This window comes from Carassius gibelio, chromosome A16 (assembly GCF_023724105.1).
Source record: "Carassius gibelio isolate Cgi1373 ecotype wild population from Czech Republic chromosome A16, carGib1.2-hapl.c, whole genome shotgun sequence".
NCBI classification, from domain to species: Eukaryota; Metazoa; Chordata; class Actinopteri; order Cypriniformes; family Cyprinidae; genus Carassius; species Carassius gibelio.
This window is the reverse complement of record NC_068386.1, coordinates 20800968-20926068: the sequence shown is the minus strand read 5'-3', so window position 1 is coordinate 20926068 and position 125101 is coordinate 20800968. Positions and strand designations below refer to the sequence as shown.

At 37.0% G+C, this 125101-nt stretch overlaps 5 protein-coding genes across 7 annotated transcripts; 2 read left to right on the top strand and 3 right to left on the bottom strand.

Annotated features, from left to right (window-relative positions):
- The first annotated feature begins 4802 nt into the window (after positions 1-4802).
- Positions 4803-18519, top strand: LOC128030072 (myelin basic protein). The gene is made up of 4 exons (XM_052617562.1): positions 4803-4998; positions 7922-7970; positions 10251-10314; positions 16746-18519. The coding sequence occupies exons 2-4, from the start codon at positions 7926-7928 to the stop codon at positions 17042-17044; spliced, it is 408 nt and encodes a 135-aa protein (XP_052473522.1). The 5' UTR covers positions 4803-4998; positions 7922-7925; the 3' UTR covers positions 17045-18519.
- Positions 17104-26772, top strand: LOC128030073 (myelin basic protein-like). The gene is made up of 5 exons (XM_052617563.1): positions 17104-17246; positions 25321-25422; positions 25533-25559; positions 25917-25991; positions 26066-26772. The coding sequence occupies exons 1-5, from the start codon at positions 17130-17132 to the stop codon at positions 26099-26101; spliced, it is 357 nt and encodes a 118-aa protein (XP_052473523.1). The 5' UTR covers positions 17104-17129; the 3' UTR covers positions 26102-26772.
- Positions 26773-27460: 688 nt separating this feature from the next.
- On the bottom strand, positions 27461-67270 carry LOC128030056 (zinc finger protein 236). Of its 2 annotated transcripts, none has more exons than XM_052617532.1 (31): positions 67122-67270; positions 61267-61394; positions 60193-60357; positions 59832-60010; positions 57528-57655; positions 57249-57421; positions 53653-53778; positions 53200-53370; positions 52333-52534; positions 51542-51814; positions 50092-50295; positions 49329-49461; positions 48685-48945; positions 47696-47859; positions 46686-46778; positions 45822-45961; positions 45393-45493; positions 44585-44736; positions 43966-44148; positions 43295-43583; positions 41207-41310; positions 39657-40082; positions 37945-38090; positions 37617-37836; positions 36519-36695; positions 34881-35021; positions 33338-33495; positions 32720-32905; positions 28968-29097; positions 28658-28855; positions 27461-28176 (listed from the first exon to the last, which is right to left on the bottom strand). In XM_052617532.1, exons 1-31 carry the CDS (start codon positions 67171-67173, stop codon positions 28010-28012), a joined length of 5370 nt encoding a protein of 1789 aa, XP_052473492.1. In that variant the 5' UTR covers positions 67174-67270; the 3' UTR covers positions 27461-28009. The 2 variants fall into 2 exon arrangements, with proteins under 2 accessions (XP_052473492.1, XP_052473491.1); XM_052617531.1 differs by lacking the exon at positions 67122-67270 and adding an exon at positions 62751-63095.
- Positions 67271-67760: 490 nt separating this feature from the next.
- Positions 67761-112991, bottom strand: znf407 (zinc finger protein 407). Its single transcript, XM_052617534.1, has 9 exons — positions 112900-112991; positions 99473-102530; positions 92967-93081; positions 82902-82976; positions 78550-78716; positions 76245-76328; positions 75848-75968; positions 74140-74318; positions 67761-69535 (listed from the first exon to the last, which is right to left on the bottom strand). Exons 2-9 carry the CDS (start codon positions 102465-102467, stop codon positions 68724-68726), a joined length of 4548 nt encoding a protein of 1515 aa, XP_052473494.1. The 5' UTR covers positions 102468-102530; positions 112900-112991; the 3' UTR covers positions 67761-68723.
- Positions 112992-123311: 10320 nt separating this feature from the next.
- Positions 123312-124599, bottom strand: LOC128030068 (uncharacterized). 2 transcript variants are annotated; one of them, XM_052617558.1, is made up of 2 exons: positions 124181-124599; positions 123312-124118 (listed from the first exon to the last, which is right to left on the bottom strand). In XM_052617558.1, the coding sequence occupies exons 1-2, from the start codon at positions 124195-124197 to the stop codon at positions 123440-123442; spliced, it is 696 nt and encodes a 231-aa protein (XP_052473518.1). In that variant the 5' UTR covers positions 124198-124599; the 3' UTR covers positions 123312-123439. The 2 variants fall into 2 exon arrangements, with proteins under 2 accessions (XP_052473518.1, XP_052473517.1); XM_052617557.1 differs by having other exon boundaries at positions 123382-123527; positions 123630-124324.
- Between the last annotated feature and the right edge of the window lie 502 nt (positions 124600-125101).

Genomic DNA, 125101 nt, shown 5'->3' with positions numbered 1-125101 from the left:
TGTTTTTAATTACATAATGAAATTGGAAGTGCTGATTCATTTTTCTCCAATTCTTTTTTTGTGAATTGGAATGTGTGCAAAGGATTATGGGTGACAAGAAGGATACACTATATGCATCCTTCAAAATAATTTATTTAATTTGCAGCTGACATGGAGCCCTATCTTTAAATGGCATAGTTAAATTCTGTAACAGCTTCCTCTTCTTTATACTAAAGGCATAATTCATAATTTCCATTACCAAAATTACTTAAATTCCTTGTGTGTTCAAGCATACTTGGCAGTAAAGCTCCTTCTGACTCTGACTGCACTGAAGAGAGGCAAAACCAAATCCTGAAGTTCTGGATAGAGTTCAGTCAGGCTTGTTGTGATTGGAAGATGAATAAACTCATGTGTCTGGGTAAAGAGAATGCCCTTAAAAATACATTTGTGAAGGGAATCCTAACAAGAAAGGAGATCCATTAAATATGTGACAATGTGTAAATGTAGATTCATGAAAAAAAAAAGGAAAAATCAGTGAATACTAGTTTTTGAGTTTTCTGAATTTGTATTTGGTTGCACATTTGCAAGCTATATTTTGTTGTATTTTGTGAATGTACACACATTTTTTATTCATATTTTGTGAATATATTTCAACTGAGACTATTCTGACTATGAATACCGAGCTCAAGAATGTTTTCGTTAGTTTTTCATGCACAAGTCTTACATCACCGCAGGTCCAGGGCAGCATTCTTGCGTCAGTTTCCTGCTCTGGCAGCACTCTCTTCATTGTCTTGGTTTCATTTCTCTTTTTTTAGTCTTGTGCTTAAGCAAATGGCCTTGTCTTTGTTTGTATTGGCCATGCGCTCATCTTTTTCCACCTCACCACGCCCCTTTGTTTAACCTTGTCAAGTCCTCATTCTGTTAGTTGTTCTTACCTGTTGCTTGTGTGATTTCTTTCCTAATTATTGTGCTCTTTCAACCTGTTCTTGCCAGCATAACAACAACCCTGCATCCCAATGTACTATAGATCCTAAATAGCCTGAGATTCAAAAACTCCTGCCAGGGTAAAGGTTTTCAAAAACTCTGGTTGCAGTGTTATCGTGTAGACAGTGAAACCAGAGATCTTGTCTTGTGATGTCGGAGCATGCACTGTTATCTCCGCCTACTGGAAACTTCTTCTGATTGGCCAGCATGGCTTAACGGTTGAGATTGCATAGCCTCCTGTTGGCTTGGCATGCTCTTGACACTGCTTCATAGCATGCTTTTGCATTTTCATGTGGACGGAGATTTTTTTTTTAAAATGGATGTTTATAAAAATACCCGTGTACGGGTGGACATGGCCTAAGTGGTTCCTAAAGCATAGTATGTTGAAAAGATTATCGCAAAGTCCCTGGAGACTCGAAAGTTGCGCGTTCGAGTCTCAGCAGCAGCAGGAATTGTAGGTGGGGAGAGAGAATGAACAGCTCTCTCTTCCACCTTCAGAACTTCAGGAACCACGACTGATGTGTGACCTTAAACACACCAAACCCCGAATTACTCCCTGGGCACCGCAACAAAACGGCTGCCCACTGCTCTGGGTTCAGAGTATGGTACACCATACTTGGCACACGTCACATCACTAATACTACAACATACCCGCTGGAGAAGGATCCGGTTCAGAAACTACAAACACCAATAAATGGAAAGACAAAAACATATATATATATATTTATATATATATATATATATATATATATATATATATATATATATATATATATATATATATATATATATATTACCCATGTAATTATTTTCTTGTGAACAGATTTAATTGTGATATTGCTACATTGTGTACATTTTGTGATCTACATGATGAAACATTTTATCATTTATTTTGGAGTTGTCCTCCTTCAGTTTGTTTTTGGACAGATTTCTGTTCCTTCTCATGATGCCCAGCTTTTAACTGTATTTTAAAAATGTATTATTAGTTTTTTTCTCTTATAACAAATCTTACCATAAGGAATATTATTTAATTAATCTGCTTATTTTGTTAGCTAAATTTAGTATTCATAAATGTACATTTGGAGGAAATAAGCCTTTATTTGAATTTTAAGAGCAGAAATTTAGCAATACCTACATACAATATTGGGGGTGAAAAATAAGGAAGCTGCAAAATGCGTTTCAATCTGTGAACATTTTCACATCTTTGTTTAACTTTTAAATTAGTCACTGATTATGTATATGTATTTTTATGTCTGTTAATTTGCTTTCCTTTTTGTACCCCGTGACTGCAGTTGTATTTCCTAAAAGTCAAAAAAAAAAAAAAAAAAAAAAAAAAAAAACCTCTTCTGTTACACTCCCAAAAGTAGGCAAATTAGCGTTGCAGCTCCACCAAGAGGCAGCTGAGTTCCCTGCAGCTTTCCCAGAGGTGACCAATCTCATAGACTCGTAGTGTGCACATACTCTTCAAATAATCATCCCACTGAAAAAAAATTAAATTAAAAGATATTTCTTAAAAAATACATTAAAACCGTGACCTGGAACTACTGCATACATCTTTGTGTTGAACTAATCTAATAACTAGTAAGACTGATCTTAATGACCCATGAGTTTACCTCTTTCTTTACCACAGCCATATCACCCTGCAGCCCAAGACTGGCTGTTAGCGTCTGCTAGTAACATTGAATATATAACAAAATCACATCTTTAATTAAGTACATTTATAAAACAGCTACATAAAAAAAAAAAAAAACAATATTGAAAAACATGAAATCCCCAGCAATATCACTGCCAGGTCAGATATTTAATCTAAAAAAACACTAGTGGTTTTGAATGTATGTGAATGTATCAATGAAAAACATTAAACAATAGCTACATTGCAAACATGAATTTTGAAAAAGGCTAAATTCACAGCAATGAAATTTCTATCCATTTCAAAACGTTTTAAGTGCATTGTAATAATGAGGAAAAGACAAACAATATTACAAAAATGAATATTAAAAAAGGTCTCCAAATTCTCCATCCATCATGACTGAATGTGGTTGTTATTTAATAAACTTCATATGACCGATTCACATAAAAATGTAAGGTCAAATGTTATTGTAGTCATTATGTACAGTATGTTTAATTTTCGTCAGAAGTCCAGTCTGATTTCAGATTCTGAAAGCTCTGTTTATATGAATCCTAAACATTGCAATGCAACTCACATATTTGTTTACGTGTGCATTACATGTATGCAGCAAATTCAGAACCAGAGAAATACTACTGAATAACAAATAATTCAAGTTTTGTTTCTTATTATTGTTACATGCTTTAATGTGCTGCATGGATGAACTAAAATAATAATAGAAGAAAAGTTAAAGAATAAAAGGCACTAAGTAATCACATTCACACATTTTTGAACTCTTACTAATTAAACACACCTGATTCAGCTCATTAGTAATGACACCAAGACCAGAAATAGATGGGTTCAGGCTATATCTATTTGAAAAGGAATCTTTTTTTTTTTTTTAATGATTTGACCTTCTCTCCACTAGACAGCATTTTTGTCCTCCAAAACCAGCTTTTTGAAGATACTCACCCAAGAGGATAAATGTGAAACTGTTTGTAGTGTGGACTGTGAAAACAGATGATACATGTTTAGTCATGTGACGCAGATTGTAACGATAGATCTTGTTATGGATAATACCGCCTGCTTTGTGCTATTCCTTTGTTTCTTGTGAAGATAAATGCTACTGTTTTGTGGCAAAACATGGGGGCAACTGTGTTTTAGACCAGACAGGGAACGGACACACCAGTGAGTGCTGGAATATTAAACTAAAACCATAACTGTGCCAGAAATATAGCATGAGAACTTTATTATCTTGTCTCTCTGTATCATCTCCTTGAGCTTTAATTACATTTAACACGTGCAGCAAGGCGATTTTAGTGTTTCACACAAGAAATTGTTAACCCCATGTCTTTTTAAAACCTGGGATCCAGAGTTATCTTGATTCACACTGCTCACAATTGAATTTACCTGGGGTTGACAATTAATCCTGCATTCATAAACTGACGATTCACACTGTACAGTACATTCCTAAACACTGTGTTAATGTTCTTATTTGCACATTTGTGGGGTCAGTGTCATATATTGGGCAAATACAGTGTGCTGTCCCTTCTTTACTCCCATTGTCTGTTGATAAGCATCTAGCCATAACATTAACACTGCGTTCACACTGTACAATTTTGACTCCGCAATCTGGAGCAGGTTTTCATAAACCCCAAGTAAAAAGCGAAATTACAAGTGTGAAATTGTTTCTGTTCCTGGGGTTACAAGCAGGGTTTGAAGCTAAAATAATCCAGGGGTAAGTGCTGTGTGAAACAAAACCGTTTGAGTGACTCTGTGTATGAAATGGCCTCGAAATGCCACTCCTACATTCAGCAGGATGGTTGGGATAGTGCCACTTGGTAGGCCCCATCTATAATACCCTACACTTAACCCTAAACATACTCACTTTGCTGAATGGCTTGCTCTTTCCCTGACAAATCAGGTAGAGAATTCATTATGAATCTCCTCAGAAGTTCTTCCCACTGGCAGCTGTTTTCAGACATGCAAGTACAGCTCCTAGTTACTTAAGTGGGATCAAGAGACACGATACATTCCAAGAAATAATTCCAATGTGTTAGGCAATACTTCACTTGTTGTTTATTTATGTTAATATAAAATCGACTGAAAATACAAAACCTCTGTAGGCCTACGTGACAGGGATAAAGTACGTTAAAACGATATAAATGAAGCAAACAATGTTTCCTTTTTCATTACATATATATAAAGTTGTAAACTGCTTAAGCCCCACCCACACTGAATAACACAGCTCTACCTAAAAGCAGGAAGTACATTAGTGGATCATCCCTCCAAACCACATGCAGCCGACACAGAAAAACAAAACCTACAAATTTATATTTTTGGCGCAGATGTGGATTTTTTAATGTTCTGCTGAGGCGAGCAGCCGACACCTGTAATCTTCATATCGCTGGACGCGTTTGGGCAAACAAGTACGTCTCTCTCTCTATCTGTGTGTGAATGTGTTTGTGTGTATGTTCGTCAAATCACGACATCTTATACGGGGCTTGAAATATGCTCTATTTCAGCTCCGTTTGTTTCTTGGCTGAGCCGATGCTATGGTCGGTGGTTATATTTCTGTCATGACTGAACTTCTTGATTATGTAACCTGTCGTAGCTCGGTTTCAGCTTTACCACTTCTGTGCCAGATGTGATAGACGCATTTAACATACTGTATGTTATAGTTGCTGCCTTTTCTGTCAGTTACTCACTCATAAAACAGATTGCACGGTTTTCAGTGCAGTTCATCATGAGATTCATGTTAACAACGAGTATTTATTTTTCCGTGTAGCCCGAGGCCCCGATTTGTAGCAAAAATATATTGATGTCATACTTTTTATTTACTAAGTTACACTAAACTTAAGCGCGTGTCGAACAGATGCGATTAGATAACCGTCCAACGGTTACAATACTATTGTGCTTTACATTTTAATTATAATATCTGTAGTAATTATTTTGTGCTAACAGTAGAACACCTTACAGATTACTAACAGGAAGACATACTCTATGATTTTGTTGTTGTTGTTTTTTCATCGAGGGCCCTCGAAGGGTTAACAGTATTTGCACAATTCAGAGATGTAAAAGCTTTTCAAGCTTTAAAGCTTCATTTTAATCGCATAATGCTCTTCAGTTGAAGACACGACCGTGAACGATCAGTTTCCGGATGTTGTTCGGATGGAAACTAATGTGGGCGACACACAGACGTAATTTCGTCGAGAGCACCGCTGTATTGGGAAACCAGAGGCGGCGTCCCACCACCAGCTGATTCAGAACGAGTATGATCCAGGCTTTCACCCATTGACTGTTTTGGTGAAACCTCGCCCTCTTCTGACGGAGGTCCGATCAAATACAGATCGAAACTGCCTCATTTCTCAAAATCCCCGTCACGTGGAATGTCACCGAAATATTACATAGCCTACAACGCATTACACAATATCCTCAGTATTGAGCTATACGTCCCACAGGAAAAGTCCCTATAAAGACGTGTTGTTTGGCACACCCTTAAAGTGATGACTGATGCCACACCACTTTAGCTAAAAAATAACTGCAAATAAAATCACACATTAAATCTCATATCGCAGTTGTTATTGACAACTTTAATAATCGCTGCATGCATAGATTCAGTCAGATGAGAAATTCAACACACTGTTCTTCATCCCCTTTTTCTTCCTCCCCATTTACTACATTCTCATCTGAAAAACTCTTATAGGTTTAGTTCACCCAAAAATTAAAATTATGTCATTAATAACTCACCCTCATGTTGTTCCAAAACCGTGAGACCTCCGTTTATCTTCGGAACACAGTTTAAGACATGTTAGATTTAGTCAGAGAGCTCTCAGTCCCTCCATTGAAACTGTTTGTACGGTCTACTGTCCATGTCCAGAAAGGTAAGAAAAACATCATCAAAGTAGTCCATGTGACATCAGAGAATTTGTTGAAGCATCGAAAATATATTTTAGTCCAAAATTAACAAAAATTATGACTTTATTCAGCATTGTCTGACGTACGACGCTGCTAACGTGTTATCTTTGTTATTGGGCGCACCAGAAAACACGTCAACAGCAACACTGCAGTGTTGTGAACGCGCTCACAACAGACCCGGAAGAGAAGACAATGCTGAATAACGTCGTCATTTTTCTTAATTTTTGACTAAAATGTATTTTCGATGCTTCAACAAATTCTAACTGAGCCTCTGATGTCACATGGACTACTTTAAAGATGTTTTTCTTACATTTCTGGACATGGACAGTAGACCGTACACACAGCTTCAATGGAGGGACTGAGAGCTCTCGGACTAAATCTAAAATATCTTAAACTGTGTTCTGAAGATAAACGGAGGTCTCACGGGTTTGGAACAACATGAGGGTAAGTTATTAATGACATCATTTTAATTTTTGGATGAACTAACCCTTTAAAACTACATTCTGTGTCATTACAACAGTAGTATTTTGAAAATGATAGTAGGTTTTTTCCATTCCGTTCCCATTCACTGGGAGAAATGCTGTCCGTCTAGAACACGCAGAGACATGCGGAGTGAACAGTCCCAGATCTGATGCTGGGGATATATCAGCACTCTAGGGAGGTTTCTTAGCCAGTCAGATTTTATCATCTTCTTCTTCTTCATCTTCTTCTTCTTCTTCTTCTTCTTATTATTGTTTAATTTTCATTTTTTTTATGTCTTATATTTAGTTTGATTGCCGAATAAGGAAAATATTTTGGGGTCCATTATGTACATTCAGAATATTCTTTTTGCCAAACATTTGCAGTGGATATTCATTCTAGGTGCAGGGCCGTGAGGGGCCAATTAAAGGGATAGTTCACCCAAAAGGATACAAAAGAGTTTGGATTTCCCAGAGTGCACTGTTGTTTCAACTGTGAAGTGGACACTATATCAGAATTGGGAGCTGTATCTGAACGCACAGATGCTGTGGAGAGAGATTTGAGGGATCAACATTTCTTGCCAAACAAGAATGTGACCGAATACAGCGCTGCCCAGCTTAACTTTGAAAGAGCTCCTGTCTTAAGTAGCTAAGAACAGAGAACAGTGAACCTGATGCCTGTTTAGGAGGGTGGCATTAAAGACTATACCAAAGCACATTATTCCAATACAAATATTTAGTTTATCTCACCTGGCAAAACCTGAACCGCATGCTAGCTATTAAAAGTTTTAACAAAGTGTGTTTAATTAATCAAGTAGTTGTCTTTTAATTAGTCTGAATCAAGCTACATTGTTTTAAGGTTTGTTTTTTTTTCTATAACAAACTCTTCTCAAATACCAGTTATCAGTTTGATCACATAAAGTAATTGTATGCTTTTCTAATTATTAAAAACATTCCTCTCTCTATTTTGTCTCAGGAGCATGGGGCAGCATCTTGGAAAACATGAGCCACTTACTGTTCCCAAGGTATGTTTATATGTCTGTCTGCCAATCTATCGGTATGTATGTATTTATTTATATGTCAGCTAACGTTTAACAGCAGGCCAAATTAGTGGTATATGTAAAATTATAATGTTAGGTAGTAGCAGTTTTTTTTTCTTTTAAAATACTTCGCAAGTCATAGAGTTGGTCAGATTAAATCGGGTGCCTTGCATTATGTTACAGTAATTGAACCTTCATCCTGGGGAAGAAGTAAGTACAGCGTTTGCGATTGTCACTTCTTTATGTTAGAAGCAATAATCACAAACATGTTGACAAAATCAAGGCATTCACCATCCTGGACGCATTGCCTGGTCTCACCATGTGAGAAATCATAAATGCTGTTTCAGATATCCATGCTGATAAACATCCTTTAAAATAAAAAAAAAGGCAAGAAGCATCTATACAAAGGACAACCATCTACAGCGTTACTGCTGTTTGGGGAAATATCCATTAAGGCAAGAGACAAGCGTCTTCAGAAATGAAAAAAGCCATATCATCACATAGTCTCTAAGGTGCTACAGTATGTGTGGACTAATGTCTCAGTCCACAGTGTGTGTTATGTTAGATCCCAGTTCAACAGCAGCTATATGCTGCCCTCTTGTTGATAATCATGGAACACAGAAATGACTTGAAATTGGCGTCTTGTTAGTGAATGTCCTGTTACAGTGAAATAATCAGTCCATGTACATCAGCTGATAAGCCAGGATGGAGAATGATGTTAAGATAAATATTGCATTTATATTTAAAGTCTTGCTGTGTTTCAGAACTGCTGCTTGCCCTCATCTGTTTATCACTTATTCCATCAATACCAGGATGCAGCACTTGGTATCAGCTTGCCTTGTGTGACCAGTCCTAAGTGATAATATGCAAATGATGCATAAATGGCATCTGTTTTAAATAAAGTGTATAATACATACAATAGCGTAATTTAAGTACTGTTATTAATAAGAGGCCTTGTGATAAAATCCCAGAAGAACACATTTTCTCAACCAGATTTTGATGAATTCACTAGCCAAGTTTACATACACATATTTTTAAGTATATTTTTATATTGAAACTCCAAGGTGTGAATAGATCTGGAAACTTCAGGAATCAAAAAAAAAAAATGCATTCGTGTACACACTTGAAGTGTGTTAATTTTTTTATCTGGTAAAAAGACACATGCATAAACAGGCAAAAAACAACAACAACAAAAAAACAAATAGCCCTTCTGGATTCTGAAAGCCCTGGCATATATACAGCCATCAGTAGCACCACTCCCTGTGTGCACCAGTCATTGCTAGATAGCACAGATATCCATTATGACTGGAGGAAAACTATTTTACAAAAGCACTACAGCTGGATTTATTTGTTTTAATTCTCATTGGTTACTTAATCATGCAGTTACACAAAACCAAATATATACATGGAGTTTTCAGTGTTTCTGTCTTAGTTTTACATTACTAAAAGAATGGGTAGAGATGAAATTCTGATCTGAAATTCCATGTATTGATACAAGAAGAGGCGTGAGGACAAAGTAAAGTGGGTTTACTGAGCGTTTTGAATGCCTTTACTGTGCATTATACACAGTGTGTATTGAAGACAAGTGTTCACATGCAGTTTAACGTTTGGATCAAGTGCAGTGTAATTATAAACCATAAAAAAAGAAGAGAAAGGATAACCCAAGCAGGAGACCAACTTGTACCGGGATTACAAAAATATCCCAATGTTAAAAGAGATCTTATTTGTCACACATGATCATCGTTTTGAGATCACTAGATTGAGATCACTTTATGGGTTATAACCTTTTGTATAACATATGCAATCATATATCTTTCATTAGTTGCTTCAAGCAATCAAGCTTTATAACATTCATGGATGTGAAGACATCTTTTTTTGAATTATTATTATTATTAAGCTGGAGTATCTTAAGTTACACAGATGATGAGTCAGAGCTGTTGTAATTGATCTACACCAAGGCTACAGTTTAGGTGTGACTGAAGTGTAAATTGCCCTTTACCTGTGTATTGGATTGTACCACTGGAAAACACCACTTTTTGGGTTTAGTCGTTTTTATTATTAAATATCTGGTCTCATTTTACTTCGGAAGGAAAAGGAAACTTGTGTGTCCATGTACACTGCTTGAATAAGTAGGTTTAATTAATACCACAGTATTTCTAAAAGTGAAGCACTGATTATATCTTGCAATGTAATTACTATTTGTGTTGCATTTAAGCTTGTATTACTTGGTTGTGCATGTAAAACTTTGTATTTGTATTTTTGAAGGGATCCTCAACAGTATCTGAACACATCCCAACAGACTCACCGGAGTCACAGGATGAGGTATTTGGTAAGAACATACTTTTGTGTTATTTAAATAATTTATTTGCATAATTGTTGCCTGTATATCTACTGCTCTGGGCATTCCTGGTTCACTCATCATTGCCCAGCTTCTCGAGAGCTTATAGCAGATCAATATAGCAAGGCCACTCTAATAGACTAGTTTAGGCAAGATATGCTCATCATTGCACTGCAGCCTGTGTTTTAGTAGTCTAGTTGTGTAACTTTTAGGCTGCCATTAAATGTCTGTAATTCGAACTGATGAATCCCGAACCCTGTCATTGGAAAGCATCTTGGATGACTCCCTAATCTCAGCCCATCGATAAACTGTCCCGGGGGCCTGGAAACCCTAGTGGCATTCCCGAATATTGCACACAAAGCACTTTCTGTGTTTGGCAAGCTCTGATCCCACAGGACGGCTTTACACACAGGTTATGAGTCCATCTGGAAACCAAATCGTGTTTACAGTGTATTGAATCGATATAATAAGCACTAGTCACTGGATTTGATGACATTTGGCAAATCAAAAATATACTTTAGCTTTGTATTTTAATCTAGTTTTGTTTTTGTAAAGTAGGTAGGAAGGAAACTAGATATACTAGACATATTTATTACTTTAGGGCAAAGAAATGAACATGCAGAAACACATATGCAGAAGTCTATTATTTCCCTACTACCATTCAGAGCCATTATCTGAGTTGGTGTCAAATGGTGTGAAAAGTGGGAAGTGTGTTGGTGTGGGCAGCAGTAGGTACTGAGAAGTTGTTCCACATCATCATCACTGATAACATATGGTGGATTGCTTGAGAGGTATAATACGAATCTTAAAATTCAGCTGCTTAAAAGATATTTTCACATTTTTCTCTCTGCATGTGTGTTTTTAAGTGAGTAAGCAGTGGTGTATCTACTGCATGTGTAAGGTTGTTGGAGCTAACACCAGCTGGCACAGGCTCCAGAGAGACTACAGGCTTCTGCGTCCATATTCAAAAGCTCATATTGTTCAGAAAGCTAGTCCGTCACTGCCTCACTGTTCACGGCCTAAACCTCATTGTTCTCTTTCTCTTGCTCTGTGTGGAAATGATTTTATCAACTCATCTACTAGTCCTGCAAACTATTTTAAACACCATTTTTCTTGTTTGAAATATAAACATGCATTCTTTTGTTTATATATGGGATAACATTAACTGATAAATTGCATGGGAACTACATCAGAATCATTTGTGAGTTTAACTGGGGGAAAATACTAAAAGATGATTGAACATTAAAGAAGTGGTGGCCAGTTACAACATCTACAATATATATTTTCTCTTGTACGTTTATGTGCATTTTAGTCACAAATATTGTTAAAAAAAGTTAATGTTCATATTTATTAGTTGCCCTGGAGTTTAGTGATTTTTTTCCCATATAGAATCAACATATAAACCCAGATATATACCTTTTATTTAATGTCTTAATGTCAAGTATAATCAAATTGTATTTAATTTGATATTCATTAGTCTAAACATGTAGCAATTGATTATTCAAATTGAAAAACAATGTCCAAAATAGAAACTTTTATTTTAAAATGTATTTCTTCGGAGTCCAACTGGCTTTTAGTAGTTGTCCAGTAGTAGTCAGTGACAAAACTCATCATCATGTTTGTGATCTACACAACAAAACCGTTTCTCTTCCAAACTTCATGTGCCATGTACTAGATATAAAATTATCAAGGGCAAATATTAACCGGTCAGGTATGTACGATAGAAGTCGAGTCAGGTCACCTTTATTTATATAGCGCTTTAAACAAAAAAGACTGTGCAACTGAACAACATCAGTTAGTGAAACAGTGTGTCAATCATGCAAAATGACAGTTAAAGGCAGTTCATCATTGAATTCAGTGATGTCATCATCTCAGTTCAGTTTTAATAGTATCTGTGCAATCATTGGCAATCAATAGAACTTGAAGTTTGCTCTAGAAATGACTGAAATTGTACTTCCCAGAATACTTTGCATGGGACATAATGTTGTTCCACAAAGCTGTTTGCACTGCGCTCTTTTGTCACTTAATATTATATTAATCTTTTAATGTTTTATTTTACATAATCATCAGCAGGACAAAACACATGTTTCTGCTCCAGGCCTTCTTCAGTGCATTGAATAATTCAATACCTCCACGTACTTTTTATATCATGAATTATATTTACATCATCAATGCTTGACAATTTCTATTTGTATACAACACAAATTTTCACATCCACCAATGCACTGCACAATACATCCTTGTCCATAACATGAATCACAAAGGATCCCATATTTATAACAATTTTACAATTAAACACTTTAATAAATGTTTTAATAAGACAATCACCAACATCTAGTACCAAAATGAAATATCAAAATACATAACGAACAGAACACAGGACTGCAAAGAACTAAACTGGACATAATTCAATTATAGTAAATGGGCTAAGTAAAGGTTAAATAAGAACTAAGAAGACTATAAAATAGAACTGTAAACATTTACCACAGACTACACAAGATAAAAGTGCATGTGTGCATACTGTTTGTGCGGAGGAAGATAATAGATTGCGATGTGTGTGAGAGCTGTGTCCGAATGTTGTGCTGCCATGAAAAATGAGAACTCAATACAGTGTAAGAAAGTTGTTTTATTATTTCAGTTTCCATGCATCATCAATCATAATTGCAGAACGAAAAAATGCATAAATAAAATGCAGGTTTTAAAGAATGTAAAAAGTAATAAAAAAATAAAACAGGATTCCGAACCACTGAAACAGACACTTGTAAAAAATAGTTTTGAAGTCTAGATGTAATATTTTTCTGACCAAAATATTTTGACAGTCTAAATAGATCAGCTGTAGCTTAGTTTTGTAGTTGTTAGTTGTATTCTGCTGTGGTTCGCGTGTAGAGAATGAGTTGAGGGATAGCTGGTGAATGCTCAATGGCAGTCAAACAGATGAGAGACTGTCTTTGGGGCCTGTGGGCGCCCTTGGGCTCTCGTGAATGCTGCTATAGAGAGGATGTCATGCAAGGGTGGGAGGTCTGGACACCGACCGCATGCCTATAGCCCCTCTCACAGACATGCTTCCCGTGCCTCAGTCCCACTGCTTCATTCTGTGTGGGTCTGTTTGTTAGAGCAGGGCTTTCGCTGGCTGGGGTGAAGTTCTCTCTCAAATCTGATCAATCTGGGAAGCATCTTTCACATCTATTATAGTATAGTGATGTTTGAAATCTTAGGTGCATGATCCAGACACTGTAACCATACACACATAGAAGGAGATTGTACACACTAGCAGAATAACAAGTCCAAAATACACAATTCTAAAAATAAAATAAAATACAGATTAGTTAAATGACCCAACAAGGAGATTTTGTGTTCTGCTAATGGCCAAACTCATTAATTATAGCAATCTTCCAACTGTCCCAAAATAAGTATATTATAATTTGTTATTCAATACTATCTAATGCCGAATGGTGAAATGCACTTCTAGATGTTAGTGTTATATAGTTTTCTATTAAACAAATAAAATGAGTGAAAGCATAGGAATTAATTGCGACACAATCATTTATTCGTTTATTTATTGTACACTGCACTTTCACACAACATGTGCAGAAAAATACATAGAAGTGTATTTCTAAATCCCACATTCCACCAGGTGTCTATGCTTATTGTTCACTGCCATCTTGGAAATCGGTGCTGCCATTCATACTGCCTGAGTGAAATGTCATGTTATAATCACTGAAGCCGATAACACTGCAAAATGAATGTCTTATTTACATTGTTGTTTTTTATAATGAAAGGAAAGGTATGTGCTTTGGCTGAATTATGAAATTTGAAGAGCTCAGAATAATTTTCCTTTAATTCTTTTCTTTGAATGTGTGCAAAGGATTGTGGGTTATCAAAGAATATAATATTTAATTTGTTAAATGTAAACGATATAAATATTGCTGTCAGAAATGCTATTTATTATTAATATATACAGAGAATTTTTCATATCAGCAGACAATATCCCATACAAAATAATGCTACAAAAGCACCACATCACCGAGTATTTTACACCGATAGTGTAAAATATATTCTGAAGTAAGATTGTATTTGTTCTATTAGCTTTTACATATGTTTAATCAATAGATTAAATTTACACTAAGACTCTATTCCAAACCAAATAAATAATTTGCATTGCACAATAACAACTGCAATAAATGATGTTATGAGGTTAAGGTTTTAAATACAATTTTGAATATACAAATAAGAAATGCTGGGGGGGATACATACTTTTAAACATACAAAATGCACTAGTAGGTGGCGGTAAGTCACTTAATGAGTGAGTCATTGAGTCATTTAATTAACGGATTCATTCAAAATGCTGACTCATTCAGTAACAGAACACAGCTGCTTGCACGAGATTGCGCAATACTTCTGCTGCGATCTTTCTTTTGACCTTGGAACTATTTAAGTGGGTGAAAGGAACAAAACCGTAAATATTGCGTTTAAAATGTAATCTTAATTACGTGACTACTTAATTAGTTGTTAACTAAAATCAATTTAACATTTGCAACCGTAAGAATATTCGCCATTTATGTTGCTTAGCTACACATCGTTATAAATAAATAAAAAAAACTCAAAAAGAAACTCAAACTTTAAATCAAATTTTCAATTTTGAGTTTCTTTTTACTTCTAAAATGTGTATACATTTTTTTTTTTACTTATAAATTTCTACACATTTTATACTATGTGTCCTATTCAACTTTTTTGCTCATTTCATACACTCATTTGATTTGACTTCTCCATAAATGTCCCTTACAAAAAGACTGTCAGCAGCGCGAGCTTATACAGCTTGACATTGATACCAGAAATACACTATCCATTACCAATTGCTGTTTATGTTGAATGTTATACAATCAGAAGAATCATTCTTGTGTTTCAGTGCTTCATTGGTTATTTCTTGTCATTTAAGTTTAAACCAGGAAATTTAAACAAGAATTGCCTGGAATTTGTTTTTGGTGCTTTCCACTTTGCATTTAGACACACACTTCCTCTTAAGTTTTAATTTGGGCAACCATGTTTTCACAAAAGCCAACATCATCGACTTGGCTTGAATATTATCAAACCACTGTGGGCAATTTCAGAGACAAGAGTGGAAAGATTTGCTCCTCCAACATCAATGGTGGTTTGATATAAAACATTCAACTTGAGACAATTGTTGAATTGGTTTATGAATCTATTCAAGAAGGTTGGAAGCTGCATTAAAGGCAAATGGTGGTAAAATACCTTCATGGGTTACTCCACTCCAAAATGAAATTTTTTTTATTAATCACTTACCCCCATGTCGTTTCAAACCCATAAAAGCTTTGTTCATCATCAGAACACAATTTAAGATATTTTGGATGAAAACCGGGAGGCTTGTGAGTTGTCACTGGCCCATGAATTGCCAAGTAAAATACACCGTCAAGGTCCAGAAAAGTATGAAAGAAATCGTCAGATTTCAAATAGTCCATCAGTGGTTCAACTGTAACGTTATGAAGTGACAAGAATACTTTTTGTAAACGAATAAAACAAAAATTACGACATAATTATAATTTGTCTTCTCTGTCTCTCCGCATCACCCTAGTGCCATTTTGGAGAATATGAGCTGAACGCAGTCAGTGTACGCTCTTCTGTGTCAGCCCTGCCACAAGGATAAATTTTCTACATATATTTATGCTTTGATTTGAAAGAAAAATCCTTCTGAACATCCTTGTGGTGCGCAAACACATTTGTAACCCAAATGAACAGTATATACTGCAAAAGATGCTCTGAAATTCACTTGTGACAAAAAAATAAGAATAAGGCTAATAACATTTCTATAGAAAATAAAGCGTTTTAAATAGCTGCCTCTAAATGTTTTTCTCTTTTTGGGCCTGCCTTAATGATTGCTTTGGAGCCGCCACACCTTACGAGACGGACTTCAGAAGTTAGATGAGTTTCACTTTGCCGAGAACTCACAAAATCCAGCCTGGGGAAGTTGTTACAGTCACACTGTTTCTTTTGTCCTTCTACAATAACTTTGTGGTGGCACAAAGAAGCTCTGTAAGAAACACCAGAATTCAGATTCTCTTGTGTTGTGTGAGACAGTAGCGGCTTTGTCTGGCTTCAAACCTGACCACCTCCCGAGGAAGCACTGCTCTGAAATCGATGAATATCTAGAATATCTAGCTCCGTTTTATAAAAAAATATACAGAATCATTAAAACTACTAAGTTTCCATAATGTCTCATGTTTATTGAATTGCTTCTGGATCTTTTTGTCAAAGAAATGTGATTGGTATTGCAATGAACAATTTTTTTTTTTTTTTGAGTTTTTGACAATCTGTAGCACTTGTTGCCTGCACAGCAGTGGGGGGGTGGTAGGTGATGACAATGATCTTACTGTCAAATGTCAGATAACTCCGATGTTTCTGTGCAGGACTGGGGGAGGCGGACCTCAACCAGAACAATGGGTGCTCCAGCAAGAGTCCAGTGGTGACTGACTCCATGAACGCTGCAGTAGATCACAGCAGCTGGAACCATCCGAACACAGCCGACCCTGATGCCTCGGAGCCCCGCCCACACTTGGTCCGCCTCTTTTCTCGAGATGCCCCAGGTCGCGCGGACAACACCTTCAAAGACCGCCCCTCGGAGTCTGATGAGCTGCAGACCATCCAGGAGCACAGCGGTGCTAGTTCAGAGTGTGGTTCCGATTGTGCAGAGCAGGACCTAAATTAGATTTCCTCTTTGCCTACTCTTTCCTCATTCCTGTTTTGGGAAAGAAAAAAAACCACCGCTGCAGAGATTAAAGCAGAAACTTAGCATGGCATCTGCAAGCTCTTCACAGTCAACATTCAGGCTGGGCCGCACTAAGAAGAACCCAACTGTTATGGATCAGATCGGAAAGTTCTTTGGAGGGGATAAAAAGAAGAAGGGAAAGGTGAGGATTGAGCAGGCATTCCGAGTTCTCCACATGAGCCTTTACTACTGTTCTATTTGCTTGAATTTATCTTGACCCGCAATTATGGTTTTGATTTATGAGTAAATGAGTTGCGTGTGATTTTTATTTCTTTTCTTATTGACTTTTAACTCTTTATCTCTACGTTTATTACATGCTAAACCTGCTGTCATAGAGTCTCCAGTATTGAATAAAGCTGCGATTTGATTTGTTATAGGAATTTACTGTGATTCAGGGATTCAGCGTACAGTGTGATGCTTATAAACACGACTCTTAGCTTTTATAAAATGTTCAGATGTATTCCAAATGGCTGTGTAGGATCAAATTTGTGTTTTTACGACTTTTCAACATTTCTGTTGCTGTCATTGAAAAGTTCTGTACTAAACCGAAAAGATGGTACGTATAGCGTATTGTAAAAAATGAAAATCTATGACTTTTTTCTTATACAGTGTGTGAGCGATGAATAGTATATATTTGATAGCCATTTCAGAATCCGGTTATCTTCTAACATCATGGTGTTAAGGGAGCACCTCAGGGTTTTTCACGGTACAGCAGAGGCCATTACCGATCAGTATGGTGTCTAAAATGAATCTGCATAGTTTTGGAAATGTTATTTAACAGTCGTTTGCTTGTGAAATTATGCCACTTCTAGAGCCTTAACTTTTGAGAAAAGAATCAGGTAAATATTTTCCTTCTAAAATAAAGATATTCAAGCTGTTCGGTGACAAACGCCAAAGTTGGGAAACTTCTTTGCTTTGTGGGAAAATATGAAATGAGATCTTGATGTAAGTTTGGATTTGTGACCTTAATTTTAAAGTGCCATATGATGGTTGAAATGTAACGTTGCAGATTTACTGACTTGTGCAGCGTGTAACATTTTGATTAACTAGTTTTTTTTTTTATTCATTTGTGAATTTTTACTAATTTTGTGGGGGATAATAATAAAAATAATGTTAAATAATGTGACCGAGATTGAGATGTCATCGTTCCAGTTGTATAATAGTTTTGCTGCTGCTTCAGCCAGATATCCCAAACATGCCTCAGGTTAACTCATCTCTCCTATGGAACAATTTGATCCTTCAGTGTTAATACCTCACTAGTAACCCTTATAGATTGTGTCCCATTTGTAACACTTTGTATTGTAACCACAACAGCATGTGTAACATTCTAGAACAACCCTGAAGCTGTTCCTTATCCCGATTCTGTCCTGAGCTTTTTGACATTTGCTTGATTAAAATATATCTAACAACTTGAACACTGGCTTTTTATTTGACAGTTTTATTGGTGTGGTCACTATGTGAATTAGATGTGTTATATTAACCTTTTAATTTATTTTGCACTGACAGTAAAACTGCTAATATTTGAATACAGAACACACAGAAATGTTAACATTTGCTAATAAGCCATTACAGATATGAAAACAACACTATAGATGTATTTATGTGTTTTTGTTTTATTTATTTTGTATTTATTATCACTTTCCTTGCTGCAAACGTTGGGCAGTATAGTAAAAAATACTATTAATTAATGATTACTATTTGATGAAGATTTAGAATTATATAAACATTTAGAGGATGCATTTGCTCCGACATTGTTTAAAAGCTAGTTTCTTTAGAAAATTCTTAAATTTTTAAACTTCCAATGTAGCCAGTTGGATTCAAAATGTTTAAAGCATAATTCAGTAAAAAAAAAAAATGCAATGCTTAACCTTACTAACAAGCAAAACAACTAACATATACTTTCTGTAGTCGCCCATTGAGCAATATGTGGTAACTGCTCAACAACATGTTGAAGAAAGGGGATTTCAGAATGATTTCAGTTTAAGGATTGCCCCAATGCCTCAGTGAGGCAACCGTTTCATCTTAATAGTAAGATGAAACTGAATGCAAGGGTGAAGTTGTGTTGACGGTTCTATGAGAGGAAACTGAGCATGATGCCACAAGGCTTCATAAATCACAAAGTGATTCACAAAAAAAGAAAGTTTGTTCACAATGGCCACCTTCTCTTCCTGGGCTAACACTAGAACTGATTAAACGTGAAAGCCCAGACTCCATACCTCAGTGAGTCCCAGATGGAAATGAGTTTAGCCCTTTGGTGGTTTCCCAATGTGTTCCTCCCATCTCTCCTTGGCCGTCATCCTTCTCTCAAGCCTAAGGTCAAACGACCAAGTCGGATCTTCAAGATCGCCTGTTTGCAGTCTGGAAAAGAGCTGATAAGCCAGACACATTGTTTGCTTAACATAAGTGTACATGAACATCACTCAGGCAAATTTTTTTTCCCAAGCAGAAAATCAAAATAGTTATAATACCTAAACACTGGGAATGGGAGAAGAATGGGAGTCTATGCACTATTTTTAAGTTGCTGACACAGTATCTCATATTTTCCAATAAAGGATGTTTTTTTTTTCTTAATGCCCATTTCTTAATTTACACAATCATTTCATGTGTAAACCAATGCAAGTAAAACAAAAATAAATCGTAAATAGAACAAGTTCATTCTGTACATTTAAAAAAGATTAAAAATGAAAGAGCAAACTGACATGATGAATATACTGTATCCAAAGAAAACTAACAGAGACGGGCCTAACAATTAATCAATCACAGCATGACTGACGATGCCAAACACTGATGGTATTCAACTTGAAGTCAGCTGCTTCTTCTCAGAGACAGACATGGGTTGCAATGGACCTAGCTGAGATCATTGTGTTAGGAGTTGTAGTGTGACGCACGTCCTGATATTGCTGAGTTAGATGTGTTCCTAGGTCAACATATTTTGTTGACCCTGGAACAACATTTTACTCAAAAAATGTAGTCTTGACCATATCCCTACACCTAAACCTAACCTTAACCATATTCCCTAAAATCAGAGGAAATGATAGATGAATGACACTGATGCACCAAACAGTGATTTTAAGCGTAAACTTCACAAAATCTATAAACTGGTTCTTCAAATCTGATTGGTTAATCACAATGTTGTTACAGGGACAACAAAGATGTTCTGCGTAGTGACTGGCAGGCTAAGATCATGGAATGTAGAGACTGTAGTAAAGTCTTACTCGTTTATTAGGTCTCTGTTGTGGTTTTAGCTGGCCCTGGCATGATGTGTGTGTGGGCTTTGCTGACATCTACAATGAGTGATTGTCTGGGTGTAGAGATTGCTGGTCATGAAGGGCTATGTTATGATCTTTGCTGAATATGATTGAATCTGCAATCTGGATCCAGTCTGGATCAGGTTGACTAGGGTAACCTCGGGATAAGTCTGAGGACGAGCGATCGAGTGCAGATGCCAGTTTTTTTATTTTCAGATCCAGTTTAAATTGAACTGCATCAAAAATGTTTATAAAGGAGGCAGCATGATGACTCTGATGCCTCAAAACAAGAAGATCACTGGTTCGAGTCCCAGCTAAATCAATAGGCCTTATTCTCACCATGTTTGCAAAAGTTTCCTCCAGGTGCTCTAATTTTCCCCACAATCCAAATTGCATGTAGATATGTGTGTGTGAGCCCTTTGATGGACTGGAAGGTGTCCCTCACCTGTAGCCCGAGTTGCTGGGTAAGGCTTCAGTATTCCTGTGATCCTACAGACGATAAGCCATTTATGGATACAAAGACCTGTTCAACACCAAGACTTGAATAAATGTCTATTAATGTGTCTGTTCAGACCAACATGAGCATCAGTCAGTGTGATAGATTTAGAAAAATCTCTGTAATAAACAAATCTCCATATTCATCGGGAAGAAGGAGGCGGGAACCGGCGCACAATCAAAAAGCACTTTAATATCCAAAATAAATACAAAACGGCGCACCAGCCCCTCACGGGCGACTGGTGCGCATAAATAAAAAGCACACACATTAAAATAATGTCCCAGGCCTGGTCCTCTCTCGTCCTTCACGGTCGTCACTCCAGTTTTATATCCTTCCATCTCCTACGTGGGACTCGATACCGACGGTGGGGCTCAGGTGTAGCTCATCTCCAATCACTACACCTGGCCTCACTCCTCGTTCCCACGCCTCTTGGCCCCGCCCCACTCGCCACAATCTCTTTTCCATCTCATTGTGAAGAAATATGGCCAACCGCTGATGTTAAAAACACACATTATACCATGACTCGTGAACAAAGTTTTTAGCTAAGGAACAGTGAATAGCAGAGGAAAAATCTCGTACCGGTTTTCATGTCCCCGTCGCTGTGTCCAAAATAGGATACTGTAAAGTATGTACTACATTTGGTTTGAAACTTGCTTAGAATAAAAAAAAGAAGAATGTGTGCAGTATGAATGAAATTTGGATGTATTGCATTCACCTTGTCATTGTCATGTGATCTACATCATGTGATCACTTGCTTCACTGCCATTCACAAATCCTTTCCATTGACCACATGGGATAGTTTAGTGTCCATCAGATGTGCACTTCAGAATCTCACTGGAAGCAGTAAGTAATCTGGGTACTTTTTGCCTACTGTTTTGGTATTTGATGTTGTTTGATAAATGCCACAGTGAATACAAATATCTCTGACTTTCTTTCTTCTCTGTGACAAGCAGGTGTCCAAAATGGAAAGTTGTAGCATTTTGTGTCCCAGAGTAACCAGGCTATTTTCTGTCTTTCTAAAAGAGCCAAGTACTGTCAAAGAGAGAATCTGCAAGTTCATTCAGCTCTTCTACTGTTTTTTTATGCAGTGCTCTGAACAGAAAAATTGCATGCAAAAGTGCCTAACACTGTTGGGGTAGACAGGCCTTAAGATTCCCTATATAATATAGTTCAAAATAACTTGTCAAACATATATTATAGCATTTCTCTGGGAGTTTAAAACCAGACATTTATTTTTTGAGGAACTTGCAGAAGTATTTTTTTTTACAAACTTCCTCACTATTATCATCACTAGTTTGTCTGGAAATAAGAGATGTGAAAGCTGGTGTATGTACTGAGCTAAACCTAGACCACAATGTTACTATATATATATATATATATATATATATATATATATATATATATATATATATGTATGAGATATGCTTGTTACTGAATTATTGTATTTTTTCACGAAGAGTTCAAGGACCAAAATGTATTTTCGATGCTTCAACAAATTCTGACCTGATGTCACATGGACTACTTTGATGATGTTTTAAGTACCTTTCTGGGCATGGACAGTATACTTTTTCTTTTTCACCAATGAAGATCATCTCCTCGATGACTCAAGAACCCAAAGAAAAAAAAAAGAAACTCAGCCTGCTGTTCACTGCCATGAGAAAGAGCGGCAGCAGAAGAAGCCAGAAGCCTTCCCCTGTCACTGATGACTCCATGTCATTGACAGCTTCGGGATGCTGAAGAGTGGTCGTGTTCCTGCGAAGAACCTAAAACCATGTCTTTGATGCTTCCCAGCAGGGACAGCAAGCTGATCTGCTTTCTAAACAAGGCTCGGTCTTGCTTGGTTGGCTCCATAAGAGCACCCCCATGGCCTTCATTCAAGATGTTGACTGATTTCTATCAGTGGATCTGAAAGACACTTACTTTCACGACCAGATAGCCCCCCATTAAAGACCTTTCTTGAGATTTGCATTCGAGGGAGTGACCTGTCAGTATACAGTCCTGCCATTCGGACTGTCTCTGGCACCACACACTATTACAAAGTCTTAACCAGATCAGAACAGGAACTCAATGCTCTTAGGTCACTGCTGCCCAGCCACCTTGAGCGGCTTGGGTTGAGAATCAATTCAACCAAGAGCTGTTTGTCTCCAAGCTAGTGAGTTGTCATTCTGGGGACAGTTATAGATTCTGCACATATGCAGGCATGGATTATGCCGGAATGCTCCTTGACTGTTTAGCAGCCTGCTACACGAGGCCTCTTCAGTATTTTCTCAAAGCACATGTTCCGTCCCACGCTTGACGCCGGGGATGTTTTCAGTCCCCTGGTAAAATCTCTCCTGTTTCAATTAGGCCTGTTTCTGTTAGGACTGACCTCCAGAAGGAAGGTGGTCACAACAGATACCTCCAACTTACGTTAGGGAGCTCTGTATGAGGGCAGACCAGTATCTGGCTTCAGGTCGAACCTGCAGCAATGCTTACACATCAGCTGCCTCGAGATGATGGTGTTTTTCTAGCCCTAAAAACCTTCCTACCAGCCTCAAAGCAGCACCATGTCCTGGTCCGTTCTGACAACATGACAGTAGTAGCCTTTATTAATTACCAAGATGATCTCAGGTCATGGTCCCTTTACAGGTTGGCCTGATGCCTCCTTTTATGGGCACAAGGCAAACTCCTCTCACTGAAAGCAGTTCATGTGCCTGGCAGACTGAACCAAGGAACAGAAATGCTCGCTTGGGACAATGTGGCTCCAGGAGAATGGAGACTACATTTTCAAACAGTTCAAATGATCTTGTCTGTCTTTGGCAGGTCAGTGGTGAACATCTCAGAACTTTCACTGTGCAATTGATTTTTCAAAACAGTGAGATGCCTTGGCCCATGACTGGTCCAGTGCTCATCTGTATGCCTACTCTGTATGGTTGCCCTACTTCCTCAGGTCATCAGACGGGTCAGAGAAGTCAAATGCTCACTCCTCTTGGTGGTCCCATTCTGGAGGAATCAGATGTGTTTCCCTGAGTTGATTCATCTGCTATCAGCAGCCCATTGACCAATACCACTCAGGAAGGACCTTCTCTCACAAGTGAAGGGCATAATTTGGCACCCCTGTCCAGATCTATGGAGTCTTAATGTTTGGCCCCTCAACAGGAGCCTTTGTCATTCCCCACGAGCGTAACTTATATAATTTTAGAGACTAGAGCTCTGTCTACAAGACGTCTTTATGCTCTTAAGGGGCGGACACACTAGACTTTCAACGTGCATCATTTTTTCGGATGCCGCTGTGAATATGGGCGGTAGCAGGATATAACATCAGGCACCAAGGTTTCCTCTCAGTTATCACAACATGGATTCCGAACGAAAAGTGCAGTTTGACCGCCCCTTTAAAAGGTTGGTCTTCTCTGACTGGTGTGCAGATTGGAAATAGGACGTCATCGTGCGAAGTGTTATACGTTCTAACCTTTCTACAAGAGCTGCTGGAAAAGGGATGCTCCCCTTTCATGCTCAAAGTATATGTGGCAGCTATCATGGTGAATCATTCTCTTGTGGTTGGCCAGTAAGCAGAAAACACCTAGTTGTTAAGTTTCTGAGGGGAGCTCGGAGATCGAATCCGCCTTGCCTTCCTACTGTTCCAACTTGGTCAAACAAGTGGGTGACCTGCAAGCACTGACAGATGTTCCTGTCTTGAGTTTGGGCCTAAGGACTGTAAAGTCGTCCCCAAACTGAGACAAGGCTATGTGTTACAATTACTATTACTATTGTAACCTCGGTTCTTTGAGATAAGGGAACAAGCTTTGTGTAGGCTGATAGAAATAAGGCAATGAAACAATGACTGTCACTTCAGTTGAAGGATTCTCACGAAATGGCACTCCCTTTTGGCGGGTTGAAGCGCCATTGGTTTGTGCAGTACGAATGTGAACAAATCATGCTTCAGTATCAGAGTAAACAGGAATTTCCCACAAGTGACCCTTATGTCAGGGGTTACGTAAGTAGCCGGAAGGTTACCACATCTTTAGACAATGTTCAGATGTTGTTTTTTTAAAGACATTTGTCAGATTTTTTTTCTTAAAACACTCTTATGTGTTTAATTACTTTCTTATGCATCTCATTCCAATTCTCTGTTGCTAATTTCAAAATGTAATTTTAGAGCTAGTAATAAAAGCTTGAACCTTTGAAATGCAGACTAATATAGTTATGAAATAAAGAGGGAGGGAAATGAAGGATGTATTCAAATATGCAATCTTCCCTACTATGTACTGTAAGTGAAAAACCGTATGTGAAATGTAAAAGCAGAATGTCAAAAATGTACTGTATACATAATACAGTAGGCCCTCTTTTTCATCAGCCTTGGTTATGGAAGTATTTTACCTATGCATTTTCCCCAATTTGCTACAGTCTTTAAAAGTTTAGACCACACATTTTAGTCTGAAGGTACTGTTGGGATGGAATGTTTAATGATCAGAAATGTTGTCTCTTCAACACAGGGGTCTTTTCGTGGTGGTTTATCTGGATCACCTCAAAGATCAAGCGCATCTCCTCGCCGCCGTCCAGATGAGAACGCTGTCGTGCACTTTTTCAGAAACATTGTTCGTATCTCTCTTTCCTCCTTTTCCCCCGTCTCTCACACTACACATAAAAATAAAAAAACACTGAAAGATTGATTTTCAATGTATTTTGCTTTTTTTCCCCCAATTAGGTTTCTCCCTCTACCCCCAAATCTAGGGTAAGTCTCAGTCTTCTGAGTTTGACAGCTATTCCCTTTCAAGAAATTTGTTAACATTATGCTTTAGGTGATTCATATAGGTTTGTTTTGAATTCACAAATAAATGTTTTCCGTTATTATGGAAAAAGCAAGATCCCTACCTCAGTCCCATACATAGTATACATCTTTATAATATTTCATTAGTAATCAGTAGCTTGTTACTTTTTTTATAACTCTCTGTTCTGACAAAAAAAAAAAAAAATTATTCAGCCTGTCTCAGACTTATGCAACACTGAAAAATGATCCAATTCTAGATATACTAAAACACCTCTAAATGAAAAACCACAGTATCCACAACACTTTCTACTTTATTAACAGAAAGAGCAGAAATCCCAGAGCTCCACCAAAGGCCAGAAGGGACGTGGAGACTCCTTAACCCGCATCTTCAAATCGGTAACAGTATTTTTCATCAGTAATGAACGTGAAATCGTCATTCAAATAAAGTTTGTTTATTGTCTCTTTTTCAGGGAGGAAGCAAGTCTGCTTCATCCACCAAGCGTTGAAACCTCATTACCTTTTCCCATTCAAAGATAAAGAGGATGGAAAACGAATGCAAAAAGTTTTTTTTTTCCTAATACAGTAACATTGACATGAAAAGGCTTTCGCATTGATGTTAAACCTGTCTTCTGAATTATTCCTGTTTAGTCTTGTCAAACGTGTATTGACATAGCTGTGTATGTTTGATCTTAGAAAGTGTTTTGTCTGGTCTCTGTAGTGTCAATACTTACCTCTACACAACTGAAGTGTAAACCGTTCCTCTCTTAGCATGTTGTGTATTAGACCTCATGTGTGTTTTCTGTACCGTTTACATGTTGATGAACTGTCTTCTTCACACTGCGTGATGGGATTTGCCAGGAGATGGTCTGCATCCCATAATGCATAATTCATGTTCTGACATCCACAATGTATATTATACTTCCACACACAAACTGTTCTTAAAATGTGTGTTTGGATCCGGAGGTTTCTAATGAATTTGGTAACCATAGATTGAGTTAGTTTGAGTATGACGGTCTGATTCTGTGTCCTTTGGGCATCATATTTTGAGCCTTCATTTCATTACAGTATTCATTCAAAAACAAATGGAAAAAGGGGTCTTATTTAAACTAAATAATATTTGACGTCTTCTGTGTTTGTTACATCTAATTAATGGCGACAATTAAAAGTTTGAAACTTTTTTATTTTTGTGGTTCTTTTTATGCCTATTTAGAATCAGCAAATGTTACACAAGTACGAATCCACTCGTGGCATGTAGTGGACAACTGAGGAGACTGGGTTTGATGTTTTAGTTCGGTATAAATTCATTTTACGTTAGATTTTTACACCGTTGCCGTGTTAGGCACATGGTACTTTGTACCTCACACTTTGGACTTGGTAACAAGGTACCAATATAATTTAATAATTAAATAATTTAAAATGCTTATGCTGCAATTCTACAGTAGCGAACATGTTTTGTATTTATTTATTTGGTTATGAAGGATGTCTACAGTAGTTGCCTTCTTTTTGTACCATTACTCAATAACTGATAAACGCTGCAGAAGTATTGGTGCAGTGCTTGAAAAAAATAGTCATCACTCACTGATAAACAGGACATTACATTTTGAATCCATTTAGGTTCATGCAAGACTGAATTGTCATGCATATTCACTCCACTCAGTGCTACTATAAGTGCACATATAAAATCACCAACAAATACCAAAATATGTATCCAGTGTTTCAGACTTCATTTAGTTTAACTATAAACTGCTCCATGCTGTCCCACTTAATCCATAAATAAACCCATATATAAAACTTATACATTCATATGAATGGATTAAAAGCCTAAAATAAAGCTTCAGAAAAACATAAATAAGTGAATGAAGATCAACGCTGAAAAAAACTCCTACATTTATTCTTAAATATTTTTTTGCATATTACAAAAAAGTTTGCCAAATTGTGATTATTCCTATAAAACTGATTTATATGATAGATGGAGGATTAAATCAAATAAACAGCTCTACACCTCTAGTATATTAGATTAGTCTTTTGACATACTGACAATGTCAGACAGTTGTCTGTGCTAAACAAGTGTTTTAGTTTTACCACAGGTAAGGATACAACTGAAAACTGCAGAATGTCCATTCCAATACACAATTACAATATTTACTTCAGAAGTGACAAATATGGCTCCAAATTAAAAATAGTAAAAAATAATAATAATAAAAAAAATTACTCTTAAACACAAAAGCAAGTTCTGTCTTTGACTGGTTTTCTAATGTAACAAGAATTATACAAAATCATGTACATTCACATAAATAAATGTGTGATTTGTGCAATGTAAGTCACATTGCTGGCGAGAATAAAAAGATAGTAATTGGCATTGCTAATATCAAATCAAGCAAATGTTACTGAAATCAGATGCTGCTGTCAGGTGTTCATGGAAAGACTGCGGGGATGGGACACTGCCATTCTTCTGAAGACTCCTGCACCTCCTCCTCCAGATCCAGCCCAGACGGAGTCTCTTTGTCCTCCTGTGACTGTTCCTGCTGGGAATCTGACTCCGAATCGTGGTCCAGCACCACTTCTACTTCTTGTGGTTTCGCTGTGAACAAATTAAGAACAGGTTGACAGAATGAGTCAGCTTTTGCGGATATGATTAATGTTTAAAATGTTGGAAGTAAAAAATACAGACAAAGCCAATTAGAAGAAGAAGAAAAAGAAATATTAGTGTACATTGTTGCGAAAAAGTCTTTTCCCTTAACAGCGAAACTTCGATTTGCATGTTTTTAGCTATTCTGTGGTAGAATTAGTTGTATGTATCAAATAATTTTCTTGCCGTGCATGCCCAAGTCTACCAAAAAGTTTCACTTTTGATTCATTTTCCCATTGGGATCCCTAAATTTAGAGTAATATATTAAGCATTTTAATGGTAAAAGTAGTTCCTAAAACCAAGACAAGTCATCCAATGGCAATCCACAATGACTTTTTAGAAAAATATTTGTTTCACATGATCTAAAAAGCATTCTGATCAGTAAACATAAGCTGATGAGGAACTGACAGAGCTGAAGATGCTCCATTCATACCAATCAGTTTGCTGGAGGACGGCAGACAACCATGAGATCTCTTCATATGCAGCTTCATGTTGCTCTTTTGAGTGAAGCTGATAGTGCACACTTCACACCTGTAGGGCTTCTCGCCTGTGTGTTTGACCCTGTGCACCTGCAGAGCACTTTTCTGATTGAACGCTTTGTCACACTGCGGACACTTAAAGGGCCGCTCACCTGAAACCGAACAAACAGCTTAGTGGCATTAACTGCTTTGCTGTACATAAAAGTCTATACGTGGGACAAAGACAATACAGTAACCAACAAAGCAAGTGAAGGTTTGCTTTACCTGTGTGTGTGCGATTGTGTCTTTCTAACTGGCTGGGTTTGGAAAAGGCTTTGTCACAGTTAGGGCATTTGAACACTTTGGGCTTCTGAGAGTTCACTTTGGGTCCCTTCTTATGGACATACTCATGCTCCTGAAAGAGAGATTTGCAAAGGTTTTTAAAAGTTACAAAATCCTAAAGGATCAAAATAAACTGTCAAATCCCATTCATAGGACAATTAATATCGAAGTACAACTTCTCTGACTTGCTGTTGATTAACAGAAAATAATTGAATGAATGGGAAACAGTGATATCCAGGGACCAATCAAAAACACAATTGTTCATTAAATGTAACAAATCAATTATTCATTAGATTAGATTAACAAACAATAACAGACCCTCACACAACAACTATACTGGGTACCAGGATGTATGTGAAAGACCCCCAGGCCCCTCAGCCAGACCATATAAACTTTATGACCTAAAAGTTTGTAGAGAGAATCCACCTCCCTCCTACTTAATTCTCTCTAAAACAGACACATTTTGTTACAGGAAATGACTTCTTTCATTTAATTCATAGACAGTTTTTCCTATGACCTTCCTATCATGCATATTCCCAGGTCATTGTGTATGATTATGACATTCTTGTATATGGTCTTGTGTATTGTATACGGTTTTATGCATGCTTTTAGATCACTAGTTAATATCACCTCACTTATACCATGTTTGGTATCTATCAATTCGTATTCTGATGATCTAAATGAGAGAGTATATTATATGTTGACACATATGCAACATATTAATGTTCTAAGAATCTTTAATAGTTTATATATCAACATCCAGCCCAGTTACATAGGCTAAATACCACGCTTGGAGACAAAGAGTCGTAAACCTTTCCTACAAAATTTCAAGACACCATTGGCTCTTTCATGCAAGTATCGTACATTTAACTAAACTAATCAGAGGATTAGAATAAGCTGAAGACCCCTTTATAAAATTGCACTGATAGTTTCACCCAGGTGTTAAACTGACTCATTTTCCATAACTGCATTCTCTGTTTTCTCTAACGGTTTCGTTCATCAGTTTATACTCTGCCCCGGTATGAGTGATGGTGTGTTTGTTTGGATTCATTATATTGTTAGTGTTAAGTTAATAACATGCATCTAAGCACAATTGTGATGTTTTAAGCAGATTTCTCAGTTATTTTGGTGGATTACCTGCTTTAAATCAACTGATATCACGCATATCAAAGATCTGTAAAGTCTCATGCATGTGCTTTTATTTTAAAACTGCATATAAAATGCAAAGTATAGTATTTTTGGAGTTACATCAAGACAGATGTGCTAATATTTCATTTGAAGCGTAGTCACATCACAAACATCCATCAGTGATCATGTCCCAAAATAGTTTTGACCGCTGTATTTAGCACTGACCCCTTGTCATCAGATTAACAGAAACATACCACTTCTGTAGGGTTTCAGTGACTTAATCAAAACACTTTTGGATCCCATTTACAGCTGTATTTAGCACTGACCATTTTTAATCAGATCAACACAGGTTGCACTTAAATCAAAATGATAATTATTCAGAAACGTAAATCAAATTAGAAAGTGCATGTACAGTGCCTTGTGAATGTATTCATGAAGTAATTTTTTCATTTTTTGTTATGTTGCTACCTTATGTTAAACTATTTAACACTTATTTCCCCCCCCCCCCCCCCTACTTCAATCAACACTCCACAAAACATAATGACAAAGCAAAAACAGAACTGTCAAACCTTGATTAATTTATTAGTGTTGGGCAACGATTATAAAAAAAAAAAGACCCGATTAATCGATTAATCGCATGATTGTCTGCAATTAATTGCAATTAATCACACTGTTATGCATAAAATAATGCATTCAAAAGTAAACGTCCTATTTCCCATTTATGAAGTCATGATTACGAGCTCGTTTCATTGCTTTCTGTTAAAAATAACAGTGGACAGTGGTTTGTGAATGTTGATGCTTAGCCTAAATAATTTGATTGGGAGCATCCTTCCCTGTAACCCATGATTTGTCTGTACCTTTACAGTCTTTTTGGTATGATGCAAAAAGCTTTGCACATCAACATTTGGCAATTATCCTCCATTCTTGTCCTCACCTCTTCACCTCTCAAGCTCTGTCAGGTTGGATGGGGGCAGACACACATTTTCAGGTTTCACCAGAAACGTTTGATTGGGTTCAAGCACAGGCTGTGGCTGGACACTCAAGGACAGTCACGGAGTTGTCTATAAGCCACGCTTACTCTGTGTTCAGGGTCCTTGTCCTGTTGGAAGGTGAACCTTCTACCCATTCCGTGCTTCTGAATGCTCTGGACTGGGTTTTCATTAAGGCTATATCAATATTTTGGTGCACTGAGCTTTTCTTCTACCTCAGTCGCTGCCACTGAAAAATAGCCCCTCAGCACGAGGCTGCTACCAGCACACTTTACTTTTGAGATGGTACTCTGCAGGTGGTTTCCTTCAAACATGATGCTTGGTTTGAGGTTCATCAGACCAGAGAATCTTGTTTCGCACAATCTGAGAGTTCTTTAGGTGCTTTGTTGCAAATTCCAAGCGTGTTTTCATGCGTCTTCACTGAGGAGAGGATTGAGATTGGCCACATAGACACAAAGACTGGATCGGTGGAGTGTTGAGGTGATTTTTGTCATTCTGTAGGTTTCTCCAATCTCCATATATGATCATGAGCTCAACTAGAGTCTCCATCAGGTTCTTTGTCACAACTCCAAAGCTCTTCTCCATCCATTGCTCAGTTTGGCCTGGAGTACAGGTAGTTTCAAACTTCTTCCACTAAGAGTAATGGAGACTACATGCTTCTGCCAACCTTCAGTGCAGCAGAATGTTTTTCTGAACACTTTCCCAAATGTGTGGTTTGATGCAATCCTGTTTTGGAGCTGTACAGGCAGCTTTTTTGACCTCAGGGCTTGTTTTTTGCTTTGATACACATTTTTTCAGCTGTTAGAACTTTTATTGAGAGGTATGTGCCGTTCCAAATCATATCCAGTCAACTGAATTTGCCACAGGTTAACTTCACTCGAAGTGTCGTAATATCTACAAGCGACATGAATAATCCTGAGCTAATTTTCAACTGTTCCAGATAAGGGTATTAATCAATGGAATCATTTAAGTTTTTTTTTTTTAACAACTTTGCAGAGATGTAAATAAACATGTTTTTTTTTTTTGCTTTGCCATCATGGTGCATGGAGTGTAGATTGATGTGGGAAACAAAAGTAATTGAAATTGTTTTTAGGTAACAACATAACAAAATGTGAAAAGAATCTAAATGTACTTACTATGTAATGTTGGTCACCATGACTTTCTGTTTCATTGGACTGTAATTCTCAGGTGACACAAGTCCAAAGTTTCTATTGTCTATCTATGGGAAAGACCTGAGAATCCAGTAATGATGTGCAGGTTGATGAGCAACTAAAATATCAACTATGAGCTGAACATACCAGAAAATGGCTATTATATAAAAGCTCAAAATGACCATTTCCCTCATTCAGGTTAATAATTAAAATGTGGAAATGGAGATATTAATGACTGGTCTGGAAGAGCTACTGCATGACTATAGTGGCCCGACAATAAGGATGACTGGCCCAAGAATTTTCAACAGTCATAGTATAAACTGCAGTTGTTGGTCTTGATGCTTTCCAGTGAACATGTTGTGAACTGTTTGGCAGCACAGAGTAGAGCGACTCAACACTGCAAAGATGTGTACTATGAGGAAGATACCTTGAGATGTGTGGCTCGTTTGAAAGCTTTATTGCAGACACGGCATACGTGGCAGCGGTCCTTTCCATGAACCTGTCTGCAGTGTCTTCGGAGAGCATTGGCTGTCAGCAGCACCTGAGTACAGTAGTAACACTGGTGCTTCTGCTGTGTCTCTGCTTCCTTCTCCTCCGTCTGGTTATCTATGATCTGTGTGCAGAAATTAATAAGTGACAGTCTCACGAAAAAACAGCTGAGAAATGTGCACATCAGCTTCACTTGAATAAACATTTTACAACATATTTTTTGATGATTTTAAAACCCATGAATGACATTCTGATATTTCATATTTCAAAAGTTTTTATTTTATTTAGCTCTTTTCACAAAAAGAAAACTTTGCTTTAAATCACTTTTAGAGACTGGATTATTATATTGTGATTACTGAAAGAAAATAAAAAAAATTTCAGGTTGTAAAGAGACTTGAGTCCAGCTTTCTAGTGCAAGAAATCACCCACTGAGAATGCGGGAAAATGTTGACGATTCATCACAACTGAGCTTGAGTTAATTCTCTGATAGAGAATAATAACATGGCAAGTGCTCTTGATAATCTGTTAAAAGCTTTTATCACTCGTGTGCATTTACCTGTGTGTTCAGGTTGAGAGAAACCGTATCCAGTATCTGTGTGTCCGCTAGAGTCAGAGTCACACTGCCATCGCTGACCATGCTCGCTGTCGACATTACCAGGCTCTGAGCGGACATGCTTGTCTGGGACAGGGAGGTGATGGGTGCCAGTGCATTGACTGATGGGGAGATTAAGAGACACAACCAAACAATAGGATCAACATTCTAAACATCATAACTGAGAACTGTCCTCAATTCAGTTCACTCAGGTTTCTCCTTTGGACAGTTTTCAGGTCAACTCATGTCATGGTGAAGAAAATCTTGCTTTTACCACTTTCATAGTGTATGATTGAAGAAAACATCTACATCTTTTATTTAACTGTGACAGAAAAGAAATAAAAAGCTGTCTGATTTGTTTAAAAATAACAAATGTATTTAAGGGGTGAAGGAGGCCTTTAACTTCCCACTTGGGGTAAATATTTATAATTTCTAAATTAATACTTGTTCAAAATAACCACCTTAGCACAGTTTGTCCCTTATTCTGTTTAGAAAAATTTAAAAAAAAAAATTTGTTCAACCATTATTTTAAATGAATGTAATTAAAATACAGATTCTGAAAGGTTCTTACACTGATTCAATGTGACCCTGGAGCACAAAACCTTAAGTCACTGGGGTAAATTATTTGCAATAGCCAAAAAAACCTCATTAGGATATTAAGTAAAGATCATGTTCCATGAAGATATTTAGTAAATTTTATCAATAAATATATCAAAACGTAATTTTTGATTAGTAATATGCATTGCTAAGAATTCATTTGGACAACTTTAAAGTCGATTTCTCAGTATTTCGATTTTTTTTGCACCCTCAGAATCCAGATTTACAAATAGTTGTATCTCGGTCAAATATCTGATCCTAATAAACCATACGTCAATGGAAATCTTATTTATTCATCATTCAGATAATCTATTAATCTCAATTTCGAAAAATTTACACTGAAGGCTGGTTTTGTGGTCCAGGGCCGCAAATGACGTCCCCAAATGATTTAATTTGGCTTTAGAGTAGTAATGATACCTGTATTTTATGATATGAGGAAAATAATATGCGTAAATGGTCACATTATAAATAACGTGATCATCTCTAGGATAGACACCCACCCTAATAAATGAAATTGACCCTTTTAATCTAGCTATGTCAAGTCAACAAATGGAAAAGTCAGCCAGCTATTTACTATAATGACAAATTGTACATTTCTACATTCAAAGTCAAAAACATAGAATTTTAGGAAAGTGCTGAAAGGACTTTTTCTGCCATCTAGTGGTTTAGAGAAGAATAATATTCAAATGCACCTTTTGCAACCTTTAGCTCTACTGTACCATAAACAGTAAACGTCCACAAACACATTACTCTACATCAGGGGTCTTCCACTAAAATAGCTTGAGGTCCAGTTATGAAGGTCTAAAAACATGAATGGATGGTATTTGCCAGACCAGGATTCGGACTGGAGTCTACATGATGTCAGATCCTCAAAACTTTTCTTTTTTTATTATTATTATTCAGCTCTCACCAGTCATAGCTGAGGAAGGAGGACTCTGAGGAAGTAGCTGCTCATTGCTTAGCGTCAGACTGTTGCTGCCTGGAGCCAGTCTGATCTCAGTGTTCATATTTGAAGTAGAGGTGGGACAGTGCTGGGGTAACAGGTCCTGACCTTCAAACACAGTCAGAGAACAGATAAATGAACAGATTAGTGTTTGCTTTGACATGGCGATTCAAAAGCACCTGAAGAAAAAGTGGAGTAATATTCTTTTTACTCCTTAGAATTTCACCCAAAGTATATCAGGGCCTTTAGAATCCCAACTTCAGAAACAAGTTAATTTGAATAGAATCCGTATTTGAGTTTGATCTTAACTGGACACTATTTTAATAATTACTGCAAATTTCATAATTCAGAGAAAATCATTTATTCACTAAGGCTTGTAAGTTAAATCAATAAATTAATTAATTTGGCACACAACTGGCATCACAAAAATCATAATACAACACGTCGAAATAATGAGAAGCAGCAGTGAAGATGTCTCTTAAGCCAAGCGAGGGTGAAGAGGGATACAAACAGACTCTTTCAGCATCTCCATCACCTGTTATATTTCTAGAGATAAGTCTTTTATATACTGGTATTATCTGATATGGTTATACATATGTAATGTTATTTTTATTAATATTATTTCCTATGAATGGTATTAATATATATATATATATATATTTTTAATTATTATTATTATTTTGCAGTGGCAGGACCTGACCTTGAATATAGTTTATTTCATGTTTTGCAACATAAAGGCTTACATTCAAATTGTTAAATGAACTTAAATTAACAAATTTAAGTAGTGAATAATGATTAAAATATATACATTATAACATATATATTATAAATGTAACTTATTCACGTGATGGCAAAACTGAATTTTCAGAAGCCATTACTCCAGTCTTCAGTGCCACACTGATCTTTCAGAAATTATTTTATTATCCTTATTTTGTGCTCAATTATTATCAATTATTATTATGGATCCTCAGTTATTAATTATGGTTTTTATTATGGTCTTTCCTGCTTACTATTTTTTTGTGGAAATCATCTGTTCAGAAATTTTTTAATGAATACAAAGTTCAAAAGAACAGCATTTATTTGAAATAGAATTCTTTTGTAGCATTGTAAATGTCTCGACCGTCACTTTTGATTAATTAAAATCAGCATATAAGAATAATTTCTGAAGATCATGTCACACTGAAGACTGGAGTAATGATGCTGAAAATACAGCTTTGCATCACAGTAATAAATAACATTGTTTTGTAATTTTATATTACATTTTTTTTCACTTTTCGTTTTTTTTTTTTGTAACAATATTTCAGTTTTTACTGTATTTTTTATTTAAAAAAAAAAAATCTATGCCGAGAACGCAATAATTTTGACTAAAAGGAGGTCAACTCCATAAAAAACTGTTGTCATCTTTGGAGCATTTTTACAACTTCAAAAAGTATCTTCCTAAAAAACAACTCATTTATGATTTAGCACACAACCGCATCCAAATTGCAAGTGGAAAAAATGATGTCACCTTTGGGGTTTGTTTAACCTGAGCAGTAGAATCAACAGAGAGTGCAGCAGTGTGTGTCTGCATAGTTTGCAAGGTTGTGTGTGTGTGTGTGTTTGTACCTGCTATAGTGAGTGTGATCTCCCGTGTACTGGTGGCAGGTGTGGACCTAGCAGCACTGGTCTGTACTAAAGCTTGTGTCAGACTGGAATTATTAATAGTCAGAGTGATTTCTGGAGCACTGTTGCCACCGCTTACAAGACCTGCAGCATTAGACACCTGCGACAGCTCCTGAGAACCTGACAAGACAAACATATTAATACAGGACTCAGGTTACATCTGGACAAAGAACTCAAAATATTCCTTTCAACAAAACAACTTTAAAGGTGATTTTCTCAGTATTTTGATTTTTTTGCACTCTCAGATTCCAGATATTCAAATAGTTGTATCTCGACCAAAAATTGTCCTATCCTAACAAACCATACATCAATGAAAAGTTATTTCTTCAGCTTTCAGATGATGTATAAATCTCAATTGAAGAAAATGGACCCTTATGACTGGTTTCGTGGTCCAGGGTCACATTTAACAATTGATGTTTAACATTTATCAGCATTTAAGTTGTAGAGTCAGAGTCAGCTCTCAGGTTGCTGCTTTAGCACCCAAAATAAGCCTCATTTTTAGGTGAACCCTTTAAAACCAACTTTTTTTGTTTTGTGAAAATAAAGATATGCACATGAATGTAAATTCATAATGCTATAAAAATATAGAAGAGGGAAATGAAAGTTGAAAATATCTGTCACCATCTCAGTTATGTCAACCCGCATTAAACTCATGGGTTATGAGCCTTTTTGAAACATTTGAAACATTGGCTTGCCTTGCACTGGCCACTTGATGAGTTTTAAGTTATTTTACTGTAAAGTGTCCTTTTTAGTGTTTGAGAATTCTCAATTATTGTTAATGGTGAAAATTATTTTTATTTATTACAATGAGATGTAAACTAATAATTAACATATTTCACCTACTTTAGTAATATCATTTCTGGAAAGTGGATTTATAACACTAAAATAGGCATAATTTCCTTAAGGATAAATAAGCAGCATGTTAATAATTTTCTTTTTTTGTATGTGAAATATGACCTGGGCATGGCTGAGAGAGAAACCTCATGTAAAAGAGAAGAATGGACAATGAAAAAAAAAGAGAGACACAAAGAAGAGACACACTGGCATTCTCCTGCTCGTTTGTAAGGTTACTGATGGTGACGCTGGCCGAGGCAGGTGGAGGCTGCAGCGAGAGGCCGCTCAGAGGGTGAAGGACTACATTAGCAGGAACCGACGCATCTCCAGCAGTCATGAGGTGAGCTGTTGTGTGCGGCGTCAGACCGGAGTCAGTCGTCAGAGAGTGAGACAGCAAACTGCCGTGCTGCAGAATACTGGGGTCGATCTAAACAGAGACAAACACACATTGCTGCATCATCGGGCTCGTCACTAACTAACTAACTAACTAACTAACTAACTAAAAGTAACTAATCTGAGTCTCTTTAGCTGTTACCTGCAAAGTGATGTTGTTGATGTTGCTGGGGTCTATCCCAGAGATCTGCACATTTGGACACACCAGGTTTGTAGGAGTGAGCTGCAAATGAATGCCTTCAAGTGTAGCGAGACCCTCTGACAAAGACACAGTCAGGTCCCCACCAGCTGGGCCAGGATGGGCAGAGAGAGAGAGAGAGAGAGAGAGAGAGAGAGAGAGAGAGAGAGAGAGAGAGAGAGAGAGAGAGATGGAGAGAAAACTTAGTTCATCCAAACCTACAAGACCTTCATTCATCTTTGGAACACAAACAAAGATTATTTTTTCAATTATCTCATAATTTTCATTGATCGAATCAAAGTCTTTAAATGGATGGACAAAGACAACGAGATTATACTAAAAATATCTTTATTTGTGTCCTTGTGTCCTGAAGATGAACACTGAGCCGAGCCAGATAACAAACGAGTTCATCTTCAGTTCTCTGTTCACAGCAGTTCAGTCAGTGTACTGTTTGAGTAAATGAATTACTCCGGGATATTGGTTTGTTTGAGCTCAGAGGGAATGTCAGCCAAATTTAAAAAGTTAACAGCTTAAGTCATTTGTGGATTAATGCGTATTGGAGACGCAAACCGTTTCAAACGATTCAGTTCGATTTGGTGAACTGAATGATTCTTTCGCGAACCGGATATCCAGACTGCTTTGTTTTGAACTCTCTCACACAGACACGGAAGAGAAGACAATGCTGAATAAAGTCGTCGTTTTTGCTATTTTTGGACCAAAATGTATTTTCGATGCTTCAAAATTTTCTTACGGACCCTCTGATGTCACATGGACTACTTTGATGATGTTTTTCTTACCTTTCTGAACATGGACAGTTTACCGTACACACAGTTTCAATGGAGGGACTGAGAGCTCTCGGACTAAATCTAAAGTATCTTAAACTGTGTTCCGAAGATAAACGGAGGTCTCATGGTTTTGAAATGACATGAGGGGGAGTTATTAATGACATCATTTTTATTTTTCAGTGAACTATCCCTTTAAGAAGAATGATGCTAGAATTGTAATTTTTGGGTGAAATATACCATTAAGGCTTGAGCTTTTAGAATAACAACTAGCATCACTGTTACACCTATTTGAAGATCCTTAAGGCTGCATTTAGCATTTTCATCATTTTTAACCCTATAAAAGAAATGAATTAAAGTTTATAAAAATATTTTTCAAATAAATAATGTTTACTGACATAAGACTTAAGTCCTATCATGGGTCTAAAAGAAGGATTTCAAACCTTTCCTGTCGCCCCTAAAACACTACACATTTTGGATGTCTCCTTTAATTAATATAGCTAAAATAACTGAATGAACCACTTTGTTGAGTACTCCATGACTGGTTGTAACTAATAACAGAGACATTTGAAAAGATGCACCACAACATGATTTTCCAAATGCATGGTAATAATAAATCTTCAAATTCAATTGTGATGCAGTGCTTATGTCTCTCGATGCATTGTTTGAGCCCAGTTCTGAATCTGGAGCTGTTCATTCACACATTATGTGAGACAGAAATGGTTATATGATGTACTAAATGACATAGGTTTGATGATGATGTTATGATGTAAGTGATATGTCAGGGTAGGTTGATTTACAACAACCTTGTTATAAACTAATAAGAAATACATTTGACTTGACTTTGGCTAGCGGTGTGAATGAACATATGATGTTTGTACAGTTTGTCATTACCTGACACAGTAGCAGGCAGTATAGCTTGCCCTACCAGCCCTTGCTGCAGCAGACTGGGGTCATATTGGCCTGCGAGCACTGAGTTTCCTGGGATGTAGATGCTAGGATCTGTTGTGGCAGTCTGTAATAGTCCTACAGAAGGCTGAGTGTCCACAGCTGAGGAGGGATGCTGAGTCTGAGAAACACTTTGGACTTCTCTTCTTCCTGAGCTTTGTGGCTCAGTGCTGGAGCTCCGCTTGGCCTTCCGGTCCGAGGGCCGGATGTGACCCTGGATGTGGGTCTTGCGGTGACCAGATGTCCGGAAGCGGAGATCACAGTGAGGGCACTTAAAGGGTTTGGAGCCAGTGTGTAAACGCATATGGACCTTGAGACTGCCCTTCGTGGAGAAGGATGTGTTGCACATGTGACAGTTGAACAGCTTCTGCCCTGCACAGAAACATGCACATGAACCTTTTAGAGCCTTAAATACAACAAGGATGTTGGTGGCTTTAAACATCAATGAGTCAGATCAAAACACAACACACACACACACATTATTGTAGCTTGTCAAAATATGAAATACATGAGAACTTATGAAATCATCCAAGTAGAACTGAATGTTTTTGAGTTTCTCTGTCAAAATGTTGAAATTAGGTTTTTGGTTGTTAGTTTTCTGGATTTCAATTGCTAGTCTGTTCAATTATTAGAAAATAATCCACACCCAAGGCACATCACCACCTAGGTTGTGCATTATTTTGTGCATATATAAAACAATGGTCCGTCTTTAATTATTTCTTATATGAATCTATTTGCACCTCAGTTTGCAAAGTCATTTAAAGTATTCCTAAAACAAAAAAACTGTTTCAGTGCCAATAATTTTATAATAAAAGTACACGTATTACTAATAAAAATGTAAGTAAAATTTCAATAAAATATATCCCTAACAATATAAGAGGAATTCCATATAATTAATATATTTTTAGTCTCTGACAAGCTACAATAGAGGGTTTCTATTTTTACATGAATCTTTAGGGGGGGGTTCATAGTGTTGACTTTTGGCAAAATGCATGGTATTCAAAGTGGGCAAAAAACTAACAAACAAACAAAAACAAAAAACCTTCCCAGCATTTTATATATATATAAAAAAAGGACTAGGTAGTATCTTCCCTCATTTTAAGTCTTTTAAGTCATTTTTTTTGTGCAGTTTTATCATCCACCAGGTAAAAAAATACACTAAGGAAAGTAATCATATATGTAATAAATGACTTTTTTAAGTTGATAAAGTAAATAAAAAAAATAAAATAAAAAATTACCAGAAAATACTATTCAGTTTACTTTGTAATTATTTGTGCCATTTATCTGAAAGTGAACTGTTTCCAAATAACTCGTACACCATTTTTTTTCTCTCAGTGTATTATTTATGGGATGAGTTAAATGCTGGAGTTTAAAACTTAGGGTTAGTGATTTGTACAAAACACCCAACACCAAATAGTAGTAATAATTGACTCCACTACAAAATATAAACACAAACACATGATTTACACAGAACTATATTCCTATATACATCTCACCTGAGTGCGTCTTAATATGGCAGTCCAATGTGGATTTTACTGTGAAAGACTTCCCACACTCATCACACTTGTATGGTTTCTCGCCTGTATGTATCCGGATGTGTCTGAAAAATGAAAGAAAACGTACACTCAGGCAAGCAATGCTAAGTTCTTTCCCATGAGTTGAATCCCTGATGATGTGAATAATGGTTGGCAATTATGACCCTATTCATAAATAGCTGCTCCAGTCTCATATATCGCCTTCATTTCTCTTAAACATCTCATGTCATTGTCCAGAATTGTCGATCCTTGCTCTTTAGATGCAGGTAAAAAAGCTATCACTATTCTGTTCTGTACTGCGTTTATAAACCATACTGACCGATTTTTAAACCGCTACCTCATTTTAGCAAATCAGAGTTTCCATACTAACAGATTCATAAAACTGCACCAAAAATCTTGCAATCTGTATGTTCGATTTGCAATCCTCACGTACCACAAATTGGAAGCCACTTACTCATTCTAGAAATCTTAACCACTGATTCAAAGCATAAAAATAAACTCATGTATAAATTATAAAAAAATAAAATAAAACAAAACAAAGTCCAATTATTCATAGATAAATTACAACTACTTACAATGCACAGACATTGTAGATACCATATGTGATATGGTTACTGTGAATGCATTGGCTGACGTTTATTTCCTGTTACTTTCATTGGCCTTTATCTCTCACACATTTATTCATTTAGCAATCAGAAGGTACCATGATGCAATACAGCAGTTCTGTCATTTACCCACTCTCAAGTTATTTTAAGACCTGAATGAGTTTATTTCATCCGCTGAACATACCTGTTATTTTGAAGAAAGTGGGTAACCAAACAGTTGCTGGTCCTCAGTGACTACCATAGTATTTTTAAACATTTAAAGTTAATAGGGACCAGCAACTGTTTGGTTTTTCCACATTTTCCAAAATATCTTTTGTGTTCTGTACAATAAATAATTTAAAGTTTGGGACAACATGAGAGTAAAATAATGACAGAATTTAAAGTGTTTGGGTGAACTATTCCTTTAATGACAAACTGCAGCATGTTTAGTAAAATTAGTCTGCTGTCGCGTTAATATACAGGCATGTTTTTCCCTCAACCGTTTACTTTCTCTTTAGACATAACCAACTTCATGTGTAAACCTTGTGTGTTTTTGACAATCAGACGTGAAAGATAACTAGTAATCAGGCGATGTTTAACAGGCTTTTTAGTGTGCACTTTAGGTGTACGCGCTCAGAAAAAGCGCATGGCAGAACAGCACGCAAATTAAATATTTAACTGGCAAAACACATAATAATGAAGTTCTTGCAAATTGCGTATTCTCTGTAGATTTTGTTTATTTCATCAATGGCACAAAAGCCGAAGTGGGTCCAGACTTTGCAGTCCACCATCCCATTAAAAACCTCTTTTTCTTAGGCTAGTTAACTTATGTTCACATTTCCCTCATTCACGTGTTGAGCGCCACCTCGGGGAGCCATGAGGTAGTGATGCTGGAAGCAAGGAAAACTATTTAGCTCCTTATTACATTAATTAAATATAGATTTTTGGCTCCAGCATATCGATTTTCGTATTGCATGGAGAAGGACAATGATATATCGCCCTATCTATATTTTGTCCCACCCCTATTGAGCAGATCTCTTCTCAAAGCAACTTGAGCACAAAACAAAACATAATTCTCCCTTTCACTAATGAAAAACACAAGTCAAACACATTTTATCAGTAATCCCCATCCAGTTCCAATGAAACATTTTGTTCCCACACTTTTACAGGCTATTAGTTAAACTCTACGTTAAACGTTTTTTGTGTTCATCGGTTTGACATGTTTTCATTTCACACATGTCCAAGCCACATCCTAGAAGCCAGTCACTGCCACAGATGCACCAACCTTTCGGTTTATTCTGTAACATCATGGTTATGAGTAATGTGTGACATCATAACCATGAGAATTTATAAACCAACCATATAAGCAGTTTAGATCAGCTGATAACACAGTTGACAAGACAAAACACAATATATGTTATTTTTTTTATATTCTATGCATTAATGAAACATATAAGATGATTACCTCACTAGGTCACTGGGCTTCTTGAAGCTCTTTGGGCAGAATTGGCAACGGTTTGCAAACTTTGGCTCTATGTTGAGCTCAACACATTTGTCTTTGACTTCGCTGATTCGATCTCGTTCAGCAGCTGTCTGAGCAAGAACCTTCTCTGAAAGAGATGCTTCATCCCCGGGGTCTCTCTTCGCCAGCTCTGCTGTCTGCTCTTCAGTTAATGTGATGATACCACTGCGGTTTCTTTTCATCCCTGAGCGGTCGGACTCATCATCCTCCTCACCTTCATCAGTTTCCAGAACTATGGACATCAACTATATGTTAACACCAGCGACGTTTTAAGATGATTTCACATTACTAACCTGGCTGTGTAAAGTTCCATTTAATTGTACAACTTGCAATGCAACCATAAACCCAAAAATGACTGTAAAAATTATATGAAGGGGTTATGACTTGAACTCTGAGGTTCACTTGCAAGGTTTTCACATGCAAATTTAGAAATGTTCTATTCTGATTTAATCCCTATGATTTAAGCACTGTTTAAAAGGGATGTGTCTCTTTGTTGGGTGCGTCTGTTGCATGCACAAATTCATTGCAACTCGATATCTGCACTGTCACAAGCGCTTTCATAACAGCAGAAATTGATAGTTTATTCAGAAATTGTTGCTTCAGTTTGTCAGTACCTTTGGGACCGACAGCATGCAGGAGTTTCAAGTGTTTCCTGCGCAGCATGACGGTGCGGAAGCTTTCATCGCAGACTGTGCACTTGAAGGGCTTTGTGTTCAAGTGGATGACCATGTGTCGGTTCAGACTGCCGTTAGTGGTGAAGCAGGTGTCACAAATGTTACACTTATAAGCCTTCACTCCTGAGAAAGCAGAAGAACAGCCACAGAGGCAACATTTATATGACGAGGCCAGGGTTTCAGAATGTATGATGAAATAGTTTTTTGGTAACACTTTTCAATAAGGTCCCATTAATACTTAGTATATACTAACTTAGTATTATACTTACTACTTAGTACTTAGTATTATAATAACATGCAAGTAACCCTAAGACAAACCCTAATCCTAACCCTAACCATATAGCAAGTACATAATGTTACTCAGTACTTAAATGTATATTTACACTGTAACAAGGACACCTTAGAATAAAGTGTAACCAAATATAACTATTCACATTAGCTCAAGTCCATTAATTAATATTAAGAGATACAGTTTTAGATTTGAATGAAATGTTCAAATGAACATGGACTAAGATTAACAAATGCTTTAGAAGTATTTTTCACTGTTAGTTCGTGTCACCTGTGTGTGTGTTCAGGTGTGATTTGAGCACTCCAGCGGACACAAAGCTCCTCCCACAGAGGTTACAGCGATAAGGTTTCTCTCCAGTGTGAGAGCGCACATGCTGCTTTAGGTGACTGGACTTTTTAAAGCTCTTATCGCACATACTGCACCTAGGAAACAAAACACAAATTACTGCACAAACTGAACAAAATATATGCAGCAGACTGTAGTACAACCACTTTTTGCACATAAAAGGATTTCTGGCTTAAGTAGATATTGGGACAAGTGAAGCACAAATCTTTGTTTACAAAGAAAATAATAGGATTTGTGCAAAATTAGCAAAATATGTTTTTTGTGAATAGTAAACAAGACAGTCATTCTGACATTTGGTGTGTACTTGGCTATTTAAGCGCAATAAACTGTGAAAAAGAACTCAATTCAGTTCTCACGCTCTGTGACAGACTTTATGTGAGCGTGTTTAAGATGTGTGTCAGACTGTGAGCGGGTACTGCATTATGTTTTTGTAAGCCGCTTATTAACTTTTTTATTAAACATCAAGTGCATCGAACACTGCATTTTCATATTCATGCACGTTTCTTTATAGCACAGAAATACTTACATATTGCAATACAGCTAAATATATTTACAGAAATTGCAAAAGAATAACTACTGTACACTAGGAGTTTACAAGAACAAAGTAGTTGTTTTCCTTTACAGATTTATTGCTTTTTTATCATTTTATCACAAATGTATTAGTGACAGGGCTGGTATAAAGACACATTCATTATATTCAAGACATATTCATGTTTAAGGTATGTTAACTTACTGATAGACTCTCTTGTTGATTTCATCCTCATCCTGGAAGTCTTGCGTCTGGATAGACAGCTGTAGCTCTCCTTGACTCGCTTCCTGCAATAAACCACTCGTCTACACACACACACACGCACACGCACAGACACACACAAACAATTAACATAACAATTTAATCTCACTTTAATTTCATGTATGTTTTCTGTATGACTCTGTGCTGTGGTGGTACAATGGTAAATGGATGCGTCAATATATATTATATTTATGGTGTGCTAATACTATGGAACATTAACATTCATTTACATTTAGCAGATGCTTTTATCAAAAGCGATACAATACAATATAACAGAGGAGCAGTGCGTCATCACAGAGCCAATAACAATCAATGCCAGGTTTCTTGAAAAGCTCTCGGACTATTATTTTTTTTGGGGTGGTGTGTTTGTACCTCGGAGTGTGTTACGTGCAGTATGTTGGGAGGGTGATAGCTGGCGGTCAAGGCTTGTGACTCCAGTGTGCTCGAGTCCTGAAGCTGCTGTACTGAAGAGAAATGTGCCTGCTGAGTAAATCCCTCAGATATGGTGAAACCTGCAACAGAGCACACATATATTTTATACAAAACATTATATTAACTTGCATAAGTTTAGCATGGATATATTTTAATGGGCTTGAGAGTTTCACTCTTAATCTTTAAAGCACACTATTCCTATTAGTATCAATGAATGCACAATGTATCTGGTGCAGCGTATTTGATTCACCATAATACAGTATCTAGGCACATAACTCACCATCACTTGGCTGAGACCCCCCCCCACAAGCACACAACTAACTAATGATTTATTTTATTCACCATGCACAACACAGAGCGATGCACACAGAGATGTGCTGTTTAAATGTCGACATCATAAATGTCTAAAGGATTGAAGTGCGTCTAATAATACACAAGCTTTTTGAGGCTGTTTTTATCAAACCATTACATTTGTGGCCAGTTACATAAAGTTGAAAAACAAAACCAAACAAATCCAGAGTTTATGCTTAACACTGAAACGTGTGAACTGCCAATCACGCAAAACAATTTTTTGCAAGAGACTATGTACAATTCAGGAAGTTAATGTTTTATTAAGGCAAGAAGAAACACCGCTGCATCCATTAATATTTAGTTTATATGTAGAGTTATGTTTCAGTCTTCATACATAAATGACTAAAACAAAAAGGTGGAGGCAGAACAATCTTCGTTGTAACGTTACTCAATGAGCTGCCTGCAAATTTAGTCCCAAATAAGTATATTTACAGAAGGTTGTACAGATGTTACCTTGCGTCATAGCCGGCTGTTCAAATGTGGACTGAGGCAGCGCGGGTGCCTCAAACTGTCCCATGTGAGCATGCTGCGCACTCACAAACGATTCTGTGGATAAACACAATTTTCATATTAGATTAAATCGTTTTTTTAGACATCAATCCCATCTTTTAATTTAAATAAAGTAATGATTTTATGTGAACAATCCAGTGGCATGCTGTGGTGTTCTGGATATCAGGACAACACAACACAGGACAAGCAAGTTCTCAAGTCTTTTTATTTTTATTTTTTTAGCAGTAAAACAATTTGAGCTGTGAAATAATACAAATGACACACACACACATCATTTTTAACTAAAGTAAGTTGTGCTGATTTGTATGCGTAAGCTTAACATTGCTATTAAGCTTCTAATATTAAATATAGTAATATTAAGTCCATAAGACATGTTTGCATTGTTTTACATAATTAAATGAGTTGAAATTCATTGTATTTCTTGGTCAGTTTTTATTCTTTTATTGAATGATTTTATTCAATGCTGAATCTATTTTTGTGCAAATGAGATGCTTAAAGACATTGTTGTAGAAATCAACATTTGTCTGGGGTCTATATTTCAGCAGTACATCAAATTGTTATTACAAATAGTTTCATGAACCCATAAGCCCCTTTTTCTGATCTTAAAATCAACTGCATGCAATAATGCATTAACTACAAACATGAATTTATTTATTTAAATGTTTTGGTCGATGTTGATTTTAATATTTAGGGGATATGATGTGAATTCATATTCTAGTGTGGATTAATCTATACACATCAGTACATTTCACAATGCAAATAATCGTAATAGTAAATGAGATACCAAAGGGTATTATTTGTTTCTTATACATTTTTAACTGTGAATTATTTTCTCATTCATTTTTGGAGGAGGCATTGCCTGAAACAAACGTGACCTCCAGTCTCACTAGCCTCTCAGTGTCAGTGTCACAGAAAACGATACTGTTAGAGAAACGGTCTCGTGTCCCTCTCACCTGTTTCTTGCAGAGCATCTTCCGCCAGCGCAGTGGGCAGTGTCACCTGTTGGCCGTCTCCCACCACCTCAAGCATGCTCTGGGACCCTGTGCCAACCACGGCTGTGGACGGCTCCATGTCATTTGAGCTCTGCTGCTGTTGCAGCTGTTGTGCCAGCTCATACCTGAGAACAAACACAACAAATACAAAATATGACTGTTAACTCGCTGCCTTACAGATATCACAGCATAACACACTTTTTATATCACTCATTGCATGTAAAGGGTGCTGGGAAGGAGCTCAGAGGATTTGGTCTTCATTTATGTCAATCAATCTGAAATATTTGGTCTTATTGCCCAGTAATATTGGATGACACTACACTATGAACTGACATAGAACATAAAAGGATCTTGTAGAAATCCATTGATAAAATATAATTCATAAAACACAAATCATATAACACAAGAGAAAAATTCGAAGATGCTTTGGGTATGACTTTTCAAATTTGTAAAATATGACAAGTTTAACTTAAATCGTACCACACAGTACACAGCGTGTTTGTGTTGATGTGATTTGTGCTGTATTTGCAGCTAAAAACAGATAAACTACTGCTCATATTTATGTGCATATCTTCAGAATGACCTACAATCCCATCCAATAAGAACAGCTTTCCATGATGGACAGGTTTCAGGGTGTTTGCTTGCTCATTAAAAGAATAGTTCCCCCCAAAAACTCTACATTTACTCTACCTCAAGTTGTTCCAAACTTGTATGAATTTCTTGAAATGAAACCAAATGGTTTCCGGTTCCCATTGACATCCATAGCATTTTTTTTCTTCTTACAGTCAATGGCTACCAGCAACTGTTTGGATAACCACATTTTCCAAAATACCATCTTCTGTGTTCAGCAGAAGAAATTGATAAATTCATACAGGTTTGAAACAACTTGATTTTTTCGTTTTTGGGTGAACTATCCCTTTAATGACCATTAGACAGACATGACAACTCGCCTGTGTGTTTTCATGTGCTTTCTGCAGTTGGGCGAGGATTTGAAGGTCTTCTGGCAGTAGGGACACATGTAGGGCCGTATGTCGCTGTGGGTAGTCATGTGGCGTCGCAGGCTCCCGCTGGTGGTGAAGGTGGTGTCACACAGCAGACACTTGAAGGCTTTGAGGCCAGAGTGTGTGCGGATGTGAGCTTTCAGTACGCCGGATGAAGCAAAGCCCTTACTGCACTGCAGGCACTTATACGGCCGCTCACCTGTATGTGACCTGCAAAACACACGAACACACTCTCACATTAGTCATTAAAACACTTCAACTGAACCATTTTAGGTTTTCATTTTTAAGTTCATCTTGTTGTCACTAACTACATCTATTTACTCTCTTTCTAGAGCAGTATTTGGCGAGGTGCGACTGAATGTACAGAATCATGTTTTTTGACATTTTGGCAAGCCAGTGTGCAAACAGCATGCCATCAGCAGTTACTGAATCAACATCTGAATCGGCGTGATTGCTTTTTCACATTTTTTCAAGGTAAACAGGGTTTATATGACAAAAGTTCTGATGATTCCCACTTGTTTGTCCTCCACAGGATTCCCCTTTCATTATTTTCGGACTAAATCTGTTTATTTCTAACGGTGCATAATTTGGACCTGATGTGCTGCTTAAGGTGACTTGACTTCTTGTAGGCTTTGCTGCAGTATCCACACTTATACGGACGGTCATTCTCCATGATGTCCAGATACTGCTGCAGTGCGGCCCGTGAGTTCTGGCTCTGCAGGAGCCCTGCAGGGAGAAGGACAACGTGAAAATTAATAAATAAATGAAATGAAAACATTCACATTTATTAATGATACTTCAGTCACCAGTCAGTGTTTTTTGGTGCACATGGCTATTTTAACAACCATATTAACTTCAGGACTGTTTGGATAGCGGAAAGATTTAAGCTGTGTTATATTATAGAAAATCTAATATATTTCTGAGAATATCGAAATATTCTGAGAATATTCAGTCTATCTATGGATAACAGTGAATATTCAATCACAGTGTGTAAAACATCTTTTTTTTTATTAATCCATTTCAGTTGTCAGTAGCAAACAAAAATAAAAAAAATGTAGAACAAAAAGTGTTAATACAGTCACAAATTAGTTGAAAGAGGCACAGCATTGTTTATATCAGTGTCAGAGAGGGAAAATATTAACTTTAAGAAATACTGTATGCCAAAGATTTGATAACACGGAGACATTCTCTTCAGGGATTTTTGCCTTCCAACATTTCAAGCTTTTTTCCCCTGAGCTGGGTTAATTTCTGACCCTGATTTAGACAGAATATAACTCTATGGTATGTGAGGAACAAGCTCAGGTACTGTTGTACTGTAAAGGTGCATGGAAACACTTTGCTGATGATCTTTCGTACCCATGTCTGTGATGAGGATTGGCTCCTGGAGAGGTATATCAGGCAAAGGCAGATTGCTCCTGGAAACTCTGGTTTTGTGAGTTTTTCGAGGGTATTTGTGTTTTTTATGGTGTATACTCTTAAAGTGTGAAGTGACATGGGTTTTCCTGTGGCCTGATGTACGGAAGAACTTCTCGCAGTGAGGACAAGGGAACGGCCGTTGACCTAAGGAGAGGCAGATAAACATGTCGAGTCAATATATATACAAACATATATTTTGCAAATGAAAGACTGCAGATTTACTCCTTCATTTGTTTACACATCTTGATCTGGCACCTGTTGAGGAAGTGTGCCCCATTACCTTACTGTTGCATTTGGGCAATTGTGGAAATTTCAAGACTATCAAAATGTGGAGAAAACCACTATCATTTTCAAAATATTACTGTCATTGTGCATGAAATGGATTTCAGGTGAGAATATAGTTGTTCAAAACTCAAATCTATGGTTTATTTATAAAGACAGCATCTATTTGAAACTTTGCGTCGGAGATGTGAGCTCCAGGTGATCACCAGGCGCTCGGTGCTCATGTATCCCACAGAGAGCGGCCTCACCTCGGCTAGTCTTTCTGACATTTGCCACTGACTGTGATGTCTCTGTAGTGGTTAAACATGAGACATAATTTGTTTTATATCTAACAGGCAATCTTTCGTCTCATGAATCCTTTTTTTTTTGCTCCAGGTCATATCATTTTGGCTGAGCACAAAGTTATGTTTCATAACTTTTTATATTTATTTAACTTTACCATAGTACTGTAGAGCACTGACTTTGTAGCATATGTTTGACTGAATTGTATGCTTTTGTCTTTATTTCCTATTATATGAGCCTCTTTTACTCTTATAACAATGGCTATTATTGTTTATTAAAACTGACATTTAACAAAAAGAGGCGGAGTTGTGCTTTGTCATATTTAATTTTATTATAAACATACATACAGTGAAGATAATCAGAGTTTATATGCACATATCGCCTGAACCACCTATTATTAAGTTTATATTTTTAAAATGAAAATGAAAAGAGGGTTGCGTTTAATATTTTGTTTTGTTAAGTATACACACAGTGAGGCCAACCAAAATATGTACGCATTTCCATAACTGCACTTTTGTGGCTAATAATATGTTTAAATGAAAATGAAAAGAGACAGTGGTTTTAGATATCATATTTCATCTTATTGTTAACCAGAGTAGTACGCTGCCATTCCATTCGCAGGATTACTAGGCTTGTGTCCTCCCATCCTCAGGAGTTCGCACTCCCAAGTCGAACTTGTCAAGTATGAATTTTGCATACTTGGTATTGAGAAACGGCTTAAGTGTAGTGAAGGTAAACTCTGCAATAGAGTGAAGGATTGGATACCCCTGATCTAGGACCTCTTGGACAAAGTATGTGCATGTAACAGAAAGAGTGATGTTCTTACCAGTGTGGAGACGCTGATGGACCTTCATGCTCCCAGATGTGGAGAACCGTTTCATGCAGTACTGACACTCGAAAGCTTTAATGCCTGTGTGGATCTTCATGTGGGCAGTCAGGGTGCTCTTGACTGCAAAGGCACGGAAGCACTGCTTGCACTTGTAAGGTTTCTCATGAGTGTGAATACGGATATGACGGACCAGATCGCTGGGCTTCTTGAACTCTTTGGAGCAGTATGGACAGCCATGCCACCTCACACCATTCTCCTGCCTGATGGTGCCTAGAAACAAACACAAATATCATATCTGCTATATAACTGTGTATACTAATGGAGACCACATTATCAGTGAAAACTGCCTCCAGTATAGGTCTATTCATCAGAGAGAATATAAACATAAAACAAAGTAAGTCAAATTAAATAGGTCTAAGACATTTAAACTGTGCATTTGAATCTTTTTTTTACAGGTAACTATTTAAAACAAAAAAAACTGTCTGATTGATATCTGGTTATCTAAAAACATATGAGAAATAAAACAAACACTTTCTTTTAAAAAACTAAAATCCAAATGTTTATTTCATTGAAATCCTACTGAATTAAAAAAAAAAATTAATAGATTTTTTTATTTGTGCACTCTAAACTTTGAAATTTTACAATGCCCTATAAACAACTTTGCATCAAATTTTGGACTAAATGGGAACTATCCTATTTTAACTTTTCAGATCAAGCTGTGGTGACTCTCATTTTATCCATTTAGTAGTGGATAATTAAACAAAGTGTTCCTGGCCTGTGAAGCATACCTAGCATCTGTGGAGGCTTTTTGATGATGCTTCTTTTCTCCTTTTTTACAATGGTGTCAGTAATAAGTATTTTTGAGGGGACTGGTCCATCACTTGTTGAAGTGGCAGTCGTGGCAGCTGTGTCTGGTTGAAGTTTTTCTGAGCTGCTCTGAGCTTCAGGCTGAACTGGAATCTCAGTCAGTCCACTGTTCTCCAGAGCTTGCTGTGGAAACATCAAATTCCATTAGAGCAAATGTTAAAGGAGTCATTTACTGCATTAAAATTTTTTGTATACTGTTTCCTGAGGTGCACTTACAAATTGAACAGGATTTTATATCAAAAATATTTTCTACCATGATTTTAGCCTTCATTTAATTATCAATTATTAGCCCTTTTATTAAATTATATACTTATAATTATAAACAACCCCAAGCTGATGGCATTTAAACTACTGAACTGCAAAAACAGTGCTCCAAAAAGGATGAACACAGGGTGTTTAACGAACCCCAATCGACTATAGATTATATTTTGATTAAATATGAGTAGGAAAATATGAAAACAGGGCCAAATTTTCCATGAAGTCAGTGATTTCAGTAGAATCTATTGTACAGGTGCATGATCTGAGCCAGGAATCACAGAAAAGACATGCCAGATTTACTAAGTTCACTCTGTCATCCAAAACAAGATCAGTCACATAAAAGCGCAGTCAATGTGATGTGAATGTCTGGCATGTATTGTGCAGAGTACAGGAACACATGGAATCTAATGACATCAAACAACATCTTGCACCTGGTTCAACCAGGTAGTGGCTTTATCTAGTCATTAAAATGCCTTCTTGAGTAGGTTTCATGCTACTTTTACTCTTTCACTGAAATAGATCTTGGTTACCTGTAGGATGTCCTGGTTGATGGCTGTGCCTATGGCCTGCCCAGGGGCAGGTGCTTGAGCACCGTCTGCCGTCACATGGTCAGACAGCTCCAGCAGCTGTTGGATCACATCTGTTACACCCTCGGCCCCTTCTGACCCCACTGCACCCTGATCAATCCTTGCATTTCCTTTCTGAAAACACACAGGTAAACTGCTTATGTGAGCATGACTGTGAACAAAAGGCTTTTTACACAACGTTCAACCCTGGGTTAACATCTTTGTATTCCTCTGGATCAAGGTCAAGCACAGTTAAGCTCAGCTTCACACATACAATTTCTAAAAGGGATATAATAATATTCCAGCCCCAAAATACAAATGCGCTCATCATTTACATTTTCATTTTTGTATCCCCTTCACTGCACGAGAGCTGTAAAATGAGTTGATCTCAGACAGACTTAAACAGACTGAAATCACCTGTGTTGCTGGCTCCTCAACTTCCATTACTGATATGTGCATTTTGCTGATGTGAGCATTGAGGCTGCCAAGCTTTTTATAGACACAGCTACAGTCCATACATGGGAAGAGTGGAACATCAGTTGCCTAAAAACAGAGATTTTCATTAACAAAAGCTCCTACTCCAGAAATGGGGTGATATTCTGAATATTTTCAAACTATTCAACAGTATTATTTTGACAATTTAAAATGAGCCAACACCGTAATTATTGCAACACTATCTTCCAGTAATTACCTAGAGTCTGGCAACCCACCACAGTTTTATGTTCCATGTGGGAACACTACAGGCACCAGTTATGGATTGTTTTCACATTTTTATAATTTCGTGGACAGGTGATCACAACATTTAACTAGATTTCTAATAAATAGGGATGAAACAGTTACTGGTTTTAAAAAAAAAGGGGGAAGGGGGGATAGTCTCTTAGATTCTCCCTGAGACAAAGTCCTAAGTCCTTTTTGCTCTTTTCTCTCTCTTTCCTGTTTTTTTTCTCTTGTTTTTCCTTTAAAAAAGAACTTGGTGCAAATAACAGGAAGCATGGAATCTAATACTAACACTGTTTTCTCTGGCAATTTAATCTTGAATAGTAAATTTACAATAAGGTTTTTCACATTCTAATTAATAAGACAAAATTAGGTTAGATATGTTTCATAGGGTATGGTTTGTCATGTATAAGAACTGGGGTTCTTTTTCAGTTGTATATTGCACTTATTTATAATAGCCTTTTTTTCTATCAAAAATGCACTAGACAAGTTGCACTTGATGCTGTCCTGTTTGCCCAGCATTAGATGTTGAAAATATTGAGAAAAACAAAGGGAAACAGATCAATTATTTCAACTGAGTTCACTTTGACTTTAATTCAAAGACTTTTTAATCTGTTCAATTTGGACACTAAAAATGGGTTGGAACTCATAACACGTGAAAGTTGGATGATTGAGCCACCAGTGCAATAACCGACCAGTTGGGATCACAACATATAAACTACAGCAAATGATCAAAAAACAGCAGAAAACTGTGCTAGATCAAAAACACTAGCAAGGCAAGAACAAGATTGAAAACACGGGAATAATGCTCAGTAATTTCCGCAAAAGCAAAACAAGACTTCACAATGATAGTGTGTTTGTGTGCAGTCAGGGAGGATGCGGAGATGGAGATCTCTGGGGTGTGAGCAGGAAGAATGGCAAGGAACGGACTCATAACAGAGACCCAAAACGCCTGCATGGTAGCCATGTCATGACAATGCTCTGGAGTGGCGGCCATTTCATGACGAGATGAGTCTCTGGAGTCCGTGATGTGAAGAGGCTCTATAATGGCAGCTGTGATGTGAAGAGGCTCTGCTGTAGCAGCCACTGGGCTAGATAACCAGACTAAAAATTTGAGATGAGCCAAGCTCTGCAGGCGCCGGAGCTTGACAGTGTTGCCCCCCACCGTTTCTCCCACAGTGAATGAGAATTAAACAAAAGTGCATAATCCAAAAATTTACAGAGTGGCCCTCGAGGACCATCTCAAATGAGTTTTGACTTTAGCAGTTCCTTCAGTCCATAACAGAAAAAAATCATTGGCAGCATAGGAAAGGTCTAGAAAGTCCTGGATTAGGTCCTCGAGGGAACAATTACAATGGAGCTGAGGATCCAAATGCAGGCTTTATTATAAATAGCTAAGTCAAAACAGGCCATTTCAAACACCAGCAAAGAACAGTTTTCAGGGCAAAACAAAGGGGTAATCCACAAAAACAGGCAAAGGTCAGGAAAGGCAGCAAATGTTCAAAAAACATAAGAAAACAGTCTAAGATCAAAAACACTGGCAAGAACAAGACAAAGATAACACAGAAATAATGCTCAGTAATATCTGAAAAAAGCAAAACAAGACTTCATAATGAGAGTGTTTGTGCACAGCTTATATAGTTCACTGATGGGAAACCGGTGTTTCTGTAATTAGTTTCTAGAGTGGGGATTGTGGGAAATGGAGTCCGGGAGGATACAGAGATGGATACCTCTGGTGGTGAGTGGGAGGAATGGCAAGGACTGGATTCATAACATATAGGAGGACGTGATTGCAAATAAATATATTCATTTATTTAAAAAAACTTCCAAATACATCTGTCTTACGTTCAATCAGTAGTTGCCTAACTAGATGGAGTGACAGGCCAGCTGACCCACCTTAAAGTCCCTTTAAGATTAAAGAATTCTATAGTCTTTGCCTGCCTGGCAGGTCACATGACCGGTCAGTGGCACCTCCAGCCAGCCAGCTGTATACTAAAACCCCACTCTGTTTTATTTCAGCTGATCTCTGTTTTGTACTTGCACAACACTTCATTGCAATCATTTTACAAAATGTTATTTGTGTGGAAAATAGTATGAAGTCTGTAAATGGGCATTAATAAAAGCCAGAGACGCTGAAGATGATCACAGAGAGAAATTACTTTAGCAGGCAGAGCAAGCTCAGTGCTCGCAATGCACAAAATATTGGAAGAAAATCCTAAATATTGTTTTGAAGGTTTATATAAATGTGTTTTATCGCAGAGCTTTAATTACAGTGGTAACCAAGGAAATGCTGTATTCCTGCTGTTCCATAAGTGCCACCTGCTGTCAAAGAGTGTATCTGCACTCTCATTCTGACAAAAACTGCTATTTATATTCTTTTTTACCTCTGATTCACACAACGTCCAAAATGTTAGAACTCTCCTGAGGTCTTGCAAAGAGCGATTGTTTTGTGTCTTTACACATCAACGGCTACGTTTACATGCAACCAAATAATGTGATTGTAATCAGACTGACGGCTCAATTGGACAGAAAAGCCTTCATGTAAATACCTTAACTGATTCGATTGAGAATGTAATTCCGATCGGATTGAAAGGGGTGGTTTATTCCTCTTCTAATACGATTGTGTCTTTATCAGAAGTGTCACTTTGTTTACAGCCGATTGCTCCAATCTTATACCCAGTACTAGCAAACCAATTGATTAATCTCTGTAAATAATTAAATTGCTAAAGTTTAATGGTTAGTATGATATTTATGAGTGCATCATCCTAGAGTGGCAATCTGCTTTCAGTCAGCACTGTAACTGGGTGGGACTAAAGCTCCAAATGGACTTATCATGGTGATAGAAAGACAGAACTAAAGAAGAAAATAGCAGGTAACTAGGGATAACAACAAAGGTATTAGATAACGACAACTACAACAAAAAAGTTCTAATAGCCTTTTTTTCCTCTCCTTTAGGGTCACTACTAATTGCTATCAATGTTGTGCTGCTCCAATGTTTATTATTATTATTTGCATTTTAGTTCTGCTCATGCCAAGATACAAATGTAATAATTTTTTATTATTTTGTTGTGTGTAGAAAGAACTTCATCCTTATGAATGCAAGTATCACTGCAGCACTACTATGAAGACATGATATTTGGATTTCTCCATTTTTTTTCTGTGGCATTAATATGAACAATTATTTGATTGTTAATTTGAATGACAAATGATTATAAATACTCTCTATCACACACAATTATTTGTGTGTTACAAAAACAATCAGATGAACACATGACAGGTAATACAGAGGGTGTTACCTGAGAGTGAACTCGCTGAACATGCGAATGAAGGTTTCCTTTTTGGGAGAAAGAGGCAGGACAATGCATGCACATGTGAGGTTTCTCCCCTGTGTGTCGCACCATGTGTGTCTGCAGCACCACCTTTTGATTGAAGGCCTTTCCACAGTGATTGCATTTATATGGCCTCTCACCTGTAGCACACAAAATAAACCGTCAAACAGTCTACAACACAGGTTCATGAAAATATAAATATTAGTGTTGTCTTTTGAAATACAAAAAATGTGTATTTGGGTTTACCTGTATGAATGCGAATATGTCTAACAAGCTGGCTGGGTTTTTTAAATGTCTTCCCACAGTGATGACAAATGTTCCTGAATCCTCTCCGATCAATGTTCTTATAGTTTCTTGAACTTGTTAAAACAGGCCTTAAAATGAATTGAGGAGTATGAGCAACAAAGCTGAACTCAAATACAATCAAAACTGATCTGATTATTTAGCTCATAGTAAAAAAAAAGAAATACATTCATATGCATATAATACATACATGTATTATATATATATATATATATATATATATATATATATATATATATATATATATATATATGTATGTATCAAACAGACATGGTCTCTATGGCATAACCTCAAAATGCTTATTGAGAGTCATCAACTAAGTTACAAACATTGCAAAATATAAATAATAGGACTGGGGTGTTATATTTACATCCAAATCCCTTATACATTGAGCCACCCACATGCTTTAGGACTTTTAAAATCCTTGAATTGTTGTCTTTTAACACTACACAACTGTCTGATGTCGCTGATGTGATTTCCAGTCATAACACTTCACAGGGCAGGAGTTGGAATCACAGACTGGACTAGATATTTAAAATTCTAAATATCTCAATAATAAAATCTAAACATCATGTATCTGCATTGCATTTGTGTCAGAATTGTGAAAATTCACACAAAGCAATACTTCTGATTTTGGGCTTTTGTTGGCAACATGAGTTGTATATTACTATCTCAGTTTCACTTAAAAAGATTTACGTGTATTTAGGATATGGCATAATTTGAATTATTAGATATAAATTTTTTTCTCACTGGAATACACATCATGATTTTTGCCCACACTTTCCGTAAGTCAGAGCCAGTCTCAATTGACAATTTTCACAGAAAATACCACTGTGATTCTTGGTCACAGACTAAATTTTTTCGCTTGAGACTATTTTAAAGGTTATTGAACATTAAAGGGTTACTCCACCCAAAAAAAAAGAACAAAAAAGAAAGAAAAAAAATTACCCCCATGTTGTTCCAGACCCGTAAAAGCTTTGTTCATCGTCAGAACACAATTTTAGATATTTTGGATGCGACGAGAATAAAAAAAGACTTTATTCAGCAATTTGTCTCCTCGGTTTCTTTCCATATCACCATAGCGTCATTTTAGAGAATATCCACTGAACGCAAACTGCATATGCTATTCGGTGTCAGCCACGACACAAGGATATGTTTTCTATGTGCATATATGCTTCGATTTGAACGAAAACAGCGCATCCTTGTGGTGGGGCTGACACAGAAGAGCGTACACTGCCTGCGTTCAGCTCATATTCTCCAAAATGGCACAAGGATGATGCGGAGAGACACAGAGACAAATTGTTGAATAGTCTTTATTTTTGTTTTCTTCGCGCACAAAAAGGATTCTTGTCGCTTCATAACGTTACAGTTGAACCACTGATGGTAGATGGACTATTCTGACGACACCTTTCATACTTTTCTGGACCTTGACAGTGTATTTTACTTGGCAATTCATGGGACAGTCACAAGCCTTTTCATCCAAAATATCTTAAATTGTGTTCCAAAGACAAACTAAGCTTTTATGGGTTTGAAACGACATGGGGTAAGTGATTAATAACAAAAGTTTCAGGTGGAGTATCCCTTTGATATTCTACATTTAATATTCTGAGCCAATTTTAGATTGAATATTGTGTTTTTTGTGTACTTCTGAACACTGTAGAGCATGTTTCTGCCTGAGTTTATGTTCGTTAAGTCTTGAAAGTCTAGCAGTGTGTGATTCTCAATCATTTCTGGCATGATGTCAAGTTTTTCTGTGCAGCCATTTACAAAGGTAGAAAAATGTATGATATGTTTTTAACGGCATGTTGTTAGAATAAACTTTAGACAGGGTGGATTTATTCTTGACATATTGAGATTCAAAATAATTTTTGCCACATATTAGAATGAACTTATTTAAAAAGAAGTTCACTCAAATGCACAAATAATTTGCTGTGCCTGAAGAGTTTAGTTTGTGCAAAAATGAAATCCATGCTATCATGTTTTCTCATTTGCTCACCCCCATGTTGTTCCAAATTTGTATGACTTTCCTTCTTTTATGAGACACAAAAATAATTTCTGATAAATGATAACCTGGCTCTTTTGGTTGTCTCTTATAGTGACCAAATTTTTCCATTTTGACTATATAAACTGTGGTGGCACACAGAAGTCATTTGTTAACATTCGACTAAACATCTCCTTTTGAAGAAAAAAAAAATGCACATGCAAGACAACAGCATTGATTCAACAGTAATCACCATATAATCACACCTGAGTTTAGAATGACTTTTCAAATGTTCTTTCAGCTGGTTTTGTGTTGAGAACTCTTTGCTGCAGGTCTTGCAAGTGTGTGACTTTGTTCCACTGAGTTCTTGCCTATGTTCCTCAAGATGCAAAGAAAGCTGACTCTGAAGAATAAATTCATCTCCACACTCAGAGCACAGGAAGTTCTGACAACACAAAGCATAATACTGCTAGAAATAATGCAAAGACTGAAAGACATGAGAATTCTCCTTCTGATGTACAGGATCAAACTTAATTTGTATTTAAGTCGAGATACATATATCAAAGATTCAATTACTCAATCGTTCAAAGAAGAAATGTCCAGTGGATTTATAGAAAGTTGTCTGACCTCTTCTTTTTCGTGTATCATGACATGAGCCTTTAGACTGGCCACTCTTGAGAACTTCTTATTGCATACTTGGCATTTGGGATCACTGGTGGTGTGAGTGGATTTATGAAGGCCAAGATTGTATTCCACATTAAAGGACATAGGACACTGGTCACACCGATATGGCTACATCCAGGAAGAAATAAGGAACAGTTATGTTATCAGCAGTTCTTGACAAGAACACTTAATCTTACTACCAAAACAGGAAAAAAAATATATAATTATAGTAACAGTGATGTGGGAAGAAAGCTGCTTGCTCACTGAAAAGCATGTGTTCATAAGGCTGAAAACAGAGTAATATGTATGTAAAATGTATGTGTATGTAAACATGAACAGCTGTCTCGCATCAATTGTCTTTCTGATATGCATGAAAATGTTTTCACTGTGAAACAGTACAGTAATATTCCCAATTGAAATTTCTGAAGGAAAAGGTATCTATGCAGAACTAGAGGTATTTATAAGTGGCTAGAGCAAAGGGGTTGAACAATGTTTGGATATACAGTAGCAGGGGTCTCCAAAATCTGTCCCGGAGTGCCGGTGTGCTTCAGAGTTTGGCTCCAACTTGCCTCAACACAGCTGCCTGGAGGTTTCAAGTAATACCTAGTAAGACCTTGATTAGCTGTTTCAGTTGTGTTTGATTAGGGTTGGAGCTGAACTCTTCAGGATAGCGGCCCTCCAGGACCGATTCTGGAGACCCGTGGGGTATAGCAAGGCCTAGGTGAGGTTAACTGAACAGTAAAATTGTTTCAGGGATGGAGCAAGTGTAAATAAGAATAACATGCACTGTTAACAGTAAGTGCAGTAGGCTTTTAGCAACGATGATTTACATTTTTAATTGTTCACAGCATGCTTATAAATACTGATCTTACTTCACATGATTATAAGTTGGCTATGAGGCTGTTAAGTAAGTATATTATAATTTATACATTACCTATTAATATAAGCATGTGTTAAATGATAGCCTATTTCATATGAAATTCACTTATCAATACAGTACAGATCAGGTATTATGTGAGTTGATATTGTGTCTCTTGCCTTATCATTGACCTCATGGTCTCGTAGGTGTCTCTGAAGTTGACTCTCACTGGGAAAATTCTGGGAGCAAATATTACATTTGTTTTCCACGTGCTTCTGGTTTTCTGAAATTGCTTCCTGACCTCCATCTGCAGGGCAAAAAAGAACAAAACAAAACAAAAAAAAAATACCGTGAATGATATATTCAGAGATTAGAGTAAGATAACAAAGATTTCTCTCCAAGCTTCAGTTGCTGTGCAGACATAATGCATTTTAGATCTGAAAACAGACAGGAACAACTATATTTTTCAACTATTTATGACCGCATGCTTTTGCACAAAGCTCCTAAATTGTTAATACCTGAAGAATTATTATTTTGGGGCAATTTAAATTTAGACCTCAACTGTTCAATAGAGGACACCTCCTCATTTTCAAAAGATTCTTTACAGTGGTTATACCAACTTTTCTCCACAATGTGAAACCATTATCCATTATTCCAGGAAGAAAAAAAATAAATAAATAAAATTGTATTGTATTGGAGTAATAGGTGACAAAGTTCGGGCTTTCCCTTCCCAACTCCTGATTAATGTTCACACATGTAATGTGTTCCTATCCTGTTCTGCCCTAGACCAAAGATTTTTTTAACATCTAAAACAGATTTCAGAAAAGAGGTCAAACAATGTAGATCACAATTAAAATAATGATATAATAGATGATCAGTTTTGCATCAGTTTATGATAAATTGCTTGTGATGCTAATTGTGACTAAAGGCCCGTTCACACCAAGCACGATAACTATAAAGATAATGATAAAGATATAGCTCTAAAAATCGTTCTCAGTATTAAAGAATAGCAGAGTCCACACCACAACTATAACAAAGACACAGAGAAATGATATCATTGGAATCACTTTCAAAACTATTTTTTTTCCATCTGATGAACCATAAAAATATTGACTGCGAATCAGAATCCATCCTGCTGTAAACGAGTTCGAGAATTTAAAGCGGCAGATGCACGTACGCTCAAATAAACAGACGATATCATTCACTGGTGTGGACGCTAATATCGTTATCTTTATAGTTATCGTTCTTGATGTGAATGGGCTTTTAGTCTGATGAATGAATAAAATGTAAGTTTTAAATCTTAGTTAAGACACAAGACACATTCATATTTTATTATTATTATTTTTATAAATGAAGTTGTCTCTGGATACGTACATTTTTTTTAACTTTGATAACGGCAAAAATCAACGGTCAAAGACATGGCATGTTCACATAGGTAAAAAACAGTGTGGGTGGACACAAAACCAATGAGCAATGAATTGCTGCTTATTCACAGGATTCAACTGATTTTTTTAAAAGTAACTTTTAAATTGTAGTCTTTTGTTTCAGTTTGCAGTTGATTGTTAACTTCGTCCAGCACAGTTTGGTCTGTGTTCACATAATTTATTCTCCAGGGTAAGGCTAAAAGTTCAGTAAACAAGTGTGCGCTAAACAAAGCTCCCACCTTTCAGTGATGACTCATCTGAATGCCTCTGATCGGCCAATGTAACATATCGGAATCGTGTGTGATTGGTTATAAATGTGCAGAGCTGTAAAACGCATAAAAAGAAATATGATGCGATATGAGCAGATCTAAATTTAATGAGCCAGTCATCACTTTTCATTTCATTTTTTCACAAACGATTGGCATTTGACAGAAATAGGGGACTCAAATAGTTAATAACTGCTGAAATATTTGCAGGGAAAATGTTTCTCAGATCAATCAGATCTGGAGGATCCGATGTAAAAGACATGATCCAAGAAAACACGTTTAACCTGCTAGCAACTTAGTTCTTCTTAATATCAGTGAATAATGTTATTCCTTTGATAAAGTGTCAAGTTTCAGACCCACATAAAGCATGTACTTAAGGACTTGACTGTGTGACTTAATTTAAATAATTTCAGTTATCATTTATGGCGGCATTATGACTGCATTTTGTGTGCTACCTTGAGGTCTGATTGGTCAGTGTTAGGAAAGTATGCCATTCACACTCACGCAGTGGAATGACTTTGATAATGCACAACATCAGCAAAGGAGTTGCACACCCTGAATAGCACAGTTAAGTTCACTATGGGCTTTTCTCGTAGTACTTTGATGTGATACGCCGAACGTTCTGCGCAGCGCTGATGCATCTTGAACAACCCTTATCTCTGCTGTAGCTAAGTGGCAAGTGGAGGCAAACTTATCTTCATCATTATTATTGCAAACTTATCTTCATCATTCATTTTTATAGGTCAAATATTGTGATTATTGCAACAGAATTTACCTTGTGAATTAACTCACTGGGTGGGCCTGACTGACAGGTCTATGTGACTGCTATGGTCTCCCAAGTGCCTCCTATGTTTTGAGGATCTTTGAGTCCTTTAAAAGGCCATTAGGTCAAGAAAAAGGTGGCACATTGGAGTTTATGTAAGTACATATATTGTTCTCATAGACCCGAACTAAACTGGGGCTAAAATAGGGCTGCACGATTATGACAAAAATCATAATTGTCGATTATTAATTATGATTATAACAATTTACACTGAATGTTTATATGATTGTTTGCTACAACTGCATGCCGTATTGTTTGAAAATAAACTGAAAACGGTCTTTAAAAAAAACACTCTGAAAAACGTTTAGTGCTTTTCTGTACTATTAAGCCTCATGTCAACTATACATTGGATTGTTTTTTTAAAGTAAAAAATATTAATGGTATTTTAAAGTTATACTAAAATTAAAATAATGGGAAAAACCCTTAAGATAACATGCAGAAAAAAAAGCACACAAAATAACATAAGGGTACTTTGAATGATTAATTGCCACTTTGAACGATTCTGTAATTGTGGCATCCATAATTGTGATCGCGATTAGAAATTCGATAAATTGTACAACCCTATCTGACAGTCATTAGCCCAACAGAAAGTTGCCCACATTGGACTTGGTGAAGCATGCGGTGAAGCTTTAAATAACGTTACTCCTTGAAGACATTACAGATATTTTGAACATGTTTGCCATGGTGAGGCAATACTAATAAGTAGACTTGAGCGATAAGTTTGTTGAAGAAGGCTGATCACATAGATGTCTACTGTCATCATAGTATATTCATATATTATAGCACAGCATATTATATAATACCGCATGCTGTTACAGAACAAACCCGTATAAATCTAAAAATAAAACTCAACACCTCAAAATTGCAAAACAAACAAACAAAAAAAATGTCTCTTCTCTATAATGAATAAATAAAATAATGTTAAGTAAAATTAAAAAGTCATTAGTTTCTAATATCTTTGATACTCAGTAAAAGTATAGAATATCCAAAAAGATATTCAAGTACAGCAATTCATTTCCTCAAGTATTTTACACCTTTGTCAAAATGTCCCAATTTTTTTTTAAATGGTGTTGTGGTCTGACGACAAGACAATTTGGATTATTATTCCAATGTTTGTATTATTTGTTTTATAAATGTGATGTAGTACTAGAAGCTACTATAAAACAGTCAAAATCCTTTAAAGCATACTTTAAGAACACTGGCTAATAAAATTGATTCTGATCATTATTGACAGTCAAAAGCATAACTTGGGGCATTCCTCTCTACAAGAAAGTTGTCAGCAGATTCTCTTATAGATGGAAGAAGACAGTTGGCTGAGGTCCAGATTCAGCTAGGTTTGCCGGCTCACCAGCTTGTCAGCCGTGCACTGGCGATCATGACAGCAAATCACTGGAGCAGGAGGGAGCACTCAAAAAAAGTCATGTCTGCTGACAAATGTCTAGACATCTTGTTCCTACTTAGCAAGACATAGAAGGAATCCAGACGCTTTAAGGAGCCAAAAACTGGAAACTTTTTAGGCGTTGTTCATGCCTGTTTGTTTACACGCCAACAACATTTTGGCTCAAATGGTAAAAGGAACATGAAATTCTCTTTCCAGCACTGACCATCTGTCAAAGAAGTGTTTTCCTTGCACAAACCTTTTAAGAGATATCCAGGGCTACATAGGAGAAAACACTTTGTTCAGTGGAGAACAGTCTACTGCAAAAATAACATACTTCCTCAGACAAAGTTCTTAAGTTTTCTACTGTGCTGTTTACATTATTGTTATTTGCACATCAGAGCAGTTTATTTTATGCATGAGGAAAACTGCAATTGTACTCTATTTATTAGGCCTATGGCCTTTATTATTGTTGCACGTTGCCAGAGATCTAGTTTTAATATAGTTTTTTTTTTGTGTGTGTGTATTTTTGTTTATATATTGTGCTCTATATTTTTAAACGGGGAGAAAAACCTCATTCCATTTTATTTCGATCATATAATGTTTAAAATTAAAATTAGAGTGACATTTCATGTGGCTTTGACTTGCAACTAAATGTTTAGTCCACTTTATAGGAAATACAGATATATTGCATTCTACCATTTAGCCCCAAAATACCAAGATATTAATTTTGGTCAGTGTAGGGGGAGCAATCAAACTCTGGTTTGGACTAATCAATTGAACCAACTGCAAAATTACACATTCTGACTACCACAATCAAGTGCATTCACATTATAAACATCGTAATAGTACAGTACATTCATGTTGTGTGTTTCTGCTTAGTCTAATATGATGCATTTGTTGCAGCAAATGCCTTCAGTCTACCAAATACTCTTTCACTTCTCAGCTTCAGCTCAAACAGAAATGGATATTACTGTAAATGATATTGGATTAATTATTCCATGTAGATGTTCTTTTCATCTATGGGAAAACAGACAAAAATACCCATCCCCAGCCTGTTTTTAGAATTTTAGATATCAGTTAGGCTATATATTTATTAATGCCTTTCAGAAGACATTTAGTTGTTTCCCAGAAGATAAAATAAGCACAATTTACCCCAATCATCCTGTTCAAAGTTGTACAATTTTAGCTCTGCAAGCTGCCTTCAAATATCGATGAAAGTTTGCACATTCTACCTCCTTGCTAATTCGGAGTAAAATAGTTTAATCCAGAGATCAACTAAAAAATTTTGAATAAAATAACTGTAACAGAGCTTCTGCATCTTTAGTATGTATGTATATACACCTTTCAATTCATTTTATAAAACGTTTTGTAAACTTTTTAGAGCCAGGCTGTGAAAATAACGTTATATTATATAAACTTTTAATAGCAGCTTCAAACAATGAGAGCTGGGCGGTTTCCTAAACCAATAACAGGTAACTTACAGACCAACATAAAAGTACCATGATACCGTGAATTCACAACAGGAGTAAACCATTAAACCAGTTTTGGTCGTTTTGGCCGACCACCGAGATGGATTGAACTGGTCTAACTTTTTTAGTGACGTTTTGGCAGCTAGTAACTTAAAACCAGAAGAACAACTAAACAATAGCGAAAACCAGACCGATTTAAAACACGGTGTAAATTGTATATAACATAGCAGCATCACTGTATCGGTACATAAAACCCCCAAAATAGCGTATAATCATATTTTACATAACTGCCCGACAAGTTCTACCCCCTCCTTGCAAATATACGGAAGCATTAGCTAACATTAGCAACGACGCCAAGCAGCCCAAAATGTACTTTAATTAAACCTATGAGCTGAGCTGGTGTAACGTTAGTCGAGTACAATCTGAATTGAACTGCTCCAGCGACGCATTCTCCAGCACACGACCGTGTTATTAATATCATTCCGCCGCAATCACAAAACACTAAAGACACACACACGCTCACACACCCGCAATACTATATCCGGGGACTATATACACACGCTTCAAATGATTTTCTCTAACCTTCTGTTGCCTTTTCGTCATGCACTATGCACGTAAGCAAATAGTTTATAGTGTGAAGTTTTTATTTGTGTGACTGCGGTTGACTTTACCGATTTCGTTGTCATCTTTAATCCTTTGTTTTCGCGGCCGGCCCCGCGGCATAGTTCCAGTTTACAGAGCGGGTGTAATGTGAGCGATTTGGATTTCAAAATGGCGACCGATTTGAGTGAGCCGAGACAGCAGCAGCGCTACATCTCACACTGGAGGACGCGACATCTACAGGACATTCACTGATACACAAGTCTCTGAAACTCTGAGCACTGCTGGCGTCTGTGTTCACCATCGGACAAGAATGACATTTATATATTCACAATAGCAATAAATGTAACATCTGCATTTTATGAACAAAAAAAAAATAATAATAAAGTGAATGTACTGGACAAATGGGCTATATTTGATTTAATACATTTAAAACACCTGCTTTACATTTGATTTGACACCCACACTGTTGGACACATTTATTTGTCGTTATTTTAAAGATACCCATATTTATTATTTTTCTTAAATTGGGATTTTTCTAAATAATGTTTATTTTTAGGGGGAAAAATATATATAGATAGAGAGATCCTAAGGCAAATCACATCCACATCACACATTATGGTCATTAATAACAAATTATCACATAAGCATATAGGAGCACAATTATATAAAAAATGTTTATGCCAACAGATGTTAAGAATATTCCAGAATTGTATGGAAATATTGTGTTTATTATTATTTATTATAACATAATATGAAAAGCAAAAATATCAACAACATAAAACATTTACACGTTCTTAAATATTTCTTAATCTTCTTAAACAGATGCTAATTTACCCAGACCAATTTCTACGTCCTTCATATTGAACTATTTAGGCTTCCTTAAAACAACGTTCATTCAGCTTTACCCCAGGCCTAGCTGACACTAAACATATACTACTACTGTTCTGTATCTTAATAAACACATCCGCTGTTTTCTCCCCCTTTTCTCAGTATTGTGAGTTGCAGCTGTCACATTAATCATATATGTGTTGAAAGCTGGCCAGATGTTTTATTGCGAGTACCCATGTCTTTTTTTAACATACCTAAAATTTACCTGAAACAAACAAATGTGCCAACAAACTGGTCAGTTCTTTATTTACAGGACTCAAACTCTCAAAAAGAAACTTTTAAATCATAAATGTACTGGGAAATATATTCAGAAGTTCACATTTAAAAAAAATCAAAATAATAATAAAAACAAATCACAAGCAGGTTATAAATATGCATTTTTCATTCAAGCAGTTTATGGTAATTAATGGAGTTTTGTTAAGTCTTCGATCCTGAATCCTAAACTAAAATATTTCAAATATTTGAATTTCAAAACCAAACTACAGACATGAAACTGAAGGTGAATGTTTATCAAGGTTTTCATTAGTAATCTTATCATTTATATTTTTTAATAGGTTTTTGGTTAGTCTTTAGTAAAAGGATATAAAGCATTGTTTACATAGAAAGAGTTCATTTCACAATTGTTTTGTTGAATATGTAATAAGCAATCAAAAAACCACAGCAATCGATCCCAAAAAGCTTGCTTTTGACATATGTTTCACTTTGACCCGAAGAAAAAAGAAAGTCACCTGACACTGGATTTCAAATTCAAGAAAATCTACTCTCAACCTCTCACCTTCACCTCATTCAGGACTAATTTGGGAGTAAACTATCGTCTCCTGTCCGGAGGGGTCCTCTACAGTGCCCTCGACGTGCAGGGTAGAGTCGTCCAGCTGTGTGACTATGTAATGTGTCCCCTCGCCATTGACGATAACCTGAGTGAGACCCTCCTTCATCATCAGCTGACTGGCAGCAAACTGCAGCACCTCCTGCATTTCCTCAGATGTGTGCTCGTGACTCGAGCTCATCACCTGAGCCACCACTTCTGCCCTCTCCTCGTACACCTGTTCTTCACTTGGTCCCTGCGTCTGAGAGCTCCGGCCTTCACACTTCTCTTCTGGCACATGCTCGGACACTGTGGTGGTGGTGATCTCTCCCTCTCCAGCGCAGCCGTGCTGACCCAACTCTGTCACGGCACAAAGCAAAGCATCCAGAGCAGAGGAAGACTCGGACACACTGTGCACAGCCTCCTCCCCTTCCTGTCTTACTTCTCCTACGGTCTCTCCGGAAGACTCCACCAGGACGTACTGAGTGGTCTGCCCTCCTGTCACTGTGGACACTTCCTGTCCAGATGTGATGAGCTGCCCGTCCTCCGTGATGTGCAGGACTCCAGCCAGCTGACTAGACATAGCAAGGGTCTGTAGAGTGGCAGCGGCCGACTCCTCCAGGGTCTGATCGATGGTCACTTCTCCACCACCGTAGCCCTGAATGATGATGACCTGCTGAACAGCCTCAGAACCCAGTTCACCCTCCTCAGGGGTGAAAGTGGAGTCTGCCTGGACAAAGGTCGCCCCTTGTCCCTTCAGACGACACTCGAAGGACTTGGACACGATTCCTGCCACAAACAAGGGAGAGAGTAAAAAAAAAAAACATTTCCTGTCAACCATTTATATTTGTAGCATAATACTGAACCTTTAAACAAAGTCAATTTGAGTAACATTTATTTCATTACTAGTCCCACAAGTCATTTCTTTCTCTTTTTCTCTTTTTTTTTCCGTTTCTAGTGCACACATCGGTATCCTCCCTCCACCACGCAGCGATTTAAGATCGATGCTGCACCACAATAATTTGCATCAGATCCTGTGGGAGTCTCATAGAAATGCACACCTCTTTTTTGTAGCTCATTTATAAGAGACTGATCTGTCTGTAAGTACTGAAAAAAGGCACAAAAGGATCAATATACTGCCAGTTTTAGCAAGTATCATGATGTATTCTTTGACCTTTTCATTGTCATTGTTAAAAAGGTCCTACTTTAACAAGATGTACAAGAAGTCTTGCCTGCTTCAGCTTCAAATACTCAAAATGCCCTTTTTACCCGCAAATGCCCTTTTGTTTTGAGTGGAAGCAAAAACATACAGTTTTTGTGTGTATCCTTATGCAAATTAACACTTTTGTCAATTGTCAAATAAACACAAAGTTATGTCAAAATCACACAAAAACGGTAGACCAAAGTATAAAAAATGAATATTGAAAACATTTGAGTATAATTCCAATTTTGTTTTAGTTACTTGTAAACTAAGGGTGTGTCCAAAACCGCTCCCTATCCACTATATAGTGCACTATATCGGGTGTCAGGCATTTTGTAGTGCTGTTCGAATTCTGAGTGAATGACTTCATCCCCTACATTCGTCCACTACTTTTTACCCACAATTCATTCTGATTTCGAGTGTACAACCGATGAACACTCGCTGAAGTACTATTTCCCACAATCCAATGCGGAAAACCGACGAGCTGGAAGCGAGAGCGGCAGCCAGCAAGTTTGAATGAGAGAAGCCGTTTACATCTTTATTATTTCTGCTTTAACGTTTATTTCATACAATTATTCATATTAAAATGTTATTCGGGCAATAACTAAGTTTAATATTTTACTAATTTACTGAGGTGGCATGTTGTTAACTTACAACAATTATGCTAATTTGGTATATATATATATATATATATATATATATATATATATATATATATATATATATATATATATATATATATATATATATATATATATATATATATATATATATATATACACACACATATAAAAAAAAAAGCCCGAGGGCGCTCTATGACCTAATATCTTATCTGAGCTCAAAACGCTGCTCGGGAGAGTGTCAAGACACTAAAAATAACAAATACATAAAATTATGAACGTGTTAATGTCCATTTAAGAATTTTAATAGTATTTAAAGGGGGGGTGAAATGCTATTTCATGCATACTGAGTTTTTTTACACTGTTAAAGAGTTGGATTCCCATGCTAAACATGGACAAAGTTTCAAAAATTAATTTGTACGTTTGAAGGAGTATTTTTGTTCCCAAAATACTCCTTCCAGTTTGTCACAAGTTTCGGAAAGTTTTTTTGGAGTATGGCTCTGTGTGACGTTAGATGGAGCGGAATTTCCTTATAAGGGCACTTCTGCCAGAAGAGCGCACGCTCCCGTATAGCGAGGCTGAGCACAGACATTTCACTGATCAGAGCGATTCACTGATCAGAGAGAGAGCGTCGCGAAAAGTCACAAAAGAAGTGTGTTTTTGGTTGCCAGGGCAAGACAACACTGCACAGATTACCAAAAAAAACAGCATTAAGGGACCAGTGGATGGAGTTTATTTTTACAGAGCATCAACGGAGTTGTGCAAGTGTTTTTGTTTGTTCCCTGCATTTCGAAGATGCTTTTTCACAAGGCCCAGTTTGACGACGGATTTGCGTATTGTTTATGTCTTAAGGATGATGCAATCCCAAGGAAAAAGGGTCACGATCGTGTGTTGGAACTGCAGGCGGTGAGTAAAACTGCTTCAAATATCTCTGCCTCCTTGTTAGTGCGTCCCCTCCCATGCCAGAGACCCGGGTTCGAGCCCCGCTCGGAGCGAATCGTTGCTGCTGCTGCTTTCGTTCAGTTTCAGCCTCTGGATCTGATTCTGGAAAATAAATAAATGGCTGAATCTGACTGTAAGCAATGGTTTGTTTTGAATGATGGGTTTTTCCTCACGGTAATGTCACAGCTTCCACATGCTCTCAACGCAAAAGCCTATTCGCGCTCGTGATTCTTTAGCTCCGCCCACACGTCACGCCTCCAGCCGGTCGTGTTTTTCCGGGAAAAATCGGTACAGACTATCTTTCTCTTATGAATATAATAAAACTAAAGACTTTTTGGATTTATGAAGGATGTAGTACTACTCTATATGTACTCAAGATTAACAGGATATTGAGTGAAAACGAGCATTTCACCCCCCCTTTAATTATTATGTACATAAAAGCAGTACAAAACAAATTAGAAACATATCATATACAGTATTGTTCAAAATAATAGCAGTACAATGTGACTAACCAGAATAATCAAGGTTTTTAGTATATTTTTTATTGCTACGTGGCAAACAAGTTACCAGTAGGTTCAGTAGATTGTCAGAAAACAAACAAGACCCAGCATTCATGATATGCACGCTCTTAAGGCTGTGCAATTGGGCAATTAGTTGAAAGGGGTGTGTTCAAAAAAATAGCAGTGTCTACCTTTGACTGTACAAACTCAAAACTATTTTGTACAAACATTTTTTTTTTCTGGGATTTAGCAATCCTGTGAATCACTAAACTAATATTTAGTTGTATGACCACAGTTTTTTAAAACTGCTTGACATCTGTGTGGCATGGAGTCAACCAACTTGTGGCACCTCTCAGCTGTTATTCCACTCCATGATTCTTTAACAACATTCCACAATTCATTCACATTTCTTGGTTTTGCTTCAGAAACAGCATTTTTGATATCACCCCACAAGTTCTCAATTGGATTAAGGTCTGGAGATTGGGCTGGCCACTCCATAACATTAATTTTGTTGGTTTGGAACCAAGACTTTGCCCGTTTACTAGTGTGTTTTGGGTCATTGTCTTGTTGAAACAACCATTTCAAGGGCATGTCCTCTTCAGCATAGGGCAACATGACCTCTTCAAGTATTTTAACATATGCAAACTGATCCATGATCCCTGGTATGCGATAAATAGGCCCAACACCATAGTAGGAGAAACATGCCCATATCATGATGCTTGCACCTCCATGCTTCACTGTCTTCACTGTGTACTGTGGCTTGAATTCAGAGTTTGGGGGTCGTCTCACAAACTGCCTGTGGCCCTTGGACCCAAAAAGAACAATTTTACTCTCATCAGTCCACAAAATGTTCCTCCATTTCTCTTTAGGCCAGTTGATGTGTTCTTTGGCAAATTGTAACCTCTTCTGCACATGCCTTTTTTTTAACAGAGGGACTTTGCGGGGGATTCTTGAAAATAGATTAGCTTCACACAGACGTCTTCTAACTGTCACAGTACTTACAGGTAACTCCAGACTGTCTTTGATCATCCTGGAGGTGATCATTGGCTGAGCCTTTGCCATTCTGGTTATTCTTCTATCCATTTTGATGGTTGTCTTCCGTTTTCTTCCACGTCTCTCTGGTTTTGCTCTCCATTTTAAGGCATTGGAGATCATTTTAGCTGAACAGCCTATCATTTTTTGCACCTCTTTATAGGTTTTCCCCTCTCTAATCAACTTTTTAATCAAAGTACGCTGTTCTTCTGAACAATGTCTTGAACAACCCATTTTCCTCAGCTTTCAAATGCATGTTCAACAAGTGTTGGCTTCATCCTTAAATAGGGGCCACCTGATTCACACCTGTTTCTTCACAAAATTGATGACCTCAGTGATTGAATGCCACACTGATATTTTTTTGAACACACCCCTTTCAACTAATTCAACTAATTGCCCAATTGCACAGCCTTAAGAGCGTGCATATCATGAATGCTGGGTCTCATTTGTTTTCTGAGAATCTACTGAACCTACTGGTAACTTGTTTGCCACGTAGCAATAAAAAAATATACGAAAAACCTTGATTATTCTGGTTAGTCACATTGTACTGCTATTATTTTGAACAATACTGTATGTAAACACAAAGCTGATGGGGAATTATGTCTATTTACAATATAAAGTCATTTTTAAGTGTTATTGCTCTTAATATTATTTTCTAAAATAAGGCACATGTAGTATAAAAGAACATATTTTGCAACAGCTCCAAGTCTCACGCACAGTTTTTCACCATCCGAATCTGTTCACTTATTTGTTCACTCCTTCCTGATACAGTGCACTCAACTGTCATTCACTATATAGGGATTAGTGAATGAGTGAGTGAACAGATTCGGATGGTGACAAACACTGCGTGTGAGACTTGGAGCTGTTGCAAAAGTGAGTGAGTGATTTCGGACACAGCATATGACATGAGCATTTCAGTTAATTTTCTTTTTTTGGAATTTCATTTAAGTTTTATTTTAAGTTCAGTTAACTATAATAACCTCGCTATCTGTGGGACACTGATGGGAAAGAGAAGGCTCAGGGTTTGTTCACATAGCTTAATCGCTCCTTTTATTTTATTAAGAACAAGACAGGGAAATCTCAAGACAGACGTGGTACCTGCATGTAGGTAAGCCAGGTCTGGGTTCTCAATGTCAGGGTGAGTCTCTTTGAGATGATTTCTGAAGTCCATCGGGGCATTGGTGGCATAGCTGCACTTGGGACAGTTATACATCTTCACCCCTTCATGTTTGCCTGTGTGCAGGATGTGTTTTCGGATATTCTCTGCACAGTTAGATCTGATAAAAGAAGGTACACATTCTATGCAAAATCCAAACAACAATCAAAAAATGTTCAACAAAACAGGAAGCCAGGGAAGAACTTGACAGCATCATCATTATTATTATTCAATAATATGATGAATATAAATGTATAAAACCATTTTTGCTGCTTGATATTTTTGTGGAAAACCATTATGATCCCCCCATGATTTGTTGAGGAATAGAAACTGCATTTATTTGAAGTATAAATCTAAAATGTCATTACTGACACTTTTGATCAAGATTGTGTTCCACCTGTGCCTCATTTTAACCCTCATTATCTTAGGTATGTTTATATTCCCGTTCCGTTCTGTTCTTTGTCTGTTCTTGTAGTTAATGGTTTAGTTTTCTGTTCTCCTAGCATTCCCTAGTCAGGGTTTCTAGGTTTCAGAACCTGTTTCATAGTAAAAAACAAATGATTGAGTGTGTAAAAATTAAAGGTATTTGAATAAAGGTTCAATACACAATTCGGTACTCTCACAATACTACAAACTAGTGCTGTCACAGTAACAACATTTCAGCAAGCGGTAACAGTACTGGTAAAATTTCTCAGTCCTTGGTACAATAGCAAAAACTATTGAAACTATTAAACTATTTTATTTGATCTTCCCCTGCTCTTTTTTTCCCCGGGCAAATGTGTTCACGTAGACGTTTTCAAGGGCCAGTGTGAATAAAGCTAGATTTATTCAAGATCCAAAACGATGTGAACATTATGGAGCGCTCAACACTCTTAATGCAGTGCGTTATATTCATAGCTACTCTAAGCTGGAGGGCGCTCTCGAGCTGAAAGTCCAAAACGGACTCATAGGAGTAGTAAGAACTTTTGACATGCCAGGAAATCCCTAATATGGGGAAAGCTGGATATTAAGCATGAACCATAACTGATGAAACATTAAGAAAATATGTGATTTATGTGTTTTTCAAGTCTCCTCCAAGTAATAAATAAAGTATTGAATGATACATCGCTAACTTTCAATACATAACATTTTTTACAGTACAAAAGCATAAAATATATTTTCTGCCATATTCTGTGCTAAAAATGGAAAATCTGTTTGTAGTATGAAGTCCAACTGTAATCATAAAATTGTCATTAGGAAAACATATCAAAAATATTATAGAATACAAATTGCAGGTTATTTAAAAGACATTAACTATTAATAATAACTAATTGCATTTTATAATGTAATTTTGCATACATAACTAGATATTATTATTATTACATTTGACAATTCTGTCCCCCTCACTTCGGAAATGATTGCTACGCTCCTTCCCTGTAACATAACTGAATATAAAAGTTGAGATATATGCTGTGTTCGCTTCATATTAGGGATCAAAAAGTTTTTTTTGGCTCTACGTAAAATTTATTCGGTGGAAAAGGGGCCAAAATGGTTCTTCTGATGTTGAAGGTCGCAGACCCCTGAGCTAATCAGTCCTGAAGCATCCAGGACAGCAGAGAAGGATGTTTTTGTTCATAACAACAAAAAAAGAGTGAGCCGAGTTTGTTGTACCTGTAGTCACACCAAGGGCAGCGATAGGGCTTCTCGCCTGTATGCACACGTTTGTGGCGCGTCAGATGGGACTGGGTGGTTGAGGCAAAATTGCACAGCTGACACTTGAATGGTCGTTCACCTGCAGAGCAAATGAATTAGAATGAGACAATGAAACGCCACTGATTTACAAGACCTTTAAAAGGTATGCCCTGACAGACTTTGCTTAGTTATAAATGATTTGTATTTGCAATTTTGAAAAGATACATTTTGATTAGTTTTAATTCTGCTTCTTTACATCCAAATTCGAATTGCAATTCTGCATCCTGTTTGCCCAATTCTAATTCAGGAACTAAACTGAAATATAAGAAAGCGCAGTCTCAATTTAATTCTGACTGTGCATAACCCTGGTGTGTACCTGTGTGCTGGCGCCTATGTTTAGTCAGGGCATGACGAGTTCCACCAGCAAATCCGCAGAGATCACACAGGAAAGACTTCTCTCCTGAAACAGAAAAGCCATGGATAAATAGCACTGTAAAGATTAAGAAGTTGACTTACACACGATTTACACATACACACTTGAAATTATCTTGTTGCTGAACAATGCAATGACATTTTTTTTTTTACTTTGGTTGCAAAGATAGTTCCTTTTCAAATCTAGCAACTAATCAGACCGTATGCAATTTCAGACGAACCTTTTATGCCTTTCCATACAAGACGCAACAATCAAACAATAATAAATAACAGAAGAGTGTATGTTCGGGCTCTGTTTGCAAGTGCACCACTGTCTTGCACCGTACATAATATAAAATCTTTGTCATAGAATACACTTGTTTGTTCAAACAGAATTTCTGTTTCCTTACTAACAAGATCTGAAGAGAAATTAGCCATTGTTCATTTATGGCTATTAAAGTCAGGCATAATGATATATACACACAAAAAAACTATTATATATATATATATATATATATATATATATATATATATATATATATATATATATATATATATATATATATATATATATATATATATATATCAACATTAATCAATATAATCAGTAGATTATTCTGAGATTTTCATTTTCGCTGGATACATGGTTTGCATGTTCTTTTTCCCAGTTGTGACATTGATCTCCTGAGTCGGTTTTATTTCTCTCCCTTCCTTCTAGATGCATTTCATTTAAGGTGGTCAGAATTTGACATTAGAATTTGAATTATAGTAAGACATTAGAGGTCATTATACTATAAAAACATTAAGTTTTGGAACTCAAAATGTTCTCAAAAAGCCCCAAAACAGCTTTGACTGAAACCAAGCTGCCAAAACGGCTCATTTTCTACTTCAGAGTTTTTATTACATAATAGAAATGAATACATCAGCATAAGATTAAAGCCTAAATCTGCATTATTGCCTTTTTATCCCTGCCCACTCACACGTTACACAGACAGACAGATGAATTGGTACAACAGGATCACTGGACTAAAAGTAATTACCTTCTAAAGGATCCTAATATTAGGAAAGTGACTTTTTATTTTTAACTATGTGGATGTCATATAGAGCAGCCAAAACAACTTTGCTTTGCTAAACTTTTCTACAATTTTTTTTTTTTTTTATCTGGTCTTTGAAAAAAAAAAAAAAAAAAAAAAAAAAACTTGTGAGCTAAATTTAGTTGCATAGACATTCACCAAAATAAATATTTCAGCTCTGTTCTTCCAGAATTGAATTGATGTTCTGCCTTTGACTTAATTGATATATAGAGATATAAGTATCCAGATAAAATTGAGTTCACATGGGTGTAAATGAAACCTTACTCAACAGTCCCATGAAGATTACTGGTTCATTTCAAAACATTTAGTGAATTATGTTAAAGATGTCTTTACAGAACCTTATGTTCTTACAGATCACAATTCACAAAGCTATTTTTCGATCAATAAACCACAAAATCTGAAGATAATTAGAAGATAATGTAAAAAAATAATTACGTACTGGAAAATGAACCAGAACACACTGACAGATGTGCAGTTCCGAGACGATTCAGAAAATATCATTATAGACCTTCGGAATGAGGCAAATTCAACAAATAATTTCGGGGTAAATTGGGAATTAATGAAGCATTAAATCAAAGCCGCTGCCATGAGGAGAGAAAAAGAAACAGCAAAACACAGACGAGAAAATAAGGATGAAATTATTTGTGAAATGTTAAAGCGCTCTGGAAATTGCAGTTTAGATTAAAAAGAGAAAAAATAAATGATCACAACTACATTTAGATGAAATATAAATATAAAGCAAAGGGAGACTTTATTTGAAAAAGTGTCTTTTTTTTTTTTTCAACAGAGAAAAAAGTAAAGAAGATCCATGGCCAAATGAAGGGACAGTTAACAGGAAATTTGATGGAAATATCAAGATATATGGCAAAATTAAATGAAGAACTGTATTCTTATGAGGAAAAATAGATTAATGTACAGTTAATCTTAGATTCTAATAAAGAGGTTGCAAAAACGATAAGTGTGCCTGCTATGAAAATGTGTCACCAAGAGATATCTTTAAATGAAGTACTTCATTATAATTAACAAACTTAAAGACAACAAGTCACCTGGGAATGATGGTTAATCAGTGAATAAAAAATAAAAATTAAAAATTAATAAAAAGATTGTATAAATGCTCTAGAAATCTTTGCCCACCAGCCTCAGCAGAAATCAGTGTATTTTCTGAGGTGTTTGTACCTGTGTGTGTCCTGTGATGGTCCTTCATAGCAGACAGAGTCAGGAAGGCATAATGACATGAGGGCCATTCACACTTGTACGGTTTGTCTCCTGTGTGCAGCTTCATGTGGTTATTCAGCGCCCATTTCTCACTGAAGCTCCGCTCACACAGCTCACACTCGAACTTTCTAGTTAAAGAGAACATTAACCAATGAACCACTGCACTGCGACATTCAATGTAAAAGCTGAGATGTCCTTTAATTTATTTGTTCATATATTTTTTTTAAATGTAATCTATGCAAAGTAATTTCATGGTTATGTACTGTTGCTCTTAATACTTATTTTATGTCATTTTTTACACAAACCTTTCAGCACTATGCCTTCTTCAGTGTGTAACAGTTTAATTGATATGTTATAGCTCTAAATACAAGTGCAATTTATACAAATATTCAATAATATCCACATTAGTACTATTTTTTTCTTTATTTAATAACATATATCAAATTTCTTATATTTATTCATTATATGTCCAGTAACAAAGAAATGTTGCAAAATTACATCTTGTATTAGCTGCTCTACTCGCAATGTGGTCTTGTCCCTGTCTAAAGATTTATTTTGGAAAATCATTGCATCAATTGAAATTACAAATTAGTGAGCATAAATCTAGCATTAGATGCCAAGAAAAACATTTTAATGAACCAGGACATGATATTAAACCATTAGAATGTATAGCACAGTGAAAGTTGTAGGATCACGTAGAGGAGGCAATATAAATAGAGAATTTTTAAAACGAAAAGCATTTTGGATTTATAAACTCAAATCATTACCACGATTATCGTGTATGACGATATATTTTCTGATGATTTTAGTTACTGAACCTTCCATTATGATTATTAGGGCTGTAACGGTTCATAAAATTCACAGTTCGCTTTGATACGACACATTGGTCTCACGGTTAAGTACATTTTCGATACAGCAAAAACAAAGAAATGCCAGAGAAATTGCCTTGATTTTTTTTTTTAGTAAAACTAACATCATGACTTTGAAGTATTCCCGCTGATGTAGCCTCAAATAGCAGATGCGACATACTGGTGTTTTTATTAATCCACCACTCTCTTGCCATCACCCTCATTAATTAATTTTCCAATGTACCGTATTTTCCGGACTATAAGGTCACACTTTTTTTCATAGTTTAGCTGGTCCTGCGACTTATAGTCAGGTGCAACTTATTTATCAAAATTAATTTGACATGAACCAAGAGAAATAAGCCAAGAGAAAACATTACCGTTTACAGCCGCGAGAGGGCGCTCTATGCTGCTCAGTGCTCCTCTAGTCTCTCACGACTGTAGACGGTAATATTTTCAGTTGGTTCTTGATTCTAAATAAATGCGGTTTATAGTCCAGTGCGACTTGTATATGTTTTTTTCCTAGTCATGACGTATTTTTGGACTGATGCGAATTATACTTAGGTGCGACTTATAGTCCGAAAAATACGGTAATAGGATTAATCCAAGAAATCTTTCGGTTTGTAATGCGTACGGAACCAAAAGCCTTGTACCGAACGGTTCAATGTAAATATGTGTATCGTTACACACCTAATGGTTAGTAATTTATTTGTGGTGATTCATACTGGCGTTTTGTTTGTTATATTGTAAAAATATGTGATTTCTATTGCAATTAGAGTTACATCATGTTTGATATATGTTATTAATAGGGCCGGGACTTTAACGCGTTAATTGAGATTAATTAATTACACAAAAAATAACGCGTTAACTAAGATTAATTAATTACAGAAAAAAAAATTCCTGCATTTTTAATAACTTATTTTTGCACCGCGGAACGTTTCTCACTGGATTTGTTTCGGCGGACCGATTATACTGAAGCACCAACTAGCGTTCGCATATCACCGCAGCAGCACATCGAGCCTCAAGTATCACCTCAACGCAAAACATATAGCAGCTAGCGTGGACTTTACACTTTATATTGAACTATATATTATTTTGTTGGTGCAACAGTTTATGTTGAACTCTTTATTGTTTTGGCCAAGGTTATTGAGAGTTGGACTTAGTATGTTATGGCCTCTGAAGCAGCAGAGAGATGTTTTCTAATAGTCAGGGTTTCCAATGTTCTGAATGTACTTGACAGTATTGTGTTTTACTTAAAAAAACTCTTTACAGAAGGTTCCAGCACCTATAAGCTTCCTGAGTTTCTGAAATGTACTATTTCTAAATTGTTTCTAAATATGCTATTGCTACACTTTATGGCAAAAATTGCACTGGTCTGCTAGACTTGGTTGAACAAAAATAAACAATATTTTGTTGCTTAAGCTTATGTATTCAGTCATTATTCAATGGTATACTATAAATCCATGTGAAAAAAAATTACTTCTCACTGTTTTCAGGTCGAATATTTATATGCGATTAAAATGCGATTAATTTCGATTAATTAATTACAAAGCCTCTAATTAATTAGATTAATTTTTTTAATCGAGTCCCGGCCCTAATTATTAATAAAATTTATAAAACATTTATAAAAATGTAATGTGTTAATGTGGATATTATTGAACATATTTTTGTAGATGATAACGTCAACTGAATGGTTTAATAACTAGGTGGAGCAATGAAACTATGTAACACACTGAAGAAAGAAAAGAGCCGATACGTTTGTGTTTCCCATGTGGTAATGAAGGTAAAACAAAATGTACTAGCAGATTTTAAAAAGTTTAAGTGCAGATCTTTGGTTCATATGTGAAGTTATTTCATTCATTGACGCACCAAAAAATATAAACGCAAGAGCGTGATGTAAACAGCTGTGTGTGACTGATTGTCATCTTCAGTTTTAAGCAGCAATGATTGAGATCCAAGCAGTTGTCAAAGAATATGTCAAATGGATGTTGTGGGATCTGAGTGTATGTCACATTCCAATTTCTTTGATAACATTTGCACTATGATTGTTTCATCAGAATCTCCCAGTGTTCATGTACACCAAGTTTAGTTATATTTGGATGGTGCAATCACAAGATATAGGCCAATTAGTCATTATGGGTCACACCCAAAAAACTAGATCTATTATCTGGCCTATACCTGCTAAATGAAAAAAACAAAACAAAAAAAACAACATGACTAAAATGAAGGATAATATTTTAGACAAGGATAATATTTAGATGTACACTTGTTTAGGGCTTAAATAATTCCAAATAAGCACCCTGTGACCAATTTTCACAAACATTGGTACACATGTAACGGGATAAATATTAAAGTTGAGGGTTCTTTAAATTAATCCTGCTGTAATGTGATCACGCTTCCTATTGGCTGCGCGGCTGGCTAAGATAGAATGATCTGCAGCAGAACTAGAGAGAACAGCTGTGGATGAAGCTGTGTTGGATCTTTACATGACTCACTGTTCTCTCTTTTCCTCTGCTCTGTGTGCAGGAAATAGTTTGTCATATAGTATTTAAGAATGTACAGTGTTTAGCAAACGTTTAATGCAAACTGTGTTTTGTGGAGCACTTAATTAGCTTTTTTACTGAAATTATTTCATACTACATTTAACAAAGTGGATGATTATCTTGTATTCAACGCATTATACGTTCTCATTCTATTCATATCATTCTTAATTGATCGTGAAAATGCATTATACGATCACAAAACATTAAAATGAAGAAAAAAAGGAAAGAAAGCAAAGCCATATTGTATTGGCAAAGTCTGTATAATTTCCTAGAGAAATTATTAAATGTCAGAATTAGTTTTAATTTTGTTAAACGCAACTTAATGTGAATAAGTGGTGTTTATGGTTATATTGAGAGCAGCAGAGCTAGAGAGAACAGCTGTGGATGGAGCGGTGTTGTATCTTAAAATTACTCACTATTCTCTCCTTTCCTCTGCTCTGTGTGCAGGAAATTAAATTATAATAACATCCACAATCTGAGTGTGTGTGTGCTGTTGAAGAGTGGGGGAAACCGGGCCAGATTAGCCAAAGGTCACACACACACTCACACAAGTTTTCACATGATGTATCAATGTATAAATTTTCGTAACAGTAGGTCATTCGGATTTGACATCAGTGGCCAGCCACTGAATTTTGATTGAATACTGGTGGCCATGTTTCAATGGAAACATTAGGAGGCGTGGCCTAGTTTTCTAACACATGTATACGAAGGCTTTATGTAAATATTTTAACTGTAACCCACATAAAAAGTAGGTACCCCTTATACATATAAGAATCATTATACTTTTTTATACTATTGCTGTTTAAAGATATTGTTCACTGTTAGTATGTAATGCATTAACAAATGTTAACAAATGCAATCTGTTGTGGAAACTGTTACAAAGTAATATGATATAGAAGTGTGTGTGTTCAGTGCAGTTCAGAACCTCTCTTTGGGCTGACCCAGTCCATGCTTCCCCAGCAGATGAGTGTTGAGATGTTTCTTCATCACAAATGCCCATCTGGAACATATGGATATGAAAAATGTATGGACATAAATAAAAATCTGGACACAAATAATTACATTTTTTTGTAAACCATTATTTATTAATATTTTGTTATTAAAGATGTGTGTCTGTGTACTGTTTTAATGATCTGTCTTCTAATCCAAATATCTCAGTATTACTTGTGCTGTCTGCCTGTGAGATTACGGTTTAAGAGATTTATTTTATTATTAATTTACGCACTCAACCCACACTGTTACAGTGAATGCATGCTGGTGAGAATTTTCCAGGAAAGAGTAAACCACAATAACCACGCAGTAACCACAATCCCACTATGAAATTCGGCCCTGTCATCCTTTCAACACATTCAGCTTCAATATGAGTGTAGCTGAAGTAGCACCAGAAGCAAAACACTGACAAGTTTATACTTTTTGAGCATAAAAAAAAGAAAAAAAGAAAAGAAAAAAAAGCTCTTTGTCTGAAATAACCATCTTTGGAGCTTACAAAGCAAAAAGAAAGACAAGGCCAGTAGGGGGCAGTCATGTTCCATTCATTCTCATGTCAAGAACTGGAACTGATGACTTGCTTGTAAGCGGCTTTGTGAATCTCTCTCAGAAGAGTATTGCAACAAGCAGCAGAGCACATTAAACACAGACAAGCCATAGTGTGTCAAGCAATATGTGTGTTCCACCGCAATGCAAGAAAATATTAATTGCTCCGTTATCAAAAGTATTTTTACATGTTTGACACTTGCATTTGAACACTGATTATTCAAGGCACATTTCGGTAGTAATTAGATTTATTATATGAAAACACGTTGCATTTATTATATAATTGGTATGTAAAACAATTCATAAATGGGTTGTAAAGTACTAAAAACCATGTAAAGGAAATGTACTACCGAAACAATGACTTTGTAAGACAGTGGCCGTGAAAGACAATAAATCTAAAATGAAAAATCCAATTATTCTCCTAAAATAGCTTAATTTGACAAGAGGGCGTTTTGATGTGAAGACAAATGACTAGGCACAGGGCCATCTTAAGTGTTTCCGGCGCCCTAGGAAAGACATAATAATTATTAAACTGTTACAAACATTACAACCGCACTTAAAAACAAAATGTAAAAAATCAAAGATGCAAAAATCTGTAATATATATATATATATATATATATATATATATATATATATATATATATTAGCATGCACAAGTTCTCATATGAATTAAAATAACAGTAATGATTACATAAAATACCTATTAGAGATCAGATATTTTGTCTGATAATGTCCAGCATAATTACCCACATTTTTGCATAGATTTTTTACATCTTTTTTTTTTTTTATACTTTGCCCAGATTATTCTTGAGAGATCGTGACAAGCCTTTGGAAAACAGAAGCGCTGTTTCTGCAATCCAAACATCCTTGAAACACAAAGGCATCTCAAATAGCTTCTAAGAAAACATTTTGAACATTTCCCACATCTGCTGATAATATGGTACATGTGAATTGATGCCGATATCAATCCTTTTTTTTTGTTTCTCTTACTGTTTGCTGATTCTGTGTATTCTGTTGCTGTATTTATGTCACTTGATGCTTGAAGTTATGTCAATGTTTTGTCATTTTCTAGCTTTTCTAGCTATTACTTATAAATAACTTTCCTTGGGTAAATTGCATGTCAATAACAAATATTTGATCAAAATGCATCTTTTAGTCTTAATTATTGCATTTTTTGTTTGTTTAACATACACGCATGCCATCTTTATTTAAAACATTTACAGAGTGTATAAAATGTGAGATGTAAAATAATGAAATGTAAGCTGTGCATCTTTTAAGCACATTAAACAGTAAAACACTCCTGTCACTGGCTTGAATATGTATGTACACTGCCAATTCTGCGGTTATAACTTTATATCTCACATATGTGAACTTCTCTTTAGTATTATTACTTTATATTGCATTTCTCCTAGTCTTGTTAATTCCTGGGAGCAATAAACTACCTTTTTACATAGCAATAAAAAAATATGCTGTATTACACTCATTTTATCATTTGTAAATGGATTTTTATACACAAACTAAAATGTCTGCATCCATTATTGTTTTTCATATTTTATTGTGGATATTTTGTTTTCTCTGAACAAACGTGCAGTTAACAAATTATCAGACTTCCAGAGAATTCAAGTTATTCTGTTTAATATACAATACAACAATCCATAAGCCTAGGCATATTTAAATAACGATTCAAGACAAACCATTTCCAAGCTGAAGTGGCCAAGAGCAGTCTAATCTGGTCTAGCTACTGACAAATTGATTTAAATGCTAAGAAGCGTGCCTGCAGGGAGCAGTGCTCATGCGTGACGAATTGGGTGCTACTACGCGGAAAAACATGCAGTCTTAAAGGCCACATTTGTATGGGCAATTTTGAGTCCCCAATTCACCTAACCTGCATGTTTTTGGATTGTGGGGAAAACAGGAATACCTGGAGGAAACCCACACCAATACATGGAGAACAAGCACATAGGACTACACAGAAATGCCTCATGACTCAATTTTGCTTCTAAAGCATTGTTTTTAGGAGACTTATTTTTTTGCACAATGATACAAGATGAATAGCATGTAGTAGTAATATCAATAGTAACACAGAAATAAAAACAATGGACTTGTGACATGGTTCCTGAAATAATCTTTACTTTCATGACAAGTGTTTTTTTTTTTTTTTTTGACTGTTTCACCTCAAGCAGTAAGATACAATGTGCAGAAGTGAAACGCACAAAAGGAGAAAGAAATCATTTAGCCTTTTCCCAGCTGCATTTAGTATTTACAAAATATAGATTACTGGGAATCCATACATCTACAAGTCATTCACGATCTTACAGCATCCAAAATGCTATGACACTGCTAGAGGAGGAGTAGAGTGAGAAGTGTCTGGTTCCCACAGTGAAGTTTATCCATCTATAGGGATGTATGACTGCTAAAATTGTGGGGGAGCTGTGTTTTATCAATGCTGTAATTAAATCATACACCACTATGTGATTGAACACAAAAACGTGAAAAATAATATACCACCCTCTCCTCATTCCCTGCATTGTAGGGCATTTTTTCAGCCCTAACCCTAAACTTTATACATTCACCCAAAGTGTAAAACCTTCAATATATATATTTTATATTATTTTATTTTATATTATATTATATTATATTATATTATATTATATTATATTATATTATATATATATATATATATATATATATATATATATATATATATATATACACACACAGACACACACATTTAAATACAGCAATTACTGTCATTAAACTGTCTAAATTGTTAATGCACATCCTTAGTCTGTGTCCAGTGAGGATTACATATTGATCAGGAATATTTTTATTCTCACTTAGAACGTGATTTATGCAACAGCATGAATCAGAAGGGATTAAACATGATCCAGGCAATCTTTGCTGTCATAAAACTCCAATTTAAATTCTGATGCTCGCGTGGAAAAAAAGGTTTAAGCATAAAAAGGCATTTGTTTTTTTAAATTAAGGGATTATTTGAAATAATTAGGGATGATTAAAAGTGCCCTCATGTAAAGTCTGATTGATTGTGCTCCACCAAATATAAACAGCCAGAAACAAAGGTGAAAACAGCACTTCGATAGTAAAGGGTTTTTTACATTTGCTCAAAATATTAGTAGGATTTTTAACAAAAGGCCATTTATTAACCTGATTTTAATCCATTGATTGTTACGTTTAGTTTAAAAGGGTGTGTCTCTTTTAAGACTTCAGTGTATATGCCTCTGATGAATGGGAAATAACCCTGCATATGAAATAAATATTACATGTGAAACTCTTACTACGTTTGTACCATTACAGCTGAAAATATTACACTGTATACGATCACTGTCATGTCTGTGAGTGCACAAATGCAAGGATCTCACCACTGCAGCCTGACTTCGGCACTCTCATGAATGCTTTCATCATAGCCAACACAGTGCAAACACAATGAGAGCAAGATATTCATTGTACACAATTCATTGTGATATATATAAAAGATAATTGAACCTATTACAATCAATAATGCGGTCTACACTACACTGGAAGTGGCACGTCATTCTATTTCTGAAGTACGCCAAGCATTTGCGCTACTTCTGATAAGCAGGATAAATGGATTTCCAACAATCTCTTTGATGCATTCAATGTAGACAGCCCTTAGAATGGTCCTGCCTGGTGTCGCCCCGGTGTAACACTTACTGCTGTCGGCTCAATATCCTTCTGTAATAGTTTGTTTGCAAGACCTGCATCGAATTGCAGCTGGTTTACCAAAATAGTAAATAACACTGATAATATTGTTATTATAATGAAGTTAATAATAATGATTATATTGTCACAGTGGCTCCTGTCAAAGGGTAGCATATATTAGGCAGCACATTAACATTAAGTACTTGAATTTCATGGGTTGGAAGCAGTTAAAACAGTCAACCGAATTCTGACAAGGACCAAATAATGATGAATAGAAAGACTGGGTCAGAGGATCTCCAAAATGACAAGTCTTGTGCAGTGTTAATTTTGACAGGGATTTTTTGAATTAGTCTTAGTCTTTATCTTTATCTTTGTCTTTTAGTCAAACTGCAGTTACCAACATTTATTTTGGTAGTTATTTTCTATGTACTCTATGATAAATTTGAATCAATGATTGAATTTGGAAAAACTTGAATAAACTATGACAATTTTCATTTTTGGGTGAACTATCCCTTCAATAGCAGTGAAAAGGTAGCAACTTAAAAAATGTTAGTTGTTCATGTATATTTAATAATTTATAATAAATAAAAAAAAAGCAGAATAAGATAATATGACAAATACAAAAGAGATACGAATTAAACTCATTGTTTCAGATACATTAGGTTTACTTAAATCATTTACATTTACATTACATTTACATTTATTCATTTAGCAGACGCTTTTATCCAAAGCGACTTACAGATGAAGACAGTGGAAGCAATCAAAAACAACAAAAAGACCAATGATATATAAGTGCTATAACAAGTCTCAGTTAGGTTAACACAGTACACGTAGCATGGGATTTTAAATAATGTAATAAATAAAAAGAAAACAGAATAAAAAAAAAAGAATAAATCAAGCTAGTTAGAGGTCTTTAAACATACACACATATATATAATTGCATAATAAATGAAAAGGAAAATAGAATACAAAAAGATTAGAAAGGTAGTTAGATTTTTTAAGAATAGAATTAGAATATTGAGTGAAGTTAGAGGGTTAAATAAAGATGGATGAGATGTGTTTTAAGCCGATTCTTGAAGATGGCTAAGGACTCAGCTGCTCGGATTGAGTTGGGAAGGTCATTCCACCAGGAGGGAACATTTAATTTAAAAGTCTGTAAAAGTGCCTTTGTGCTTCTTTGGGATGGCACAATCAAGCGACTTTCACTTGCAGAACGCAAGCTTCTAGAGGGCTCATAAGTCTGAAGTAACACATTTAAGTAAATGGGTGCAGAGCCAGTGGTAGTTTTGTAGGCAAACATCAATGCCTTGAATTTTATGCGAGCAGCTATTGGAAGCCAGTGCAAATTGGTGTGACGTGTATTTGTTTTGGCTCATTAAAAATGTATCTTGCTGCCGCGTTCTGAATTTATTGTAAAGGTTTGATAGAATTGGCTGGAAGACCTGCCAAGAGGGCATTGCAATAGTCCAGCCTGGACAGAACAAGAGCTTGAACAAGGAGTTGTGCAGCATGTTCCGAAAGAAAGGGCTTGATCTTCTTGATGTTGAATAAAGCAAATCTGCAGGATCGGACAGTTTTAGCAATGTGGTCTGAGAAAGTCAGCTGATCATCAATCATAACTCAAAGGCTTCTAGCTGTTTTTGAAGGAGTTATGGTTGAAGTGCCTAACTTGATGGTGAAATTGTGATGGAACGATGGGTTTGCTAGAATAACAAGCAGCTCTGTCTTGGCAAGGTTGAGTTGAAGGTGATGGTCCATCATCCAGGAAGAAATGTCTGTTAGACAAGCTGAGATGCGAATAGCTACCGTCGGATCATCAGGATGGAATGAGAGGTAGAGTTGAGTGTCATCAGCATAGCAGTGGTATGAAAAGCCATGTTTCGGAATGACAGAACCTAATGATGCCATGTAGACAGAGAAGAGAAGAGGTCCAAGAACTGAGCCCTGAGGCACCCCAGTAGTTAGATGTTGAGACTTGGACACCTCACCTCTCCAAGATACTTTGAAGGACCTATCTGAAGTGTGGTTCCTGAAATGCCATTTGCCAGTAGGGTTGATAGGAGGATCTGGTGATTAACCGTGTCAAAAGCAGTGGACAGATCAAGCAGGATAAGTATTGAAGATTTGGATTCTGCTCTTGGCAGTCTTAGAGCTTCAACAACTGAGAGCAAGGCCGTCTCAGTTGAATGTCCACTTCTGAAGCCAGATTGGTTGCTGTCAAGGAGATTGTTGTGTGTGAGAAATGTAGAGACTTGTTTGAACACAGATCTTTCAAGTGTTTTTGCAATGAAAGGAAGAAGAGAAACTGGTCTGTAGTTCTCTAAAAGAGATGGGTTTAGGTTGGGTTTCTTAAGGGTCTAAATGATGAGGGGAAAACACTAGTGTGGAGGGAAGTGTTGATGATGTGAGTGAGTGCAGGTATAACTGCAGGTGAAATGGCTTCAAGAAGATGAGATGGAATAGGATCAAGCAGGCAAGTAGTAGGGTGATTAGAAAGGATGAGTTTTGAGACTTCTGCCTCAGAGAGTGAATAGAAGGATGTAAATGAGTGTAAGTTTGCTGGTGATATGAGCTTGAATGATTGTTGAATGGCATCTACGCTAATATTATTCCATTTTATTCTTATTCTGAGGTCACCATAGTCACCCAGAACCTTTCTGTTCCCAGGCCAGATGGTCACTGCAGTCACCTGGATCCAGACCATATCCAGTCTATATGGTGGATCAGCACCTAGAGATGACCTCTACAGCCCTGTCAGCAAAGACCATGTCAACTAAACAAACTAAGGATGTCCCGATTTTCACCACTTTTTCACTTCCGATACCAATGCCGCAGCTTTTGCCAATTCTGATATCAATCCAATATTTGTATTTTATTCTCGAACTAATACTACTTATAATGATAAAATAAATGGAAGCACTTTGCTCAATTAGCAATAAAATAAAAAATATAGAACAAAGATACACATTACAAATACACATAATACACAAATAAAAATAAACAGTGTTTGAGGTACAATAGTATTTAGCAATAGCATTAAAAACATTTAATGAACAAATAAAAATAAAAATTATTATTTGCAAATTACAATTGTACCTAGACAGTATGGCTATGATTTTACTAATACAGTTGTCTGTTTGATTTTATAGTCTCGAGTATTCAGAAATGACACACAATAAAACCAAGGATTAGTTTTTGTAAGGGTTGTGATATCCATGTTTTTGTTGAAGAAATTATAGAGGCTAGCATTTCTATCGCCAAAAGGTGGCCAAAAATGAAAGATTAAGTAGATATTTTAATTTAATTAATTAAATGGAACATTGAAACTCTAAGAGGATATTAAGGCAGATGCGACATTAAAACACGTTATTAACAATGTTATCAAAATTCAAAAAAGATTAACATGATTATAAAAGTACCTAAAAGTGATGCACAGGCCTCATCTTGGGCTTTTTTATTTTCCTTATCTTGGTACCAGACTACTGTTGTCTTTTCCAGGGCAAAGTTATGAATATTTGCAGTATGACGGCAGCCGCAAACATGAGGCCAGCATGCGGGCGGCTGCGGGAATGACGCGACACGTGTGCTTCACCTGTCTACTGTCTTCACAGTGAAATGCATTTTTTTTTTATTCTGTTTAAATTTTTTTCCAAAAAAACCTGGGATGGTGCCCCCCTGGGAGTTGGTGCCCTACTGCGTACTCTGTGTGGGAGCTGCATAATACAACTAAAATCGCTTCAAAAGCAGATCGTGGAGACATTTTTATCATCCACGATCTAAAAAAATTCATATTGCACACCCCTTCCCTCGGATGAAATCACAGACCGGACCGCAAGAGCACTTTAACTCTCATACTCATGCGACTATAATTGGCTACTACAGTTATCACGTGTCAGGCTCACAGCAAGGGAAATGTTAATATTCAAGCATTTAGGAAATGGTTTAAGATAGATTTTCCCATGGTTTGTGCTGGATGGGTATCGGATCATATTTTTTTCTTCCCTCCGATCTCCGATCTAGCATTCTGGGCCATAATCTGAACAATGACAATGTTGTGGATCGGATCGGGACATCCCTAAAACGAACCCTAGAGACAGAACCCCTGTGGAAACCACGTCTGCCATCAGCACAGGACCACGTGAATCAGATGAGTCCTCTGCTCAATCTGACATACATTGCAGCCTGGAATTAACCCACAGCATGCTTGTTTCGTCTCATCAGAGGAAAAGAGAAGTAAAATCTTTCCTAGGACAACAACTATAATATTTAACCTCAGACAAACTGCCAAAACAAAGTGAAAGAATCTATTTTTGTTTTCTATGGTTGAAGTTTGGTATGCTTTATGTTCAGCCACTTGAAAAAAATTGTCTTCCTGACAGTCAACACTCCGAGAGAAGATTCCAAACCCCACATGATAGCACAATACATTAAATTACACAGGCAGCATGAATGTGCACTAACGGAAGACAATAATTTTACTGGTAAACACCTAGTTGCACAACATACATCTTAAATGTGTAGTTATACAGATCACCAAACAACTCTATGTATGCTCTAACAGTCTATGAATTTACCATAAATTCAATACAAAGTTTGAAATCAAACTTCCTTGCACTGTGCAGGTTATTGCCCAACAAAATTTCCCCAAAGCACCATCGAAGTTGTACTCAATATTTTTTTTTTCTTGTATGCATCTTCCTAACAATATAAATATATGTTTCAGAACATAATTGGCTAAATTTCATAACTAAAAAGGCACACAATGTATAAACTAGGGCTATGCGATTAATCGAAATAAAATCGCGATTTGAGTGTGCACGATTTCTAAATCGCTTTAAAGCACAATTTTCCCCAGCCCCAACCTCCCGCAGTATGTTATCTGAACCAATCAGGATGCAGCGCACCTAAGTGGAGCGCGAGAACTGAGCACACCAGGCATATGACTAACTCCAGGTTCACACACTCTGTCTGTGATGCGTAGCCTTTTTTTTCGAGCCCATGTTGACGGAGCAGAACGTTCACACTGCACGCAGTAAACAGATGAGAACAGAAAAGGTTATAAATAGAAAGGTGCGAAAAGATTTAATATCTTGCGCATGAGCACAGAGAGAGTTGTGAGTACACAGGACACAGGTTGAGCGAGAGGAGACACTTTAAGGCAGTGTGTATCTGAGCCTTATACAGTCTATGATCTGAGCACGCGCATCTGGTTTTGTTAACAGAGCAGAGGAAATCTGCATGCGAGTGGATAGATTCGCACTCGTGCATTATTTTAATGTGCTTACGCGTTAAAATAATTCGCTCTTGTTGCTGCTTCTGAGGCACCACTACAGTGAGCTTTATGACCAATGCATGGCAAAAAATAAAAAAATAATAATAAAAAAAACCTTCCCTGGTTTTATTATTTCTTTTTATTATAATTTTTTGCCATATGTCTAGATTTTGTTTGACATCTTTACTTAGTGATTATTTTGAATGAAGTCTGTTCTAGAGATATGTTACAACTTTTTGATAAAGCTCTCATTGGTTTTCTTTTGGAAATAGGTTTCAAATTTATACTGGATGCATTTATGACTGTAAAGCATGCCTGTGTGTGTGTCAAAATCGTGATTAAAATCTAAATCGCATAATTGATCCAAAAATCGTGATAGGTTTTTTTTGTCCATATCGCACAGCCCTAGTATAAACCCAGTATAGGGACGACATTCAGAATAAACATTCATCTGACGTATTTGTACTTAAAAAAAAATAATGTAATGCTTTCTTGGACTCACCCACAGATGTGACACTTGTACTCCCTCATGCCTAGATGTCTCTTAACGTGGTTGCGGGCATCACCGAGCTGAGCGGTAGCAAAGTTACAGATCTTGCACATGAACGGTTTAGATCCTTTAGAGAAAAAAAAAACAAATAAACAACAACAACAGCAATTAAAAATAAATAATAAAAGACATTGCATTTTCTCCATTACATTGTCATGAGGGTTAGTGAATGACTTTAATTTCATAATAATTTTTTTTTAAAGGGGGGGGTGAAATGCTATTTCATGCATACTGAGTTTTTTACACTGTTAAAGAGTTGGATTCCCATGCTAAATATGGACAAAGTTTCAAAAATTAAGTTGTACGTTTGAAGAATTTTTGTTCCCAAAATACTCCTTCCGGTTTGTCACAAGTTTCGGAAAGTTTTTTTCGAGTATGGCTCTGTGTGACATTAGATGGAGAGGAATTTCCTTATATGGGTCCTGAGGGCACGTCTGCCGGAAAAGCGCGCGCTCCCGTATAGCGAGGCTGAGCAGCACAGACATTTCACTGATCAGAGCGAGAGCGTCGTGAAAAGTCACAAAAGAAGTGTGTTTTTGGTTGCCAGGGCAAGACAACCCTGCACAGATTGCCAAAAAAAAAAACAGCATTAAGGGGCCAGTGGATGGAGTTTATTTTTACAGAGCATCAACGGAGTTGTGCAAGTGTTTTTGTTTGTTCCCTTCATTTCGAAGATGCATGTTCACAAAGCCCAGTTTGACGACGGATTTGCGTATCGTTTATTTCTTAAGGATGATGCAATCCCAAGGAAAAAGGGTCATGATCGTGTGTTGGAACCGCAAGCGGTGAGTAAAACTGCTTCAAATATCTCTGCCTCCTTGTTAGTGCATCCCATCCCATGCCAGAGACCCGGGTTCGAGCCCCGCTCGGAGCGAATCGTTGCTGCTGCTGCTTTCGTTCAGTTTCAGCCTCTGGATCTGATTCTGGATCATAAATAAATGGCCGAATCTGACTGTAAGCCATGGTTTGTTTTGGATGATGGGTTTTCCCTCACGGTAATGTCACAGCTTCCACATGCTCTCAACGCAAAAGCCTATTCGCACTCGTGATTTTTTAGCTCCGCCCACATGTCACGCCTCCAGCCGGTCGTGTTTTTCCGGGAAAAATCGGTACAGACTATCTTTCTCTTATGAATATAATAAAACTAAAGACTTTTTGGATTTATGAAGGATGCAGTACTACTCTATATGTACTCAAGATTAACAGGATATTGAGTGAAAACGAGCATTTCACCCCCCCCCCCCCCCTTTAAGAGAAATACAGTATACCTTTAAGAAAAGACCTGCAAAATTGTGAGAAGGGATGAATACACATATCTAGATCAATGGAATGGAAACATGAGCTGCTAACGTGTATATAAACACAGTGCTGTCCTTTACTCTGAAACATGCCACACAACAGGCTATATAATGAATTAAAAAGCTGCCTTTGATTTCATTTTATTTTTTTCTATTAATTGTGAGGCTCTATTTATTTATTTAAATTTTACATTGGGAAACCCTGGCACACAGCAATGTGTCTTGAATAAAATATATTTTGGGTTCTTTTTAGTTATCACTTAAGACACATTTTATACAATACAGAATTATATTTTTTAATATGTAATTTATTATTAATTATAACATTTCTGGCATTAGGTTTATACCTTTAGTAAAGATATAAAATATTTGTTATTATCTAATGTCTAAATCAGAGATTAAAAACGAAATGCTTTGCAAAGCTTTTATGGTTCATTCAAAGGAAAATTTTGCTATTTTTCATAATGGTTCAAGAGTTCTGAGGTCTGCTTAAGGTTAGTGGTTAGAACAAAAAAGAAAACACTGCTTTATTTCTTAAAATAAATAAATACAATTATTTTTAAATAAGTAAATTATTTGTGCATATTTAATATTTAATGTATTAGTCTGCAGCAAAAGTATGGCACTCTCTACAGACTATAGGTGCATCTAAAACTTAGAAAATCATGGAAAAGGTCTTTATTTTTGTAATTTAATAAAGAAATTCTTTTATTATTGATTCATTGCACAAAAACTGAAATTAGAAATAAAAATTGGTTTTAATTCTGATGGTAACGACTTAAAACTTTTTTTTTTTGATTAGTTTGATTAATTTTGAGTATAAATACTGGGTACCTCTTTGGCTAGTTTAGAACATGAAACCTCAATTATGGGAAAGACTACTGACTTGACAGTTGTCCACAAGACAATCATCAACACCCTCCTCAAGGTGGGTAAGCCAAAGAAGGTCATTGCTGAAAGGGCTGGCTGTTCACAGAGTGCTGTATCAAAATATATTCATAGAAAGTTGACTGGAAGGAAAAAGTGAGGTAGGAAAAGGTGCACAAACAACAGGGATGACCACAGCCTTGGGAAGATTGTCAGGAAAAGCCGATTCAAGAACTTGGGAGAGCTTCACAAGGAGTGGACTGAAGCCAGAGTCAGTGCATTAAGAGTCACCACACTCAGACGTCTTCAGGAAAAGAGCTACCAAGCGACTTCTGAAACAGAAACATCATCAGAAGTATCTTACCTGGGCTAAGGAAAAAACTAACTGGACTGTTGCTCAGAGGTTCAGTACAACGCAATGACGGCTGCATGCGTTTCTTTGCAGGTCACCATGATTAACAATGGAAGAACAATGATTTCAAGCATCACCCTCATTTTAACATGTCAAGTCTGCCTTCTAACCCAATCAGCCTGACATAATGACCTCCAGCCTTGTGCTCGTCAACATTCTCACCTGAGTTAACAAGACGATTACTGAAATGATCTCAGCAGGTCCTTTAATGACAGCAATGAAATGCAGTGGAAAGGTTTTTTTTGGGATTAAGTTAATTTTCATGGCAAAGAAGGACTATGAAATTCATCTGATCACTCTTCATAACATTCTGGAGAATATGCAAATTGCTATTATAAAAACTTAAGCAGCAACTTTTCCAATTTCCAATATTTATGTAATTCTCAAAACTTTTGGCCACGACTGTAGTCTTTTCAGTGGAAAGTAAATTTAGCATTTCATTTAGAAATCAAGTTCTGGAGTCTGGAGGAAGACTGGAGAAGCACAGAATACGGTTTCTAAAGTCAGGGATGATTTGGGTGATGTGACGTTTGCTGGTGTTGATCCATTGTGTTATATCAAGTCAAAAGTCAATGCAGCCATCTATCAGGAGATTTTGGAGCAATTTATGCTTCCATCTGCTGACAAGCTTTATGGAGATCCTGATGTCATTTTGCAGCAGGAATTTAGCACCTCCCCACAGTACCAAAACCACTTGCAAGTGGTTTGATGACCATGATATTACTGTGCTTGATTTGCCAGGCAACTACCCTGACCTGAACCTCACAGAGAATCTAAGGGGTATTGTGAAGAGGAAGATAAGTAACATCTAACAAACACCACAGAGGAGCTGAAGACCGCTATCAAAGCAACCTGGGCTTCAATAACACCTCAACAGTGCCAAAGGCTGATCGCCTCCATACCACACCGCACTGAAGCTGCAATTTGTGCAAAAGGATCCCCAACCAAGTATTGAGTGCATAATTAAACCTGCTTTGGAGATCTTGAACATTTCTGTTTTGTAAATCTTTTTTAATTGAATATTTCAGAAAATATTAACAATTTCTAGATACTAAATTTATGATTTTCCTAAGGTGTATTTTCATAACCATTGAAATATTTCAGTTTGTGTGCAATGACTCTACAATATAAGAGTTTACTTTTTTAAATTAAGCTACAAAAAAACAAAAACCACACTTAATTTGGCCCAAAGGAACGCATATGTACATTGAATGAATTATTCACTATCTGTTACATAGTGCATTTTGTGTCATTAAAAATATTAAATGCGTGAACAAGTGACCAACTGTAAATTTTGAATGCATACATTTTCATTCTTGAACATTTTCAGAAATTTACAATTTTTATGTAATAGGGACTTTTACTAACGCCAAGAAAGGAGGATCTAAGGTCCTGTCCATACTGCAAAGGTTTGGGAGTGAAAACAATGCATATACAGGTACAGTAATAAATTCCATAAATTATTACTTTGTGTAAAGTGTGTGTAAAGAAAACAAGAATCAAGTAAAATTTGTTTCTATGCTCTAAGTTGATGCTTCTAAACAGCATGCTTCCTCTGGACAATAATGTACATGTTAGCATTAGACCACAGGGTTGATGGGAGCATTCTCAAATTAGTTCAGTTCAGTACAGACTATGCTGATATAATCAGTTCAGCTTGTGTGTACAAATCAGGATTAATCACACAGAAGAGTAACAAGTGTGTACATGGCCTAGGAGTTTCCCAAGCAAGTAATTACCAATATTAATTAAATGTAATATGCTGCTAGTAGTAGGGATGTGATTTGGTGTGTGTTTCGCGATATCTGATTGGTCTTGCAAGAACGTGCCAATATCCTTGCAAAACAATTTGTAATTTACATTAGAGCTGCTCAATTAACCTCTTAGCCTGCACCCCGACGCCCTCGTCTTCAAAGCCACTCAACTCGCACGTGTCAGTGTTTATGAATAGATTAAATGAAACGGGACAAATTTAATCTTGACAATCTATGTATCACTATGACAGATTGCTGTTTTTCAATGGAAAGCTTATAAAGACTGTATTTGCTACATTTGTGTAAGCAGTACACATACAAACATGAACATTAGAAACGCTGTACATACCAGATCTATCGTAATAACGAGTCATAAACACATCCACAGCTGTAAATCCCGGTTTAGTTAGGAAAGTAAGGGTCCACTGAACGACATCTCATAAAGCACGTTTAGTCCAACGAAGCAATAACGTTGTAATATGGATCATAATTCCTTTGTTTACGTTTCATTTCTTTAGCTACAGAATTGTTTGCTTCCGTTATGGAATAAGTCACTGTCAGAAACTGCGTCTTGGTAGTAAAAACGCAGCATGGTTTTGCAGCGTATTGTCACAAACCGAATGAGGCGATCCACCGGAAAAAAAGAATGAATGAAAAATAGGCGGAAGATAGTTTATATGAATTTGGCGCTCTCTCCTGAGGGCTCATGACGCGCTCTGACGCACCTCTCAGCTGATGGAGGCGGAACTTACAGCGATCGCCTTTGTCTTTGTTTCTTTTAATTTTCGACAGTTTTTATATATGTGAGTGTTTTATGTTGCATGTGAATATATCTGCATGATTACCATCTGTCTGAGTGCAAATCAGCCCAAATCAGCTCACTATTACTGAATGATCACGGCTATCAAAGTGAACGCGTCTATATGAATAGAGAGAGTGGATTATTTACTTTGGCACATTTGTGTTATTACCATCTGTATAAGTGGCCATCAGCACATCAGCACTTATTTGCATCATAATTCTTTGTAAAAGATGCATTTCTAGCAATCTCAGGATGTTCTGTAATTGGCAAACAAAGTTAAATCTTTTTTTTTATTTTTATTATTATTCTTAGTTTTCTTACTCAAATTATTCTTATTGTATTTTTCTAGTGCTCAAATAAATCATATGATGTCTAAGTTTCTGTCTAGTGTTTTATAATTGAAATATTGTTTTATATTGTTTTATATTGTTTACCGACTAAATAGTTTGTAAAAGCCTTCAATACTATTGGGAAATATATTTTCTTATATTTGGGGGTTGGGGGGTTTAGAGTCTCATAGTCTCATAAAAATATTTGCAGGCGTCTCATTTTTTATGCTATCTTATTCAGATTTGAAATAGAAACTCATGAGACATTTTTTTTTTAACCACACATCATTTCTGTGTTACATACATTTACATAACATAACTACTTGGGATAAAAGTGTATCATTTGGGTATAAACACTTATCCTCTATAGTATCAATCAAAATTAAAGAATCTTAACACTTGTATGTATTTTAATGCTTCTACACCTCCGCCAGGAGGCGACGACAACTGGCCGTTTAAAAAAAGTAATTGTGGATTTATTTATTTTTTTGATTTTTTCTCTCAAATGAATAGATTTTTTCAAGACTTAAGCAATGAACATTTTGTCAGAACCACTAGTAAATTGTGTTATTTTGTTCAGTTTTCTAATATTATAAATATCTCCAATTTATATTTAAAAAACATGAATCTCAACTTTGTGCAGCTCTAGTTGTTTATTGCTGTTTATAATTCATTAAAATAGAAGTTTAATTTCACAAAGCACAAGTTGATTTCAAAATACAACTACATTTTTTTGCATTTTTCAGTTGAATAAAATAAAAATTTTCCCTATACATTTAAATTGAGGATTTCTTTTAAAATAATGTCTAAAAATTTTATTTCATCTCGTTGTTGTGAACCCAGTCTCATCTCGTCTCGTGGGATAGGCGTCTCGTCATACCCATAGCTACTAATAAATATTTTGATGGTTAAAGATCCACAAACAGAACATTCTAAACTGTAATTCTAAAGAGGTTTTATGCAAATATGTAATGGTAAAGACAGAGGAAGCCATACCTGTGTGTGTGCGAATGTGAGCCAGGAAAGCCATGGAGTTGCTGCTCTTGCATACTTTGCCGCAGTACTTGCACACATTGCCCTGGTTTTCCTGCCGTTCTCGGTTTATCTGCTCCGTGTCCTCCAGAACATATTTGTTCACTTCTCTAAGCAGTTCCTCATGTTTCTCTTTGATATGCACAAACAGTTCCTGCTCAGTTTGGCAGGGCTCATTGCATCGGACACATTTAAAGCTGGCGCCTCCTTCTGGAAGGTCTTCAGTGCTTCCATGCTCATTTCGCATATGTGCTGCACTGCTTAAGTGCTGCTGTAGGTTACTCTCCGTGTAGAAGGACTTTCCACAGGGCCAGCAATGGAAATGCTTCTCCTTTGATGGATGCTTCATGGAGATATGAACATTAAGTCCACTTAAACCATCTGCTAAAAAACCACAGTCCTCACAGCGGATTCGTGGAATTGGTTTGATAGTCTTGGTCTCAGGTCCAACCAGTGTTTTAGGCTTTTTGATGCTCTGCTGGTTTAATCCACCTGTAGTTTGTTCTTCTTCATGTGATGCCTGCTTGCGCTCTGCTAATGTTTTTAAGGAATAGATGCAAGCATCAAACTGTATCGCTCTAAGGGGTTTCTCACTAGAGGGACTTTCATCTCCCATATCAGTCATTTCATCTTCATCAAACACATTTTCTTCATCCATATCCTCCAGCATTACATCTTTCACCATCGTCAGTGACTGGACCATGTCAGACACATTTGATTCAGTTGGATTAGTTGAGGATTCTTCATTGTCTTTGTAAGTATTCTTCTCAGCAGATTGGTTTGCTCCATCTTCATTTGCACAATTCTCTTCACCGATCTTTGCTGAATTCTCTTCATCTTTAGTTCTGGCACTTGAAGATGTCAAAATAGAACTGTCATGGACCACTTCTGATCCTGTGATTGTCTCTGGGTCTTCAAATGTAGCAGCCTTAGCAGCCTCAACATTATTAATTCTTTGATTCTGTTTTTTCAGGTAACTCTCATGTTTCTGCTTGTGTTTTTCTGTTGCCATGTGTCTAAACATCTCTCTGCGGGTTACAGTGTAGTAGCTGCATGCTAAACAAACAAACTCAAAGTCTTTTGTGTGCTTACGTCGCACATGGAGAGCAAGAGATGGGGTTGAGTGAGCAACAAAGTCACACTGAGTGCAGGTATTACTCAGGTCATACTTGCTTTTCTTACACGGTACACTGGAGCCATTTTTTTCCACTTCATCAATAGGTGTCTCAATCAATGATACTTTGTCACCCATTTCTGCATCATTTTTCTTTGCTTGACTTGGCTGCTCATCTAGCAGAACTACTCCACTGCCTTCACTTCCAGCTGCTTGCATTCTGTTAATGTGTTTTTTAGTTTCACAGTGGCGGTCCATGTCCCCCTTGGTCACACAGTAATAGCTACACAGCTTACAAACGAAGCTGTATAACCGACTGTGCCTGCGTCGTATATGGACATTGAGGTTGGTGGCATTGGAAGCAACTAGTCCACAGTGACTACAAACAGTCACGTCAGATGTCTTTGGTCTACCTCGCTTCCGTTTGAGAGGAGAACCTTTCCTTACAGTTTCAGCTGGCTCTGGTAGTACATTTTCTGTTTCCTGAATCTCCCCAGCTTCTTTGGAGCTCTGCTCAGGAGTGTCACTCTCATTTATTTCTCTGTCCTCCATTTGATCTGACAGAATCACAAGGATTTTTTCAACACAGTCTTTAAATAAAGGGCTAATGTTTTTCTCCTTGGCCACCTGTTGGTGGACTTCTTCTGAAAGATGAACCTCCATGCCCTCTATGGTGGTGGTGTAGTAATGACAGGCCCTGCAGTGGAAACGGTGCTCCACTGGATGGTGCATTTTAATGTGCTGTGCTAACATTACAGAGTTGTTAGCTGTAAAGTTGCACCTATCACATTGATGTTGTGCCTTGCCTTCAGTCGGATGGGTCAACACGGTTGTCGATGGTGGGAAAACTGATTCTTTAGGTGTCATCTCGGTCTTTAATGAATCCAGATTCTCCAACATCTTTCGGTTGTGCTCATTGCTCATGCACTGCTTCTCCTGATCACACTTCATAACGCAAGAATAGCTACAGAAATCGCATACTTTATTTTGTTTTTTATTATGTTGCCTCTTAATATGCGTGTCTGGGCTGTGTCCATCTATGACTTTATGTACACAACAGGAACATGCATGTAGAGTATTAGGCTTTGAATGCCTTTTACTTTTATGATTCTCAGCATGTCCATCAATGCCACCATTTTGATTGCTTTTCACTTTACTTTCCACATGAAAACTGCAGCTAGCTTGCATATTATCTCCATCTTTAAAGGTCTCATTTGTGTCTTCACCATCCTGACATCTACATGAAGTGGGCTCAACTATTTCCAGCAACATCTGAGTGGGACTGATTCTTCCATCCTCAGAAGTATCAACAAAATTCTCAGATATTACAGCCTCATCTACAAGGAGTTGATGAGTTTGTTCAGTCTCTGTTTGAACCATGCAGGTATCTGATTGCTTGTCTTCCTCTGATATAGAAGTACTCTCCAGTTGGATATCTGAAAGATGTTGTGGTGTCTTCTGCAACGGATTTAACCCTGGTGCAATAATGGTGTCAGAGACGGTGTCATTTTGTAAGCCTCCTTTCTGAGAGTGTTTTCTTGTTGAGTGAATTTTCAGTGCAGTCTGAGTTTTTGCAACAAAATTGCAAAATGAACAAACCAAAGCATCAGTCATTTCTGAAGAGCCACGTTCTTTACACTGTATGGTTCTGGGATGTTCCTCTACTGTAGCTGTCCCCGCATGCTCACTTTCTTCTACAATATTCATACACCCTGAATCATCAGATGCTTTAAAACCTTTAGGTGCAGATGAAACATCTTCTGTACCAGTATCATTGACCTTTTTCTTAGGTTGACACTTTGAAATCTCCTTTCCAGACCTTAATTTCTGCTTTGGATTGTCCATGCTGCTGTCAGTTCACAAGATATATCTACTAAGTTTCATTTAAAGGATCCATAGAAGACTTTTCTGTGAAAAAAAGAAACACCATAAAATTAATCAAGTAGTGGTCTGTTGGATTCATTTACACTCTGTTTTTGGATTTATTCGTGTTTTACACTCTTTCTAGGGCAGTGATTCGCAACCAGGAGGCCAGGGCCCACTAGGGGCCTTCAAGATTACTAATAACTTAAAATATAAGACACAACAGGTGAGCAGGGTTGGAGTCCTCTGCTGGCAGTCATTTGTAGGGTACAATGGGGCTAAAGGCACATCAGGGTAAAAGGTGCATTTGACTCTATTCTCCCTTAAACAACTAAACAATTAGATGGTACAAAAAATTACCTAAGCATTTTTCTTAATCAGTTTTGAATATGCATCGGAAATTTGGCAGATAATTCTGTGCTAATTTGATCCAATATTTAATTTTTTTTTTTTTTTTTACTCAAAAGTTGTAGATTATGTAACATATAAAATTAATAACAATTATTGACAATATTTTGAGACAAAGGTCTTGTTAATGTTTTTCAATTTTGTTGAAATCATCCGATAATGGGTGTATTTCTTTATTAGTGCTACTGTTTGACACTATAATCCACAACATCGTTTTGAGTAGACTACAAAATGATGTTGGCATTAGTGGAATTGCACTGTGATGATTCAAAACTTACTTTTCTGACCATCATGAATTTCAAAGCAGTAAATGACAAGACATCATATCGATTAAAAATGCAGTATGGAGTAGGGCTGCACGATTATTCAAATGCGAGTGTCATGAAGCAGCATTTACTACACAGAGCCATAGTTCACTTACAAGGTAGGCAAAACCATGTTCATAATTGCAATATTTATGAAATCAAAGAAATTGTTCAGTAATTATGAAAGCTGTTCGCATAACTTGTCAGTGAACTACGGCTCTGTGCAATAAATGCTGTCGATTAGCACTGCATTATTATATACTTTATTATAATACAAATTATTATAATACAAACTGAGATAAACCATATATTGTCGCAGTCATGTGTTCATTATTCATGTGGAATTAATGAATATCTTAAACTTAAAGTTAAATCTTCTGTTTATTCAGCAACCACTATTGGGATTTGCTGGATTTCTTTTGCAGGGCGTATTTGGAGTTTCCTCGCAAGTGCGCCCTCTGGCCCTTGGGTGGAGATTTACAATTGATCACAGAACTGTGCTTCCCTAAAAAGATGTGCATTGCAATCGCAGTTAGCCTAAAGCTGCCATTGTTATTTAATTTTGAAGTTATGGCCAATAGGTTTAGGCAGAGATCATTCTAAGAGGAGTGGATTCAATTTGCAACAGACCATTTCAGTAACACTTCAAGACTTTCATTAAGAAATCTAAGAAATAAAGAACAGCAATTGCTAATTGTTTTATCCAATATTCTCCATTAGATAAAGATATGAAAGGTATAATTTAGACATATTGGTACATTGTTCTTAGTAATCTTATTTTGCAAACGATTTTTGCTAAATCACTTAAGGTAGTCTATAAGAGATAATATGCTGGTTAAATTTTTTGAGTAATAGCCCATATATTCAGGTAAATACAAGTGTGGAGGTTGTCAACAATACAATTAGGGGTGCTCCGATCACGATCGGCCGATCGTTATGCGTATCTCGTCAGTAAAGCCGGTTCTCTAATCAGCGGTTAATTCCATCAGGTGCGTGATTTCACATAGAGCAGCTGTTACTACACAGAGCCGTTGTTAATAGAGAAGATGCGCAAATCCACTTCATTTTCAGCGTTTTTTGGCACATCTTCTCAGTTAACAACGGCTCTGTGTAGTAACAGCTGCTCTATGTGAAATCACGCACCTGATGGAATTAACCGCTGATTAGAGAACCTGCTTTACTGAGGAGATGCGCATTAACGATCGGCCGATCGTGATCGGAGCACCCCTAAATACAATTTAACCTATAAAACACAAACTTTTAAACATCCCTGTATAGTGAAAAAATATAAGATTTTCTCTTATAAGACCTATAATGTCATTTATGTTGCGCTGCCCTTATGCACTCGGTTATATGGGAAAATCCAGCAGACAGCTTAAAATGCATATTGCTGAACATCAAAGTGCTATTAGCCTTCATGACCCTACAAGTCCAGTGGCACAACATTTTGTTAAATTTAAACATTCGGTTTCCACACTGCAGTATATTGACATTGGAGCAGTTAAAATTACCTCATAGAGAGGGACTATATATACACATTAAAAAAAAAAAACCACAAAGCCTATTGAAATAGGGGTCGACTGATTATCAGCCTGAAAATTAGCTTTTTTATGATTATCGTATAGGACATTTTCAATACAAAATCACCAATAAAACTACTTAATTATGAAACGTGCTATTTGGCTCTGATACAGCCTGTCAGAACGCACTACTCTGTGGCCTAAAAAAAAACCATTCACAAAATACGCTATTTGTTCCATGTTTTAATTTTAATGGTAAAGCCTTTATTTTCCAAAAAATAAAGGGTTTAACTCTTTAAAATAAAGAGTTTACTGTGGGAGTAAAACACTCAACCAACACCAGACAAGGCAATTTTTGTCAGAGACCTTGTTATTCTTAATTGTGACATAAATTTTTATTTTTACACAAAAAGGGGTTAGCAAGATGAGAAATTCTAAAATCTTTTAAAAACTTGTGTATGTAGTTGAAATTGACATTTTTACCATTTGTACCATTTTTTACAAAAGTTACGACTGAATGTACATGAAAATGTCAAATGGTGTAACCACCAACTAATGAGAAATATTAAATATTTTATCCACCTAGTGTCACAAGTTGTTCAGGCTCACCAACTAGCCAATCCCAACGCACTCCCTCACATGAGTTCTAATCATCGGCACCTGTGCACCATTACCTCATCAGCTCACTGCCACATAAAAGCAAACACACACACCTCTGTCACACTTACCGTCCAATCTCGTAGCTACATAGCGGAATCTTTCCTTTTGTAAGGCTATTTATACAGACTCTAAACAAACCTTGCTACTTACCGATCATTGATACCTCTCCTAGATCCCTGTGTCTCTCCAGCGTTTCTCTCAAGTGTCTTCTCAAGGCTTCGCTCATCACCGCCTTCCATCAGGGACTGGAACCCAGACTCTGTCTCCAAATGGCATCGTTCGACGATTCACAAGGCCTTAAAAACTTTATTCAGCAAGCCACCATATGTGCAAAATCGCATTCAATCCTGCCTCCAGGAGTGCTCACCAGCCAGCCCAACAGCCTGTTCCCACCGTGCCGACAACCAGAACCCTCCTGAGACCGATCCAGAACCTATGCAGACCGATTCCAATCGGCTGATCCCCCAAGAATGTCAAGAAGAATGTCCCACGGCTTATGCCTTTACTATGGAATGAGTGGCCATCATATCCTCAACCGTCCCCTTCGTCCTCCACATCCCGTGGATAGTACTTAAAACCAACACCAATTAAGATGCCCCACTCACCTTTACTACTCAACTTATTGCTGCTCACGACACTATTCCAGTTACTGCCTTCCTCAACTCAGGATCAGCCGGGAACTTCATATCAGCCGGGACCACTGCCACCAGCTCCACCTACCGACCACCAATACAGAAACCACCTACCAAATAGTCTTGATCACAGCCAAACCCTTGAGTTAAAGGAATGTGCAGTTCAGCGTGGGTCCCCTCTAATTGACATTCTCCACACCGAATCAAATCAATCTCCTAGTCCTGGAAGGTTTAACTGCTGATGTCATTCTGGGTTGTCCCTGGCTGGTGCAGCACAACCCCATCATTTCCTGGTCGTCAGGAGAAATCCTACAGTGGGGTGACCAATGTTTTCCATCCTGCTTCCCCAATCGTCCAGCTCCCCTGAAGTCTCCTTCAGAAACCTTACCTCTGAAAGGTCGATCAATATCCCTGAGTGTTACCAGGAATTCCACGATGTCTTCTGTCCTCAAAAAGCCTCACAACTACCTCCTCACTGCCCCTGGGATTGTGCCATTGATCTGATCCCGGGTGAGCCAGTGCCTCGTGAGAAAATGTATCCTGTATCTTTGCCCGAACAAAAGGCCATGGAGAAGAATGTAGAGGAAGCCCTCAAACAAGGTTATATTGTACCATCCAACTGCCCTGCCGCCTCAAACTTCATGGCGAAGAAGGATGGAGGCTTACGGCCTTGCATAGATTATCGAGCACTTAATCAAATCACCATCAAGTTCCAATATCCTCTTCCCACTGTCCCAGCCACCCTAGAACAACTCAGAGGAGCCACCGTATTCACTAAACTAGACCTTTGCAGTGCTTATAATCTCATCCACATTCTTGAGGGAGAAGAGTGGAAGACAGCATTTGTGACCCCAACTGGCCACTATGAATACCGGGTCATGCCGTACGGCCTTGTCAACACCCCCTCCATCTTTCAAGACTTCATGCACGCAGTGCTCCAGGAGTATCTCAACTGCTTCAGGATTGTATACATTAATGACATCCTGATTTACTCCCGGAGCTTCGCCGAACATCGCGTGCATGTAAGATATGTCCTCTTAAGACTTTGAGAATTCCACCTCTCCCTCAAAGCTGAAAAATTTACATTCTATCAGTCCTCCGTTCATTTCCTGGGTTACATCATTAATGAAACTGGTATCCACATGGACGAGGGGAAGATTGAAACCATTACCAACTGGCCACAACCCTCTACCATCGAAGAGCTCCAAAGCTTCCTAGGATTCGCAAACTTCTACCATTGATTCAAAGATTACAGTACCATCACCAATCCCAGAAACAACCTCCTCCGTGACAAGCCCAAGTCTTTGTCCTGGACTACAGTTGCAACCGAAGCTTTCACCACCCTAAAACGGGCTTTCACTACAAATCCCTCCTGGTACATCTGGGCCCTGAACTCCCTTTTGGATGGTGGATGCCTCCGCCACTGGAGTGGGAGTGGTTCTCTCCCAGCGGCAAGGCTCTCCTCCTCGACTCCATCCATGTGCCTTCTTCAAGAAGCTCAGCCTGGCGGAGAAAAATTATGACATAGGAAACCATAAGTAACTGGCCATTAAACTAGCACTGGAGGAATGGTGACACTGGCTCAAGGGGGCGGCTCATCCATTTACTGTCCTCACGGACCATAAGAACTTACAGTATCTCATAGAAGCTAAACGGCTTAATCCCCGCCAAGCTCGATGAGCACTCTTCTTCACCAGATTCAATTTCTAAATCTCTTACAGACCTGGACCTCGAAACATCAAGGCAGATGCCCTGTCCCGTCTCCATGGTCCTGAGGAAGATGCGGAAGAACCCGAGAACATAATACCCACTCAACTTATTTCCAGCCCCATTCAGTGGTCCTCACCGCCAGTCGCCGTGGAAGTCCTTCCTGCTACTCTGCCGGGCTGCCCACCAGGATGTTGGTATGTCCCACGTAACCAATGCACTGCTCTCATTCTGACCACCCATACATCCTTAGATACTGGCCACCTGTGGCTGACGCAACTCTCTCGCTGCTCAAAGACTGCTTCTGGTGGCCCAATATGGCAGCAGATGTCAGAAGATTTGTCCATGGTTGCACCGAGTGCACCATCTCCAAGAGTCCCCGTCACCCTCCTGTTTCCACAGAGCCTGACCGGACAGAGGAACCCCCTCTCCCATTACTCCTGAAAGAAGGAACCATCTGTAAGGTCTAGAAAATCCTGGAATCCCGGAGGCGTGGTGGTAAGCTCGAATACCTAGTCGACTGGGAAGGATACGGCCTGGAGGAACGATCCTGCGTCCCGAGAAATGACATTCTTGATCCCACACTCCTGGAGGAATTCCACACGGCCCATCCAGATCATCCATCCCCTCGGGGCAAAGGGAGACCACCACGCCGTTGGGATGTTCAGCACCTGTGCACCATTACCTCATCAGCTCACCTCCACACACCTGTAACACTAACCCTCCGATATCGTAGCTGCACAGCAGAACCTATCCTGTTGTAAGGCTACTTGTACACACTCTATACAAACCTTGCTACTTACCGATCATTGATTCCTCTCCTAGATCCCTGTGTCTCTCCTGAGTGTCTCCAGCATTCCATTCTCCGAGTTCCCCTCTCCTGTGTGTACCCTGAAGTGTGTGCAACATGTCTGTCCCCCTGGTCACCCCACCGATGGCTCTGGAAATCCCCATCCCATTTGTCCCACCAGAACCAGCTACAACAGTTCACCACCACCACCTCTGCATCTCTCCCTTAATCTCCTTTAACTCCTCTAATAAACTAACTTGCGCTTGCCTTCTGTCCCAGTGTCCGTTTGTTACACCTAGATGGCATGTTAGCTTACTTTAAAATGTCACATGAAAATAGATTTTATTAGAGTTATCTCAAAAAGTATACTTTAATGTGTGTTTGCAATATTCATTTAGCAGACGCTTTTATTCAAAGCGACTTAAAAATGAGGAAAAAAATAAAATAAACATTATTTTCTTAATCTTTGACAAATTATGTAAAAAAAAAAAAAGTTAAAACCATATAATACTAAACTAGATGATTACATTTTATTCCACATTAATTTTTCTGTATATAATTATCTTTTTTATGAAAAATACTGGTTACGCCAATTGACACAAACCAGTTACACCACCTGACCATGTTGCTTCTACAGCCAAAGTCCATTGTTTGTTGAAGAAACAGACACTGAAAATCAAGCATGACTCTCAGCAAGTTTTTTTTTTTTTTCAGTGCAAATCTGGCAAAACGAAATTATCATAGATATTCCGTGAACTCATGTCTCATATTGTAATTACAGTTAAGAAACAATATTTGACAAAAAATAATCATAGTGATGACCAGTGAACTCATGTCTGATATTGTAATTACAGTTTTTGTATTGTAATTTTGTATTGTATTGTGGCATCTATTGGGGAAAAGGGGGCTCTGTTACATCATATTTAGGGGTGCACCGATCAAGATCGGCCGACTGTAAGCACATCTCGTCAGTAAAGCCGGTTCTCTAATCAGCAGTAAATTCCATCAGGTGTGTGATTTCACAGAGCAGCTGTTACCACACAGAGCCGTTGTTAACGGAGAAGCTGCGCAAATAAATGCTGATAATGGACGTGGATTTGCGCAGCTTCTCAGTTAACAACGGTTCAGTGTAGTAACAGCAGCTCTATGTAAAATCACGCACCTGATGGAATTTACCGATTCGGCCGATCTTGATCGGTGCACCCCTAATCATATTGATTATAAAATGTCAGAAATTGAATGAATTGTACTTTACAGATGTAAATTGTAATCTTTGGATAACATTTTTTTCACTGAATTTATGCTCAAATGTACTTAGCCACTTCCTTGTGCTATATTATTAAATCATTCATGCATAAATTACATTTTATTATATGATACTATATATTGCTTAAAGGGATAGTTCACCCAAAAATGAAAATTACCCCCCCCCCCTCCTCCAATGGAAAACCAATCTCCTCTTGGCTTATATCGAAATCCACAAAATCGCTTTGGATAAAAGCATCTGCTAAATGACTAAATTTAAATGTAAACTATCCCTTTAATAATTAGAATTAAATAATAGAGCTTTAATAGTTAAGTTGTAGATGAACCATTTTCTCAAAAAACATAACTTTTAACACTTGAAAATAGTTTCAAATAGTAGGTTAGTTTATATTACATCTTTAATCCGCATTATAAACTAGTGATATTGGACTAAATTGGCCCTTAACAGAAAGGATTTTAATAAGAGTCAAAACCAGTTACACCACTTGACATTTCAATTTAAAATCAAATTTGACATGCATTATCATGGACACCAATGTAAGTACATGGCCTTGGTGGGAATTATTCACATTTAATTTTTAAAGTTTACTCATTTTCATAATAATAACAAATTATCAATGTATTTCTGAGGTCATACCATTTTACATGTATACCTAAGAATACCTTACCATACCCTAAAAATGTCAAATTATCCCACATTTTAAGGAGTTACTAATCTTTGCATTCAGCAGTTAGTATCTCCTTCTCTGTGATATAATTTCCTGTCATATGGCTACTTGAATAGTGTTTACACCACCTTGGCACTCAAGGAATTTGACTTGAAAATGGTGCTCCATATACTTTTATTTACTATTAATAGTACTAATGTAAGGTTATGCCAAACTAGCTGATCTGGTGTTTTATTGAGAATTTCAGTTTTAAAACAATTTTTTTTTTTTTGGTACATGGTTTTTACAGTTACACCACACTGACATTTTTGCAATAATCCCCCAAATATTCTTTCAAAATTAAATTAAAACCAGAAATTTTAGACTTGGTCCACAAAAAAATAAGAATGTATGCAATTAATTTGTAAATTTATTTTTTATTCCTAATTTTAATAATTTTATTCCTTTTAAATTTAATAAAACCAAATATTATATATATATATATATATATATATATATATATATATATATATATATATATATATATATATTTATTTATTTATTTATTTATTTATTTATAAATAACGCCACGTCATAGACCCATATATCTGTTCAAAATATTGGTTATTCCCTCGAAAAACACATATCGGTCAACCCCTACATTGGATTTATACTTTGAATACTTTATCACCTAATAGTCTTAAAGAGTTTGATATTCATCCTTTTCTTCATTAATGATTATGATTGTATTTGTATTTTGATGTAAAATTCCTGAAGTCAGATTTTTGTAAGAGATTGTCTTGATTTGTTTAGGTATTTGATGTTTTCACTTTTATTACAGTTATGTGATTTGTTGCCCTTGTGTTAAGGTTTTTTCCCTTCCCTCTTGTTTTTTAAAATATTTGTTTAACAAAAATTTTAATTACAGTACGTTTATTAATAATTTAGTAATTTAGCAGACAATTAATCTAAAGCGATTTACAAATGAGTACAATGTAAGCAAACAAAATCAACAAAAGAGCAATGATTTACATTTGCTATATAACAAGTCTCAGTTAGCTTAATGCAGTACACATAGTAATTGATTTCATTTTTTATTTTATTTTTTTAAATATAATAAAAAGCTAATTGATAGTATAGAAATAGAATAGAACAAGCTAGTGTTAGTTTTTTTTTTTTTTTTTTTTTTTTTTTTTTTGCTTTTGTTCAGCAAAAGCATTGTTGTTTGTTCAATGCATTATTGAAAAATAAATTATTATAAAAAATACACAGAAAACACAGCAGGGAAAATATTTGTTTGATCCCCTGATGATTTTGTAAATTTGCCCACTTACAAAGAAATGAAGGGTCTGTAATTTTCATGGTACATTTATTTTAATTGACAGACAGAATACAGACCAAAAAATCCAGAAAAAACACATTATATAAAAGTTGGAGATTGATTTAATTATTAAGTAAGATTTAACTGACTGTGTTTATGTTAATACTTTCCAAGATGGGTATTTTGACATAATTTTGTGTGTATTTGACCGAAAAATAAATTAATTCAGTACTCATTAGCTGTTTGAGGGTCGTTTGTGTTTATGTTTCATTAAATGATGAATATTAAATGAATGTAAAACATTATCAGTCATTATTGGACTGAAGTAGAACCTAACGTTACTTCAAAATAAACAGTTAATTTAATGGCGTTCTGACAGATGAATAACTCTGATCATATGTGAGAATGAACATGATAATTGAAGATCAACGTGCATGATTTTAAAATGTGAAATTAACTTTTTGATATTGTATTTGTTCACTGTGTTATTTTAATCCAGTTAGAATGCCTCTTTAATCGATTCTCTATTATGATAAACTATAAGCATTTAAATAACCACTGTAATTAATAATGAAATATTCATAATACAACAGAACCTTGATGTAAAACTGGTTATTATAACTTTATTAACACTCATGATTGCACGGTTTCATTTTAAAACGTTTTAATTACGTAAAAAATTGTAAAGACTGTCGTGTTATAGCACAGCAACAACGAGTTTCACTTGTAACGTTACGGGTTTTATTTGGCCGAAACCGTCTTTTTCGAGAAGTTGATGGAAACAACTTTAATCAGCAATATTAAACTTTACATCATCCTTTTGGCTATGTGTATCTTTTTGCTCTGACATAAAACAGTTTCCTTTTTTACTTCCTAGTACCTTGCCTGACTCTTTATTTTGCTGGCCTGGTTTTCGTCCAGTCACAGGGCTAGTTTCTTGCATTCGACCAATTGAAACACGGGAGAGGCGGGTCTTCGATCGAGTACTGGAAACGACGGCGGCACAGAGGCCCCAAAAGCGCATTGAACATGACTTACAAATCCTTCACATTACGCGCTAGTAAGCGGCAGGAACATCATTAACATGCATATTTCATGCTTCCAAACGTCATATCTGTGTTCACGTTGTCAATAAAAGTAATATTTGAGCGTCATTACCTGAAATGTTGATCGTATTCTCTCACTTCGCGCGTTCTGCTCTTGGTCACAAACAGCACACCGTAGTCTGCTAGCTATTACGTCACAAGAGAATTGAGCACAGCCAGAGATCTTCTTATTAAGGGAGGAGATAGGAAACTCAAACTGGTTTATTTGGATCACGTGCTCCAATCGCTCTTCCCGAAATGGCTCACTCTGTCTTTTTTTTTTTTTTTTTTACAAATTTTATTAACATTTTGTCAAAGTAAAATTTTATAACGTAAACAAAATGTAATCAATATACAGCTTCATAAATCTGATCTTAACAAGGTGAACAAAATAAGAGACATTAAAAGATCAGAGAGAGAGAAAAAAAAAACAGATACATAATTGAAAAACACTTAGGGTCTGCATTAAGGTTAAAATAATGAAATAATTTGATTGTTTTGTTTAATTTGTTGTTCTTTTTTTAATTTTCAATGCTGTTCCAATATTTTTTAAGGTCTGTAATTCTGAAATTGTAAAAGGAGGGTTTGCTTCTTTGCCAAGTCATTTTGTGCAGATAATATTTAGCTAAAATAATAATTAAGTTAATTACATATTTTTCATTGGCTGATAAATTTGGCTCAGTGACTATAAGTAGTATTTCAAATTTACTTTGAGAAATATTCTTTTTTATCTTTTGGGGAATAAATCTTTGTAAATGGGACCAAAAGGAAGCTACAAGGGGACAATAAACAAAATCATGCTCAATGGTTTCTCCTTCACATCCACAGAATGTACAAAAGTTACACACAGTTGGAAATAAAGTACAGATGTTTGCTTTTGAAGGGTAATATCTGCGAACAATTTTGAATAAAACTTCTTTGATTTTATTTACAATCATATACTGGTGAGGTAGCAGGAAGATCATGTTCCATAATTTCTTGTCCAGTAAAGTCCATCGGTGTTTACATATAGGAGTACTGGCAGGGTCAAGTATGTTTCTAATATTGTTACATCTCTTATCTGTAAGTGGAATGCCAGAAATAGTAGGACAACCGACTGTTACAGAAAGAGAAGTATCTGTCTGTATGCTCTGCGCTAAAGAAACAAGACTAACAGCAATAGACTCAATCACCATTTTGAATTCTTCTTGAGATGTATCAATACCATATTTTTCCATGAAGTGCTCACAAGAATAAAATTCATTTTTTGTATTTAGCAGATTGTTTGCTGTATACATAAACCAATTATTCAGAAATAGTGTTTTGTTTTTGTGTAGTATATATATGGAACCAAAAGAGTCTCAATAAAGATAAATGCACACACAGGATTCATACATGCACACACGATTCATAAATACACACACAGGATACACAAATGTGCACAAAATTTACAAATGCACACACAAAATTTAAAAAGCACAGAAGATTCACAAATGCATACAAAATTCAGAAATGCACACAAAATTCAGAAATACACACATAATTCAGAAATGCAAACAACATTTACAAATGCACTCAAGATTCACAAATGCACAGAACAAGATTCAGAAATGTATTTCTGATGCACACACACATATATATTGATTTACAAACTGCTTGCGGTCTGTGAACTTCACTGCATTTGTGTGTGAATTTTGAGACTCCTCTGACTTGGCTTGACACACAAATGCATGGAATGATCAGCAACCAATCAGATGTCTCCCTTCTTTTAGCCAATCACAAGAACGCACTCCACGTGATTGTTTACTTATAAGCCAATCACATGAACGGGTTCACACAGCCTATTTATGAAATTGTATGGAAATACAGATGTTTAGATTACAATTCAGGTTTATTTTTTATTATTTTTTACAAAATATAAATTTAAAAATGTCTCAATACATATAGCCCAGACTGTGACTGCAGAAAAAAAGTTAACCATGGATTCATAAATTTGCAATAGGCAATTATTTCATTTTATTGAAATATTTTAATGAAAGTAAAAAAAAAAATTACACCTTTTTGAATATTTTAAGTATATCTAAAAATTATTTTGGATGCAATATAGAAGTCACTTTAAAGGGGGGGTGAAATGCTATTTCATTCATACTGAGTTTTTTACACTGTTAAAGAGTTGGATTCCCATGCTAAACATGGACAAAGTTTCAAAAATTAAGTTGTACGTTTGAAGGACTATTTCTGTTCCAAAAATACTCCTTCCGGTTTGTCACAAGTTTCGGAAAGTTTTTTTTTTTTTTTTTTATTAAATGCTTGTTGAAGATAACAGCAAAACATATACAAAAATATAACAAAAAAAAAAAAAAAATTAACAACAGTCATTGTCATTAAGGGTGTACTCACACTAGCCAGTTTGAACCGTGCCCGGGTGCGTTTGACCACCAAAGCGCGGTTCGTTTGACTAGTGTGAGTGCTCCGAATCGTGCCCGGGCGCGGCTCGATTGGCCAGCCCTGGCCCGCTTGGAAGAGGTGGGCCAGGGCACGGTTCAGTTGGACTCGGGCGCGGTTCGCATGAAGTGTGAGCGCTAACCGTGCCGGAGCACGGAAAAGGACGCGTTGCGTCACGGTTTTGCGACGCTCCAAAACCAACATGGCAGGGAAAGGGTCGCTTTGGTCTACGGCAGAGGTGCAAAACGCATAAAAATTAAAAACTGCAAAGTCCTTGCTGCACTTCAACTGGTACCTTGCAAACATCCTCATACGAGCAGCGCGATTATGTGAAAATTTTCGCGCCACTAAGGCGACACATCTGTTTAACAACAGGCTGTGAGAGGGCTGTGGACCAAACGAAACAAAATTATCCACAAAGAAAACAGAGCGATGTACTCCATTGCGTTCAGAGAGCGCCGCTCTTCCTGTTTATCCCGAAACCGTCGCACCATAATGACGTAAGCGTGCCCCGGCACGAATGCTGAAACGCTATATGTGAGTGCAGGCCAGAGGGGGAGTGGGGAGGGGGGACAATCGTACTCGGGCCCGGTTCATGGCAACCGTGCCTAGTGTGAGTACACCCTAAATTACAACCATACTCCAGAGACCCTCAGTCCAGAATAAGTTCCTTCAGTCTTTCAGTCCAGATTAAGTGACAAGTTTCGGAAAGTTTTTTTCGAGTATGGCTCTGTGTGACGTTAGATGGAGCGGAATTTCCTTATATGGGTGCTAAGGGCGCGTCTGCCGGAAGAGCGCGCGCTCCCGTATAGCAGAGCAGAGAGAGGCTGTGCACAGACGTTCACTGATCAGAGCGAGAGCGTCGCGAAATGTCACAAAAGGAGTGTGTTTTTGGTTGCCAGGGCAAGACAACCCTGCACAGATTACCAAAAGAGAAACAGCATTAAGGGACCAGTGGATGGAGTTTATTTTTACAGAGCATCAACGGAGTTGTGCAAGTGTTTGTGTTTGTTCACTGCATTTCGAAGATGCTTGTTTTACAAACAAGGCCCAGGTTGACGCTGGATTTGCACATCGTTTATTTCTTAAGGATAATGCAATCCCAACGAAAAAGGGTCACGATCGTGTGTTGGAACCGCAGGCGGTGAGTAAAACTGCTTCAAATATCACTGTGTTGTTAACTTAGCTATCGGCGCATAAGCACATCAAGTAAACAACATGCGATGTTGTCATCAAACTGCACGAGTAAAACTGCTTCAAATATCTCTGTGTTGTTAACTTAGCTATCGGCGTGTAAGCACATCAAGTAAACAACATGCGATGTTGTTATCAAACTGCACTTTCCACATGTACAGTTAAAAAAAAAAAAAAAAAAAAAAAAAAAGACGACAAAGTGGAACATACCACATAGAGAAGCCTATGCTGATGCTGCTCTTGTTAAATTTCAGCCTCTGGATCTGTGTCACAGCTTCCAGACTCGCTCAACACAAAATCCTACTCGCGCTCGTGATTCTTTAGCTCCGCCCACACGTCACGCCTCTAGGCGCTCGTGTTTTTCTGGGAAAAATCGGTACAGACTATCTTTCTCTTATGAATATAATAAAACTAAAGACTTTTTGGAGTTATGAAGGATGCAGTACTACTCTATAGGTACTCAAGATTAACAGGATATTGAGTGAAAACGAGCATTTCACCCCCCCTTTAATTATAATATTCGGTCCCTACATGAAGAGAGAGTCAGTGGTCCGCTGAGAGAGGAAAGTGACTCTCCGGCTGCGCAAAGTGAGTCGCTGCTGCGTGAGGAAAGGGAATCGTTCGCTCAACTTCACTGGGTGAGGAAAGTGAATCGTTCGCTGAGGAAAGTGAGTCGCTCGCTGCGTGACTCGTGAGGAAAGTGAGTCGTTCGCTGCGTGAGGAAAGTGAGTCGTTCGCTGCGAGAGGAAAGTGACTCTCCTGCTGCGGAAAGTGAGTCTCCTGCTGCGCAAAGTGGGTGTCCGGCTGCGAAAAGTGGGTCGCCGGCTGCGTGAGGTAAGTAAATCGTTCGCTGAGGAAAGTGAGTCGTTCGCTGATTGAGGAAAGTGAGTTGTTCGCATAGACAGTAAAAGAAATGGACACAGCGACCCCATTGGAACTAGTGATGTGTCGTTCGTGAACGAATCGTTCTTTTTGAACGAATCTTTTAGGTGAACGAATCGTTCTCGTTCACGTAATCCACTGACTCATATTTCTCGTTCAGTGAAGTTCCTCCCTCCACAGCAGCGCGGCGCTATAAGCAGCGCATGCGCAGCTCAGTGAACCGGGTAACAACCGTTTCATCCTGTCAAAGAATTACTCAACCTCGAGCCAATAGCCTTCGAGTATGAGATGTGACAGAGTATTTGATTTGTTGAATGTAGTGAACGAATACGCCCTTCAATGAACGCGTTTCATATGAGTCTGAACTAGATCTAGAGATCTTATCGTTCGTGAACGAAATGACTGAACTGGTACCCATGTCGTTCGTGAATGAGTTGAATGAGCTGATACATATCGTTCGTGAATGAAATGACTGAACTGGCACACATGTCGTTCGTGCACGAGTTGAATGATACATCTCGTTCGTGAATGAAATTACTGACCTGATGGTCAGGGTATATTCTGGCAAACCGTTTACCAATCACGTTTCTCAATCGGCAAAGCACATGTCGTTCGTGCACGAGTTGAATGATTTAGTAAATCTCGTTCGTGAATGAAATGACTGAACTGGCACACGTCATTCGTGAACGAGCTGAATGAACGGATACATGTCGTTCGTGAATGAAATGAACTGGTACATAGCTTATCTCGTTCGTGAACGAAATGAATGAGAGTAAACCGGGTCAGTCTGCCATTTAGCATGTCAATCTCGCAAAAATGCAAAGCGTAGTTATAGTTACTGTACTGTGCACATACGCTTGTTTTGATATTTAGCAACTCCACGTTTAATCCACGATTGATGAATGTGAATATATAATATACAAACTGTCTGACCAAACAATTAAAATGCTATTTAGGCAAGAAAACCTTGTGCTTTGTTCATCTGAACAACTTAATTAGACTTTATATATTGAATGCGATTATACACACATTTTAATAAAGCCAGATCAGTTTTTGCAACAACTGAATACGTTCGTTGACTTAAGACATAACAACATAATACACTTTTTTTTGCCATCTGCTGGCTTATTTTGTGTAATACGAAGAAATGGTCACTGAACGAATCAGTGAACGATTCTGAACGAATCATTTTGGTGAACGAACTGAAAATGAACGAATCACTAGAAAGAATCATAATTTCCACCACTAATTGGAACTCAATTGAGACAAATGAAGCCCAGTTTTAGCATTTTTTAGCACTTCCGTTTCTGACGCGCAGACTCAAACGAAGCTTGACGACGTCAGCTGCCAGATGTAAATCTTCTAAGTGGCTGTGCGTGCAAACTGCCATCGTTAATCTTGCAGAGACGGCGAGCTTCACCGGGGAGTTCTTTGGCGTGAGTGAGCAGGAGTAAGTATTCTGATTTATTATTTTGTATAGTATTTTAAAATGTAACGCCAGTACGCCATATTAAGTTAATTGCCTGCGAGCTTCTCCACCTGTCTGTACGGTAATGCGACAGAGAGACGAGAGGTTATGACGCAATCGTTAGCCTATTTTTTACACAAACTGTTTATACGGGGCCATAATGTAACATAGAAGGTAATGGAGCCCTTTATACATTGTCGTGTATCTTTAGAAATAAATAATGGACAAACAGAGTCTTTAAACGCCTCAGATGTAAAGTTATTCGCTGTCAAAGTGACGGCAAAATGAATGGGAGTCAATGGGAATGCTAACGCAAGTGAAGTTCTGCTAAAAGATGGCAGCCCCCACCCGACTTCAACTTCCGGTCGAGTTCCTTGCCCCTTGGTTGTTCGCTGAGGAAAGTGAGTCGTTCGCTGATTGGCTTACAAGTAAACAATCCCCCACGTGGGGTGCATTCTTGTGATTGGCTCAAACAAGGGAGATATCTGATTGGTTGCAGATCATTCCCTGTTTAAAAAAAGGCATTTGTGTGTCCAGCCAAGTCAGAGGAGTCTCAAAATTCACACACAAATGCAGTGAAGTTCACAGACCGCAAGCAGTTTGTAAATCAAGATATATGTGTGTGTGCATCAGAAATACATTTCTGAATCTTGTCCTGTGCATTTGTGAATCTTGAGTGCATTTGTAGATGTTGTTTGCATTTCTGAATTGTGTGTGCATTTCTGAATTTTGTGTGCATTTCTGAATTTTGTAAGCATTTGTGAATCTTCTGTGCTTTTTACATTTTGTGTGTGCATTTGTGAGTTGTGTGCGCATTTGTGTATCCTGTGTGTGTATTTATGAATTATGTGTGTGCATGTATGAATCCTATGTGTGCATATGTGAATGTAGTGTGTGCATTTATCTTTATTGATACTCTTTTGGCTCCATAAAGGTTTGTAATATGTTTTAAGGGTCATAAATTGGATGATAATATCCCTTGTGGATTGTTCAAATTCAGTACCCTTTCGAGTTGTTCGGGATGAAAACATCCACTCAATTAAACTGCTGTAAAAATGTATCGGATTCATATTTTTTTTCAATTTTTTTTGCATAAATCTGTTAATCAACCTCAGTCCTAATTCAATTAAATTCAAGTTTATTTGTATAGCGCTTTTTACAAAATAAATCGTTACAAAGCAACTTTACAGAAAATTATGTTTCTACAATATTTAGTAGTAGCTAGTAGTTTGTGCACATTTTACAGGATTTTAGAAAAAAAAATAATAATAATACAAGATGTAGTCAGCTAGACGATGAACTATCAATATTATTAATTAAGTTATTATATGATTCAGTCACACATTTAGCAATAATTGTTAGTTCTGTTTGTTGATTCAAGGTTAGCATCATCTGGGGTCCTCTGAGGGTCAACATCATCTCTTCTCAGGTGTTCTGGATCCAGACTGGAGCTTGTTTAAATCCTGGCGAAACATAGAAACAAAATACAGACATCATTAGCATAGCTGCTGATCCAACAAAGTAAAATTAGTTTAACCCAAGCTAATGAATAAAAATGCACCTTTGAACAGATGCAACTACACTCACAATTAAAAAGATACATTATTCGAATGCTTGGCGAAAGAGATGTGTTTTTAATCTAGATTTAAACAGAGAGAGTGTGTCTGAACCCCGAACATTATCAGGAAGGCTATTCCAGAGTTTGGGAGCCAAATGTGAGAAAGCTCTACCTCCTTTAGTGGACTTTGCTATCCTAGGCACGACCAAAAGTCCAGCGTTTTGTGACCTTAGGGTGCGTGATGGGTTGTAACGTGGTAGAAGGCTAGTTAGGTACGCTGGAGCTAAACCATTTAGGGCCTTATAGGTAAGTAATGATAATTTGTAACTGATACGGAACTTAATAGGTAGCCAGTGCAGAGACTGTAAAATTGGGGTAATATGATCATATTTTCTTGACCTCGTAAGGACTCTAGCTGCTGCATTTTGGACTACCTGTAGCTTGTTTATTGAAGAAGCAGGACAAACACCTAGAAGTGCATTACAATAGTCCAGTCTAGAGGTTATGAATGCATGAACTAGCTTTTCTGCATCAGAAACAGATAACATGTTTCGTAGCTTGGCAATGTTTCTAAGATGGAAGAATGCAGTTTTTGTAACATTGGAAATATGATTTTCAAAAGACAAATTGCTGTCTAATATAACACCCAGATTTCTGACTGTAGAGGAAGTAACAGTACATCCGTCTAGTTGCAGATTGTAATCTACAAGATTCTGTGTAGTGTTTTTTGGTCCAATAATTAGTATCTCTGTCTTATCCGAATTTAATTGGAGAAAATTGTGTGTCATTTTTAACACACTCTGTTAGCTTAGATAATTGGGAAGTTTCATCTGGTCTCGTTGAGATATATAGCTGAGTATCATCAGCATAACAGTGGAAGCTAATTCCGTATTTTCTAAAAATATTACCAAGGGGCAACATATATATTGAAAAAAGAAGGGGACCTAGGACGGATCCTTGAGGCACTCCATATTTTACTGATGATAAATGAGATGACTCCCCATTTAAGTAAACAAAATGGTAGCGATCGGACAGGTAGGATCTAAACCATCTTAGAGCCTGCCCTTGAATACCTGTATAGTTTTGTAATCGATCTATGAGTATGTCATGATCTATGGTGTCGAACGCAGCACTAAGATCAAGTAAGACTAGAAATGAGATGCAGCCTTGGTCTGACGCAAGGAGCAGGTCATTTGTAATTTTAACAAGTGCAGTTTCTGTGCTATGGTGGGGCCTAAAACCTGACTGAAATTCTTCATACAGATCATTTTTATGCAGGAAGGTGCTCAATTGAGCAGACACAACTTTCTCTAAAATTTTAAACATAAATGGAAGATTTGAAATAGGCCTATAATTTGCCAGTACACTAGGATCTAGTTTTGGTTTCTTAATAAGAGGCTTGATAACCGCCAGCTTGAATGGTTTTGGGACGTGTCCTAAAGATAACGACGAGTTTATGATATTGAGAAGCGGTTCTTCGGCTACAGGTAACAGCTCTTTCAGTAATTTAGAGGGTACAGGATCTAATAAACATGTTGTTGGTTTAGATACAGTGATAAGTTTATTTAGCTCTTCCTGTCCTATGGTTGTAAAGCACTGCAGTTTATCTTTGGGTGCGATGGATGAAACTGAAGTGTTAGATGTTGTAGAATCTACATTCGCTATTGTATTTCTAATGTTATCTATTTTATCAGTGAAGAAATTCATAAAGTCATTACTGTTTAACGTTGGTGGAATATTTGAATCAGGTGGCATCTGGTAATTTGTTAACTTAGCCACTGTGCTAAATAAAAACCTTGGATTGTTTTGGTTATTTTCAATGAGTTTGTGTATATGCTCTGCCCTAGCAGTTTTTAGAGCCTGTCTATAGCTGGACATACTGTTTTTCCGTGCAATTCTAAAAACTTCTAAGTTAGTTTTTCTCCATTTGCGTTCAAGACTACGAGTTAATTTCTTGAGAGAGTGAGTATTACTGTTATACCATGGTACAGTACGTTTTTCTCTAACTTTTTTCAATTTGATTGGGGCAACAGCTTCTAATGTATTAGAGAAAATAGTGCCCAATTTGTCAGTAATTTCGTCTAATTCGTGTGTATTTTTGGGTACAATTAGCAGTTGAGATAGATCAGGCAGGTTATTTGCGAATCTTTCTTTGGTGGCTGGAACAATAGTTCTGCCCAGACGGTATCGCTGCGACATATAGTTAATATCAGTTATACGCAGCATGCACGAAACAAGGAAATGGTCTGTAATATCATCACTTTGAGGTACAATATCTATAGCAGTAAGATCGATTCCATGCGATATAATTAAATCTAGTGTATGATTAAAACGATGAGTGGGCCCGGTGACATTTTGCTTGACTCCAAAGGAGTTTATTAGGTCAGTAAACGCAAGTCCTAATGTATCATTTGCATTATCAACGTGAATATTAAAATCTCCCATGATTAGCGCCTTATCAACTGTAACTAGAAGGTCTGAGAGGAAATCTGCAAATTCTTTTAGGGATTCTGTATACGGCCCTGGTGGTCTATACACAGTAGCCAGAGCAAGAGATACATTAGATTTCTTTTGCATGTCTGACAGAGTAACATTTAGCAGAAGTATTTCAAAAGAGTTAAACCTGTATCCTGTTTTCTGGGTAACATTGAGAATATCACTATATATTGTTGCAACACCCCCGCCACGACCAGTCTGACGGGGCTCATGCTTATAACAGTAGTTAGGTGGAGTAGACTCATTTAGACCAAAATAATCATTTGGTTTTAGCCAGGTTTCAGTCAAGCAGAGTAAATCAAAACTATTATCTGTGATCATTTCATTTACAATAACTGCTTTTGGTGCGAGTGATCTAATATTTATGAGCCCAAACTTTAAAAATTGTTTTTGTTCATTTACTTTACATTTTTCTGGTTTAATTACGATAAGATTTTTTCTAGATCCTATATTATATTTATATTTATATTTTGACCTCACTATTCGGGGAACAGACACAGTCTTAATAGGTTTTACAGCGCAAGTACCTTTAGCATTTAAGCGGTTAGAACAAAACTCATCATAATGGTTATTTGAGAATTGTCTTACTAGTCACATGGAGCGAAGTGTCCTGGAGATGTTGTCAGAGAGAAGCTCCGCTCCAATTCTGCTGGGGTGTAATCCATCAGCGCGAAACAGTCTAGGACGCTCCCAGAAAAGATTCCAGTTATTAACAAATAGCAGTTTCTGTTCTTTACACCATGACAACAACCATTCATTTAAAGCAAAAAGTCTACTGAACCTTTCGTGTCCTCGTCGATACGTGGGCAGTGGTCCTGACACGACGATCGTCGCCGCGGGCGTCGTGCTGCGAACCGTCTCGATCAGGCTGCTGAAGTCCCTCTTCAGCGTCTCCGTCTGCCGCAGCGTGGTGTCGTTAACCCCGGCGTGAAGCACGACCGCTCTGGGGCTCTCGCCGTTCAGGATCGCGGGTATCTGCGCAGAAACATCGAGAACACGAGCACCAGGCAAACAATGAGTGTGCACTTTACCTTCGGCTAACGTAGCACTTACGTGTCGGACGATGGAGTCTCCGATGATCACAGCGTCGCGTCCTGTCTCGCGGAGGGGAGCGAAGCGGTTCTGGATGGAGATCTCGAAGGCAGGAGGGGGAGAAGTCGTCGCCCGGGACCCAGCTCGCGTCCTCCGCTGTGGATGCACCCAGAGTCCGTGGTGTCCCTGCGTCGCAGTGAAGGACATCTGGGAAGATCGCGTCCTGGGTGCACCGGGCCTGCGCAGAGAAACACACGGAGTAGACGTGGTGGGACTGTTAACAGCACGCTGTATACTTACCCCGGACTTGTGAGCATCAGCCCGGGATGATTCCAGCGCGGCTCTCCGCTCTCTCAGCTGGGCCTGCCTATGTTCCAGGTCGCGAATCTGCTTCCCCACGGCCTCGAGCTCGAGCTGCACAGAGTGGAGACATTCATCCGCCATTAAAGCAAGTAACAGTGAGTACAGCAGTGGTAATGTGTGAGAATAGAGTATTAGCAATGTAAGCGCAGTTAGCAGCAACCACGCTTGCTGATGCTAACTGGCTAAAAGCTAATAGCGGACCCGGGAGATCAAAATAAAACTAGTGATAGCGAGGCGCTCTGATTGTTTTTGTTGTAGAATACAATAGAGGATATATTCACGCGTTATATAAACGGAAACAATGATGTATAAAATTGATTTTTAAGTTAAAAATAGTCAATGAAAAGAATATAGTGACGGAGATCAAACGCAGTACAGCCTAATCAAAACTACCAAATGTTTTTAAAAAAAATCCAAGATTTTAACTCTTTAATTGCCAAGTTCATAAATGATGTCACTGATTTGGGGGAAAAAACACACAAAATGATTTATTTTCAATATAAAAGTAATTGTGGCTGGATTTATTTATTTTTTTACTGTTTATAACAGTCTTGGGCATGTCAAAGATTAGTAGCAACATTGGCTTTGATGCATTTTTAGTTTTTGTGCAGCATTAGATTTCATTTTTTTCTCCTTAATTTGTTGTTGGTGGCTGTTTTTGCCCCATTGACTTCCATTATAATGACATTTTTTGATTGCAAAGCCATGACACCATATAATCATGCATTCTTGATTGTTTGTGGTTTTCCCTTTTGGGAAGAGGTAAAATTAGTTAATTTTACAGTTGATCACTAGGTGGGACCATTAACCCTTTAGATAGGCCTGTGCAAAAAAAGGCTTGGTTTCTGGCTTGTAAAT

Bases quoted from the DNA above. Each gene is read 5' to 3' on its own strand.
- LOC128030056 (XM_052617531.1), bottom strand. From the start codon at position 62,910: ATGAAAAGTGATGACTGGCTCATTAAATTTAGATCTGCTCATATCGCA. The intron at 53,371-53,652 runs GTGATTTCAGTC...GTGTGTTTTCAG, and splicing joins TTGAGGAGCCAGCAACACAG to AAAGGAAATGCAAGGATTGA. The intron at 49,462-50,091 runs GTACGAAAGATC...TTCTCCCTGCAG, and splicing joins AATCCTCATCACAGACATGG to GGCTCCTGCAGAGCCAGAAC.
- LOC128030068 (XM_052617557.1), bottom strand. From the start codon at position 124,324: ATGGCGGATGAATGTCTCCACTCTGTGCAGCTCGAGCTCGAGGCCGTG. The intron at 123,528-123,629 runs GTTCAGTAGACT...GGAGCGTCCTAG, and splicing joins TATCGACGAGGACACGAAAG to ACTGTTTCGCGCTGATGGAT.
- LOC128030072 (XM_052617562.1), top strand. From the start codon at position 7,926: ATGGGGCAGCATCTTGGAAAACATGAGCCACTTACTGTTCCCAAG. The intron at 7,971-10,250 runs GTATGTTTATAT...GTATTTTTGAAG, and splicing joins AGCCACTTACTGTTCCCAAG to GGATCCTCAACAGTATCTGA. The intron at 10,315-16,745 runs GTAAGAACATAC...GTTTCTGTGCAG, and splicing joins GTCACAGGATGAGGTATTTG to GACTGGGGGAGGCGGACCTC.
- LOC128030073 (XM_052617563.1), top strand. From the start codon at position 17,130: ATGGCATCTGCAAGCTCTTCACAGTCAACATTCAGGCTGGGCCGCACT. The intron at 25,560-25,916 runs GTAAGTCTCAGT...CTTTATTAACAG, and splicing joins CCTCTACCCCCAAATCTAGG to AAAGAGCAGAAATCCCAGAG. The intron at 25,992-26,065 runs GTAACAGTATTT...TCTCTTTTTCAG, and splicing joins TAACCCGCATCTTCAAATCG to GGAGGAAGCAAGTCTGCTTC.
- znf407 (XM_052617534.1), bottom strand. From the start codon at position 102,467: ATGGACAATCCAAAGCAGAAATTAAGGTCTGGAAAGGAGATTTCAAAG. The intron at 93,082-99,472 runs GTATGGCTTCCT...TTTTCTCTAAAG, and splicing joins TCACATTCGCACACACACAG to GATCTAAACCGTTCATGTGC. The intron at 74,319-75,847 runs GTACAACAAACT...TTCTTTTATCAG, and splicing joins TGCCCTTGGTGTGACTACAG to ATCTAACTGTGCAGAGAATA.